At 43.1% G+C, this 118926-nt stretch overlaps 1 protein-coding gene across 1 annotated transcript; it reads left to right on the plus strand.

Annotated features, from left to right (window-relative positions):
• Positions 1 to 280: 280 nt before the first annotated feature.
• On the plus strand, positions 281 to 62525 carry ASPG (asparaginase). Its single transcript, XM_069949494.1, has 16 exons — positions 281 to 607; positions 17564 to 17693; positions 19949 to 20060; positions 25107 to 25232; positions 28342 to 28425; positions 34366 to 34492; positions 40262 to 40374; positions 40683 to 40868; positions 42976 to 43089; positions 45982 to 46101; positions 46526 to 46621; positions 46855 to 47018; positions 52395 to 52481; positions 55952 to 56051; positions 58601 to 58657; positions 61320 to 62525. The coding sequence occupies exons 1-16, from the start codon at positions 310 to 312 to the stop codon at positions 61368 to 61370; spliced, it is 1965 nt and encodes a 654-aa protein (XP_069805595.1). The 5' UTR covers positions 281 to 309; the 3' UTR covers positions 61371 to 62525.
• The last annotated feature ends 56401 nt before the right edge of the window (positions 62526 to 118926 follow it).

The raw sequence follows: 118926 nt of genomic DNA on the forward strand, positions 1-118926 counted from the left end.
CTGCCCTGTGCCCTGCAGTAGGTGGGCCCCATCCCCTGCCCTGTGCCCTGCAGTAGGTGGGCCCCATCCCCTGCCCTGTGCCCTGCAGTAGGTGGGCCCCATCCCCTGCCCTGTGCCCTGCAGTAGGTGGGCCCCATCCCCTGCCCTGTGCCCCCTGCTGCTGCTGCTGTCTCCGGAGATAAGGCGCCTCATCCCCCTCCTCCCCCCCGGGGGCCGCGTCTTGTTGTGGGGGAGGGTGCGGGGTGTGTTGCTCACACGTGGGGGGAGTGTCGTCTCCTCCTCACTGCTGGGGCTATCAGCTACAGCAGCATGGCGGAGGAGGACAGAACGGGCATCGGCCCCCGCAGCACCTCGGTGTCCCGGCTCTCCAAGGCCCTGTCCCACACACACCTGGACCTGCTGGAGCAAGAAGCCATGGTGGCATCCCCCATACAGCCTCCGCCGCTGCCCACCCGGGTGCCCGGCCCCGTCAGCACCCGCAAGAGGAAGCTGTCCAAGAGCCAGAGCCTGTCCGGGTCCCAGGAGAGCCTGAACGGTATCGTCAGCGAGGCCCGGGTGCTGGTGGTGAACACCGGGGGCACCATCGGTATGATGTACCAGAATGAAGGTGAGCGGCTATTGTCTGCACAGCTGATGCGGGACTACAACTCCCAGCATGCACTGCTGCTGTACTAGTCAGACTGGGAGCAGAAGTGCACGATGGGACTTGTAGTTCCTCCTGAGCTAAAAAGCCACAGGTTGTACATTATACTTGTATTTATTATTTTGCAATGATGAAATGTATGACTAACAGAACCAGCTCTCCCTATCTCCAGCAAAGCTGTGGCGACTAAATTGGCCACCATTGCAGAGAGAGGGAGTCTGGGAAAATTGGGTGACAACTGCCCATGAAGCAAGTATGTGTGTGTATATAATATATATATATATATATATATATATATATATATATATATATATATATATATATATATAATATATATATATATATAGTGGTAACTTGGTTTAAGAGCGTTTTGGTTTAAGAGCTCACAGTTTTTCAAAATTATGACTTGGTTTAAGAGCATTGCTTTGGTTTAAGAGCTCCCTGTGCTGGGTGGGAGGGCAAGTGGAGGAGGGGCATGGTCTGCATAGCGGGGTCTACAGCACTGTACTCTGACCCAGAAAGACTCCTTCACCTTCCAAATCATAGCAGATCCACTTCAGGCTGGGGCTTACATCAGGGGACAGGACTGTGGAGGTAATCTCTCCATAGCTGTAACCCCTCTCTCCCCGGACAGAAAACGCTGCATGTATTTGCCCACATCTTCCCTGCTCATTCCTTCATGCTTCCTGCAGTCTGTCAGTCCTTGTGTTTCCCATCCTCTCCATTACTGTACAGTAACTTATAATAGCATATATTCTGATGTTTCTGAATGATCGTTTCATCTATTTTACATGTTATTCAGAATAATAAATCATTATTTTTGGGGTGTGCAACCAATTGTTTAAATATCAATGATTTCTTATGGGAAAATTTGCTTTGGTTTAAGAGTGGATTTGGATTACAAGCATGGTCCCGGAACGAATTATGCTCGTAATCCAAGGCACCACTGTGTGTGTGTATATATAATATATATTTATAGTTAACGTTCCTAAAATGGATTATTTGTGATAATTATTATGACATAAGTTACCGGCCAATTGAAGCTGTGTTCACATGCTGCGGTTTTGCAGTATGGTTATGTTTAAGCACCTGCAAAATACCTTGTGGCCAATACCTGCATCACAACCACCACAGACTCAAAGGATTTCTCCCAAAATATAGGATAGGGAATAACTAGCTGATGGGTGGGCATCCAGTCGCTGAGACCCTCAGAGTGGCAGGGAGCATGCTTAGCCACTGCTCTGGCTATAGAACTATATGAACCCAGCAATGTCCAGTCATTCCATAGAATTAAATAAGCAGCAGACGAGCACATTGCTGCCATTCCATTCATTTTTGGGGACTATTGACCTCTGTTCTCATGGTCACTGGAGTCCCCCACTATCATGCTGTAGTCTGTGGATGAGGGATAACTCTTATGGTATCTATACACAGAGAGATTTATCTGACAGATTTTTGAAGCCAAAGCCAGGAATGGATTTGAAAAAAGGAGAAATTTCAATCTTTCCTTTATGACCTGTTTGTCTGTTCCTGGCTTTGGCTTCAAAGATTTGTCAGATAAATCTCTCTGTGCAAAGGCACCCTTAGTTTGGCTAAGTATACATGAGTTTTTAATAGAGAGAAGGGAGAAAAGCCATGGTCATCTTTGGGTCCTTGGGTCCTCTCCTGGTGACATCAGGTTCATGCTGATTCTAACTGCTTGATGCTTTTTACCCCTGACATTTGTCACCAGTGAGACTCAGGAGTCTACTACATACATTACATACAGTGTCAGGATATTGAACAACGGATTAGAAAAATGGATGCAATACTGATGCAATGGGGATCAAATATTTTAAAGGAGTTGTCTAGGGAGCAGAAAAGGTAGCATTAGCACCGTTGTGTAGCTATAGGACGTTGCGTGTGGGAGTTATTTCACTTGCACGTGATGATTGTCATTGGTTACCTGTCCCTTCTCTTCTCAGAATGTATACAGAATGTGGACGTGAGGTGTCAGGGAGCAGAACAGGACTGCAGTACTTTTTATGCCAGACAAACTTTGACAGATTGTATTATAGTTAATTGGAGATGGGAGTATCTGCCATAGCGTCATGACTTCAGTTATAAATGGAGGCAGTGGTGGTAGTGTGAACGCAGTCCTTTGTCTATGTAGGGATTTTCATTGGGATCTTTTTGGTTACCCTCGTCCCTCAGAAATCCACATGTGTTATGTAAGAATTGGAATCTAAATAAATATTGAGAGGGGCCCAAACTGTCCGGTTAATAAGTAATGGCTGTTAATGTACACACGCCAGGCCCGCCACATTCTTATCAGCTCAGCGATAAGATTTTGCACAATATTTGTGCTTATCATGTATGACAACATGTTGACGCCTGATGAGGTTTTTCTTCGGCCCAGTGTTTAGTATATTTTGGATAGAAGCTTCTACACATCCATCTGGACACTATAGCCCTGTTCACACAATCAGGATATGATGAGAATATAGATATGGCTTGGTGTACCGGTCATCATAAAAAACCTTAGGCTGCATTCACACGTTCAGTGTTTTTCCTGGTCCGGGATTGTGGTCTGCTAGCTACCACCGTGATCCGTGCAAAACAGTCCGATTTGCATCCATGTCTGTTTTTTTTCACGGATCTGTCTTAAAGCATTTTAAATGACATTGATTACATCACATCCGTGTTTTTCACGGACGAACACAGATGTCACATCCGTGAAAAACAGGTATTTCATTGATTTCTATGGGGAATCCTTTCTGTGCATCCGTTCCGAGTAATGACATCCTATTTTTTAATGGCACGGATCACAGATCCATGAAATCACGGAACGTCTGAATAGCTCAATAGAAAGCAATGGGCTGTAAAACGGACAACTTAATGGAACATGTGAATGCAGCCTAAGAGATGTCATAGAGACATAGCCGCACCCCTCACACATGCGACACAAAATGCAAAAATTAGCCAGCACTCCAACACCTCAGTTCACACTATAGTGACATGTGTGGGGGGTGGCTACCTCCTGTGGGTATTTTAAACAGAGATTAGTTGGATCCTTCATGCCCAGTTTGTAGGACCATCTCTCTGAGGGCACCTTGGCATGGTGAGATGGCACATTCTATTTCATCAAATAGTTTGCGAAGAACCTGATTTTTAAAAAAACTTTAGAACAGGTTTTATCGTGTGTACATTTGAGGGGGTTTGTGCAGTAAGTCCTGGCACTTGCAGGTTGCTGTTGCACTTTACTGTTGTTCTCTGTATTTTAGCCACGGCGGCATGTAAACTGCAAAGTGTGAACTGAGGTTTTGAGGTGGAAAGCAAATAAAGGGAGGTCCACAGCTCCATGCTGTGTAAAATAGTAGAAAAAAACTTTATTTCATATATTAAAAATCAGTGTTGGTGAATAAAATAGCGCCGATTCGTTTAGAATAAAAAAAATCCTTAATCATGGCCATGATTACGGAATTGTTTTTATTCCGAAACGCGTCGGAGCTATTTTATTCAACATTGATTTTGAATATATGAAATAAAGTTTTTTTTCTACTATTTTTCATCGCATGGAGCTGTGGACCTCCCTTTATTTGCACTTTTTGACCCCAGTGAAAGGCCTGGATTATTCGTCCACCTGCTCTGCACTCTCTGGGAACCACCCTGCTGATCCTTCCAACACACAGTGAGCCTGTATTTCTTTACTTCTGGACATTCTGAGATGGAATGCTGGGCAATTTTTGCATTTTGTGTCATAAAGACGTAAAGAATTGTTCTGAGTGTTCAGACCCGTATCAATTGTGAGAACGAGCAGGGAGCGGACTGCGCTGCAGCATGGCCCGCTGCCTCCTCTGTGTCAGTGAAAAGAGTCGGGCTCCATAGGCTTAATAAGAGCCCGCCGCAAAGCCAGGAGAGGATGGCGCTTAGCGTTGTATAGTGCTGATCAGAGCTGCTTAGACAGCCCTGCAGTACCCAACATAAATGTTGTCTCCTTCAATTTGCACAAATTTTTCACATGATGTAATGATACACACTTGCCATGCCGAAGTCTGGCAAAGCAGGTTGATCGGACACTATGATGAGCCAGGGAGACCTACACTTTGTCACCCAACTTTCCAGAAGTCAGATCACTAAGGAAAGCTGAATTCTTAAAAAGAATACAGAGAATGGTTCAAGGACTAACTAATGTGTATACACCCTAAATGTGTTCACGTTGCATCCTGCAATTTATGTGCGGATTGCACCACACAGCGATAACCTGGCGGGTAGTGAAGGTCATGTGTGCGCGTGGTCACAGTACACCGTAACTGTATACATTCCTGCTGTACCATGTGACCACTACAAGTATTAAGTAACACAACAACATTGGGAGCAGAGGAGCTGAAAGCCATAGCTGGAAACTGGAGCATTATTCACTTATTACGTAGACGAAGCATTGTACAGATGAGACGCCTTATCCCATCCAGCTACTGTATGGCTGTTGTCATTGCAAAGAAAATGCTGTTTCCAGCTGGAAAGTGGTTAATAAAACCACTCTGACTCCATGATCATTTATTTATCTCCATGTCTGAGAACTTTCCATGTTATATATTTCTGCGAATGACAAATCCAAGGATCCTTAGGCCAGTTTTACACAAGCATAATACCCTTGTATTATGGCCTCATTCCAAGTCCGACCACAGGTCTAATCCCTGGATCTGACAGCATCATAACGATCTGCAATGCTGTCGGTCCGGACGGGACCTGTAGCCATATAGGCCTATGTACATTAGTTAAAGAAGAATTCCAGCAAAATTCTTTATTAAAGTATTGTATATCCCCCCAAAAGTTATACAAATCACCTGCACTTACTACTGTATCATGGCTTCACTTCCTGGATAACGTGGTGATGTTACGACCCGACTCCCAGAGCTGTGCGGGCTGTGGCTGCTGGAGAGGATGATGGCAGAGGGATGTTCAGTGTCCCTCCAGTGTCCTGTGTCCCTCAGTGTCCCCCTGCCATCATCCTCTCCAGCAGCCACAGCCCGCACAGCTCTGGGAGTCGGGTCGTAACATCATTATTTCATCCAGGAAGTGAAGCCTTGATACAGTAGTAAGTGCAGGGGAAAAAAGCACTTTATAAGCATTTCCCGTAATAAATGTATATTGGTGTAATAAGGGTGAGGTTTAAAAAAGAAGGAAAAGTGTGCTTTGGAGGGAAATTTGAATGATCCAGGACGGCAAAAGAAAACTTGTAGGTAAAAATATGGTGGGTTTAATTCTTCACCAAAGGAGGTACAAATATCATATAAACAGGATATCAGTCATAAGAGAAATAAGGCAATAGTCTTACAAATGTCTTAGAATGTCTCTGTGGTTCAAGTCTCAGAGTCCCAAAAATGCTGGGGATGTAGTCTTTCCAATGGTGACTCCAGATTTGGCTTGAGAACAAAGAACTTCCTTGGGTGAATTCCTGAGGTGGGGGCTAACAAACCCCAGATGTGCGTGGAGGCTTCTCTTGAAAGATGGTATACAAAAAGACCCCCCAACCAACTAACCTTCTAAGTCTATATACTCTCCTGACCGGGAAAATATATACACTTATGCCCAAATATGGTTACACCCAGTACAACTTATATTCCAAAAATGATATACTGGCAAAGCTCCAAGTGGATTGGTCAAGCTGGACACGTAGCTATATCTCACTATGATCCATACATTACCCACGTGACCATTTAGACACGACCATATTAGGACTTCCAGTCATCCACCATTTTGGAGGTCAAGAAATTACTAGGTGAGAGTTCAGCCCTATACTCAATATGAGAGTGGAGAAGAGAATGAGACTGGAATACAGTGTAGATATATCTTGGATGATAATAATTTGATTCCACTAATGCCAAAGATAATATGATCCATTCAGCCATTAATAAGGTTAGATGTTATAGATGGGGTTACAGGTTATTAGTTTTTTACATTTCCCCCTCTTTATGCTTTGGAGATAATTTCCAAGCATAAAATTTTCATGCAAACCCATTCATTCCTCCATTCGTATCACATTCGTATCACATTCATCCGTCACCGCATGTCACACTTTGTCATGGATCGTATTATTTTGCTTGGCTTGTGGTATAACTTGTTCCAAATTGTTTACAGACTTAGTATTTTGTATTCTCTTCACCATTTCTCTTATTATATTGTCTCCTTTGTTTACCTCTAATTTTACCTTGCTATACAATTTTTTCATTCTATACATCAGGAATATTTGATAAATAATACATAATAATACAAGAATAGAAATAATAACAATAGGATTAGATAATATGTTTCCTGCAGCAGAATTCACAGAAGTTTTCGACCACATATTTACAGATTTCTTTAAGTTTTTCCACCAACTATACCCTGACATCTGATCCCATTCATGTCGGATTTGTTCCAATTGGCCCTGTTGGTGTTGGAAAGTAATATCAGCATTCTGTAATTGTTTCTGTAACACTTCCAATAGCCCTTTATCCTTCTTTATCTCCTCAGTCCATTGCTGCCAAGGGAACTGATTTACCTGAGTAAGATTTAGTTGTATCGGTAACGCTCTGAGATGTTCTGTAGGGATAGACGTTACACTGATCTTTTTCCCCTGTATCTCTATGGCTTTTACATCGCCTTCCATACAATATAATCCTCTAGATAAAGTCTCTCTATGGATACAAGTGCTAAAAAATGCTGTTACCACTTCCTCCTCCAACATCACCTGGAAACAGATTTTCCTTAATTCTACCTGAGTTACAAAATCATTGATAGATGTCACCGTCTCAATTCTTGCCTGGCATGATGTCTGATTGTGATAGCAAGAATGATGAATAACCTTGTCTTGACCCATTAAACAAATGATCTTAGAATCAAAGTGCAGACATGATGATAAGTCTAATTGTACCAAATCATCCCCCTCAACCACAAACTGTGTGTATTGTAAGTGATAGAGAATGACCTGTGTATCACTAACAGGAATACCTAATACTGTGACAGGAATGAGTGACTGTTCGTTCCCAGTTATTGGTATTAATGAGGTGCCAATACAAACCTCTTCATCACAGCCGTTCCACTTATTTACCCATAACTCCATGTGTCTTAAGCTGAAGCCATAACGTTCGGGTAAATTTTTCAATAGACCTAATGGTACGATGCCACCTTGCAAAGCCTGAGTGATCATCTTTAGGTTAGTTGAGTACTCCACTTGGATCTCTAGACAAGCCCTGGAGACTTGCGTCTCTTCTTGACTTTCTATTAATCCAAGTGAAGCCTCCTGAAGATGAGACACTGAGGATCCCAATACTTTGGCTGTATCTAGAATCATACTTTCAACGAGTTGGTTAAACCCTTTTTGTACAGCTACTCCTTTATTACCAATATATCCTTATAGCCTGTTGGAATACACTCCCATGTTCCTGATTGATTATTGTGTATGTAGTTACCCTGAAACTGTGTAAACCCAGTCTTAGGTCCTGCCTTTATATTCATTTCTATGGTGGCATTATGTTCAAAATGGATTTCTACACAACATGTAGCTTCATATCCCACACAAAGATTCCCCACTAAGTCATTGGCAGTATCAATGTCTCCTGTATCCAACAAATCATCAACGATGGTAACTTCTCTAGATTTGCGTGAGATCAGTTCCTTCTGAGTTGGTTCCTTGAATTCGCTTGCAGATCGTTTAGAAGAATAATGATGTACTTCATATATTGTACATATGGATAATATGAGAAATATTGGTGTTAGGAAACACCTCTTCTTCACATCCTGTAGACATCGACTTCCCTCTTGAAGATTTCGCTCCGTCCGGAGATGACTTTTATTCGTCATTTTACTTCAGAGAGGTTTGACCTGTAAAGACAAGCAGTATCATTAATCAGGTACATACAGTTTGCACTGATCAACATGTATCCATAACTTATGCTGTCTACGCTTATTTTTAATCGTCTTAGCTGTTCTTTGAACTAGGATCATAACCTGACCCATTGTGTCAATGATTTCAAAAGGACCTTCCCAGTTACTTTCCCAAGGTCCACTCTTCCTAAAGGTTTTTATCATTACAAAAGCTCCCTTTACAAATTTAGAAGAATGAGGAGGTACCATGCGCTGCATTCTAGATGCTGCATGCGGTAGAATCGTTTCCAGATTCTCTTGGAGTAACTGTAGCCATTTAGTTCTTGCTATGGCATCTTTCTGTGGTGTCGACAAAAATGGTTCATTAGGAAACACCAGAGGCATTTTCCTACCTGTCATCAATTCAAACGGAGTAAACTGTGTAGTTGAAGAGCTTGACCCTCTGATACTCATGAGTACAAAAGGTATTGCATCAACCCACGTATTACCTCTGTCCAATAACATTTTGGCAATTCTGGACTTGATCGTTCTGTTCATCCTTTCAACAATCCCTGCTGACTGTGGATGATAAGGCACATGGAATCGTTGTTGTATACCTAAGATTGAACATACAGCTTGCATAACTTTGCCAGTAAAATGGCTACCTCGGTCAGAAGATATTAACTTCGGGATCCCCCATGTACAAAAGACATGATTCACCAATGCTCTAGCCGTAGATAAAGCATCGTCTTTCCGGACCGGAACCAGTTCCACCCATTTAGAGAAAACATCCACCACAACTAAGGCATATTTAAGACCATTCTTACCGGCAGCTAGAGGTCCGATATAGTCTATTTGTAAAGATGCCCACGCCCCCTCTGCAGGTGCAATCTTTAGAAGTGGAGGTTTCTGTCCTTTCGGCCTTGGATTCACTTGCGCACAAACAAGACATGACTGAACAACTCGTTGTACAGTCAATTCCATGGAAGTCCAGAAAAATTTTCCTTTAAGGACTTCCATCAACTTCTGTTGACCCAAATGACCCAGACTTTCATGGTTAAAACGAGTGAACTCCATTTGCAAGTGTTTTGGTACAACTGGTAATAAGTTTCCATCTTTTTCATAACACACCACTCCATTTTCACAAACAAATGGATGTGTTATATTGTTCTTGCATTCAATGATGAACTGATCTTTCATCTGCTCCTCACTGAATGATATCACCTTATTCTCAACAATCTTAATTGGTACAGCTTCCAGAGATTCAGTCTCCATCACTATCTCTCCTGTCAGAGCTGCCTCTTTTGCAAGAAAATCCGCCTTCTCATTGCCCACAGCTAAATCACTAGTTCCTTTCCTGTGTCCTGGAACTTTGACAATGGCATATTTGTTAGGATTTTTGGAAGCAAGCTCAAAGATAGTTTGCAATGTGTCTTTGTGGACTAACACCTTGTTAGAAGAATCCACAAATCCTCTTCTTTTCCACACAGATAGGTAATCAGTCAATGATCGAACAACATAAGCACTGTCACTGTAAATTACCAAGGGACCGCCGTTCTCTCTCTCATTGAGCTCCAAAACTGTTTTTACAGCTTCAAGTTCTGCTCTCTGAGCTGAGAAACCTCCTGGTAATCTGTACATTAATTCTCGACTTTGGTTTGGAAACCAGATGCCACATCCAGTATGATATGTGCCTCTTAGACAGAAACGTGATCCGTCAACAAAAACTGGGTTATCATCTTCTCCTGCTTCTCTTCTAAAGAGAATTGGATACTCCCCCTGAAACGTATCAATGCACTCATGACACTCCCCCTCATACTGCATTAGTTGAGGAAGAACGTACTTTGCATTGTGATCCACTTCAATCTGTTTTGGGGACAAAGATAACAACCAATGTGCAAATCTCTGATGGGAAACACCTGGCACACTCTTTTCAAGAAGAAGTTTCAAAGTAGAGTGAGGAGTTTGCAAAATTAATTTGTCAAATCCCACAATGTGTTCTGTAGCCTTAACTGCAAAATGCACGCCCACTAGATGCCTGGCACAAGTTTCAAATCCCTTCTCCACCGGAGAAAGAAGTTTAGAAAAATAACCAATGATCCTCCATTCATTGCCCTGCTGTTGTAACAGGACAGCTGAGACAGCCGTCTCAGACGTATGAACCTGTATTCCAAAAGCCTTTGAGGGATACATTGTAGCCAGAGCTGGAGCTCTCTGCAAATCAAGTTTCAATTGCTCAAAAGCCATCTGCTGTTCATTACCCCAAACAAAGGATTTGTCATCATCAGTATCTTTCAATACATCATACAGAGGCTTGGCCTTCTCTGCAAATCCTTCAATGAACTCTCTGGAAAAATTCACAAGACCCAAAAACTGTCTCAAACTTTTGTATGTTGTAGGGACAGGCAACAATGCAATAGTCTCCACTCTTTCCTGTAGAGGGCGTCTCTGACCAGGACTAATCCAAACTCCCAAGTATCTAACCTCATGTTTCAACAGTTGTACTTTCTTTGGGTTCAATTTCAGCCCAGATTCATGCAACACTCTGAACAATTCATCCAACAAAATCAGATGAGTCTCCCTGTCCTCCGTTGCCAACAAAATGTCATCCACATATTGCAAAATACAATCTGGCCTAGAAAATTTTGACAACACTTTTGCCAACGCCTGATGAAATACACTTGGGGATAGGTGAGCCCCTTGCGGAAGCCTGCAAAAAACGTACTGTTCATCGCCGAACGAAAAACTGAATTTATATCTTGATTCTTTTTGTATAATTAATGAATAAAAGCCGTTACTTACATCTAACACGGTAAAATATTTTGCCCTTGCGTTCAACCGCGCCATTATATCAGGTGTGCTTGCCACAATAGGCGCTACATTTGGCGTATACTTATTAAACAACCTCAAATCCAAAAGCATCCTGACTGATTTGTCACTTTTCATCACTGCCCAAATTGGATTATTTGTTATTGAATTGGCTTTGCAAACAACTCCTTGTTGAAGAAATTCCTTAATTATCTTAGACAAAGGCTCTATGGTTTCTGGCGGCAACTTGTACTGCTTCTGTGGGGGAGGGTCTAATCCATCCACTCTGACTTCAAATCCTTTCAATGTTCCAACCTCATTCCTAAACTGAGCCCATAGAGAAGGATATTTCTGCACAATCTCAACAAGTTCCAGATCATCATTGTCTACCTCTGGCCAAACATGATTTGGAGAAATTTGCTCAACCAAATTAATCCCTGCAACTGAAGCATAATCACTTGGATCAACCACCACAGCTTTACAATTTTTATTGCCTTTCCAGATCACTTGATTTGCTAGATCAATGATCCAGCCTTTGGCTTTCATCAAATCAGTACCAAGAATATTCTGAGAACTAGGACAATACCAAACATCAATCTCTATGCTCAAATAACCAGGAATCTCAATCTCTATGCTCAAATAACCAGGAATCTCAAACAAAACACCTTTCACCAAAGTTGCGTCAGTGGTCCCCTTCCCACTGAAACCAACAATTGTACAAACTGGAGCATTAGGGCTTAACAACATGTGCTGCTGATTAGTTACACTGAGCTGAGCTCCTGTATCCAAAAGGAATGTGACGTCATTACCATCAAGAATCCCCCTCACAAATGGCCTTCCACAATTATCCACTGAGAAAGGGGCTACAAGTTCCAGTGAACAATGGGTTAAAACATTCTTTAGTCAATGGGAGGATGGCACACCCTCCTCAGGTCTCCCTGCCCCCCTGCTGTCCGGGATAGCAGAACCATTCTTTTTCATTTCCTGTATCTGTCTTGTTAGGTCTGCATACGGAGATGTAGAAGTACTTTCTCCAGACACAGAATTTGTAATAGTCGGGGCTGTTGGGACTAAACCATTTTCATGGGACCTAGAAAGTTGTCTACGGAGAAAAGCACGACACTGAAATTTGAGGTGACCAGGCCTCTTACAAAAAAAACACGTGGCCTGAATTCTACCTCTTTTCTGGGTCATAAATTCCCCCTGTCCAGCAGCCTGATGTATCTGTGGTTTAGGTAGGCTGCACTGGGTTTGCTCTAACTGTTGATCACTTTTATTCTGTACCGTTGCAACCTTAGCCTTCACCTGATTCACTTTGATTGATCTCCTTATGCGATCAATGAAAGTAGCCGCCTCATGCAAGGATGGCTTTTCTGACGCAATATGCAAAGACAAAGAATCCAAATAACCAAACTTTTTCACAAATGCAGCAATCATTTCCGGAGGCTCCTCCCCCTCCTCCACCTTCATTACCATGCGGTACGCTTTCTCAAATTTCATCAGAAATGAGAACGGATCCTCCTGTGGGCTAACTTGTAATGATTCCAATATAGACAAAGAAGGGAGAGGCTCTCCTGTCATAAACAGAAGTAATTGCCTCAACCGATCCGAATCCGAACTATGATAGCCATCGCTCCTCGGAGATGTCTCTAATCTTTTTGACATATGGGAGGGTAACCAAACCTTGAATACTTTATTCTTTTGTTCCTCAGTCAGATTAAACTTATCACAATTCGACTCAAAAAGATCAATGTTAAAGAATGTATCCATCCTGTCATTAAAAGCCGGAATATCCTTTGCTATTTTCATCAACTGATCATGAATTTTCAAATTCAACTTAGCAGCTCTCTCATGCAATTTTCTTCGTTTTATTACATCTGTAGTAATAATCTCTTCGTCCTCGCTATCTATTACATTTCCGGAAACGCTCGGATTTGGCACAAAAGACCCATCTGCAGTAGTTTTACTCTTCTTAGTTAATGTACACACATTTCTACTTCTATGATCAATCCTGTTACCCCTGCATATGTCTGATAACAACTGTGTTTTTACATCAATTTCCTGTTCATACAATTCAAGCTGCTGCGCCAAAATGAAACAGTTCTCACAATCTGAATAATCCTTCTCTGACTTTGTCTCTGCCTGCTGAACCACACAGACATTTCTTCTTTGACCGTCCTCAATTAGTATATCATTGAAAATCTTTACCAGATTTAAAACATTTCTAAGTTTTCTTTTCTCTTTATCTATACACAACAATTTCTTGTCAATCAATTTATTACTCTCCAAACATTGCTGATACAATCTCTCCCATAACTGTGCATTTGTCTGACAATTATCAAAGCTAAACTGTACATTACTTTTACTGGCATAGCTATCAATGAAATCCATCCTCTATATATGATATAAAGAAAGAATTAAAATACTCACACTCTGGTAGCTTTTAGATGTTCTCCTCCTGGGATGCTATCTGCGTCACTGCCTGGATGCTGAAGGACGCTTCCGTCGTGACTCCTTTAATAGCCTTTAAATCCCAGACTTTAAACCTCGTGCTTCAGGTCCTTTTCTTTGTTTATTTATTTGTCCGCAACCTTGTACAAACAACTCACAAGTCTGTCCCCCCTGAACTAGGTGAGGATCCAAAAATAAATAAAGAATCTGGTTGGCTCGCCACTCTGTAATAAGGGTGAGGTTTAAAAAAGAAGGAAAAGTGTGCTTTGGAGGGAAATTTGAATGATCCAGGACGGCAAAAGAAAACTTGTAGGTAAAAATATGGTGGGTTTAATTCTTCACCAAAGGAGGTACAAATATCATATAAACAGGATATCAGTCATAAGAGAAATAAGGCAATAGTCTTACAAATGTCTTAGAATGTCTCTGTGGTTCAAGTCTCAGAGTCCCAAAAATGCTGGGGATGTAGTCTTTCCAATGGTGACTCCAGATTTGGCTTGAGAACAAAGAACTTCCTTGGGTGAATTCCTGAGGTGGGGGCTAACAAACCCCAGATGTGCGTGGAGGCTTCTCTTGAAAGATGGTATACAAAAAGACCCCCCAACCAACTAACCTTCTAAGTCTATATACTCTCCTGACCGGGAAAATATATACACTTATGCCCAAATATGGTTACACCCAGTACAACTTATATTCCAAAAATGATATACTGGCAAAGCTCCAAGTGGATTGGTCAAGCTGGACACGTAGCTATATCTCACTATGATCCATACATTACCCACGTGACCATTTAGACACGACCATATTAGGACTTCCAGTCATCCACCATTTTGGAGGTCAAGAAATTACTAGGTGAGAGTTCAGCCCTATACTCAATATGAGAGTGGAGAAGAGAATGAGACTGGAATACAGTGTAGATATATCTTGGATGATAATAATTTGATTCCACTAATGCCAAAGATAATATGATCCATTCAGCCATTAATAAGGTTAGATGTTATAGATGGGGTTACAGGTTATTAGTTTTTTACAATTGGTAATTTTGTATAATTTTTTTGGGGCAAAACAATACTTTAATAAAAATTTTTGCCGGACTTCTCTTTTAACTAAAGCCACATTGTTTGGATGGACTGGTTGACCTGTAAACCTCCAGCTGCTGCCAAACTACAGCTCCCATCATGCTCGAACAGCCAAACCTTTGGCTTTGACTGTCCAGGCGTGATGGAAATTGTAGTTTCACAACAACTAGATGGTTTAAGGTTCTCAATGCTTAGTCGGTGTAGGGTGGGCTCTCAACTCTCCCTGACACTATTGACCCACCGCCAGACCTGTCAGGATGCAGCTTACCTATCCTCTCCCATTTCAGAAAACATGAATGATGAGCTGAGCCGAATGTATGCGGAGGGATTACGTGAGATAGAGAGAGTTGTCCATATGATTGACGTCTATTAAAAGTATATTGTCCTCTGAATATTAATATGAAAATACAACTGTATTGCCTTACTGTAACTTTCATTTTCATGAGATAAACTTGTAACATGGCTCCATGGATCACCTTTTTCCTTAAAGGGGTTATTCAGGATTGGAAAACTAAAGCTGCTTTCTTCCAGAAACAGCACCTCACAAGTCCTAAGTTTGTGTGTGGTACCACAACTTAGGGGAGCTGCAATACCACATACAAACTGAGGACAATAGTGGTACTGGGTCTTGATGAAAACTATTTTTTTTTCTAATCTTGGATAACCTCTTTAATACATTGCCATACTGAGCTTTGACATCTGGCTGTGGTGCCTTTTAGGCACCTTAGCTTTTATAGATCTGTGGACTTTAAATGTAAATTAACCTTAAAGTCTAAATTTTATATCTCCACTTGCTATGCTGTTGACTTTCCAGAAATGCACCTGCCCCTTAGGATCAGTAATGTATCTTCAGATGCGGAAGCTTTTCATGCATTCAGTGACAGACATAGGTATGAATTTCAGCAACTATTTCTGAGAGAGGCCATTTAAAAGTTAATGCTGCCCCACTTACACATGGGCACAGTCCAGTGTGAATAGTTACGCTGAATGCGATGACCGTGTGGCAGACATGATGCAATGGGGCTGCAAGATACTTGAATGGAACGTATTACTCATCGTCCTGAATGAGCAAACAGCGAGGCATTCACTCACAGTACAGCAGCGAGAGGAAGTCTGTGGGAACGGAATTAACCCCTTTTGTAACTATTTTTGTCAACCATCCTTAGTAATGTAACTTACTGCATTATTTGGATCAGGGCCAGCTCCAGGAGCCTCAGCGGGCCCCTCATCCATCCACCATCCCCCCCCCCCCCCCCTGAACATCATCCACTATGCACAATCACTTGATACACCACAACATACATTATTAACACAGACACTGACTGACTCACTCTGACACTGACACACAGCACTTACGGCTCAGTCTTCTTCCTCTCTGTCAGGCCGCCCTCCACACTGTAAGGTTGAGGACCTTCAGGTCATGTGATCAGGTCCTTCACCCCTCTCTCTCTCTCGCTGACGGGTCCTGCTCTGTCTCCTGTGTCTTCCGATATTCAGCGTTCACCTTGCACTACAGTGAGCGGGCTGAACCTTAGAACATCATGCTCCTCTCTCTGTGGGCCCCAGCACTTTCCCGGATAAGCCCTGTGCTGATGCCGTGAATAATTAGTCCCCCCCCCCCCACACACACACACAGGTGGGTTTTCCAATGAATGAAGGTATAGACTGTCAGCAAACAGTCACCATTACTCATTTGTCATGTAATATTGTACTTAACACATTAGCCACTAGATGTCATCTGGTTACACTCCGGACTGGGGAAACACATTTCATTTTGTAGCCCACAGTGAAGCTAAATGTTAAAGGGAACCTGTCATAATAAAAATGCATACAAGCTACAGGCACCATGTTATAGGACAGAAGGAGCTGAGCAGATTAATATACTGTATATATAGAGGAAAAGTTTATAAAAAGTTCTCATCCTGAGCTATGTAGTCATTTCGGCGGTCCTACTCGGTGAGTGACTCCTATCTATGCACATTTATTCAAAGGTAGTGCTCAATTACTAGGACCATCTATTTTACTAGCCTAGAATCAATTCCCAAGAATAAAAGTTGTCCCCTGTCCACAGGTTAGGGGATAACCAGCTGACCCCCACTTATTATGATAATGGAGGTCAATTGTCCCCTGAGTGACTGGCGTGGCCGTGTGCATGCTTAACCAACGGCTCCATTCACTGTCTATGGGACTTCCAAACATAAACAAGTTCAGCACTTGGGACAATGTTCACACGTTCTATGGAGAATGGAGTGCCTGAGCATGCCCATTGCCACACCAGTCGCTCTGGGGACAATAGACCTCCATTCTCAGGATTAGTGGGGGTCCCAGCCTTCAGATCCCCTTCAAAAAGCTAGTTATTCCTGTAGATAGGGGTATATTGTTTAATCTTGGAATAACCTATTAAGGTGGCCATACATAATGGAATTTTGGTGGAACTTAAGGACTATGTAATGTTTGAGAGGGTGTACAGCAGATTTTGGGGGGCTTGTAGGTTTTCAGCATTAATTCTTTACGGATAAACTGTGTTTTTCAGCAACTTCCTGATGTATACCTTTTTGTATTGTATGCACATTCAGCTGAACTGTGCATGCATGTATGTACAGGCATAGAGAGAAATAACTGCCAGTGACACGGTGGGAATTGTAATTCTACAGCATGCAAAGTGATTGTTAATAAAGGTGAATTGCAGTATATGTAATTCTTGGCTTCAGTTAAATGTTGATAACTTTTTGCTTTTTTATTTGTATTTCTCTAGTTCTGGCTCCCCAAGCAAACGCTTTTGCTAAGGCACTGAAGAAGCTTCCCATCCTACATGATGAGCAGTACGCCCAGCAAACCAAACTCTACGATTTCCATGATTTTCAAGAAAACACTTTGGTTCTCCCGTGAGTATTCCTGTGTTTTAGTTGCGGTAGGGATCTATATTTGACATATTGTACATGTGGATACATTTTAGATTTCCAGCTCTGCTTTATTAAACTGCTTTATTAAAAGGGATGAAATCTGCTGACAAGATCCTGCGCTCCTATATTTCTGTACCACAGTCTCAGGAGCAGCAGCATGGAGGATGTTATAGAGCAGTCCTGAGTAGTGTATGCTGTGGAAGGTGGGGAGAACACTCACTACAAACTGTGGAAGACACTGTGGGGGAGATTTATCAAGGGGTGTAATACACTGGTGTGATTTGTCCATGGCAACCAATCACAGCTCAGCTTTCATCTCTGGTAAAAATAAAGAGGAGGGAGCTGTGATTGGTTGCTGTGGGCAGTTTACACCAGTTGGCAAATTTGGGTCTGTATGTCTCTGTCTCTCTCCATCTCTAAGTTAATGCAACTGTTATTTGTAAAATATGATGGAAATTGTAGTTTAGCAATTGCTTGAAAACCAGATCTCAGGAACTACTTTTATTGTTAGTATTAGCATTTTTCTCCAGAATTTGTTACCTGTGTATTATTTCTATTATATAAGGAACAATGCAGGCTCCCCGCAATTTAGTTGATTTTGTGAGAAATGCCATTTACGTTTTTGATAAACTTTAAGGAAACATTTTAATAAAAAAAATAAAAAAAAAATAATGCAGAGATAAAATCCAGATTTCCACACAGGAACTAAGTAAATGAAATTCATGCAAAGGTTAATTGCACCATTACACATGCAGTAAGATAATTGTGTTTACCCATAGAGGAATTATAGGAGTGGCGGCTTGTGGTCCTCAGACTTCTGGGGCCTATTAATGATGCAGCTGAGCCAAGCGGGGTCCGACCTCTGAGGGTTACATGGGGCCTCTCGACCTTGAAGATCGAGGGAATGTATTCAGTTGTGAAGCTCCATTAATTACCGGCAGATCTTAGGGGATGAAAGTGCGCGGTTCCTCCGGCTACCAATTGATGCGCTTCATTCAGCGGCGGTAATGATTCAGCTCATTAGCATATGCCAATTAATGAGAATTCCTCATTATACAGTGTGGTGTCATCCAGCAAGAAGACGGTGCACTCAGGCTGTCTTAAGGTTTCCTCTTTCCTATGTAGGTTTTTTTTTTTGGAACTTTTGTACTTCTTAGTTCACACAATGCATCTTAGTGGTGATTTTCACCCTTTTCTCCATCAAGAGCTGCAGCCAGGCGGTAGCTAAAGGCCAATAATAAAAATTAATAATTAAGAATAATAAATAATTTAATAAAATTTTCTAATGCTGCGTTTACATGAAACGATAATTGGCCCGATCGTATGATTAACGATGTCGGAGTAACGATTTTTTTTTCATAAGTCAGCGTTTAGACGGTATGATATATTGTACGGAAATTTTTTTGCGGTCGTTTTGCGATTGCTTAAGCCTATCTCACACATTGGTTAAATCGGCGAACAACGGTTTACACTGAGCAATCTGCGAGTTTTTTGTGAACGACGATTTTAGAACATGTTGTAAGATCAAAATGAACGATTTCCCATTTGTCGTTTGATCGTTTGCAGCGTTTACACGTACGATTATCGTTCAAATTCGATCGTGTAAACGCAACATTCTTAAACGATAATCGTTCTGTGTAAATGCGCATTATTCTGGTTAATCCCGTCAGGCGTGCGGAAATGCAGTCGGAACTCTTACTGCACCTGGTGAATCATGTGATAGAACATTGCTCCCCAAGCTGTGGCTGATCAGCTGCTGCATGATGGGAGTTGTAGGTCTTCAACATCTGGAGAGGCACAGGTTGGCACACATGTACTAGAGCAGTAGTGCACAACCTTTAGCTGTCCCAAGTACAATTCCTATCATGACTAGATACCCTGTTCAGGAATTATGGGTAGTGTAGTTTTGCAACACCTTTGTACTAGAGTAAGATTTCCCAAAGTTGTAATGAGGTGCAGACCTAAGAAATTTGGTGCAGCACATGAGCAAATATTTGACAGCCATGAGATGGTGTAGATTTTTTTTTAATGATGTATGCCAGTTTTCTGAAGTGAATTATAGTAAATCCTCTGGGCACCAGTCATCACACCCTCCCAACGTTTCAGTTTTGTTGAACTGTTAAAAAAATTTTTGTGCAAATATTAGCAATTAGAAGAAGATGTCCATATTACATTCTTCTCTGTATGTCTAAGAGTCCTGGTGATTTTTCTTTTGTTTCCCTCCTTTTATTTTATAGTCTTTCCAAGCAGAATAAACGGATTGTGTACACTGTACTGGAGTATTCCCCTCTGCTGGATTCCTGCAATATGACCACCGATGACTGGGCCAAAATCGCCACTGACATCAAGGTAGTGGGGGGGGGGGGGGGGGGGGTATTTTTTAATAATAAATCATTTTTATTAAAGTTTTCTATTTTTTATTTTTTTTTTAAACAAGAAGGAAAAACATAGATAAATTGTCTGTCAGTTACATCATTGGCAGTACCAGTCAAAACATTTACATAAAATTGGCATCTTCAAAAACTAAATATTGCTCTCTTTTCATTGTAAGTTATATATTCAGATTAACATGTGGCACCATTCCACTTCATATACATCCTGCTAAGTGGACCTCAAATTATCCTCACTGTCGACAGATGTGAATTGAGCCAGATTTGCAATAGGGTTCCTGCATCTATCTATAAGCGTCTTACTTGGTAGTCCCGGAGAATCAGTGTGGACGTTTTCAGCTTGTTACATCTTAAAGGAAAAGTCCAGCGAAAATTTTTATTAAAGTATTGTATTGCCCTTCAAAAGTTCTACAAATCCCCAATATACACTTATTACTGGAAATGCTTATAAAGTGCTTTTTTCCCTGCACTTACTACTGCATCAAGGCTTCACTTCCTGGATAACATGGTGATGTCACGACCCGACTCCCAGAGCTGTGCAGGCTGAGGCTGCTGGAGAGGATGATGGCAGGGGGATGCTCAGTGTCCCTCCAGTGCCCTGTGTCCCTCAGTGTCCCCCTGCCATCATCCTCTCCAGCAGCCACAGCCTGCACAGCTCTGGGAGTCGGGTCGTGACATCACCATTTTATCCAGGAAGTGAAGCCTTGATGCAGTAGTAAGTGCAGAAAAAAAAGCACTTTATAAGCATTTCCTGTAATAAATGTATATTGGTGATTTGTATAACTTTTGGGGGGCAATACAATACTTTGATAAAAAATTTCTCCAGACTTTAAGTTTCTCGGTTTTATTATTATTTTTTTCCCTGTGTTTTATTTATTCTGAGAATTAAAGCGACTCTGTACCCACAATCTGACCCCCCTAAACCACTTGTACCTTCGGATAGGTGCTTTTAATCCAAGATCTGTCCTGGGGTCCGTTCGGCAGGTGATGCAGTTATTGTCCTAAAAAACAACTTTTAAACTTGCAGCCCGTGCCAAACAGGAGTATCTGTCCCCTAACTTTGCACCACCCCTCCGTCCCTCCTCCCCACCCTCCTCATCATTAGGAATGCTCCAGGCAGATTGCCTCCTATTCCCTACCTATGTCAGCCCGGCACATGGGCTGGCTTGTTAGGCACCTGAGCAATATTCAGCATGGAAAAAATGTTCCAGTGGCATTCCTAATGATGAAGAGGGTGGGGAGGAGGGATGGAGGGGTGGTGCAAAGTTAGGGCACAGGTACTCCTGTTTGACACAGGGCTGCAAGTTTAAAAGTTGTTTTTTAGGACAATAACTGCATCACCTGCTGAACGGACCACAGGACAGATCTTGAATTAAAAGCAGCTATCCGAAGGTACAAGTGGTTAAGGGGGAAAGGTTGTGGGTACAGAGTCACTTTAAGGATGGGTTCAAACTATGCATCACCAGTCTATGTGCTGATACCGCTACTGTATACTATGTATTAGTTATCATCCCATTCATTCACACCTGTATATGTTTGTTTAGCAGGAATTCAAACATGCGGCCTAATGCACATTCAAGTCCCACAGAACAAATATACATTTTGGGAAATTAGTTATTTATTGACTACAACCATTAAGTGGGTTATCCCAAGATCAGATATTATTCCCAAGGATAGGATGAAAGATAATTAGCTGATCGGTGGAGGTTCTACTGCTGGGACCCCACTGATCGGGAGAATGGAGGACAGTTGTCCCTGAAGTGAGTAAAGCACACGTGCCTGACCACCGCTCCATTCATAGTCTATAAGTCTTCTGAACATAGTGTAGATCAGTGGCTGAGCATTACCGTTGCCACTGCATTCACTTGGGGAACAAATCACCTCCATTTTTATGGATAGGGGTTAATGTTTAGTTTTCGGAGATACCCCAGTATATGTTGGCATACTTCAAAGAACATAGCTTATCCTTTTTGAGTTATGCAGATGGACAGTGCAGTATAGAAAGTCCTATACCTGCCCCCATCCTTACCCCTGCTGCAATCACACACATTAGTTATAGATTATTTAACACTAATTTATTTAATGTACTCTAAAAAAGACCCTTCTTTTTCCTCTAAGCTTTCTGCAGTATCTTTATTAGACACTAGAGGGAGCTGTGGTATCACATAAATTGCTCCATAGTACTGCAACAATAGCATATTTTCTTTCCCTTTAAAATAAATAGTAAATAGAAATTGTATTCTATTGGATATATTAAGAGTATAAAAAATGATCCCATTACATGTGTTATGAAATAATATAAGCATATTCTTTTGTTTTAGAGGGGGTTTTAGGATGTTTTAATTGCTAGCCTATCCTTGGAATAGCCCATCAATACACTGATACCTCCACCAATCAGCTGTTTGCCCGAGCTGTGTCGCTTGCATACACATCGAACAGAACAGACAGCTCCATACATTGTGTAGTGGCCAGCCCTGGTTACTGCAGCTCAATTTCCATTGTGAATAAGAGATGAGCTGTAATATCCTGCACAACGCATTGAGCTGTCCGCTTCTGCCTCTGTTAACTGCATATGCAGGGGCAACAGCTCTGGTAAACAGCTGAATAGTGGGGATACTTGGTGTCGGAATCTCATATTTGGATATTGTTATTTTTTGATGAGAGTAGGCTGGAATAGACCTGGAAAACCCCTTTAGGGTACAAACCCACACACCGTATACGCAGCAAATACGCAACAAATACGCAGCAAATACGCAGCAGTTTGGTGAAGATTTAATGCTGAGTTCAGTTATTTAGATCTAATCTGCTGCGTTTTTGTTGCGTATTTGTTGCGTTTTTGCTGCGTATTCGCTGCGTATCGCAGCAGTAAATACGCTGTGTATACGGTGTGTGGGTTTATACCCTTAAGCAGGTGCTTTACCAGTGCTGCAGCCATTTAACAGAGATTTTGGTTTGGCTATTATATTCCCTAGTCATGTTTTAAGAGTTAGGGATTGAATTGCAGGGATGCCACTTCTTGGTGGCACCAGTGGGCCAGCGCCTTTTTTATGGAAGGGAGCTACTTTGCATATATGTCACAAACATGCACCAACCCTGGCTGTTACATGACTAAGGGAAGGGGGAATTAGGAGAAAAAACAAACCAAAGGCCACAGGGGGGAGGACAAGACTAGGGGATCGGAGTAATTTGGGAGTTCTTTAGTTCCCCTCGATTCACCTCACGCACTCATGCTTTTACGCCTTGCTCCCGGGCCGTAACTAGAGCATAAATCGCCACCTGCCGCCTTTCGGACACCCAAACACCAGACACCCACTTGGCCACGAACAATCCCTGTTCACTGGCCAACATGAAACTTCTGTGTCTGGACCCGCTAGCCATTGTCATACACGTGACCCACCAGCCACCACAAAAACAAAACGCCAACACAAAACTTTGCTGTGTCCACCTTATCTGTTCTGTTACAGGGGAGACAGGGAGCCCCAGAAGTGTTCCACTCTCAGGCAGACACATCCACACAGTAGACCCCCGGTCATGCAACATACGGTCGCACATGCACTCTTCACTGAGCTAATTAGGTTTGTTTTAGGGTACAAGACAAACCATCAAACTTTTAGGTTTAATGCATAAAAATGTACAGTACTTGATCACTAAAAGATTGTTAACAAAAGAAATACTGACACTACAAACAATGAAAATAAAAAGATGCCCCAGTGAAGGTACCGGTCCAAGCCCTTCTTCATAATTCATATCTCAACCTTTCCCTTTCTAAATACAAGCTGAGTTATTAGTTGGTACAGCAATTTCCTTATTTTTTTAAATTAGAGGATTAAAGGGTTATCTAACAATCATGGGGCATGTGCAAGGGGGTTAAACTTTTCCTGTCCTGACTTATCTCTAGCTCTTCTGGTTGTGTTCTTGCAAGGTAGACTGTCTGTGTGTTGTACCATCTGCCATGTGCTGGTTAAAAGTGAAGGTGACATAGGAGGTATTCACTTTTGACCAGCAGGTGGCAGACAGCAGTGAAGTGTATATCACTGCTGGCTGGAGCAGTCCTGTCCTTCTGCGCTGTGATTGGTTCTGATTTGGAAAGAACATTTCCCAGAGTCACCCTGTGTCTTGTCCCAGCTATTCAGTGCATTCTCCTCCATATGTAATTTCAAGATCATTGTGTTACTGGTATCTCATTTATAATTTATTCACCTTATAAAGGAAAAGTAGGGATACTTAGGATTGTAGTAGTACATCTTTAAGACACAGGGGGCATGAATCAACACTAGTGCAGACAAGTGCTTAAGTTACTATGTGTTAAAGGTTATTTTTTTTTTATCTGCCACGATTCAGCCAGGCACCACCTTGTCCCACCCTTACTTCCCGCAGGGGGAGTGAGGACAGGATGCAGCAATGCTCTGAATCTGTGTGTCTCCCACTGAGATCACAGGCGGAATAGACCTGGAAAACCCCTTTAAGCAGGTGCTTTACCAGTGCTGCAGCCATTTAACCTCACAATGATCCCCCAGCAATGTACCATAAATTCATATGATCAAACCCTTTAGGACTCCTCTTGCTGAGTAAAAAATATAGCAGAAAAACTGAAAGTGTGAACCCAGCCTAGAGCCTGCAATGAATTTGTAAGAGCCTAAAGATAAGATATTGGCAGGATTACCGGGAAACCTGAATATATGGGAGTCTTCTCATTTTTCTACCTGTACTATTGTTTGTAATTTACGGTTCTTTACGGTTCTCCTGATGTGTGAGTAGGATCCTTTGGGGGAACTTTTAATGTCAAGAACAAAGTAATAACCAGTTATCCGAGGCTGGCACTGAGCGGACAGGGATCTGTATTGATTTTCTGATATTTTTTCATCTTTATATGTTACAGTTTAGCCTTATAACAGGGGTCTGGGGGATTGTGGTGCCGGCTTCCATTTGATGGTATTGTAGTAATGGGAGCCTTTTTCTTCTTTTCTTGTCCACTTTGACTATCCGTGAATGATGCTCCCTGTAGAAAAACTATGAACAGTACGACGGCTTTGTCATTCTTCATGGGACGGATACTATGGCTTACACTGCATCTGCTTTGTCCTTTATGTGCGAGAACCTGGGGAAAACCATAGTGCTGACTGGATCTCAGGTAAGTCAGTCCCTTTGCCTCATACTGTATGGCAGTGTCCCCCTCCTTCCCCCCCCCCCCCCCCCCGAAAGCTGTATCTCTCCAACAGCTGCAAAACCACTACTTATTGTGGCTGTCGTGCATAATGGGAGTTGTAGTTTTGCAAGATGGAGAGCAACTGTTTGTTTTTTTACTGCTGTATAACTATATACAGCTTCATCTTACCACTAATTCTTGATGTGAACCCCATGTTTTTATCTATGTCTCCTCCTGTTTCCATCTAAGGTGTGTCTATGGGGGCTACCAGATACAACTACATGCAAGTTATATTATATTACATATACATGTTGATGGGTTGTGTCCATAACCATTTTGACCAGTTTCACTCCTGCCTATTTTATAGAATTAAAGCATATATATTCCCTGCTCACACAATGCTGTCGAGTTAGGCACATTTACCACTTAGGATTCTGGGAAAGCTATGTTGTACCTTTCCTCTGAGGTATACATCACATAATTCTCTGGATGGATACCTCCAATAGCAAGCGCCGACTAATACAACTTTAGGAGCATACATTTTGAATATGTCACCCTTTAAATCTCACTGGGAAAAAAGTATACTGCATAGGAAAATACAGTCTGCTGCCCTTACCTGTATAGCAAAAGAAGGATGCTTATGTTTACTCTCCTTATTGAGGGAGCCAGAGTGATCTCTGAGAACAAAGGGGTCCGGTAGGGAAATTCTATCACACCTATCCCTTCTTCGACATCATCCATTGGTGGAGTCTCTTGAGAGCCACATACACGTTATACTAATGGCCGACATGATAATAAAGTGCATAGGGACCTTAAAGTGTCAAACCAAGCGCCCCCCACTCTGTGTCAGTATAATAAGACAGCCTCATAGACTTTCATTATGAGTCCAACTTATCACGTGACTCAGAGCCGAGAGAGGACTGCACTGAGCACTTACTCATTTTGGTATGGGTCTGAACACTCTTTTGACATGTCTCTCTGAGCCACATGACATGACTGAGGACTAAAATTGGCAATCCAGAATCTCAGCCAAAAAAGGAATGTACCTATCGGTTTGATGTCGGACTGGCCCACCAGAGGACTGGAGAATGCGCCGGTGGGCCCCTAGCTTTAGATCTGGCACTAACACTGGCTGACATGTCGTTTCTCACTGGTTCTTCTTTGGTGGGCCCCAGATACCCCAGTCCGACACTGCATCTGTTTACAGCTGTTCAGTGCAGAGTAGAATGCTGGCTAGTTAGCAGAGAGGTAACTGTTGTAGGCCTCTTTGCTAACACCCTGCTCTGTAAAGACGAAGGGCAACAGCCTCAAAACGGCTTTCTACAGATGGGTAACTTCCCTTTTAACAGAGATTTTGGTTTGGCTATTATATTCCCTAGTCATGTTTTAAGAGTTAGGGATTGAATTGCAGGGATGCCACTTCTTGGTGGCACCAGTGGGCCAGCGCCTTTTTTATGGAAGGGAGCTACTTTGCATATATGTCACAAACATGCACCAACCCTGGCTGTTACATGACTAAGGGAAGGGGGAATTAGGAGAAAAAACAAACCAAAGGCCACAGGGGGGAGGACAAGACTAGGGGATCGGAGTAATTTGGGAGTTCTTTAGTTCCCCTCGATTCACCTCACGCACTCATGCTTTTACGCCTTGCTCCCGGGCTGTAACTAGAGCATAAATCGCCACCTGCCGCCTTTCGCACACCCAAACACCAGACACCAGACAATCCCTGTTCACTGGCCAACATGAAACTTCTGTGTCTGGACCCGCTAGCCATTGTCATACATGTGACCCACCAGCCACCACAAAAACAAAACGCCAACACAAAACTTTGCTGTGTCCACCTTATCTGTTCTGTTACAGGGGAGACAGGGAGCCCCAGAAGTGTTCCACTCTCAGGCAGACACATCCACACAGTAGACCCCCGGTCATGCAACATACGGTCGCACATGCACTCTTCACTGAGCTAACTAGGTTTGTTTTAGGGTACAAGACAAACCATCAAACTTTTAGGTTTAATGCATAAAAATGTACAGTACTTGATCACTAAAAGATTGTTAACAAAAGAAATACTGACACTACAAACAATGAAAATAAAAAGATGCCCTAGTGAAGGTACCGGTCCAAGCCCTTCTTCATAATTCATATCTCAACCTTTCCCTTTCTAAATACAAGCTGAGTTATTAGTTGGTACAGCAATTGCCTTTTTTTTTAAATTAGAGGATTAAAGGGTTATCTAACAATCATGGGGCATGTGCAAGGGGGTTAAACTTTTCCTGTCCTGACTTATCTCTAGCTCTTCTGGTTGTGTTCTTGCAAGGTAGACTGTCTGTGTGTAGTACCATCTGCCATGTGCTGGTTAAAAGTGAAGGTGACATAGGAGGTATTCACTTTTGACCAGCAGGTGGCAGACAGCAGTGAAGTGTATATCACTGCTGGCTGGAGCAGTCCTGTCCTTCTGCGCTGTGATTGGTTCTGATTTGGAAAGAACATTTCCCAGAGTCACCCTGTGTCTTGTCCCAGCTATTCAGTGCATTCTCCTCCATATGTAATTTCAAGATCATTGTGTTACTGGTATCTCATTTATAATTTATTCACCTTATAAAGGAAAAGTAGGGATACTTAGGATTGTAGTAGTGCATCTTTAAGACACAGGGGGCATGAATCAACACTAGTGCAGACAAGTGCTTAAGTTACTATGTGTTAAAGGTTATTTTTTTTTTATCTGCCACGATTCAGCCAGGCACCACCTCGTCCCACCCTTACTTCCCGCAGGGGGAGTGAGGACAGGATGCAGCAATGCTCTGAATCTGTGTGTCTCCCACTGAGATCACAGGCAGATCCAGGAACAGTCCACAAGCCCTAGAGCTGTATGTGGTCTGAGGGGGAAACAATATTCCTACCAGCTCCAGACGATTCTGGCCACCGGATGGTGGAAGGTGGCGGTAACCTAAGAGCGACAAGCTGTCAAAAGCTGCAACACTGCTTACTTTTTCATCTTATATCAAATATTAACTGTTTATTAACCGCGATGAGGATACCCCTTTAATTGTTATATTTGATGTGGCTGATACTCTGTGATCTGGATTTTTTACAGGTTCCTATCTATGAGATGAGGAATGATGGTCGTGATAACCTGTTGGGGGCGCTGTTGATTGCTGGCCAGTTTGTTATTCCAGAGGTGAGTTTTTGTATATAGATAGATATAGGTAAGGATACATATTGGACATTTTGGCATATACCTTGTAACACAATGTGGACCAATCCTATTGGGAGTGGCAGATGAATGATCGATCATTGGCCCTCCTCACACCAACATCTCCAGCCAGGTATCTAATAAAATGTATGCTTAGTTTTTGTATTTATATGCATGGCTTCGAAACCTTATCAACTGTATAGAAAGTAGCTATCACAAATCATGACAGAGTCTCAGATTGGGAAATAACTGCTGTAGAGGTTTGAGGTAGATGGCTGCATATGCCTCATACCTTACACAATGATCACACCTTAATGTATCCACAGTGTAGCAGCCACAGAGGAAAGCACCAATGGACTGGACAGGCTGTAGCAGTTACAGTTACACATAGAAGCCTAGGAAAATGTTCTTTACTTAAAGGGAACCAAACAGCCCAATTGGTTCCAAGGAGCGCTGTATAAAACTCCTGCAGCAGCCGTGGCACGAGCTTTATACCGGAGAAAAAGAGTTTTATTCTCCGGGCGCGTGATAGACACGGGCGGCGAAGTAGTCATCTGGGTAACTCCCCGCCTGTGCCTAGTCACCACGCTCTGGGCTGATTGGTTCCCTTTAAAGGGAATCTGTCACCCCCCGTGCCGGGGTGACAGGCTCCCAACCCCCCGCTACAGCCCCATATACTCACCTGATCCCGCCGGGTCCCGCTTCTGGATCCGGTCGGGTCACGGACCTATCAGCCACTGCAGCCCGGCGCGGGCGCTGAGAGATGAGTCCAACGCTCGTAGAGAATGACGGAGCGCTGGACTCTCATTCATTCTCTGAGCGTTGGGCTGCAGCGGCTGATATCTCCGTGGCCCGACCGGATCCAGAAGCGGGATCAGGTGAGTATAGGGGGCTGTAGCGGGGGGTCGGGAGCCTGTCACCCCGGCACGGGGGTGTTGTGGTGACAGGTTCTCTTTAAGACCAATGCAGTGAAAATCACATGATGTCACACTGTAGTCACCAAGATGTAGCTTGAAGGGATTGTCTGGGACATGGCTAAAGACCACAGAATTCCTATTAGTCAGCTGCAGTACCACAGAAAACCTATCAAGAGGTGTGGCAATGTTTTTATAGGCAACTATGCGACCCCTCTAAATGATGTCAGAGTTGTTGTTTTTTTTTAATAGGTGTACAAAAAGATGGGTTGGTGAGGGGACAGACCTACCTTGTATAGGCACATCTGTATAGGCACTTTATATAGGCAGACAACCCCGAAGAAAGTCCTGCCAACTAAATATAATCTAATGCAACCAAATTCCAAGAAAAATTGCACAAACAAATAGAAATATAGTACAAATTCTTTATTTCAAATATTCGAATTAATTAAATAAAAGAAAAAATTTATTCTAATATTTGAAATAAAGAATCTTTGCTATATTCTATTTGTTTGTGCAATTTCTTTGGATTTTACTTAATATAGGCAATAGGGTTTATTTTCACCTTGAAGAATTGCTCATAGTTCACAATATGCCAAGGGATATTATTGCCTTAGGGTACAAACCCACTTGCCGGATCTGCAGCGAGTCTCCTCGCTGCGTTTTTGCAGCAAGACTCGCTGCAGATCCCGGCCCTATACTTTCAATAGCAGAGAAACTCGCAGCAGGGATGTACATCCCTGCTGCGATTTTGTCTGCAGCCCGCCCCATTAACCCGCTGGCCGCCGGACATTATACATTACCAGGTCCCCGTTCCTGCTTGCTTCGGGGCTCCTGGTGTCTTCACGGCCCGCCCGGCCAATCAGTGCGCTGCGGCGGGGCAGCGCACTGATTGGCCGGGCGGAACGTGCCAGGAGCCGCCGAAGCAAGCCGGAGCCGGGATCAGGTTATGTATATCCTGCCAGCCCCCCTGCAGCCCCGATCGCCCCCAGCCCCCGGCCGCACCATTGCCCCCGGGCGCACGATCGCTTGCAGCCCCCATCCGCACGATTGCCCGCAGCCCCCTGTGGGCGATCGTGCGGCTGGGGGCTGCGGGGCTGGTGGCAATGGTGCGGCCAGGGGCTGGTGGCAATGGTGCGGCCGGGGGCAATGGTGCGGCCGGGGCTGCAGTGGGGCGGGCAGGATATACATTACCTGATTCCGGCTCCTGCTTGCTTCGGCGGCTCCCGGCACGTTCCGCCCGGCCAATCAGTGCGCCGCCCCGCCGCAGCGCACTGATTGGCCGGGCGGGCCGTGAAGACACCGGGAGCCCGAAGCAAGCAGGAACGGGGACCCGGTAATGTATAATGGCCGGGGGGTTAATGGGGCGGGCTGCAGACAAAATCGCAGCAGGGATGTACATCCCTGCTGCGATTTTGTCTTCCATTGAAAGAATAGGGGCCGGATCCGCAGCGAGTCTCGCTGCAAATACACAGCAAGGAGACTCGCTGCAGATCCGCCAAGTGTGTTTGTAACCTTAAAGGATATTCTCCCTCACTTTCATTGAATTAACAAGTGAAGAGTAAGCAGCTCATTAGGTCCATTGGGTCCTCCTGCTATTTATGTCTGCCCCTGGGGATAGTCTCACATTCATTGCATAGATTGCTGTTTGTCCTAGCAGGTGTGAGGATGTGAATTTACACATCTAGACACTAGAGGGCACTTTACGACTCCTTTATGTAGCTGAGCTTATTCTCAGAAAATACAAAAACTCAGAAGAAATAACAATGCGTTTAGTGCATATCTTATGGAGAGTTGTAGAGTATTTCTTAGTACGATAGGGGGCACCACCTCACTCATAGTCTTCTAATGCACCCTGTAGGTATTTCGCAATATATAAACTTATTCACAGTATAAAAGAAAGTATCTATGCCTTTCTAATATACTTTTATGTTTGAATTTGCTAGATATTAGTTTTTCGTCAATAAATGAGAACTTTTACAGGCTGTGCACACCTATACCTAGCCCGTCCCGCTGAGCAGTGGATACAGTTGTATCAAGCCTAGACAATGTTCTGTGAGCTGAATGCATCAACATCAGGTGCACAAATCTCTTCAGTAGTTTGTTATAATGTATCAGTGTGGATCCAAGATTGTTTAGCACACAGAGCAATGTCCAGGCTTTGCAAAAGTGCATTTACTTATCTGCTGAGGGGTAGAGCAGTGTATTGGCTTGCAGCTGTGCTGTAGTGAATGTATCCCAGAGTGTTTACTATTATAAATCGTGGGAACGGGACTATATTAAGGTGTGGATGCTAGTATTCTAGCGTACAAAAATCAGCCTGTACTGGTCTGCTGTGATATCCCACCACTGCTGCTCACCACTTCTTGGATTCCATCTGGAGACAATCAGTGGGGACCCTCCTTGACCATCAGTTGGCCGAGTAGCCACTTCCTTGTGTTGTGATGGAGACTGTGAATTGGTGACCAGCCGGAACCTCGCGGTGAAACCGAAAAAAAATAAACTTTTTGTTCACAGCCTTCAAAAAGCATGTTTTTCAATATTGCCCCAATATTTCTGTCCTGCAGAAATAGGCCCTCATATGGCTATGGAGAGGGGGGTGCAGAAATACCTGGTTCTAGGAACTTGGCTATGAAAAAACTGCATCTGAACGGCTGACAACCCTACACAGAGATTGGATGCAATACTATCTGGCAGATTTTATCAAGAAGAAAAAACATTGACTGATGATCCACTTTTCGAAGACCTTGAATGCAGGCTTTGACCCTTAAGGGGCCAGGGAGACTCTGTACTTCGAGTTGCCCCTTACCTTCTTTCAGTTTTGATTGACAGTTTTGGCATCCATGACACATAACATGAGCCCATGGCACATAACATAAAGATCCCGGGACATCAGTTTTCTTCGTTTAATTATTACACTCCCCTGGCAAACCTCTGTACTGTATATGGAAGTTAGCTGATTTATAGACTCAGAACTGCTGACAGACACCCATTAAGGGGTTTATAATAAGTCATATTGGAAAAAGAACTAATAATTAAATAAAATTTTCACATTGGTTGTGACTTTCTGTAGATTTGCTGCTGTATGGCAGATGTAATGAATGTTTACTCACCCGGAGTATTGTGCGGTTAAGTGTTGCACGTACGTCGTGTTTATGTTCCCTGTTAATGTGTGTACAGTATTTAAATGGATTAGAGTCGTAAGCGGCGTTAAACGCTGTACACACAGATACAGAGCGGCCCCGTCCACCGCCGCTGCGCTTCATATGTAAATGTCAACTCCGCTCCACAACACACGGCCTGCGCTAATTGTCTTCTTTGTATGCGGCCCGGGATCTGACAAACTCACTTTACCCTGTTTTGTGGGGAGATGAATCTCGTAAGGCTGTGTATTGTTTCTTTGGGGATGATGGCGTCATTTACAGAATTACAGAAATGGTGCATGTAAAGTAGCCACGTGAGACTGCGTGTGGAATGAGGAACTATTAAATGGTACGGAAAGCATTACTGAAGTCATTTAGCAATTTGGAACATAGCAAAATAAATTGAAATAAAAAGGGCATAAAAATAAGTGTTGGGGGGCAGAACCAAACAATACTTTTTAAAGTGACTGTACCACCAGGCCGTGACTCTATTAGAATCAATTGAACCCTATCATAGAGGGGCTAGGGTTTCCTCCCACTAAGGGTGGGTCGGCCCGCCTCCAGTGAGTGCTTCAGCCTGGGCCTGGTGGTACAGTCACTTTAAGATTAGATGAGGTGTTTTATATGGACAAGCTCATCCCCTAGTGACCATTGAATAAAAGGAGTTTGTCACAGTGGACAATGCCTTCATGTTAGAAGATTTCCATGACAAGCTTAGCACTAAAGGCCCTATTACACAAAGCGATTATCGGCCGATACCGACCGTTACTGCAGATAATCATTTGTGTAATAATAGAAGACAACGATCGGCTGATTGTTGTCTTTCAAAATGTTGAAAAATCAGCTATGAGGATAGCAGCGATATATCTAGCGGCCACCCGGGCGAGCGGGTAACGAGGAGCAAGTAAGCGCTGACCTGACGGGGCTCTCTTGTTGCCCTGTGTAATAGGGGCTCAAGTATTCTACTGGATTCTCAGCGATCAGCTATGATCTTAGAAGAGATCTGGTAACATGTGTTTCGTTTCCCTGCAGCATCACCACAGGTTAACTAAAGTATTACACCGCGCCCATTCAAATCAATATGATGCCTGTTTAATACTAATTTATATTCTGAAATAGCCATTTAGCAGGTATACCTGAAGAAAGTGGTACCATCAAATTATAGGTTCTACGTTATGTCGGAGCTGGGTGCCACAGTCCAGATGTGCAGATATACTGGGGACAGTCCAGCCCACCTTAAAACTTTGTTGATAACTGATTAACGATATGTGATTGTAATAGATACTATATGTGGGTTTGGCATTGCTCTTAAGGCCCTATTCCACGGAACGATTATCGTTCGTTTTCGGACGATATCGACCGCTACGGACGATAATCGTTCCGTGGAATAGAGTGCAACGATCAGCCGACATCGTTCATGTCGGCTGATCGTTGCAGTCGCTTGTTTTTCAACATGTTGAAAAACAAGCGACTGATATAGCAGCGATCTGCTGCCGTCGCTCCGTTGAATAGGAGCGTCGGCAGCAGATGCTGCTATATCCTATGGGCTGCCCGGACGATAAGCGATCCTCCGAGCAGCCCCCCCGCAGCTCCCCGCCGCCCCTCCCGCACTCACCCGCTCGCTGCAGCCGCGTTGAATAGCGGCGGCAGCGAGCGGCGAACGAGGAGCAAACGAGCGCTAATAGCACTCGTTTGCTCCTCTAAAACGACCCGTGGAATAGGGCCTTTAGTATCTGTGGCTGTAACCTATGGTGCCCCTGGGATCTTTGCCTCTTGTAGATTAGCTGGTGTAGTAATTGCATTATAGGGCAGGTCTGTCGTGTTGTAACACTTGCTCTTCTGACTTGTCTCTCTGCTGATTTTCTCAGGTGTGTCTGTATTTTCATCACAAGCTCTACAGGGGAAACCGGGTGACTAAGGTGGATGCTGCAAGTTTTAATGCGTTCAACTCTCCTAACTTGCCTCCACTTGCCAACGCTGAAGTTGATATTACAAGTAAGCTGCTCAGCCGTATAATCCCTGTAATTTATCCCACATGTGAGAGTCTCTTTGTGAGCACAAGTTGAGTGAAGTCAAGAAACGGGTTTAAAACAAACATGGTTTTTATGGTAGAGTTATTCTTCACCGCTGTCGCCTCTCTGTGCCCCCAAACCCACATTGGGAATATGCCTTCAGCCTAAATAGTTTTTGCGTCATTTCCCTGTCTGGGGCTGTGGTTATATCATTTATAAGGAAGTGTAGTCCTCTTCTATGCAAGGATAACCCATAACATAACCTATAGACTGAATTCCCTAGTGTCTCACCATATTTGCTAAAGGGCCCAAGTGTGGCAGCTGCAGGTTATAGCAAAGGGAGCAGTGATAGGGCTTACCCTGCAGTTTCCAACACAAACGTTGGGGGGGGGGATGTTGCATGTAGCAAGTCAATAGAAGTGAGTGTGTACATAAAAACTGTACATTTATAAAACTATACACTTTATTAAAGCAATTTTTTTTTAGTCTCCGGAGTACCCCTTAAAGCTCCTAATTTACCAGTAAGGACCTGTTCACACTACAGAATCGGCGCTGAAATCCTGTGCAAAATCCCCGCGCACAGACTGTCTGCTATCTGTTTGAATGGGAGGGCCCCCTCCTCTGCACATCTCCGCTTAAATTTCGCGCGGAATTTTGGTGCCGATTCTGTAGTGTGAACGGGCCCTTAGGTTATAATTAGAGATGAGTACAGATCTGTGGCATTTGAATACCTGTGGCTGAAGAAGTTGGCTGCATCCCTAAGACTGCCTGAAAAACATGGATACAGCCATAGGCCATAAACTTTATCCATGGTTTTCCGGACTCCCTAGGGCTGCATCCAACTTCTGCAAATGCAGCGCGATCAGAGGACCTTATATCTAGTTATAATGGCTTATGGGTTCCCTTTAACCAGTTTATACAGCATAGTGTTTTCTGAAGCCCAACTAAAACGCACGACCGCAAGCACATACTGTAAACGGGCCAGTGTAGCTCTAGAGAATTCCCTGTTCTCTTGAGTTAAAAAAAAAATGTAAGAAGAATTCTGCCAGAAGTGGAAATGCCTGTTCTGTGTAGTGGATCAGCCGCATGTAAGTTCTCTGGGAATTTCTAGACATTCCATAGCCTGGTCACACATCCCTGCAAGTATCTGTATTAATCCTATAACCATTTTGGGCAGCTAATGGTAAGGTTACTGTGTCACAGCAGAGGGCCTTATACTTTTGTCCCTGAATGAGATACATTCAGCTTAGAAATGGAGGAGATATATAGTAATTGTTAAGAGACAAGAAATCGTGAACATGAAAACGTTGCTACTTATTGCAATGTTAACTTTGACACCTGTATTCTATTGTAATCTCTAAATTGGGAGTCTGCAAAGGGTTGCTGGTTGGGGATCGCTGGGCTGGAGTATATAAGACAAGGTATAGTGATGTTGTGCAGACCTGTAGAGTCTATGCGTATCATGAGGAGATTTATGGCAGTGCTTTACAGAGTATAGGTGCAGCACTGGAGAAGTTTTGTAGCTTGAACCAGAGTGGGGAATACATAGTTGAGTAAAAAGGAAATAAAAGAAGGAGCAGATAGTGGATGAGAACCAGATCTTATGGCAGCTAGAGGTAGCCAATGCAATGACTGCCAGTAACCAGGCAAACAGCAGGACATTATCAAGCAAGGGGTTTAGGTTGGTAGAAAATGAATAAAAGTTTTCTTAACTTTTCCCTTTTCAACTATCTTTTTCCCTGTCAGATGTACACATACATAATATAACCAGTTATAGGTGTTCACATGTAGCTGGGATCCTTTATGCATATGGATTTATCTGCATCCTGTATAGTCTAGGTAGATCGCCCGTTGGATCTGTAGGCTGGACAGTCTAGGGGTTCCTTTACATAGAGAGATTTATCTGACAGATTATTGAAGCCAAAGCCAGGAATGGATTTAAAAGAGGAGAAATCTTTCCTTTATGACCTGTTCCCTGTTTATAGTCTGTTTCTGGCTTTGGCTTCAAAAATCTGTCAGGTAAATTTCTCTGTGTAAAGGCACCCTAAGTCTTTTAAAGGATGTATCAGATAAACATGGCAGTGCCACACCTGTCTATGGGTAGGTTAGGTATTGCATTATTTACTTGACTTAATGCCCTATTCCGCGGAACGATCATCGGCCGATATTGCCCCCCCCCCCCCAGCTCCCCGCTGCCCCTTCTGCACTCACCCGCTCATTGCGGTGTGTAATAGAGGTGGCAGTGAGTGGGGAACGAGGAGCAAGCGAGCGCTGACAGCGCTTGTTTGCGCCTCACAGTCGGCCCGTGGAATAGGGCCTTTTGTTTGAGATGAATTTCTAAACATAGCCTGTGGACAGAGCGCTATATCTGGATGGAAGCAGCCATGTCTTTCTGATCCACTTACATAAAGAAGGGGGAACTGAGAATTATCACCCACTATATGCTACACCTCCAAATTTCACAATTTTCTGCCTTTGGAACTCTCCCCATATTGGACCTTGAATGTGAGCTCCATGGTCCCTGTTGTTGACTGTGACTTTGTGTGTCCTGCCTGTGCGGCCTGTGCTGAGCTGTCATTAAAAGCCACCAGTCTAGTTGGATTTCATAACTGAGTGGATGCGCCACTCCTTAGGGAGTTGTTATTTTAAGAATTCCTCCAGCGCTGCTGATACCAGACTTTCCTATGGAAATATTGTTGGTTGACAGGGCATCTCTGATCTGCAAATAATACAGGGCCCACTTATAAAACACACTATAAGGACGCAGAACATTCTGCTCATAAACTGCTTTAATAGATGCGTTTTAACCATCAAAGCTTCTTACTGCATCTATGCAGAAGCCGAGGTATGGCGTAGGATGGTTTGATGTTTTGATAGTATATGTGGGTGGTGGTGATTTTGCTGCTTTTAATGGGTTCCTTTTTGTGGGGAGTAGTAGTGACGGCCTATAGAGAGTGTAACTGAGGCATCCACACCAGCTGGCTCAAGTTACACCATGTCGTACATTCATAAAAATGTACATAGATGCAGCAGAGCCAAGGTTGTCACTCAGTGGTTTTACAATGGAATACAAATAAACTTATTGCATTATATTAATGTATAAAGAGCTGAATGACACACTTAGCTCTGCTACATCTACACTTTGGAGCTAATATTTTGGACACTAAGACAATACTTTATATAGTTTATAAATTGTTGCTTTAATAGTCGCTTCACATGGTAATTCGTTTGCTTTGTGAGCTTTAAGCCTTGAAGGAGTAGTCCAATGCTAATAAAACATGGCCACTTTTCTTCCAGAGACAGGACCACTCTTGTCTCCAGCTTGGGCGGGGTTTTTCTGCTCAGTTCCATTGAAGTGAATGGAGCTTAATTGCAAACCGCACCTGAACTGGAGACACGAGTCGTGTTGTCTCTGAAAGAAAGTGGCCATGTTTTTGTAGCACTGGATAACCCTTTAATGTTCATGACTGGGCCTGTGTGTTGGCATATGGGGTCCTTAATGTTTTTTTACGATCACATGGTGGGATTTTCTGTTCCTTGTGGAACCTGTGTATATATACAAGAGTATGGGCACATATTAAATGGGTGCCATGTTACAACATAATAGGTTACTTTAAATATTATACACGGAAATATTGCGGGCACAAACAAATGTGCCCACATTCCAATTAAAATGAAGTGATTTTCACCTGGCCATACTGCAGACATCTGGCTCATTGGCTGTTGTTTGACACGTCAAACACGTAAATCTATCACATAGACATGGCAAAAGTTCTTAACGGTCAGGGTCTGGGTGTCAAAACTCTGATATATTTGTGGTGGTAAGATTTAAGGTGGATCAGCCAACTATTTAATGGGGCTTTTCAATTTGTCCAATCCCTTAGGTCTTGGGGAGATAAGCTGTCAACAGAGGAGCCGCCTTTAGCTTTCTTTCCTCTCTCTGTGCCGTGTACATGCTTGCTCAGCCTAGCTGAGTGTGCATGAGCATCTGGTGATTGGGACAGGTAGCAGTTAGCTGAACCTTCATTATATGCTGGTGTGCCACATAGCGTTGGGCATGTTGGATTTCAAGTCTGGTTCTCACTCGAAAACACAAGAACACTTCGCTGTGTTCGCTTACATGTCTGTGAGGGAATTGGAAGCAATAGTTGTTGAACGTGTATGGCTAGCTGAGCGGCATGCTAACTATATTGTGGGACTTGTAGGGGCTTGACTACAGGGTCAGAATGTATGAACCAAAAAAAAAAAAACCAACAACATCCCAGCTGCAGAATGCATGTAAGTTTTAGTATGACCTTTGTCTGACATAGGCGGTCCTTGTATTTGGTAATAATCCGTCTGCAGTATTTCTAATGGAAACCGAGTTGACTTGCTCTTCCATATCTTTCAGCTCTTTGTGCTATAGATAGCGTCCTCTATATACTTGGTGTGTGTCAGTCAGTAAGCAGCTGCGTGTAACACAAAGGCCGCGTTCGTCATGTTCAACCTTTTGTAGTATTCATCACTACTCGTGCAATCTGGTTTTGTGGTTATTTAAGGACAATGAGCGATAGAGTTGAAAGCAGAAAAAGAGGAGTAGTAGCTTTTTTTTTTTTTTTTTTAAATGGATGTATGTCCCCCTACATACAACAAAAGGCTCAAGCACAGTGTGAACAAAGCCAAAAACTATCATAAATCTGCAGCCGCACAAAATAATTGACAGGTCTTTTTTGTTTGTCCTCAATTTGTTGAACAGCGGCCATACAAGATAGCCTGTACTTACGGTGTTAAGTACGGCTCCCGGTCCTACTTTACATTGTGCTCTATGGCTAATTGGAGTGCGGGCACAAACAAATGTGCCCACATTCCAATTAAAATGAAGTGATTTTCACCCGGCCATACTGCAGACATCTGGCTCATTGGCTGTTGTTTGACACGTCAAACCGCGGCTGTGTCAAATAACGGCCCATGTTCATACAGCATGTGAACATAGCCTTAAAGGTTATTCAGTTAAATATTTTTCTTTTAAATCGACTGGTTTTAGAAAGTTATATAAATTTGGAATTTACTTCTATTTATAAATCTCAAGTCTTTCAGTACTTATCAGCTGCTGTATGTCCTGCAGGAATTGGAGTATTCTCTCCAGTCTGACACAGTGCTCTCTGCTGACATCTCTGTCTGAGAGAGGAACTGTCCAAAGCAGCAAATCCCCATAGAAAACCTCTCCTGCTCTGTACAGTTCCTGTCTCAGACAGAGATGTCAGCAGAGAGCACTGTGCCGGACTGGAAAGAAAACATTTCCTGCAGGACATACAGCAGCTGATAAGTATTGGAAGACTTGCGATTTTTAAATAGAAGTAAATTACAAATCTATATAATTTTCTAAAACCAGGTGATTTGAAAAAAAAAAAAGATTTTCGCTGCAGTACCCCTTTAAAGGTTTATTCAGGATTAGAAAAAGTACAGCTATTTCTAGCAAAAACAGCACCACTCCTGTCCTCAGGTTGTGTGTGGTATTTCAGTTCAGCTCCACTCCTTTTACCGGATCTGAGTTGCTAACCCACACACAAACTGAGGACAGCACTGGTGCTGTTTCTCATAACCTAAATATATCCTTTTAAGAAGTGTTTTTTTGTGCATGGTAAATAGCATTTTTTGAGGGTCTATCCTCCTTTAAGCAGGCTGCCGACAGAAACAAGTAACTCATTATACAGCCAGTCGTGAGATCCTTTTTGCATTGTCTGAATACTAAGCAGCCGCCTTATTCTTCTAGTTAATTGGGAGACTGTTTGGAGAGCAAACACCACAAAGAAGTTCCACGTGCACACAGACATGAACAGAAATGTGGGTCTGCTCCGAATATTTCCTGGAATTACCACCGCCACCGTAAGTATCGCTATGTGGTGTAATACATCCAGCAAAGTAATATTTCCTCCTCTGTCATGTAAGGCCTCTTTCACATGTCTGTCATGATTCCCATTGTTCTGCAATAATGTTGCCAGTGGCGGATGCCCTGCAAGCTAAACAGACCCGCTAGACCCCATTATAGTCCATGTCTGGCCTCTTACCGCACTGAATAGCACTGCATGCAGGATCTGCACTGGAGTGTGCAGAACACCTGAAGCCTCACTACTATCATTTATCATTGGATAATTACAGTGTAGTTTATTATTATACTGTCATTCATTGAACAGGTCAAAGCTTTTCTTCAGCCACCCATGGAGGGCATTGTGCTTGAAACTTATGGCACTGGAAATGCCCCTGATTGCCGAACTGATTTACTGCAAGAACTGAAGGCAGCGACGGACCGTGGCGTGGCAATTATTAACTGCACACAGTGTTTACGGGGTTCCGTCTCTGAGTCCTATGCAACTGGGAAGGTCTGTATACATACATGTAACATGAATCAATGAAGGCATATTAGATATAAACCCTTTTATAGCTTGTTGGACCTGGCATGATGAGTATTGCCATCTTAGCTTGTTATATCCTATTCATAGCATAGGGGATAACAAGCTGGTGGATGTCTTGACTGCTGGAACCATTACCGATCCTAAGAACCAGAATGAATGGTGTACACCACATGTGCCTGGTCAGAACATTTCACAATAATATCATTGGGAAAATATCATATCAAATATCAGTTCACGTGTATCTCAAAACATCGGCCTTGCAAATAGCATATTACAATAGCAGTACAAAAGCAAGGGTAAGAGAACATTCCTCCAATTGGCAGAAAATCTTTGAGTGTCATATTGCAAGTACAAATTGACATTTTTGAACGTTCAGAATGAGTCTTGGAACACTATGTGTGCACACAGCCTTATAAGACACATTGTGTTTTTTTGGTGTAGCTGGGTGTGGCGCTGTATGTGGAGACGGAATGTCGACCCCTAACCCCAGGCTTATGGGAACCTTTCACTTGGATAGCTTGTCACATATGTCTCCCTAGCTATTCGTCAGTCACATAGCGCCTGTCTGCAGCCCAGGTGCCTGTGTCAGGAAATGTCCTCCCTTCCTTCAGATGGCACTTTTGCCATCTGTTAAAGAGGATGTACCATCAGGTACACTCTCTTTAAAATGACACACGAATCGGACGGCGACGGCACCACAGTCATTTCTGAACCGCGGCCCGGTTCCCGCGTACGGCGCCGCTCTATTCATGGTCACCGGGGGTGTAGCACTGGAGGTGGGCCGGCCTGCCCCCAGTGGGAGGAAACCCCCGCCCATCCATGGCGCGGCTCCATTAGAGCGGTAAATGGGCCACGGTTCAAAACAAGGACAGTGGCACCGGCTTCCCATGCCGGCGCTGTCCGATTCATGTGTCATTTTAAAGAGAGTGTACCTGATTATATAGTTATACCCATTATAGCGATTTTAATAGGACAATATACAGGTCCCCTAAGTTAAAGGAACTTGTCTACTTAGTGTTACTGTCACTTTAATAATCTTTTGACATGTCAGAGTGGCAGTGACACTTTAGAGACTGGTACTTTGGTACTAGATAGCTTCCGGCTCGATGGGATTTTAATTTCCATGTTTTACTTTGTGTTTATAATTAATGGTTGTTCATATTACAATGAGTGAAGTGGCCAACCGCGGGCGACACTGACTCGGTGACACCCTTTAATTATGTTATGAGCATCACCCACGGCAACCGGCTAAACACAAAGTAAACCTGCAGCCGGGCTTCAAGGGGTTTTTCATTCCTGGGTAAACAATGCTTTTTTTTTTATTGTGTTTTGCAATTTTCTAAGATACTGTGTGTTTCAAGATCTTTGCTTGTTGTAAATCAATGGTAGCATCGTTGTCATTACCCAAAGGCTGGAAACTAGGACTGACATAATAATAATAATCACAGCTAAGAGATCATCAAATACACAGTATCTTATCGAAGGGTAACTATGCTAACTGGTCCAAAGTTTCAGCGCCATACCCCATTTCAGCCTATAGGGCAACAAATGGGACATCAGATGCAAAAGAGCCAACTTGTTACATCCAGCGTTCCCGTCCGGGGCGTCTCTAGATTGCTGGATGTATATGAACAGGCACTAGCATGGCCAGTCCAACAACCCACACAGGAAAGAATCGGCTTCTTTCAGTACAGCAGTAGCGCTTCATGATTTTTCTCATTCTTGCACCCCTTGTTTGGGTTGTTTCGCATGGTTTCTTGTGCAGTCTTCTCATACTTTAAGCTTCTTGAGTGACAAGCGCCTAAACTAGTTGTCAGCTCCTCCTCAGAAGGCCCTGTTTGTCAAGTCAATGCCTCAGCATGAGGAAACCAAACAATGCCTTTTATATGTCCTATGTAACACACAGTCTTTTTAACAAAAAACCTGCAGATTTTCCTACAGTTTTTTGAGGCAGGAATGCAAGGCATTGATAAGCTAGGTTCACGCTAAATATACAAAGTATGGCTCCATTTGGCTAAATTGTATCTATTCAATAAGTTTTTTTTCCCTTTGATCTGTCTTTTTCCCCATGTAGGCTCTTACTGTGGTCGGAGTGATTCCTGGATGTGATTTGACTCCAGAAGCCGCATTGGCAAAATTGTCCTATGTTCTTGGCAAAACTCATCTCACGCAGGAGCAGAAGAAACAGGTATGAAGTGCCCAGGATCTCTTGTTGTCTCCACTGTGTCTAAAGCACCACAAGTCTATTACAGTCTCTCTGTTTATGTAGCGATAAGGGTTATTACACTGTGCTCAGGCAGTTTTGAGTGCATGGGTTTGGGTGTTTAGACTCCAACCAGTCATTGGAATGAGCCATGAGAAGCAAGCATGTTCCTAGGGTTGCTTCTGTACTGGATGACTACACCCCAATCAATCAGTTGTTCCCTCTTTACTCCCTATCCCCTACTTTCTGGCACCCCAGATTAGCCCACTGCAAAAAAAATAAATAACATAATGCCCTAACTTAGTCTAAAGTAAAAAACTCTTTTCTCTTTCCTTTAATTACATTTTCTGCTCAAAAACTCAAGCACTTGCCTTGCTTAATATAAGTCTATACATATTTTATTGTATTTTTTTTCATCCTGTGCAATTTTTCTTTATTAAAAAATGTCCGGAGCTCGCTTCCTAGACTTTATTGCTATTTTGTTTCTGATGTGAATTTTTGTGCTTAAGGCTTTTAGAGAACATAATGTCCCATATGTATTAAAAATCCATGCATATGAATAGAAGAGGGCAAGATCTTTTCCTTACAGGGGATGACCGTTTTGAACGATTGCTATTTATTAGAAGGGTCCCCTGACATTAAGCTTACAATTCTGCTGGAACCTCCTGGCATCAATTGTGAAGGGACCTCCACTGTAATGGTGCGTTTACAGAGAGAGATTTATCTGACAGATTTTTGAAGTCAAAGCCAGGAATGGATTTGAAAAAAGGAGAAATCTTTTATCTTTATTATTTGTTCTTCGTTTTTAGTCTGTTTTTGGCTTTGGCTTCAAAATCTGTCAGATAAATTTCTCTGTGTAAATACACCATTAGGGTCCTATTAGACCGGCATATGATGGCCTGATCAATAATGTAGACGAGTGCCGTTCTGCTAGATTGGCTCTCGTTTACTGAGCCTATTACACAACTCGATTATCTTTAGCAAGGGCTGCACGGACATAGTTGGCGATGTCCATGCAGCCCTTGTCCTAAACTGCCACTGCCCTGCTCCTGGTCTTCTCCTGCCCTCTGCTTGCTTCCTGGTGCTGCGCGCAGTCTCGACAGCCTTGGCCAGTGATTGGCTGAGTGGCCTGTTAGTTTAGAAAAGCTGCAGCGCGCGGGGCCATGAAGCAAGCAGAGGGCAGGAGAAGACCAGGAGCTTGGACGGGTAATGTATGAACAGTTGTTCCATAAGTAGCCGTCTGCCGCACATCGCAATTACACGTAGCAATGCACAGTCTGCGGTTGATAATTTTAGGTCTGAGCCTAAAGAAACGATCAGCAGATGATTGTTTCATCGGCTGATTGTTGTCTCTATTACACGGAGCGATAATCCTCCGAATCGCCCAGATTCTTGATAATATCGCTTTGTGTAATAGGGCCCTAAGTGTTCAGATTCCCCACAGCACCTCCACAAAGGACATTTAAGGGGTTATCCAGCGTGGGGGCACTTTTTTGGGGGGGACCGGGGAGGAAGTGGCTGAAATAAAAGACATCCACTTACCTCCCCGGTTCCAGCGGCGGGTCCTGCATCACAGCGCTCGGGTTCCCGGCCGCTTCCTGGTGTCTGACGAGACGCCGCCCGAGACGCTACGTCTCAGGGCCGCTCAGCCACTCCGTGAAGGAGGCGGGATCCGAGCGGACTTCAAACGGATCCCGCCTCCTTCACTGAGTGGCTGAGCGGCCCTGAGACGTAGCGTCTCGGGCGGCGTCAGACACCAGGAAGCGGCCGGGCACCGGAGCACCGTGATGCAGGACCCGCCGCTGGAAGGTTCAAAAAAGTCTAAAACACTTATATTTATTACATGACTGACTGTACCCTGTTATTAGATAAATCATCCACACTGGATGGGGTGGACAACATATTGTAAGTACCAGTCTTGCATACTAGTTTAATTTTTTATTTATTACTGGTCTTACAAAGTCTGCAATTCTCCAAGGCTACAATTTCTAAGATTTATCAAGTCCATAAGGAACCATCATGGACTGTTAATCATCACAGAGTTTCTTCATCATCTATGAACGCTCTGTTTAATATCTACTCAGCCTGAATAAAAGTCTCATTCCATAAAGAAGCTAATACCATTTATACCTGTACAAGCACTAACTAGTATTTAAAGGGGTATTAGATTAGATGTAGGATGTGTGTGCTGTGAAAGGTCAGCTCCATTGATGTGAGTGGGGCTGAGCTGCAAAAACACACACAGTCTGTGATCAGGTTTGGTGCTGTTTTTGTAAGAAAGCAACTGATAACACCATTAAGTAGGATAGGATGAATAGTGGTTCTATTGTTTTGCACAGTAGTAACAATGAATGGGACATGGTTGTAGGTGTGGCATTCGGCATTACATTGTAACTGAGGCAGCACCCTCTTGTCAACAAACAAGTGACAGTGCGACATGCACTGTTTATAAAGGTCAAAGATCAGACTCTAATACTCCGATAATACCGTTGATTTAAAAAGCTATTCCACCCATGTTGTTGCCTTTGAGAAAGAAGAGAACAAAATTGTCCTCAATAATAGTTTTGCTCCCCATGACTGCTCTGCCAGCACCCCATCCGCTCTTTATGGAGCCACCAGACTTTTCCATGTTTAGTGCTCAGAACTGTTCATTGACCCCATATAGAATAAATGCAATGCTATCTGCACTGATGTTGTGTGCATCATTTATTCCTGGGACAATTTTGTCTCTATCCCCATTATCATGGTTGGTGGGGGATCGGGGATAACCTGCCCTGTTATAGTTTCCTGCACAGAGCCGGTGTCGAGGAGCAGTGTGTGAAAAAAAAAAGAAAATCAATGATGCCTGTACATTAATACAGAACCTATTTATTGTAGATGCTGTTTGAGAACCTCAGGGGGGAGATGACGGTCAGTGCTACAGGAGCAAAGATCTCCCTGAGAGACAGCAAGTTCATTCAGGTTGTGGCCAAGTCTGTTGGTGTGAGCTGCAAGGAGGTACAGTCTCGTCGGAAACTCACGTTTCATTTTTATAACTCCTCATATGTAAGTAAGTTTCCTTTCTTTATATTATCAGTGGCTAGACAGATCTTGAATCTAGAATTGTTCTCAGTATATTGAGATACTACAACTGTCAGCCTGCCCTGACAATTAGAAGGGGATGCTGGGAGTTGTAAATCTTCATTGGCTAGATAGGCACAGGTTGCATAGAACTGTTCTAGTGTAATGGGAACAGTCATTTAAACATTAGAAATAGTTTGGGGCAGATTTTTAGAGTTAAGTTTTTCCCCATTGGTAATGTTTGCTAATTCTACCTTCTGAAAGAAAGAAATATATTTGCTTTGTTCTGGCCTCGGTTTTGATATTACATGTGAGGTCATTGTACCTGGCTCCTATTAACTATCTACATTCTCTATTGCAGGAATTGGAGGCAGTCAGAGATGCGCTCACCCCCGCCCTGGCATGTGCTGCAGCCAAAACCGGAGACATTAACGCCCTTGAAGCAATAAGGGACATGGTAATCATAACTTCTATCATTCTTAAGTAGTAAGGTTTATTGATTGGGTCTGAGCTGATAAATTCTGGAAACATGCAGTTCTTGATGCATAGTTGGCCATGAGGATAGCAACCATATGCCCATCTCCACCCATTATAACTTGTATATAAAAGTCAGACGATCAAATTTGTTACCTATGGTATGACTTGTGTTTTTTCCCCCCCTCATGTATTCACTTTTATTTTGACCCTCAGGGAGCAAACCTGAGCAGTGAGGACTATGATGGCAGAACACCATTACATGTCGCTTGCTGTGAGGGACATTACCAGGTGGTTCAGTATCTGCTGAATAATGGAGCTACGGTTTATGCCAAGGACCGTTATGGGGACACGCCATTGATGAATGCAGTCAAATTCAGGTGATTGTCTTGTCAGAATTTACATACCACCTTGATGATTTGAAGCTCTGTTCCTAGACTGTTTTTGAAGGGATTTTCCAAGCAAAATTTATTGATGACTTGTCCTCAGGATAAGTCATCAGAATAAATAGGGTGGGGTGCCCATTTAATAAATAAGGCCATCTGTTTTTGGGTTTGTTTCACTGTATATGCTGAACGTGGTACTGGTCGTCAACACCCCACCGATCTGTTATTAAGGACCTATCCAGAGGATAGGTCAAAAATATATGTTGCCTGGAAAACCCCTTTAAACTATAATTCCTTTGAAACACAGCAGCTTATTAGAGAGAGTGTTGTTTTCTTATGCCATCCAGCATAAGGGTTAACAGGGTTCCCTTTATATGTAATGGAGACCACTGACCTAGTGGATTAGTGTACGTTGAACTCATCAGTGTGCCTAGACTTATGGTTGTCTATGGCAAAAAAGTGAAATTGTGTCCCCTGCCATCAAAATGATCATGGGAAAGTATAGAGGTGGACTGTGTATACGTAAAAGAATGTGTGTCACACAAGGCCAGGTGCTCTCATTGCCTTATAAATTGTGGCCCTCCTGATTCCCCCTTTTACACGGGCCGATTATCAGTCAGGAGCGTTGCTAGAAGTTGTTGTCCATCCGAGGAGCAGGAAAATGCCCAATACTCCGGTGATTGCATCTTTTTTGTGGGCTTTAGCGATCAGCATCGGCTGCACATCTTCCTTTGTAAACGGGATGTGCGAATAATAGCAGTAGCTTTAAATGGCTGCGCAAACAATACAGTGTCCGTTGATCCATCCGGGCCGTCCAGTTAGTTGTGCTGTCTAAAGGCACTGCAATTAAGCACCAATCTTGCTGATCGTTACTCGTTTGTGGCCACGGACGGCTGAAGAACTAATGTAAAAGGACCCTAAGGGCACCTTTACATGTACAGTGGTGCCTTGGATTACGAGCATAATTTGTTCCAGGACTGCGCTTGTAATCCAAATCCATTCTTAAACCAAAGCAAATTTTCCCATAAGAAATCATAGAAATGCAGACAATTGGTTCCACACCCCAAAAATAATTAATTATTCTGAATAACATGTAAAACAAATGAAACAAACATTCAGAAAAATATGTGATATTATACGTTACTGTACAGTAATGGAGAGGATGGGAAACACAAGGGCTGACAGAGACTGCAGGGAGCATGAAGGAATAAGCAGGATATAGGCTGAGCACAGTATAGCAGCACTTTGGCGAGATTACCTCCACAGTCCCGTCCCCTTATGTAAGCCCCAGCCTGAAGTGGATCTGCCATGATTTTGAAGGTGAGGGAGACTTTCTGGGTCAGAGTACAGGGCTGTAGACCCCGCTATGCAGACCATGACCCTCCTCCACTTGCACTCCTACCCAGTACAGGCAGCTCTTAAACCAAAGCAATGCTCTTAAACCAAGTCACAATTTTGAAAAACTGTGACCTCTAGCAAAGTTCTTGCAGTGAGATCTGCTGCGATACTGATTTCAATTAAAGTCTATGGCACGCCAATCTTGCAGCGGATTTAAATTCTGCGGCAAGGATATGGTGCTAATTAACTACTTCCCAACATCCAGCTTACCTGGTCGCTTTCCACCATGCTTCTCTGGGTCCCTGCACACTGACAGCTCTCTCAACCAATCACTGCGCTGTCCTGCCACAGACTATGATAATACAGTATCGCAGCAAAATCTGCTGCAAGGGAACACACCCTGAGGCTAGGTTCACACTATGTAAAAACAACAATCGTATGTCATAAAAACTGCCATTGTTGTGCAAACCACGGCTGTTTTTACATAGTGTGAATATAATGAAGGAGGGAAGTAGAAGGGGGTACAATGATTATATGTATGAGTTTATAGCAACAATTTGGCCATATGAACAATTACTCATCATGTGATAAAGTTTGGTCATGTGACCAAGTGACATCATTTCCGGTTCTCCGGCGTCACTGATTGTGCTATGCGATACACATGATGGGTATGTGTTTGATTGGTTGTAAGGGGTTTATAAGATCTGAGCTCAGTACTTGGGACATCACCCTCGATAAAGCAACAAGCGAAACGTGCGTCGGGTGTACGGTGAGGTGGATACATGAACTAAGGACACGTATGGGTAATGTTTTATTATAGGAGGATGGTATCTATTTATCATTTTATACTCACTGTGAGGTATATCTATCCATTGTATGCAGTACCAGCCCAGTGCCCAGTATATGTATAGGTTCATTATTTTGGATTGTTATTTGTTCTGTGATGGTATATTTTACATGAAAGAACCTTGTCAATCCACCGTCCTTATGGGGATTTGTATTTGCTCTAGCCCCCTTGTGATGTAAAAATTAATCAAATTTTTTTAAATTTTCTGATGTGTAATCAATAAAGTAAATTTGTATATACTGGTCTTGCATCCGCTATAAAATTCTTTTTTGGTTTTTGTGTTGAACAGTGTTGGGTGCGCATGGACCGCACTATTTGAGCCGTGTATAGGAATAGTGTGAATATAGCCTAAAAGTAAAAATTAAGGGTTTTTACTATGTGAAATGCTGTATTTCATTCATTCATTATTCATAGATTCAGAACTTCTTGATGATTGGCAAGATGACATTGCCTTAATTAAATAAAAAAGGAAAGCAGTATTCTGAATAAAGTTTATTCTTTAAAACTTTCATGTGGGCATGTACAGACATAGGATGCTTTAAGGTGGAACCACCTTACTAATGTACCTGCTGTCGACACATAGTGAAGAAACACTTGATGCGTTCTGTAGCAATCCTGGGATTATTTACTCCATATAATTACTGTGTAGGCTCCCCTGGTGTGTAAGGACTTTTCTTGGTCCGATCCTTTTCTCATCATCTTTCTCGCTTTTCTGCTTGCGTAGAAAATAAGAATTGACTAAACTAGATGTAAAATGCATAAATAGTTAAGAAAATAAATGGTGCAATGAAATAAGCTGTTGTCAGGGTTTATGCAGCTATACATATATACCTTTAGGTTAAGTTCACATGGCATTTTTTTTACCCTTAGGAAAATGCTCAGCAAGTAAATCCTGGTAGTAGATATTTCACTTATTGCTGTTGAATTCATATCATGCTGTAAAATATGTACAATATGGGTTACTCTGTGTGTTCCCATTGAAATAAATGGCATTGTCCAGAGCAGAAACACCTTTAAAACATGTATTCCACCTTATAGCATTGCTATAAATCTTCTATGCATTTGGTGATAGGACTGGTTCCCTGTGGTTGCTGTCTTGAGGCTTCATTGGCAGCAGAAAGGTTAAACTTTCTTTGCAAGAGTTGAACTTTACTAATGTGAGAAAGTAGACCTTGGGTGCCCCACCCTGCCAGTGCCTCAGGTCCTTCTGGAAGATTTCTTCATGAAAGTTATCAGCACCACTCCTGTTCTGAGGATGGATACCATGCAACGCTGCTGTCATTACGTATTCCAAGATGAGATGTTTAGACAGGACTGCAGCCTTGGGAGCTCCTGCATGGGCTTGTTGGTTTGGAATTATATAATACAGGCCTTGGTTGTTTTTCTCTCATGATTTTCTTCCCATGTTTCTAATAGGAATAGTTTGTATTGGGAGACCATTGTGCAGGCAAGCATTTCCATCCTAGGAAAAAAAAAAACAACCTGTAACTATAAGTTTTTTTTTCTCACCAGAAATTGGGCAACTCTTGTCTATGGGGTGTGGAGTGTAAGGGTATGTACACACTACGGAATCCCGGCGATTCACCTGCTATGGATTCTGCAGCTCGCCCCCACTCGCGGGGGTTCATTCTTCGGACGGACGGCGGAATCTGAACCATAGAATAAAGCCTATGGGACCAGCGGATGCGCGGTGGGGAGGTGTGGAATCCGTCGTAGGTGAACCGCCGGGATTCAGTGGTTGAACCGCCTGAAACAGCTTTTACTTCTGGAGCTGATCCACAAAGAAAAGCACAAACCATTCGTTGTCTATGAGAGCGGCTAGAGATAATTAAAGGGGTACTCCATGCAAAATTTACTGATGAGCTAACCATGCCATAGCTCATCAGTAACTAATCAGTGGGGTGCTGACACCTGTGCCAAGGAGCTGTTCAAAGATGCAATCTGTAAAACAAGCGGGGAAGTAGTCATCTGGGTGGCTCCCCGCCCGTATCTAGTCAGCGCGCTCGGAGGGGATGATTGACAGGCAGAGGGATCCGTTACTGGCCTCTCTGCCTGTCGATCATCCTGCGGAGCGCGCTGACAGGCAGAGAGCGGTGACTAGATACGGACGGGGAGCCGCCCAGATGACTACTTTCCCGTCCATGTCTGCCACACGGCTGGAGAATAAAGCTCTTTTTTCTCCGGTATAAAGCTGCTGCTGCTGTAGGAGCTTTATACAGCTCTCTTTTAAAGTGAAAGGGCTTTGGGAGGATGCATTTAGCAGAATAAACTATTTAAAGATTCCTTATAAGGACTTACAAATACAAATGTGATCTGTATTTTCATACCAAGTATGAACAAGCCCTTAAAGCAAGCGACCGTGCTGTCCTCTAGTGCAGCCAGTATATTCCTCTTGAGCACAGACATGCGCTGGCTTGGATTGTACTTTATTGTAAGTGATATAGCACTATTAGAAGCCATGGATTCTATTAGGACGATGCGACGGAGCATTAATTGACTTCTAAATAAGTGTAATAGGTTCTTAGCTCTGGTTTACAGCACAGACCATTGAGCTGAGAAATCATTGTGGATGAGTATTACATATTTAACTGTTATAAACTGTACCATGTACACAGCGCGGCACCCAGCTAAATGTTACATGATCCTATTGGTGAGTATAAAGGGACATTTCATTTGGAAATGGCAAAACCCCCTTAACAACACAGGGAGTACTGCATCAGCATTATAGATCAGAAAGGGTAGGTCCCCTAGGATAGGATTTTCTGCAGATTATTTCTCCTGAAAATCTGCAGGGAAATCTGCACCAAATTATGAAAATCCACATAGAAACGCTACCACGTAGTAGTTAAAGCCATGCTTATATTATTTGCTCATGTGAGTAGCTCCTTAGAGTAACATTAGTTCTATAACACTGGCAGAAAATGGATAGAATACTGATTAAAAAAACTCACTTGTGTGAAAGCCATCTAAAGTAAAGAGACTATAACAATCCTCCCTGTACTCCCAGTGATTTATGAGAAGGAAATGAGCACAATACATAATGTCACTGACTATTTCATTCAGATGGATGGGGATTTCTATTCGCCAGTAATGCTGTGTGCTACGTAAATATCCGCATTCCCTGTATTGGGCCAATGATGATTCTGAGCTGTAAAGTAATGGAGTTCCCCCCCCCCCATTTTTAGACAAATTGAGGTGATCAAGCTGTTACGTCAGACAGGCGCTCACCTTTCCTGGGAAGAGCTGGAGCACAGCGGCACCGAACTTTGCAGGTAAGAATACATTACTTTGATTTAAATAAGCTTTGGTACTATTAGAAGTGATGGCTGTGGAATATATCATTGCTGGGGGTCTTGTTGGTCATAATGTACTTGCATATTTCAGGCCAGAACGTTCTATAATAGGAAAAGACCCTTACAGAGAATATGTCAGCGCTGTCATACTCAGAGTTGCAGACAGCTAATAGAGAAAACAAATGATACCTGACTCTTAGCTGATGGTTGTTCTCAAAGATATAAAATGATGCTTTCCTTCTGAGCTCAAGCATCATAGAGGCTGTGCTGAGTTGCAGTATGCACACCCCTCTCTCCCCCACCCATCCCTGTCCTTCATGATTGACGTGCAGGGCTCAGTGCTGAAAGTCAAACCCTGTACATCAGTCATGTAGTCCAGGAATGGGAGAACGAAGAAGACTGTGTGCATGCTGCAGCTGAACACGGTCTTTAAAACATATTTTCTTCAACTTTGCAAACAGACATCAGCTAAGATACCGATTGCATTTCTTCTTTTTTTTTTTACCATTTATCAGCCATCTGCAATTCTAAGCACGATATAGAGCTGACCGTTTCCCTTTAAAGATATTACCAACCCGTCCCCTCTCCAGAGAGCATTTCCCCCTATAAATTTGTATTGGGGTCCTGACATCAGTAAGGACCGATAGGTTATTTGTATAATAATAAAAATAATGACCTTTAGAAGCCATAATAGTTAAAACACCAAGGTTTGTTTGCATTCTGCACTTTCACTTTCAGTACACCCCCCCCCCCCCAAAAAAAAATAAAATAAAAAAAAATTAATAAATAAATAAAAATAAATAATGATAATAATAATTAAAAGTTGTCTCCTATCCACAGGGTAGGTAATAACTAGCTGATCTGTGAGGTCTGACTGCTGGGACAGTCACCAAAATGCAGTGGCAGCATACATACAAGTATGCCTATTCTTCTCCTAAATTCTCTTTAGATATATACATAGGTAGTTAAGCTTTTCACACCACAGGTCTTGTAGTCAAGTGGCCTGGATTGTTATAAGTGACAGGCAAGTTGACCCATTAAAAGGCTGACAGTATGGAGGATTAGTAGTAGACTTTATAGTGCATTCCAGGCCGGGTCACTTCAGGAAGTGCTAATCATTATATCCATCTGCTCAGACCTAATAATGCTAGTTTGTATCTTGGCTCTGCTACATTCCCTGCCGTGTATGCGGGGAGAGGCTCACAAATAGCATTCCTTTACACACTCGTCTATATCCCCGCCTTTATTTTCTGCTCATCCTGTGTAACTGGTTTACTCAGTCTAATGTTCTGGCACAGACGTGAGAGAGTGTAGTGCTGAGTCCGGCAAGGTACAGAGGCCTGCAAGTCATCCTGCCTGCAGTGTGCGTGTCCTTAAAGGGGGTTATACAAGACGTAAATACAATTTATAAAATTTCTTATGCTTTCCTTCAGGATTAAACCTTTTAAGAAAATGTGCTAACTTCTATAATTAATTAGACCATCGCATCAGACTAACTATAGCAAGGAAGCATTACAGAAATCACACACGCTCCAGCCGACTCTAGAGCCAGGTATTAAAGCAATGTTCTCAACCTTCGACACACTAACTTTTGCAAAACTAGACCTCCCATCGTGGACTGACAGCCAATCATTGTCTGGGAATGATGGGAACTGTAGTTCGTAACTGCTTGGGAGCTACTTTTTGGGGAACACTGCTATAAGCCCCATAGTTCACACGGATCTATGCTTTGTCAATACTAAGTGATATACAGAGAGCAAGTTTAGCTGAATAGAGATAACAGTATTCTAAGGAAATACAATGTCTTTTATTCAGATTTTTTTTTTTTTTGCCTGTTATCATGAGTTTGCATAGGAGCTGTAGACAAAACAAAAAAGCATTCTTAAAGGGGTATCCCCATCTGTCCATTTATATGCATATTCACAGTATGCTCTAATAGAGGTCTGAAAGTTATGGGTCTCACCTATTTAGAGATTGATTCCCCCCCCCAGCCCCCAGCCCTGTTTGGCCTGGCTGCCAGAGGTAATCTGGATTCACACTACGTTTTTCCAATCATCAGTTTTTAAAAAAAAAACGGATGCATTTGTGCATCCGTTTTTCCATTGACTTCTATTATAGAAAAAAGGGATCAAAACGGATTTTAACGTGCACAAAAAATGTAGTCAACCTAATTTTTGTGTCTGTAAAAAAAAATAAAAAAGATCCTTTTGAAGTCAGTGGAAAAATTGATCAAAACTGATGCACACAAATACATCCACTTTTTGAAAAACAAAAAACTGATGATAAAAACGCATTGCAAAAACGTAGTGTGAACCCAGCCGTATATAGACAAGTGTCCCTTTCTATGCAGTGATACATTCCTCTCCTAATTCTACATAACTGAGTTTAACACTTCTGCAATTCAGCTTATTGGTTGTTAATGTAAAACTATATTGTAACAATGTTTGAATGTAATAATAAACCCTGAGTTGTCATCTTATGTGAAATACTATTGATTTTTGCAGTATAAAATCTAGAGGGCTGCATTGTATTCCTGCCCACACCCCAGATCTTTGCTCTGGTCTCTATCCTGTCCTTAGGCAATCTCATGTCATCGATCAGATCCTTCTGCTTTCTGCTGATAGTCACCTCGGCAGTGGAACACTCTAATTTCCTCTTGTTTTGTGACAGTGATCTGCTGATATCCAGTTATCATAGTCCTATCGCTCAGCCTTAAAATAACATGCTACTTACACCTTCCCGATACTGCAGCTCAATCCTATTTACCTTGCTGGCCAGTATCTGAAGTCCTGCACCTGAAAAGAGAGAATGGCTGCCTCACCTTACAGCTGATAAGTGAACAGTCAGGATAGTTCTATTAGGTCCCGATTATCCGCTTGCTGGTGGAGATATAGGAATCCTAATGCAGTATCACTAGGTGCAATAAGTATGTGGTAAGACCCTGACAGCTGCTAAAGGTTTGGCTGCCCAGGCATGATGGGAGTTGTAGTTTTGCAACAGCTGGAGAGCCAAGGTTCCCTACCCCTGCTATATAGCTTTGTTCCTGTGGATATACCAAAATCTTCACTTTCTAAAGAAGTAGGAAAAGCATAGCTGCTTTTTTCCCCAGTTGTGTCCAGCATTTACAACACCCTTTAAGTGGTCACTGCTGTTTCAAACAAGTTCCCTCAATTTCATTCCTAACATTTTTGTAAGAGCAGTAGTAACATACAAAATACATATTTCTGCAAGTATTACAGCTGGGTATGACTAAAGGCGTACACTTAACTCTTTAGTAGAGAAGACCTTTTACAATGTATAGCGTCTTACAAAGCAAGTAAAGAGAAGGGAAATCTGTATGCTATAGACATAACACATGCTCCATTTTTTCCTTTGACCATAAACTTGCATAGCCATAGTGGGCACTAGATCCACATGATAGTTATGTTGTAACCATAATCATTTTCCAGCCTTGCCGCCATCGGAGATGTTGAGGGGTTAACTGCCTGGGAGCTGGCCGGAGTTGACATGGACAAAGCGGGTTATGACGGACAGACTCCATATCAAGTCGTAAGTCACTCACTGATATACCTAGACATAGATGTGTGGTATCCCACCACGACTGTTCCTTGTCTTTACACCCCTCGCAAAAGCCTGTACTTCAAAGTATTAGTGGGAGTGAAGTATTAAGTTTTACTACTAGATATCGCTAGTATATGTACTGTATGCCTAAGTCTTTTACAGCTGTAGTAGTTAAAGGGTTATTGTCTCTGTGATCTGTGCAACAATGAGAGCTCTTTCTCTTTTTTACCTATCCCTATCTTTCTCTTTTTCTTGCACCCTCTTCTCACTCACTCACAGCACATGTTACACATGCTGTAGGAAGTTGTCACATGGGGAGAGGATGGGAGGACACACAACTAGTCAGTGTCCAGTGTAGTTTGAGGGGTAATAGTGAACAGACGCACATGGAAAGCAAGAGCACTCTCTTCTTGAAAGCAGCCTTTCTTTACACTATGCAGTCAGGGATCATCCCAGTGAGAACCACCGAGAACCAGTCTAAAAGTGCAGGACAGTATCATGAAGAAATAGAAACTGATCCACATAGAGCAAAGTTGCTAGAAGCCTATGTATCTCGCAGCGTGGTTGTCACCAGGAAACCTTGGCCACTCTGCTCGTCCCAGGTAATGAGGTCTGGAGCTTGTGTCACCCTCTAGAACGGGTCGCCCGACACTGGTGGGCAATAGGTGGTTCAAAGACCAAAAGTGTCAAAACACGGGCACAAGTATTCTTTCTACTTTCAAGTCTTCCTATCTATTCTACTTCTCAAGTTCTGGCAGAGCACAGTTCTACTTTGGGTTAAGACTCTCTCGACATCCTCCTCTCTACCCCTCTGAACTTTTTCTACCTCTCAGCACGCAACACAGTCAGCACGGCTGTACTCTTTTTCAAGCTCTCAGCACAGATCTGGTTACTGAAGTCCAAGGTATCTTATCAAGCCAAAAGCCTATTGTGTATCATTGTATCAAGTATTCCTGCAGTAAAGAAGTGTTTATTTATTGTAACGGGTGGGTCACAATTCCACTCCGGACCACCGTGATATGTACACAAGGGACACCCAAATAGCCCGGCAGATTACTGACCACAGGGGAAAGGGTTTATCCAGCCTCACTAAACTAAAAGCAGGTGTGCCATAATACCTGTGTGCCCAACCGGCACTGGCATCACAACAGCATAACACCTGGCTAAGCTATTCCCTGACGAAACCACTACTACAGTGGAGTCACACTTCACCACCTGGCAAGTGACCAGTCTCACCTCCCAGCGGGGCATCACCAGAGATGCATTTAGGCCCCCCAAAAAATTTGTCTATCAAAACTAAACCATGCAAAGCCCTTTTCAGTGTTAAAGGAACACTAACATAAAAATTCTATATCAAAAGACTTTAAAGTGTAGCTGTCCTTAAATTTTTTTTTGCAGAAATCCATAGTATAGGTGATTTTAAGAAACTTTGTAATTGGGTTTATTAGCCGAAAAATGCATTTTTATCATGAAAAAGCAGTTTGAAGCTCTCCCCCCTGTCTTCATTGTTTTATTTTGAAGAGGGGAGGGGTGGGGGGAGATGAGGCACCAAAACAGGACAACAAATATTTAATTTACAGCTCCATCACCAGGCTCTCTCCTCTGCTTGAGTCAGCACTGACCTCTCTGACCTCTGAATAAAGGCTTTCAGCGGCTCCCTGCTGTGTAATCCTTTGTTCTCTGCTCTCTGCTGCCGACTATTCTCTCTTCTCCCCCCCCTCCCCTCTCCATAGCACAGACAGGATCCGACTGATGTAAAACAGTCTAGATTTCCTGATAATGAGCAGTGCATGACAGAAAGGAGAGGAGGGGGGGCGGACCTGAGAAAAGTATTTTTAAATGCAGATAATGGCATATTTGCCTAATAAAGCCAATTACAAAGTTTCTTAGAATCGCCTGTACTATTGACTTCTGCAAAAAAAATTGTAATGACAGTGACACTTTAAAGGGAAGCTGTCATCACTTTCATGCTGCCTGTACAACATGTTGTTGAGGCTGTCCCTGACAGCTTCTCCCTGCCCTACCAGTCTGGATTGATTGATCTTACTCTATTTGGGTGTAGGGAAAGATCTAACAATCAAGGCCAGCGGGGCAGGGGAGCTGCCGGGTTATCGCCCCTGTGATGTGGTTCAGACAGTATGAAAGTGATGACAGGTTCCCTTTAAAGCATGACATGTTGGCAGCACAGGAGATGTCCAAGAACATGGGTCTCCAAATTGTGGCCCTCCAGCTGTTGCAAAACTACAACTCCCATCATGCCTGGACAGCTAAAGCTTTGGATTTGGCTGTCCAGGCATGATGGGAAATGTAGTTACAACAGCTGAAGGGCCGCAGTTTGGAGACCCCTGCCCTAGAACATTTCCAGCGTGCTTGCTGAGACTACTCTTCCTGGTCTGCGCAAATTGGGACCAATGACATAGTAAATGTGTCCTGTTTTCTTATCTGCAGTGATGCTCCTGGTGGGGAGGACCCGGTTACAGATGTGACTGTGTGGTGTTCATACTATGTGATCAGCTCATGTGTGCATTTACTTACAGGCAGAAGCTGTGGGAAATAAAGAGGTCTTGGAATTTTTTCATCAAAAAAGAGCACAGGTGAGATGTCGCTGCAAAGTATATGCCAGTCAGTGAATTTACTACACTGTGATTGGTTACTGTGGTCAACAAGACCAGTTTACCTCTGCTGCTGCAGAACCTCTTTAAAAGACATGTGACATGTCAGTGATTTGTGATTGGCAAGGCAGAATGAACTTCTTCTAGATGTGACAGACTCCTCCTCCTGGAAGATAGGGGGTGCCTATGGGTCACCGCTTATCTTTGTGGGGTCAGGTTCTGATATTACAGTGTGGTGGTTAAAGACTTCAATGGAAGTTTTTTCAATCACAACTATTTATATGGCTTTAATACATGTAGTCTCCCAGTCCTGTCATACATGATCTCCCTCTGTATTCTCCTAAGGTGAGCGTGTTCTCTGCATCCTTCATTTCACCCTATTACATTATTCTATCTCCCACCCCCTTGCTCTCTGTCCAGACACGTCCTCACCAAAGACAAGTTCAGCTCAATCTGTACACCCATAGATGTTAATTCTACATCACAATCAAGTCTCTATCCAGAGGGATCAGCAGCCGCCTCCACCCCGGTGCCTTTGTTTTTTTCCTTTACAGGCCCCTTGTACACTTCCCCCAGCCTTTGACTCTCCAGCTATTGCAAAACACCACCTCCACACAGGGCATAATGTGAGTAGTAGTTTTACAACAGCTGGAGAGCCATAGGTTTGGGAACACTGTGTTAAGGTTTCTTTTTGGGGTAACGTGCCCCTTTAAGGTCTCCCAGCATCTCTCTAACATACAATGGGGGGGCTGACTTCTAAAAGTAAAGTAGCAGAAATACTGCAGGTTTCCTGTTTGCATATTTACTTTGCAGCTGTCGATTTTACTCTGCTATACACATGTATGCTCAGCTTGGCAGAGAGTGCATGTTTCCAGTGGGGACAAGGGAATAAACTGCTATCAGACATCTCTGGAGGCAGCTTTTCTCCCATGAGAACCATATGTTAAAGGGGTTATCTGGCATTGGTTAACTTTTTATATGTTGCAAGTATATAGAAAATAATAAAGAGCCTATGCTTATCTCTCCACACTCCCCAGATTCCTCCTGCTGTGTCTTCTGCTGACCGCAGTACTGCCGCACTTTCCCATCTCGTCAGTATTTGGCTGAGCATGCTGTTACTCCCGAGACAAGTTCGCCTCAGGAGTGGGGATGGCTGCGGTTGCAATAACATATAAAAAGTTTTCACATGCTGCATAACCCCTTTAAAGGGGTTGTTCACCCAATGTCTTTTTCTTTCAGATCAACTGATGCAAGAAAGTCTTCCAGTACTTATGAGCTGCTGTATGTCCTGCACGAAGTGGTGTATTCTCTCCAGTGTGTCACAGCGCTCTCTGCTGCCACCTCTGTCCATGTCAGGAACTGTCCAGAGCAGTAGCAAATCCCATAGAACGCCTCTCCTGGTCTCAGACGGGAAAGAATACCACTTCTTGCAGGACATACAGCAGCTGATAAGTACTGGAAGCATTTTTAATAGAAGTAAATGACAAATCTCTTGCACCAGTTGGTTTTTGGAACCTACCCCTTTAAAGGCTTATTCCACTCAAACATAACTTTTTATGTGTTGCTGCCTATGGTGAGACTAACAATTAATTCCATAATTCCATCCCTCAATTGCGAGCTGCGGCTTTCTGCTGAAAACACAAAAATCTGTGTGTGAGCTTTTCTCTCTGTCTCCCCCTCCCTTCTGAGATAGATGATGTAAAGTCCCTATCTGTAACTTTGTAATGCCAGGAGGAATAATCACAGTGAGTTCATCAGCAACTTGACCTCAGATTAACCCTCCCAGCATTTCAAAGAAGCTCTACAAAGTTGCAAGTAAAGCCGGCCAGGGAGTTGTTTACCTCAGCCGTCTTGGAAGAGATGGAGAGAAGAGCTCACGCACAGTTTTTTGTGTCTTCAGCAGAATGGGGCAGCTCAGAACTGTGAGAAGAAGACTGAATAGATAATAACAAGTATGAAATGAATTGTTAGTCTCACCATGGGCAGCAGCATATGAAAAATTATGTCTGAGTGGAATACCCCTTTAAAATCCAGCTATCTGATTCTGATTTCTCCCACATACACTTTCAGGGTACAGCAGGGACACCTCCATACACTTCATATGTTTATTTATTTCTTCTGAAGCCAAAGTTTGGTGTATGCATTTGTGTAACTCTATTTACCTTTAATGGGGCTTGGACAAACAATATAGCATCACAAGCGTCTTGCTTTCTGTAACTCGCGATGTATAGAAATAGCATAACAAGGCCAGAAACCCTGTGTGTTGTAATGATAGTGCTGGGTAACTGCAGAACTGCTTCCATTGAGGTAAATGGGAGCTGACCTGCAGTTATCTGGTGCCATCAGTACACAATATACAGCACAGGGCTTCCAGACCATTTAGTATGCAGCTCTAGGCGCCAAACAGCTGATCAGTGGTGTTGCGGGATGCCAGCACCCTGCTGATAAGCAAGTGATGTCTATCCTGTGGATAGGCCATCATTCATATAAGCCTGTAAATCCCTCTTTAAAACTTGCTTATTAATATGTGGGTTATTTTGCAATTCAGACTTCCCTAAGGTTTATAAATGTCATGTACACAATGTTTTAGAATTTTAGAAAAGCTGCCCATCTGCTTTCTAACTTCTTTTCCCCCCTTTTTTAGGTTTTTCTCAATGGCAGCTCAAATGATAAAGAAAACCACTTGAGTAATTGAAGAAATCCTGTATTTCAGGAACGTTTTAAATGGATTGTATTCTTGTTCCAAAGCACAAACTCTATAACTTGTTTTATGTACAATGTATGTGTTTCCAGTTACTTGTCTCTGGTTCCCAGTTTTCCAGATCAAGTCTAAAGGCCCCCATACACATTATATAAAAGCCAGCCAAAGCCACAGAGTTTAGTGGAACTGACTGAATGTGTAGTATGTGGGGGCCTCCCGACTCTCTCACAGCTAACCGATCCTCAACTTGTCTCAAGAGATAAGCCACCATCAGAGATGTATGGTGGTGGGGTTCTCTCATCTCCCCATTGGCAACATGTATGGCCAGCATATGATGAGCATATGTATATGGCTGTATCTGGGGAAAATGTAGACAAGTTTTTCTAATCCTAGATGACCCTTCTATCTTCTGCCTATTGCCCCCAGTTCAGAAACAATTCTGCCTTTAGCTGATAACCTCAATAATCTTGACACAGACTGGTTGCTATGGACTTGCTGCTTGACAACCCCATTCACTGGTTGCTAGGGGGTGATCTGCTTAACAACCACAGTCTGTCTCAAGGGAATGCTGCTGAGCTTAATGCTGGATTGACGCTGACCTGAAGGGGTAAAGCAGCTGGGCATTGTTCTAGTGATGTAATAACAGTATAGGACCAGGCACTCATGGTCTTCCTCTAATAGTTGTGTGTGTTATATTTATGTTGTAGGGTAGCGTGTTCATTCTTTGATGGCTGTGTGCAGGTGTCGTGTGTAATGGACAACAGTCTAGTTGATGTAAAATCATAGTTTTTATTTTTGTATTACACTTTAACATGTAAGTGAAGCGTGTGTTTTGATCTGTGGCAACTGAACCCGATGGGTGTGTCGGATTGCTCTGCACATTGAGGTAAATTATGCTGCGATGGCTGGTATGTTTACGAACAGGAGCTTCTTGTCTCAGGGCAGGGAGGTGCACAAGATGGACGTCTGAAAATAGCAGAAATCCACGCGACAGACCTGTCCGTAACACAGCACATTGTAGAAATGCAATATATGTTACTCTCTAACATACGGGAATGTTTTTTTGAATGTCAAGGGGAAAAAAAAATAAACAGTTGCTTAATTTTTTTGTATCAATCAGTATTGGCAATAAAGTTTTATCAAATCAAATATGTTGCACTTTATTTAAAATTTCCTGATTTGTAAAAGAGATGAGATCATTGCTGTTTAAAGAGTCAGAGTAAAACTGTAATATTATAATCCATTGCCCTGACTGGTACTTTATCTGTTTCCTATCAGACCGCAGTGCCAGATAGAGCTCCTGGACATAAGAGGCACTAGTTCTGGCCTTTACAAGTCCCTGATATATGGTCTCACGGCGTGAACTTACCAAACTCCCTGCATCAAAATTCATTATGATGCAGCAAGTTCCAAAACAGTTAAAACTCTGCGCTACTGTACTGACACTGTTTCAGAGCCCACTGCTAATTATGATGCCTAATTGTTTTTTGACAGGTCCAAGGCTGTATTCACACTATGAACTTCTACGGAACTCCCTGCATCAGGATTCTGTCCTATGTCAGTACAGTTGCTTAGAGCTTTAACTGTTTTAGACTTTACTACATCATAATGAATCATGATGCAGGGACTTCCTTAGAAGTTCATTCCGTGATATACAGTCCGCTTAGGCCCCATTCACACGTCCGTGTCAGTTTTTACTGTCAGGAAATCCTGATCAGGAGACCTCAAATGTCATCAGGAAAGTATCAGGATTTCCTGACAGTAATCCGTTTTTACCATCAGGAAAAACCTTCAGGATTTCCTGATGAGATAATATGGTCTAATATGCCAACATAAATCACAGGTACCCGTGTACCTGGATGGCCACAGGCTGCAGAACTACAACTCCCTTCATGGCCTGTCAGCAAGGCATGATGGGAGTTGTACGTCTGCAACCTGGATGGCCACAGACTGCAGAACTACAACTCCCATCATGGCCTGCCAGCAAGACATTATGGGAGTTGTACGTCTGCAACCTGGATGGCCACAGGCTGCAGAACTATAACTCCCATCATGGCCTGTCAGCAAGGCATGATGGGAGTTGTACGTCTGCAACCTGGATGGCCACAGACTGCAGAACTACAACTCCCATCATGGCCTGTCAGCAGAGGCATGATGGGAGTTGTACGTCTGCAACCTGGGTGGCCACAGACTGCAGAACTACAACTCCCATCATGGCCTGCCAGCAGAGCCATGATGGGAGTTGTACTTCTTCAACCTGGATGGCCACAGGCTGCAGAAGTACAAGTTCCATTATGACCTGTCAGCAATATATGGTGGGAGTTGTAGTTCTGCAACCTGGATGGCCACAGGCTGCAGAACTACAACTCCCATCATGGCCTGCCAGCAGAGCATGGTGGGAGTAGTAGTCCTAAGGGGTAATCTCACCTGTCCTGGATCCTGCTCTGTCGGGGCCGCGAGGTTGGGGTCCGGGTCAGAGTGCAGTGCTGAGGTCCGGGCGGCGGTCGGAGGTGCGGAGCATCCGGCGGGCGGCCCGGTGGTGAGTTCCCCCGGGGGTAGAGGGTCAGATGGCAGAGAGCCGGAGTTCGGGTGGTGAGTGGCGGCGGCAGGGGGGGGGAGGATGGGCTGGGGGTTAGGCGGCGGGGGGGAGGGGATCTGCATCGCACTATGGCCGACCAGCCCTGTAGTGACGGGCAGAGGATGCGGTGCGGGGGGGATGGGGGTGTGCGGGTGATCGGACGGCGGCCGGGGCTGGCTCTCTACCAGTCCGGAATCGCGGGCACTTTCCTGATATACATCAGGAAAATGCCCGTGATTCCGGCGCTCCCATAGACTTCTATGGGGGCGTCCGTGCCGGATTTCCGGACGAAAATAGGACAGGATCTAAAAAATCCGGTCCGATTTTCCGGAACGGACACCCTTCCGGAAAAATCCGGAAGGGTGTCCGTGTCTAATGTTAGCCTATGAGTCCGGAAATCCGGACAGATTTTCCGGACGTGTGAAGGGGGCCTTAGGGATTGTATATCGCAGACGTATGAACATAGCCTTAGATCTGTCAAAAAATAATTAGCCATAAACTGCACATCTACAGCAAAGGGCTGCACAAGTAATGCAGCAGCTGTTTGTGTGGCCCTGCCTGCCCTATATTGTTTCATGTAACAGGTTAGTTTAAACAAGCTCCGATCTAAGAGATGGGTAATATATCATTCCTCTATCTGACTGTTACTCTGCCCTGTACTGATGAGGGGCGTCAACTCCAAGACAGCTGTCTTCACATGGGTCACCCTTTCTTTTGGAAGAGATGTATTTCTAGAGTTTTCTTCCTATTGGGGAACTTTTGCTTACTGTATGTATGTATGTATGTATGTATGCTTTTTTTTACCATAGAGCAAGGATGGGCAACCTTTGGCTCTCCAGCTGTTACCAAACTACAATTACCATCAAGCTAAAGCTTTGGCTGTCCAGACATGATGGAAATTTTAGTTTTGCTACAGCTGGGGGCCGAAGGTTTCCCATTCCTGCCAAAGAGCATTGCTTAAAGGGGTTATCCAGAGCTACAAAAACATGGCAAATCTTGTCTTCGGTTTGGGTGTAGGTTTTGTAACTCTGTTCCATTGAAGTGAATGGAGCTTAATTGCAAACCACACCTAAACTGAAGACACGCGTCGTGTTGTCTCTGGAAGAAAGTGACCATGTTTTTGTAGCACTGGATAACCCCTTTAAATACATACAGATCAGTACTGCAACAAGCTGCACAATACAGATTAGTCTTTTCTAAAAACAATACAACACATCAACATACCCACATACCCATACATACCCACTTTTTTTGGGGGGGGGGGCACAACTAATGTAAGCTGCTACTACAGTTACAAAACTATAAAACTGGAGTATTTACTTTAGACAAAGATTAACTAATCAAAGCATTACTCCATATGGCCATATAGGAAGCTCCATCCATGCCTTGTCTGGTATTGCAGCCCTGCTCCTTTCACTTCAATAGGAAAGAGACACCCTGTGAACCAGAGTGGCACTGTTTCTAGGAAAACCATGTTTTTCTCAGAAATCTAAGTATCAGTCATGCTAATACAAACCACTGTATATCTTTTAGCAGTAAATGCATTTTCCTAATTCTTCCTTCATTGAAGTGCAACCAAGTAAGCAATACAGAAGCACTCATTCCTTATAATATAGTTTGATTGTGGCAAATCCTAATGCTGCCTTCCCCAACAACCACAGCAAGCCCATCTGACAAACACTTTTTCATTTTGTACGCCTCCCTTATCTGTGATATGGCTGCACTCAGCCTTGGTGCCACGCTGTGAGCCCAGGATATTGCTTGTCACTCTATTTATGGTCCAATAAATAAAACAAGGTATAACAGTATATACATTTACATAACCGATTCCAGATAAAACGGACATACAACTTTTTTTCTTCTTTTTTTTCCCCTATCCCCTGAATTTGGCACTTGGTCCTTTCTGTACAATACATGGCAATATATTTGATGGATTGTAGAGCTGTCATGGCTGCTACCAAGGAAGTCTGATTTATTTTATTACTGGGTAGTAAATTAAAAGCCTCATCGTCTCCTAAACGGCAGATTCATCATGAATTGATCTCCATTTGCAAGACATTAATTAAAAGCTGTTTTTTTTATTTTATGAGTGTACAACAGTGGTCCTCTGACTCCTAGCAAGCACTGACAGCTACAAGCCAACCTTGTACCCCTTTTGATCTCCATAGTCATAGATTTGAATGGTCACTAAATTTTTAACATGCATTTTAGCATCAGCTGTTGTGTGGGTATACATGAGTATACATTTCACACTCCTTTCCATGTGGTGAACAGGGCAAGAAATAAAAAGAGGCACAATTTTTGCACAAAAAATTGCAACAAAAATTGCAACTACCCTAGGAGCAGACCTTGGTATACATGGCCCTAAGAACAGCTTCTCTGTCACTTTCTGCACAGCCGGAATCTCCATAAATGTATATTTGCAGCATGTAACTTCATCGTTCAGTTCTATCTCAAATGGCCTCTTAGCTGGTTTTGAGAGTGGGCCTGATAAGTGGAAATTTTTTTAAAAAAAATTCCCTTTTTTTATATTCATTGGTACTTTTGATTTATGAAAAGTTTGTTAAAAAATCAGTGACCATTTTATTAACAGTATGCTGTCTGAACACATCTGCTACTAGGGGAAGCTACAATATTGAGTTGTTACACACACACACACACACACACACACACAAACACACACACACAGGGTGCCAAACTTGCAGGTGCAATCCAAAACCATGCTTGTTCTACTTTGGTAAAATGTTGGACACTATACTGGAAATCCAACAGACCCCACCAAAGTATATTGAGTCAATTGAGCATCGTTGGTGCAATGGACCCCTTGGCACTTTTTTTTTTTGTTCAGGGCCAGTGACTGCAGAACAACGGAACAAGCGAATAATATGTGAACCCAGCCTTAGCTGGAAATCAATAGAGAAATATAAAATGTTCTGCTTATAATCTGTTTGTTTTTGGGGTTTTTTTTTTTTTGCTTTTGTGTCTTTTTCGCATTTTTCACTCTTGAATTGCAATATTTTTTTAAATTGTAATATTTATTGGCTTTTGAAATAGTGAGGTACACACAACCATACCAGAGGCGGCAATTAGAATACAATAACTACTTCAAATACACAAAAAGAGGTATCACAGCCTTTGGCACACTTGATGCCTAGTACAGGTGGCATCAACGGGACACCAACCGACCAGGGGCGAACCACTCGGTAATCAGTCAGGAAACCTCATAACTGATCAGATGATAGATAGAATCACAAGAGACACGACAAGACGAAACACTGACAAAGGGAAGACAGACAGAGAGGTGGAAGGGGAGGAGCAAAGAGGGGGAACAGGCTAGATCAGGGAGAAGCACAGCTTAGCATGTATATCCAGACCGAGCACAATATGCGTCCCAGGGAGCCCAGATAGAATCAAACGGGAAGCTTGTTGTTGAGAGAGGCTGTAAGGTGTTCTAGTGAGCGCATCTCCTTTATTCTAGAGATAAGTTCAGTTTGGGACGGGGAAGAAGTATTTTTCCAGTTACGGGCAATCAAGGTCTTGGCCGCAGAGAGAACTTGAATTGCTAACTTAGTAGGCTTCTTCCCTAATGATTTAGGGGTGAGGTTAAGAAGATAGTCCAAGGGTAAATTTGTACCAAGTACCTCCGTGAGTAAGGAGTTAACTCGTGACCAATAGCCCCGAATGCCCGAACAGGACCTAAAAATGTGGTAGAGAGAGCCTATCGAGCCAGTACATCGCCAACAAATAGGGGAGATGGAACTATTAAGTTTGTTCAGTAACTCAGGTGTATGGTACCACTGCATGATAAGCTTATAATGGACTTCCTTATAGGTGACACAAATGGAAGATTTCGCCGCTCTGCTCCATATAATTTCCCAAGACTCAGGGGATATCGTCCTGGAAAGTGTAGATTTCCATTTGTCCATGTATTTGTGCCTGGCCGGCGCATCATCTCCACCAGACTCCAGAATTCGATATATGTCCGAGATCAGACCCCTGGTGGACGTGCCCGTTCTGCAAAGCTGCTCAAAAGCCGTAGGTTTGGAGACCGTGGTAGATCCCATGACCGCCCTCATGAAGTGCTGAAGGCATGTATGAGTATAGCCCTCAGAACGAGGAAGGTGCGATCTGTCAGAAAGTCTATCAAAAGGCAATAGTGTATGCGTCAACGGATCCACCACGTCAGCAAATTGAAATAACCCCGCATCCCCCCCAGACACGTGCCACCAGGGATTCCAAGCCAGGAGAAAAGGACGGTGTAAGTAGGAAGGAGACTAACGGGGATGCTTTAGAGTACAACTTAAATTTGTCCGCACAGAGGGACCAAATATGTTTAGTAAATTGGATGGGACCCAGCAGAGGCCCCACCGGCCAGGCAGGAGGCGAGGAACTCCACAAGAAGGAGTTTGGATGGAAGGGAGTGAGCCAAAGCTTCTCAATTTGTGTCCATTTGTTATAAGCATGATATTTTGTCCAACCACAAGGTATGCGACGGAGGTGTGCTGCCCAATAGTAATGTACTATATTTGGCTTTGCCAAGCCTCCTCGGGACTTACTACTCATCATCACTGTCCTAGGGAGCCTATGTCTCTTCGCTGCCCATATAAATTTAAATATGGCGGTCTGAACAGATTTAAGTTCCTTCAGAGGGACTCTAACAGGGAGAGTTTCAAAGTGGTACAATAGCTTTGGGAGTATGGTCATTTTGACCGACGCTATTCGGCCCAGGAGGGAGAGGTAATGCGACTGCCATTTAGAGAGTAGTAACCTGATTTCTCGAAATAGCCGGGTAAAGTTGCCGGCATATAAGGAGGCGTAAGAGGGGGTAAGGTGGATGCCAAAATATTTAATGTGAGTACTAGTCCAACGGTACTAGAAGTTCGCAGCTAGATGAGCCCTCACCTGATCCGAGTTGTTGATATAGCCTCAGTCTTGGAGGTGTTAACCTTGTATCCTGACAGTTCCCCAAAAGAGGTCAGAAGGTTGTGTAGATTCGGCAAGGAGGTGAGTGGTTTAGATATGGTGAGGAGGACATAGTCTGCAAATAACATCAATTTGAACTGTTGGCCTCGAATCAGAACACCCCTGATGTCTGAGCTTAACCTAATGGCAGACGCCAGGGGCTCTATACACATTACAAACAATAGGGGTGATAGGGGACACCCCTGGCGTGTGCCATTGTGCAGAGTGAACCTATCGGATGTTGAATAGGGTAATTAAATAGCCGCAGTAGGGTTAGAGTACAGACCACAAATTGCCGCTAGGAAGGGGCCAGAGAGCCCATAGGATTGTAACGCTTCAAAAAGAAAAGGCCAGCCTAGGCGATCAAACGCCTTTTCCGCGTCGAGGCTAAGTAACAGAGCTTCATCTGACTGTTTGTTCACGGCATCAATAATATCGATGGCCCTCCTGGTATTATCACCTCCCTGTCGACCCACAACAAAGCCCACCTGATCTTTATCAATGAGGAGGGAAGCCAATACCCAAGTCTATTCGCTAATATTTTAGTAAACAGCTTAAGATCAGCATTAAGTAGGGCAATCGGTCTATAGCTGGCGCATTCCATGGGGTCTTTGTCGGGCTTAGGAATGAGTGTAATAAAGGAGTAGAGCATATTGAATTGCATTATTAAAGAATGCCACAGAAAAAAACAACCAAAAAAATTAGTGTAGTGAAACAATATTTTAGAAAACTGTGACAAAAATGTTTGAAAGAAAAGTGAATGAAGCACAATAAAATGTACCTGATTGCTGCCTCTTGTCTCCCATTACTATACCTGATAGTTGTGCCTGTCCCCTGTTACCTGATTGTCACCCCAGTTACTGTTCCTGAAATGAAGCATTACACTGTTTAGTAAAATAAAAACGCTGTAATACTTCATTGTAAGAGACACTTTCTGCATGAGAGACAAGGATCCTAAATGGAGCACTGTCTGCACTTGGATACACCTCATTAATCCCCTTTTGTCAAATTCTTGACACCCTTATGGCTAATCTAATGGCTTTAGCAAATGAATGCAAGTATTTTGCACCATATCAGAAGCAGATTAGTTGATTTAACCCTCCGATGGCAGCATTTGCACACCACAATCACATCAAGGCTGCAGATGAGCTGTACACATCTCCCTTTAGAATCCATTTTTGTTGGTCCTCTTGCACGTATATAAACAAGGAGGTCAGCAAACCCCAAATCTGTCCGATTCACACATTTCCCAGGAATTGACCACATAGAAAAACTTGAGCCGTGTCACGGTTACATACTGGATAAAGGTGAAGATCCACAGCTCTGATAAAAATGAGAAAACTTTGTTGTAGAACATAAAAAATTAGCAAAAAAATGGATTAAAAAAACACACACATTTCAACCCCAACCTTCATTATTGGGGCTTGTGCACCATCAAATGGTTCAGTGCCTATAGGACCCCTGAAGACATACTTTTAGAATATTAAAAATCATTCCATATTTCTTAAAGCTGAATTTAAAGGGGTTGGCCACTTTATAGTAAAATTGCTCAGTGTACAGTATTAGTAACTGCACTCACTGCACTTACTGACAGCAGCTCCCTGTGTACCTCATAGAGCTAAAATAAGACTCCCCTCCTCCAGGCTGGGCTGCCCTGCTCTGTGGTGTTTTGGTCCATAAGATGTATAGCAAATCAGTGTTGCACACCTCTCGCTAGTAGGTGCTCAGTGGGTTGTGGTTCTTCAACCATGTATCCAACAAGTAGTAAAGTCCACGGCACTCAATGTTATGCAGAAGTGAAAAAGTTTATTATACAGTGAAAAGAATGATGTATACTCCGACCAATATGAGATACTATGCAATAGAGATCATAATAGTAAGGCAAGCTTTCGGCCCTTCCCGGACCTTCTTCAGGCTAATGGATCCCGTATGCGGTGTGCAGCTGAGGTCTGGTGGAGACCACCAGACCTCAGCTGCACACCGCATACGAGATCCATTAGCCTGAAGAAGGTCCGGGAAGGGCCGAAAGCTTGCCTTACTATTATGATCTCTATTGCATAGTATCTCATATTGGTCGGAGTATACATCATTCTTTTCACTGTATAATAAACTTTTTCACTTCTGCATAACATTGAGTGCCGTGGACTTTACTACTTGTTGGTCCATAAGATGGCCTACATGGAGAAGCATGTGACCATGCCCCGCCCCCGAGGGTCCACCACTGAGCCTGTATATGTCTATGAAAGACACAGGGGACAGGGCCTGGTCACATGCACCTCCATGTCAGCCATCTTATGGACTGAAACAAAACAGAGCAGGGCAGCCAAGCCTGGTGAAGAGGAGTTTGATTTTAGCTCTATGAGGTACACAGGGAGCAGCTGTCAGTATATACATTGAGCACACTTACTAATACTTTGTACTGACCTATTTTACTATAAAGTGGCCAACCCCTTTAAGAAACCAGTGTAGCATAGAAGGTGGAAAGTGGATCTACCAGTCTTAGGGCCCTATGACACCAAACAATTATCGGCCACACTTGCCCGATAATAGTTTAGTGTAATAGGTCATGTTATAAGGCAACGATCAGCCGACAGGCACAATGTCGTCTGAATGTTGTCTATCAACATGTTGAATCACAACGATGATGAAATAGGAACTGCTGTCTTTGTTTAATAGGCTTGTCTGGGCTGCCCCTCCTTCAGCCTTCTCAGCTCCCTGCAGCACCCCTCTCCCCGTTCGATGTCTGTGTGTGTAATAGCACAGGCAACAAGAGGGAAGCAAGCACTGATCTGAGAGACGGCTGCTTCCTCCTCAGATCGTGCCAAGTAATATGGCCTTTAGTTTCTGCAACAGGCCCCCAAAATAATCAATGGGCCATTGATGTAATGCATAGACTAGTCCACTGCTCCAGAGGGGGAGGCATTTCTCTCATTTGGTTAGGAAAGAAGGTTCAGATCAAGGATCTTCCCTTCTTTATTGACAACTTTATGTCCTAATAAGACATCAAAAAGTTGTGTTCAACTCTTTCAAGATAAAAGTCACATCTTTCTAGTTGCGCAATGCAGCTTTTGTACAATCTTAGTTACAGTTTAAGCAGAAGGCTTTGACTGAGCTACAAAAAATGGTATCCTTCCCCTCCCATCCAGAATGGTGCTACCCCTTATCTATAGACTGTCTCTGGTATTAGGGTGTGTTCACACTACGGAATCCACGCGGATAACATCCCGACGATTCCGTTGCTCGCCCCTGCGCACTCCCGCTTGATTCTCTGCCCATGCCATAGACTCTACTCTATAGTAGGGCAGATTCCACCGTCCACCCAAAGAATTGACATGTCAATTCTTTGGGTGGAGGACGGAATCTGCCCGAGCAGAGAATGGAGTCTTTGGCAAGGGCGGAGAGTCAAGTGGGAGTGAGCGGAGGCGTGATGTTATTCGTGTGGATTCCGTAGTGTGAATGCACCCTTTCAGCTCCATTCAAGTTGGTCGAGCTTAGCTACAATACCAGAAAGTATCATGGACAAGACTTAGTGGGAAAACAGATCCGACCCTAATTCTGTATAATCCCATTATTGTAAATAAGGAGCAAAAAATTGATCACTACTGCAAGAGGTGTTCAATAGAGTTGTCTATTGCAAAAGGGAAGCAATTGCAACTTTTTTGTGGTTGCCCTCATGGCCACACAGCAAGCCTTAAATTGTGCAATCCTACCAGTCATCTTGTCTTGTCTCTTTTAATATAAGCCTTTGATGTACAGATTACACCTACAAATCAAAGAATATAGAATCTCATAGATTTAAGTGTAGCTTGGAGAATTTGCTGTGTCAAAGATTTGTTACCAAAATACCACAGGACCCCATGTCCATGAATTTACGGAAACTGATGTGAGTGCTGGTTCCCTTTGACATGAGGCCTGTCACTGGGTGGGGATCCATGGAGATAACCACATGTCCTCGGTGGTTAAGGCTTTTGAATGCTTAGACTGTTTCATCATGTAGCCTAGGCGTGTGAGCATTAACCCAGGGCGTGTTTGCAATACACCCACTAAGGCATGCTGAGTTTCATATGCATAAACATTTTACATTCATAGGAGACATCTCCCAGAATGATTTGTGACCTGTGGAATGTAGGTTCCAAAATTCAGGATGCTATATAATACGCTGACCTGGACTGTTATTGTATACTCTAGCTCACCTGGTCTCTGGGTTAACATTTCATTAAATGTACTCGATATTATGGACCTGTAGTCAAGTTTGAATTTGGCCTGTCCTTTTCCACCACAGTCTCTTCCTTTGCAAGGTACACTATGCTTCAAGCCCCCTGCCCCCATAGTTCTGCAGTTCAGCCCATTCCCTAGGTAGAACATTATTGTTAATATCCTAGAGAACCCAACATATCTCTGCTACTGTCACATCTTAAATTTTTAGGCTGTTAAGTCCAGTACAATTGAAACAGATTTATGGCAAGTGTTTAATGGGTCCTTCCATTGGGAAGCTATGGTCACCAAAAAATAAAAAATTAAGCCGAAATTCATTCTAAGGTGAGGTGGAGTCCGTCGTCCACCCAAAGAAATGACATGTCAATTCTTTGGGCGGAAGGTTGAATCCGGAGCATCCGGGCAGAAGCATAAAATGGAGTCTATGCTACGGGAAGATAGTCAAGCTGGAGCGCGCATGAAATCTGTGGCAAGTTATCTGCATGATTTCCTCAGTGTGGAAGGGCCCTAAGGGTGCGTGGCCACTGAGGAATAGGCGAGGAGTTGAAGAGGAACGTTTTCTGCTTGAAATTCCTTGCATATTCAGCTCTGGCAGAATTTGAGTAGAATTTAAGCAGAATTAAAGCCCCCATTAAAGGTATGTGCACACTGAGGAATTAGGTGAGGAATTTCAGCTTGAAATTCCTCCCATAAAATATGTACAGAACAAAGTCCCATTGTGTTCAATGGGTTTTCTGCTCTGTTGTTCACACTGCAGAATTTCCGAGCAGAATTTTCTGCAGTAGATCTGCTAGAGGAATCATATCGAAGTCAATGATGGGGGGGGGGGCTTAAATTCTGCTTGAATTCTGCCTGAAAACTTTCTGCTTCAATTCCTCGAGAATTGCTCAGTGTGCATATACCCTAAAGGGGTTATCGAGCGCTACAAAAACATGGCCACTTTTCCCACACTCTTGTCTCTAGTTCAGGGGTGGTTTGCAATTAAGCTCCATTTACTTTAATGGAACTGAGTTTCAAACCATACCTAATCTGGAGACAAGAGTGGGGGAAAAGTGGCCGTGCTTTTGTAACCCCTTTAAAGGGGTTGTCCGGCGATAAAAAATTATTCACAGAATAACACACATTACAAAGTTATACAACTTTGTAATGTATGTTATGTCTGTGAATGGCCCCCTTCCCCGTGTCCCACCACCCCCACCCGTGTACCCGGAAGTGTGGTGCGCTATACATTACCTGTCGCGTGCCGACCACGGTCTCCGATCGTCAGCAGTGACGTCTTCTTCGGGAGGCCACGGATCTTCCCGAGTGCCGGCCGCCCTCTGCAGCGTCATCCGAAGCTCAGCCGCGATTGGCTGAGCATAACTGTGCTCAGCCAATCGCGGCTGAGCAGCTGATGACGTGGCCGCGTCATCAGCCGCTCAGCCGCGATTGGCTGAGCACAGTTATGCTCAGCCAATCGCGGCTGAGCTTCGGATGACGCTGCAGAGGGTGGCCGGCACTCGGGAAGATCCGCCAAGCTCCCGAAGAAGACGTCACTGCTGACGATCGGAGACCGTGGACGACACAATATGCGGTGAGTATAATGCACCACACTTCCGGGTCTAGCGTGGGTGGGGGGAAACACGGGGAAGGGGGCCATTCACAGACATAACATACATTACAAAGTTGTATAACTTTGTAATGTGTGTTATTCTGTGAATAATTTTTTATCGCCGGACAACCCCTTTAACTTCTATAGGATTTCTCTAGCAGAATCCGCCCAAAGGGCCCTTGCACACTGCAACATTTGCACCGATGGATTCCGTGCGCTCGCCCCCTGGCCGCCTCATAGGCTCCATTGTATTCAGGCAGATTACGCCGTCTGCCTAAAAAAGAATTGACATGTCAATACTTTGGATGGACCATAGAATGGAACCTATGGGACGGCCAGATGTTCGAGTGGGAACACGCACGGAATCCGCCGGAGCTTATCCACACGATTTCCGTAGTGTGCAAGGGCTCAAAGAATTGACATGTCAATTCTTTGGGCAGAAAATGGATCCGCAGCAAAAAATCTTGCACTAAAATTCTGCAGTGTGAACAACAGAGCGGAAATTCCAATGAACACAATGGGACATTGCTCTGTTCATATTTTATGGGCTGAATTTCAAATGGAAATTAAGAGCGGATTCTGCTTTAACTCGCTCCCCTATTCCTCAGTGTGTACGCACCCTAAAGAGTGTCACAGTTACTAGGATTTACACCAGTTTGGGAGGGCTTTAACCACTGGGCAACATTTGCCATACACGCTATTTAGATATGTCAGTTTTGTTTGTCCTGTATTGTAAGCTTAAAGGGGTATTCCAGGGAAAATTGATAAATTGGTAATGGAAAGGGTTAACAAAGGTTAACCCTTTCCTAATATACTTACCTGTCCTTTATTGCCCCCCCAAGGAGATCTCCGGTCCGGCCACGTGATCTTCCAGCTTACGACTCGTGGATCCTCTTCTTCTTCCGGTTTGGTGACGTCACCATACCCGGCCGGAGTGTGGCTCTCTGTCTTATTAGCGGCAGAGCACTGATCCCTGACTGGCGTGGTAGCGTGTAGCCAATCAGGGTTTAGTGTTCTGCGTCTCCACCACACACCAGTTACATCTGCAGGGCCGGCGTCAGCACGTCATTGTGAGGGGTCCCTGCGGGGTGCCATCCGACATCACTCTGCAGGACCCCCCCCCCCCCCCCCCCCCCCTGGTGTCAGCGATGCCGACCTGAGTCCCGGGAGGGGAAGGGATACGGCGGGCGGCATCGTTGACACCCGGGGGAGGGGGGAGGTCCTGCAGAGTGATGTCGGATGTCACACAACAGCACCCTACAGGGACCCCTCACAGTGACCTGCTGTACAGTTAGCTGATTCCCCCCGGCCCCCCTCCCTGTGTAATCATTGCGATCCTCCTGGCCCCCCTCCCTGTGTAATCATTGCGATCCTCCTGGCCCCCCTCCCTGAGTAATCATTGCGATCCTCCTGGCCCCCCTCCCTGAGTAATCATTGCGATCCTCCTAGCCCCCCACCCTGTGTAATCATTGCGATCCTCCTGGCCCCCCTCCCTGAGTAATCATTGCGATCCTCCTGGCCCCCCTCCCTGTGTAATCATTGCGATCCTCCTGGCCCCCCTCCCTGTGTAATCATTGCGATCCTCCTGGCCCCCCTCCCTGAGTAATCATTGCGATCCTCCTGGCCCCCCTCCCTGAGTAATCATTGCGATCCTCCTGGCCCCCTGTGTAATCATTGCGATCCTCCTGGCCCCCCTCCCTGAGTAATCATTGCGATCCTCCTGGCCCCCCTCCCTGTGTAATCATTACGATCCTCCTGGCCCCCCTCCCTGTGTAATCATTGCGATCCTCCTGGCCCCCTGTGTAATCATTCAGATACACAGATCACTCACCCCCGATGTAATCATGCTGCAGCGACGCTGGACCCGATCTCGGCGCCTTTTTCAAACAGCTATCCCCAGCTGACAGGCGCTGTGTGTGAGGCAGGAGAGGCTGCAGGAGAGGAGAGTGATGTCGGATGGCACCCCGCAGGGACCCCTCACAATGACGTGCTGACGCCGGCCCTGCAGATGTAACTGGTGTGTGGTGGAGACGCAGAACACTAAACCCTGATTGGCTACACGCTACCAAGCCAGTCAGGGTCCAGTGCTCTGCCGCTAATAAGACAGAGAGCCACACGCCGGCCGGGTATGGTGACGTCACCGAACCGGAAGAAGAGGATCCACGAGTCGCAAGCTGGAAGATCACGTGGCCGGACCGGAGATCTCCTTGGGGGGGCAATAAAGGACAGGTAAGTATATTAGGAAATTATTGTCCCGTTAATGTCTGATCGTATTGTTGAAAGTGTTCTGTATGTCCTCTTTCATGTGATCTGAGCAGCAGCCCCGGTTTTTATTGGTCCTTATACCTTAGGGGCCTAAGGGATTGCTGACATCCCCCGACGCCTAGGTTAGTGCTCATTTATGTACTGATGTTAAGGGACCCTTCCCTTGGTTTGGTCCTGCTATTAAGTATTAAGTGTTCAGTCCTTCGAGCCTCAGCAATATGTTGGCTTTACTTCATATTAAGATGTTCCTATCTCTCTGTTTTCACTGTGCTGTTGGCGTTGTTGCCTGCTGTGTCTTCTTGTGTTTTCTTGAAAATACAAATAAAGAATTTAAAAAAAAAAAAAAAAAAAAAAAAAAAGTATATTAGGAAAGGGTTAACCTTGGTTAACCCTTTCCATTACCAATTTATCAATTTTCCGTGGAATACCCCTTTAAGCTTTTGCAAGCAATGCACTCAAGAAATGGTTGCAAAAGAATGAAAAAATGTGCCAAAAAAGAGCCAAAAATACAACTGGAATTTCAGCTGTTAAAACAACAAACAAAACAAAATTTTTTAGGCTGTAAAATTGAGCTGCTTTCTTTAAAAAAAACGCCCCACACTTGTCCTCAGATTATGTATAGTGTTAAAACTTGGTTCCATTCACTTCAATGAAGCTGAGATGCAATATGCACAAAAACTGAGGACGAGAGGAGAATAGCAGCTATGTGTTTTCTATTCCTGGATTACCCTTTTAGGCTATGTTCACTATATGTTAGGCTATGTTTGTTTTTTGTCATATTTTTGAACAGGCATTATTTGGAGACAAAAATATGGCCTCAAAATAACAGTTGTCCAAAAAGACAGCAGCAAAATGATGTTGTGTGAACATACAGTGGTTTGCAATAAATTAGAATTTAATTTTTTTTTCAGTAATTTAATTCAAAAAGTGACCTCATATATTCTATAGAGTCATTACATACAGAGTGAACTTTTTCAAGCGTTTAATTCTGTTAAAGTTAATGATTATGGATTACAGCCAAGAAAAACGCAAAAGTCAGTATTTCAGAAAAATTTGAATATTATATAAAACCAACCAACCAACCAAAAAAAAAATGTTTTTAACACAGAAATGTTGATGAAATGAAAAGTCTGTACAGGAAATGCCCTCAATACTTGGTCGGGGCACCTTTTGCATGAATGACTGCATCAATGCGGCATGGCATGGAGGCGATCAGCTGATGGCACTGCAGAGGTGTTATTGAAGCCCAGGTTGCTTTGATAGCGGCCTTCAGCTCATCTGTTGGTGTCTTTCATCTACCTCTTGACAATACCCCATAAATTCTCTATGGGGTTAAGGTCTGGCGAGTTTTTTGGCCAATCAAGCACAGTGAGGCTGTGGTTAGTAAACCAGGTATTGGTACTTTTGGCAGTGTGGACAGGTGCCAAATCCTGCTGGAAGATGAAAATTCCATCTCCAAAAATCTTTTCAGCCCAGGGAAGCATGAAGTACTCTAAAATGTCCTGGTAGACGGCAGCGTTGACTTGGTGTTGATGAAACACAGTGAACCTACACCAACAGATGACATGGCTCCCCAAACCATCACTGATTGTGGAAACTTCACACTAGACCTCAAGCAGCTTGGATTGTGTACAGCCTCTCCACTCTTCCTCCAGACTCTGGGACCTTGATTCCCAAATAAAATGCAAAATTTACTTTGATCTGAAATCAGCACCTTGGACCACTGATCAACAGTCCAGTTCTTCTTTTCCTTGGCCCAGATAAGACGCTTCTGGCGTTGTTTATTGGTCAGGAGTGGCTTGACACATGGAATGCAACACTGTCCTATCCTGCAGACGTCTGTATGTGGTGGCCTTTGAAGCACTGACTCCAGCAGCAGTCCACTCTTTGTGAATCTCTCCCAAATTTTTGAATGGCATTTTCGTTACAATCCTGTTAAGACCACGGTTCTCCTGGATGCTTGTGCACCTTTTTCTACCACACTTTTTTCTTCCACTCAACTTTCCATTAATATGCTTTGATACAGCACTCTGAGAACAGCCAGCTTCTTTAGCAATTAACTTTTGTGGCTTACCCTCCTTGTGGAGTGTGTGAATGACTGCCTTTTGGACATCTGTCAAGTCAGCAGTCTTCCCCATGATTGTGTCGCATATTTAACCAGACTTAGGGCCCCTTTACACGGAAAGATTATCTGACAGATTATCTGCCAAAGATTTGAAGCCAAAGCCAGGAATGGACTATAAACAGAGAGCAGGTAATAAAGGAAAGCCTGAGATTTCTCCTCTTTTCAAATCCATTCCTGGTTTTGGCTTCAAATCTTTGGCAGATAATCTGTCAGATAATCTTTCTGTGTAAAAGGGCCCTAAGGGACCTTTTAGAACACTTAAGAAGCCACTGCAGGTGTTTTGGGTTAATTATTCTAATTTTCTGAAATACTGACTTTTGGGTTTTTCTTAGCTGTAATCCATAATCATCAACTTTAACAGAAATAAACGCTAAAAAAAGTTCACTCTGTATGAAATGACTCTATAGAATAAATGAGATCACTTTTTGAATTGAATTACTGGAAAAAAATTTTTTTGTTGATATTCTAATTTATTGCAAAGCACTGTAGGTTATTTCTTCTAACCACAGCTGGCTACAGGTTGTGTGTGGTAATGGGGCAGAGGCCCTTTGACTTTGATAGAGATTCCCTGGTCCATTGTTATCTGTTAACCAACATGTCTATATATAAATAGAACTGTACAGGATGGAAAACAGCCTTAGGCTCTGTTCACACTAGCATCATGGCATTCATTCAAAACAAAGCCGACAAGCGGCTGATTACATGGAGCTTCCAGATCCTTCACTTGTCTATGGCTAGTTCCTTACTATCCTCATATAGCCTCACTTCAGTGTCTATGGTGTCCCCACAGTTCCACCAAACCAAACACACACCATCATACAACCCTATGATGATCCAAATCTGGTTCAGCAGAATCACAGAGGTCCGGGAGTTGCAGCCATAATTCAGCCATGTAAAATAGATCTAATCCAGACTTTGTATCTGGAAGGAGAGAACAGAGTGACCATCATCTGACAGGCGCTCCCCTCCTAGTGATCTGATGTATTGCCAAACAAATCTTCCTTCACTTCCCATTACAGAACGATAATTTTCTTGCTCATGTTTTGCCTTATAATCGGAGCATTCGTGGTCTCATCCCTGACAGTGTGTGTAGACCCCATCAGACCTAATGCATTAGATCACATACCATACATGTCACTGTTATCAATGACAACACTATATACCATATATACACTCCAAGGACCGTAACCTTTGACCCGAAAAGCCATTTGTTGGACAAGCTAACCTGTTAGTCAAGACTAATTGGAAATACCTGCCCGTCATATATATTAGAGATTACATTTCTTCATCAGATGAAGATTCCGAAAATCACAAATCTCCAAGTAAAAAATGTACAGTATTTTGTAGAGTAGTTTCCATCACTGGAGAAAGCAAAGAAGAATACATTACCTATCCAGGCAGCAGGGCTCCTCTTTCTCTGTGCTTCTCTCCGGGTCCCGCTCACTCCAGCTTCAAAGTGGCCTGTCTGAGCTGACAGGCCGCTTAGCCAATCACTGGCCAAGACCTCCGCGGCCAGTGATTGGCTGAGCGGCCTGTCAGCTGAGACAGGCTGCTCTGAAACTGGAGTGTGCGGACCCAGGGAGAAGCTCAGAACAAGAGGAGCCCTGCAACCTGGACAGGTAACAATGTCCCTGCAGCCCTTGTTAAACGATTATCGGGCCATGGAATAGGCCCAGTAAAAGAGCACCGATCTAGAAGATCAGCGGTTGTTTACATTTATTATCGGGCCTTCATCGGCCCGTGTAATAGTACCCTTAGACACGTATCCTCTCTCTTCAACCCCAAGTCCCCTCACAGGTCAGGTTTGCAGGATTTCCTTATTATTACCCAGATAATATCATTATGGTCAGGACATGTGGTTCTCTCTAGGGGTTGCCCTCCAGTCATGACCTTTTGGTTTGGGAGTGTTGAGCACTAAAGTTGAGAGTTAAGTGTCCCCCCCCCGCTTCCCACTCCACACACACGCGCACACTCACACATTCACACTCCGTAAGCAATGGCCATACAAGCCCCTATTATGAGCACAGTTCTTTTCCACACTATGTGATCCCATTACTATATATGTTACTTAATGTCACCCAGTAACCTACATATGGGGGCCAGGCTGCAGAGAGTACAGGTACAATCGATTATTCACGTTCTACAGTCCAAACAATAAAATAAACTTTCTAGAGCCGCAGTGTGAAGACGATCAACACAGCACTGCTGCTCAGGATGGGTCTCACCTGCTGTAGATCCCCACACTTACCTGAGAACCCCACACCTGCTCCAGATAGTAACACCTCCTCAGAACCTCCTCATTGCTTCTGATTTTAGAACCTGCTCAAGGTCAACAACCTGCACCCAACTTCAGGAACCTGCTCAAGAGCAAAGCACCTGCTCAGGACCCCATCCTTGGCCTTGGAACAGATGCTTCAGTATGGAATAGGATAAAATAGGAAAAAAGAAAAGGTATGTGCACTGACCAGCGCTGTCCCAGCAAAAATTCTCCTTTGGAAAGATTCTCCTTTCAAAGCGATGTAAGGTGAAAAAGGTTTTCCTTTATTGAAAGCACAGCGTTAACATGTTTCAGGAGTAGGTTCTCCCTTCCTCAGAACAAACGTGCATAATGATCATTATGCACGTTTGTTCTGAGGAAGGGAGAACCTACTCCTGAAACATGTTAACGCTGTGCTTTCAATAAAGGAAAACCTTTTTCACCTTACATCGCTTTGAAAGGAGAATCTTTCCAAAGGAGAATTTTTGCTGGGACAGCGCTGGTCAGTGCACATACCTTTTCTTTTTTCCTTTTTTATCCTCCTCCATTATTTGCGGGCTACCAATTCAGGAGCATCCGCCAACAAGGTATCACCAGCTTGCAGTCCCCCTTTTCTAGTCCCGGAGTGTGGATTATTGCACCATTGTACCCGTTTAGGGTGATATGCATCAAGCCCAAGTGGCTACAAGGTGAGCATTTACCTTGCCTTTACCTTTCTCTGTACCTTGGATAACGCACTCGGCGCCTGTGCCTTTCTTTTTGTTCTTTTTTTCATTTCAGTATGGAATGATATCTCGAGGCCCTATTACACTAAATGATTATTGTCCGTTCTTGGCCAATTACCGGCCGTTCCGGACGATAATCATTTGGGGTAATAGGACATGTTTGAAGACCACGATCAGCTGTGGCCCCTCCCCGCTGTTTGTCTGTGCATGTAATAGCACAGGCAGCAAGCAGGGATGAGGGGGAAGCAAGTGCTGAATTGACAGGTCAACACTCGCTTCCTCCTCAATATCATGCCTTGTAATACGGCCTAAGTGCTTGTTTAGCAAACGACAAGCAATGACTTTTTTCTTTTAAACGATAGATGTTAAGGCGAAAAAAAATAAAATGCTACATAGAAGTCATTAGTACAATCTTTTTAATATTGTTATATAATACTGATCCTTTAAACAACTGAACGAAGATCATTTACACTAAAAGACTTGAAAATGACTTCTCGTTTGATCGTTTCTGCGTTTACACCACAAGGTTATCTCTTAGTGTTGGGTCGTCCAATCTGATCGTGACACAGCAGAGCCTCGATTTCTTTCTGATTTCAGAATCTTCTCAAGGTCAACAACCCTCTCCAGATTATAACACCTGCTCAAGACCTCAACATCTTAGCACCTGCTTAAGTCCACAGCTTGGTCAAGACTACCTCATCTGCTCCAGATATCAGCTCCTGGTCAGGACCTTGCACCTACAGTATGTCAGATCTTGGCACCTGCTCAAGGCCATTCAACCCGATCTAGATCTCAGCATTTCTTAAAGACCCCTCATCTGCTTTAGATCTCAGCACTTGCTCTACAACCTCGTATCTGTTCTCGATGTTAGCACTTGCTCAAGATCTGCAATCTGTTCCAGATCTCCCCATCTCCTTAAGGTCTCCTTAATTTACAAATTAAAGATCCCCCACCTGCTCCAGATCTTAGCAGTTGCTCAACACCCCTCACATGTTCTAGATCCCCCCCCCCCCCCTCACCTGCTCAAGACCTGTTGCCGGCTTCAGATCCCAGAACCTGCTGATGTCCATTTCACCTGCTGTGGATCTTAGCACTTGCTCAAGATCTGCCATATGTTCAGTACCTGTCACCTGCTTCAGATCACAGTTTCTGTTCTAGACCTCCATATCCTCAACGACTATCCGCTTCTATTTTCAGTACCTGCTGAAGATCTACCACCCCATCTGCTCCAGACCCCAGAACCTGCTTATGATCTCACTCCCTCCAATTGCTCTAAATCTGAACACTGGCTTAAGTCAAGAGGCAGGTCACCAGGCCCTTCCTACGCTAACTTTAGTTTATGAAATAATTTCTAGGATGACTTTTCTAGGTGTTCACAATAATTATCTGGCGGGCCACGGTGTCACCTATGGCTATTATGATGTGATTCATTGATAAAACAGCCCTGCCTGCAACACATGGAGCCACCATCCCATAGCCTTACATAATGATAATCATAGCTCCTTTACTGTGGAGTTAATAGCTGCCGAGAGGGTTACACCTGGGTGGAGTTTCTTACTCCCATCTCAAGCCACCTCCAGCTTCTTCACAAAACCTGTTAAGCAATTTCTATTTCTAAGGGAAGAAAGTCCATGAGCTGCTGTGAACAGGTTTGACCGTGTCTGCTGACGTTTGGCTCAGTCTTCAGATGGTTGTTAAACACCCTGAAAAAAAAAATTGTCTGGAAAAACTGGTAATGTCAGGCGAGGGTGGCATTCCTTTGTGATTGTATAGGTATGGCTTGGTAGCTGATGCTTGCATATATAAGGAGTGCCCTTGTTGTTGAGAAGCTCAGAAGATCTCATTGTGCACTGGAGAAGCTTGGCACTCAGGTAAGTCAGGAGGAAGCTCAGCAGCCACCAACCTGTCTATATGACCTTGACAGCATAGACTGCAACAAAGTCAGCTCTGCTAATCTGTAGAACCTCACCTCCAGGGTCATGGGTTGACAAGGGATGATCATCTGGAGTTTTGGAGTGGTACCCCCTCATGTATGTTATTTTGCATATTATTTTTCCTTTAGTCATGTTTCTAAGCACATTCATGTAGGAGAGCTGTGTTTGTCACCTGGCGCAACTTGCATTTACAGCATGTGTTTTCTGTTTTACACAGGACTGCAGGTAAACCTTACCGCATGATCTAAAGTTACTTATTACCATGCACAAACTTCATCTCTGCTACATCTGTACAAGGGTTACTTTGTAAAAAGACGAAAGTATAAGGCGAGACATACCACAAATAATTTACCATGCATTCTGTCAAAGTTAAGGGCCTGTATGTTAAGAGCGTGGTAAAACATGTGATGCACAATATATACACAGATGTAGCAGAGCTGAATGCGTTTTTTTCCCTTATACATTTTGCAATGTTTATGCTTTGTGATCACTGAGTTTAGATATTATGTAGCTTTACCTGCAGTCCCTGATTGAATCCTCAGCCATGACACCTGTCTGTACAAGAGTCTATGTACTTATATATGTTGTATACCTGTGTTTTGCATCCTGGTTTTTAACTTGCTATCTAATTCCCCATGTGCTGTATTATATTAAGTCATAATGTATGTAGCTGCACCTGTTCCTGCACTATCCAATATGCCTACAGCAGTGTAGGGTGACTTCATTGCAGCAACCACAAGAAACTTCCTTGTCACTGCCAATGTCTAGTGACTTCCTTGTCTTTTCTACATAGTTGATCTTGATGCTATTGAGCCCCATTGTAAATTCTGTAACAGGGCTGTTTGGCCCAGTATGGCTTGTTGTGAAGCATCAATGAACTAGATGACAAAGTCAGCTCTGCTACATCGGCTTATGGCAATCAAGCCATGTTCGTAAAGGGATTAAGTCTGCGGAGGCTGGTGAGGGGTTCGGATGGGACTTGTCTTAGTGTAATTAATGCAGTGTTTATTGCTAACATGATCTGTTCTGTCCTAGGTGTGTCTGGCGTGTGAATGCTGCTCGTCCACATTGCAGCAGCCTCCTCCTCTCTCTGGCATGACAGTCTATCTGGCCCAGTGGTTCTTAACAGTTCAACAGTTCTCTATCGAAATTGTGAAATGTTTAGGACCACTTGACTAGGTGGACCCACTCTTCAGCTGTGGACACAACGGTGGAAGGCCCCCAGCCTCAGGATTAACAGAGGAGAGTCTCTAGTTCTGCAAGTGGGGATATATGTTAACTTGTTCCTTGCCAGATTCTTGGAAATGCACTGACTACTAAGCAAATAAATAGAATCATATGGTTGTACAGATCTGCTTCTTAAGGCTGTAATAACAATTATTACTGTTGCATAACCCAGACCTCCTTCTCTTCCTAGTTAACCGAACTTGAATCCCTATAGGGTTCTATGGTGGAAACCGTTCAATTTAATGGGAATTTGGGGGTTTCAAGTGATGCAATGATACCAACCAACATGGCTAATCTGCATAAGGCCCAAGTCCTTCTATTCGATTGGGCCTATTGCAATTGTGGTTCTTGTACTGTTGCAAAACTACAACTCCCATCATGCCCTGACAGGACATGATGGGAGGTGTTGTTTTACAACAGCTGGAAAACCACTGAATTGAGAACATAGCCTTAAAGGGCTTTATGAGACTAGAAAAAATGGCCCAGCTTTTTTTCCCCAGGAAACATTGACACTATTGTTTTTAGGTTATGTCTACTATTCAAGTAATGGGGGTTCAGATGTAATGAAATACAAAAGTCTACAGGCAAAAGTGAAGTTATAGTGTTTGTAGAAAGAATATTGCATAAGATATTGCATATATAATTCATAGATACATAGGCACACGGTCAGCTCCACTTATGTGATCACTTTATGACTTATCATTTTCTATAACATATAATCAGATTAAACTAGTGATGGGAAAGAGGCACCTATTCATTTGCAGTCTTGTTTTGTATTGTGACGGTGGTCTTTAAGTGGTTAAATAAAATGTAAATTAATCATACTTGTGTATATGTACCTGCATTGTATAGAATAACAGTGGAACTCAAAAGTCCTAATATTCTCTGCCATATAAATAGTTAAGTACAGGTGTCATTTGTCATTTAGCTTCCTCTGTGAACTGTCATAGTTCACTAATATAGTAAATGTAGGATTTCAGATAACATTGGAGCTGTGCTATATGACAAACTCATCTCTACTACATCTAATTTAACAGATATTAAAATAAGAAAATCTGCTTATTACAGGGTACATGTTATATGAAATCGGTTTCTAGGATAATGCACAGTATATAGGGGGAGATTTATGAAACATAGTGTCTGTGAGGAATGAAAGGAATGAAAGGTGGAATCTGATTGGTTGCTAGGGGCAACTGAGCCAGTTTCACTTTACACCATGTTTGATAAGTCTCCCCCTATATGTCTATGTCATTATATGTCTAAATCAATTACAAATGTAAATCTAATTGTTTCTATTATAATGAATATATGTATAACGCATGCTCACGACTTATCAGAGCCACCATCATGCTCATGTGTTTGTATCAGTGGCCATGGTCAACCCAAGTAAACTTTTATAGTTTACCAGATGCAAGATTAGAAAAACATGTATGTGTCCTTCCAGAAACAGCCCCATCAGGCTGGCATCAGACTGCCTTAAAATATTGGAAAAACACCAATAAAATCATCATGGTAGTTTTTATTTTTTTGCAAAAATGCCGGTGGCCAGATGTTAGGTGGATGTCAATGGAAATCTATGATCTGCCTTACACACATTGCATATTTTAGAGTGGCGTTTTTCTCTCCTTTCTGGCGTTTTTGAGGCTCTGCGGCAGTTTTTCTAAAATGCATTTTTTTCTCCCATAGACTTCAATGGGATTGTTCTGGTTGTCTCAAAAACGCCATTGCTGTGCGTATGGCATTTTTTTTTTTTGCCATTTTAGTCATGTGATGGCAGAGGAAAAAAAAAGTTCAGCACACAAAAACACCTAAACCGGAAAAAAAGATCATTCACACATAAACACTAGAAAGAATGGCAAAAAAAAAGGCAAATGCATGAAAAAAATGTCATGCGCTGCATTGGTGTTTTTTCTGGGGTTTTTATTTTTTTTTGCCTAAAAAACACCAGACAAAAAGTGTGTGTGAGGGTAGCCTCATAGGCTGTCAGGTATTGCAGTTTAACCACATTCTTCTATTCTGAAGTCACTTAAAAAAAAAAAACAACCTATTTATTATAATCAGAAAATACACACAGCTGGTGCAGTACCACACATTGCCTGCAGATGGACAACTTTATTCATAATTCTCATATATATAGACTTCTCCATCTGTTGGCACAAAGGGGTATTGCATTTGAAGCAGAAATTAATCTGGTGTATTTTATATCATCCGCCTATTTGGGACTAAATAATAATTTCCGCTAAGAAAAGATTCAGGTATGCAAGGAAAGCTATAACATTGTCAATGTGCAAAGTGACAAACTCAGCTCAGCAGCATCTGCTACAATGCGTCAATCCATATGCAGTGTTTTGTTTTATTTACAGATTCCGACCAATAACTATTGCAAAACATGTTGTCTATGTATAGATAGGATAGGATGCACAAGGATAAAACTGAAGGTAAATTCTTCACATAACCCAGTGTAGTGTTGTCTATAGCGTCTGCAAGAGTCCTTGGCCATATAATATTTTTCTGTCAGTATGCAGATATGTAGTTGCTATGTATCTCGATTTCTATGTTGTCGCAATGTTTAATAAAATTTTATGTTAATCTTCAATTTGAGTTTTCTTTTGTATAAAAATGTCAAAATAGGGGAAAATCTGAATATTTTCTTAATTTCCGAACAAGCAAAGCAAATACATTTTCAATTAGACAGTGTGTTTGCCTATTTCTTATCCAGTGACTGTGGCAATAGGAATCTCACATCATAGGCTACCATGATGTAGGATCACTGTAATAAGAACACAGAGCACTTTAATGGGTTCTTATGGGCTGTGTAGGGAACCCATAGCATATTCATAAGCTGAATTTTATGTAGCTTCATTTTTATTATGCAGTAAAGTTATTAGTGTAAATTATATTCAGAACAGCTAAGAACAGAACTATACTTTTAAAAGGATAAGGTAAAACCTAGTGGTCAAGTAAAGAAATCACACAACCCCAAACATGGCTGCTTTGTTGCAGAAACAGGGTCTCTATCATACAGGGCAAAAATACAAATACATGTTTTAATATTGTAATTTCTATCATGACCTGACAGCCAAAGGTTGTAGTTGTAGATTTGCACTACCTAGAGAGCAACAGGTTGGGGAACACAGATCCATAGGCTGTGTTGGTATTGTGTCTTGAAGGAGACTAAAGGCCCTATTCCATGGAACGATTATCGTCCGTATTCGGCCGATATCGGCCGCTACGGACGATAATCGTCCCGTGGAATAGAGTGCAACAATCAGCCAACATCGTTCATGTAGGCTGATCGTTGCAGTTGCTTGTTTTCCAACATGTTGAAAAACAAGCGACTGATACAGCAACGATCTGCTGCCATTGCTCCGTTGAATAGGAGCATCGGCAGCAGATGCTGCTGTATCCTATGGGCTGCCCGGACGATCAGCAGTCACCCGGGCAGCCCCCCCCCCCCGCAGCTCCCCGCCGCCCCTCCCGCACTCACCCGCTCACTGCTGCCGCGTTGAATAGCGGCGGCAGCAAGCGGGGAACGAGGAGCAAACGAGCGCTGAGAGCGCTCGTTTGCTCCTCTAAACGACCCGTGAAATAGGGCCTTAAGCTGCAATATGAGTCAGCCCTTGCACAAAAGTTAGCCACATTCTGCAATACCAGACAAAGCCTATGGTTAAAGGGTGGGGCCCGGTGTTCTGATGTTCAGCCTGCTCATTTTAGTGCAGGGTGAGTGCAGAACATCAAAAGACAGAGAAAGAGCAGGACCTGCCAGCATCCTGCAGAAAGAGAGGCATGAAGGACCTAATCACATGATCCGCAGGTCCTCAATACTACAGTGGAGCTGCAAGTGCTGTGTGTATATGTATGTGTGTGTGTGTCAGTCAGTCAGTGTGTTCGTCAGTCAGTAATGTGTGTGTGTGTTTCAGTGATTAATGTGTGTGTGTGTCAGTAAATCAAGTGTCAGTTAGTCAATGTGTGTTTGTGTATGTTAATGGTGTCTCAAATGATTGTGCATAGTTGATGGATGGATGAGGGGCCCGCTGAGGCTCCGTCGCCCAAGGGCCTGCAAAAACCTGGAGCCGGTCCTGTTTCTTTGGGTATCTAGATCACTTTAACTGGAAGAGAGGGAAATCGATACCACACCAGTTCACAGGTTTGCATTGTATTGCAGCTCAACTCCATTGAAGTGAAAAAGACTTAGCCCTAATACCATATGCAGACATATGTGGTGCCATTTTTGGAAGAAAGCAGCCATGTTTGGGTAAACCTATGCAATCCCTTTAAAGAGTCACTGTCATATTTTTTTTTTTTCAGAAATCAATAGTCCAGGCGATTTTAAGAAACTTTGTAATTGGGTTTATTAGCCAAATCTGCCATTATCTGCATGTAAAAAGCATTTTCCCAGGTCCCCCCCTCCTTCCTCTTTTTCATCCACTCTGAAAAATCTGAAAATTGTGACTTGTTGCAGGAGTCGTACCCTGTCTGCTCTAGGGAGAGGGGAGGGGGGAGGAGGAAGGAGGGAGTTAGCCGGCAGCAGAAAGCAGATAACAGAGGATTACAGGCACGGAGCTGGGTGACAGCTGTAATCCGAGCTCAGACAGGTCACTGGTGACTGTCACAAGAGATAGATTAACTCTTTGTTGTCCTGTTTTGGTCTTTTCTTTAGCTCTCTCCATAGGAGAACAATGAAGACAGGGGGGAGAGCTTCAAACTGCTTTTTCATGATAAAAATGCATTTTTCGGATAATAAACCCAATTACAAAGTTTCTTAAAATCGCCTGGACTATTGATTTCTGCAAAAAAAAATTTCACGACAGTGACACTTTAAGTCTAGAGCGTTGTTCACAACCCCCAAACAAACCCAAAAACCCTAAAACAAACTCCACATGGGCCAGGAGCATCCCTCGAAGGCTTATAAATCCCATACCTTTTATCATACAGTTTACAGATAAATCCCTTGAAAATAGAGGCTGTTGATAAGTAGGCAAATAGCCTTGTAACAAAGCAAGTATATAAGAAAGTGTCATCTTCTGCGAGCTTTGTGGAGGAGTCATTGCAATGTCGCCATGGTAACCAGAACTACCCATGTTTTATTTAATGGCGCAAATATCTTACATTTTCAGGCAGGTAAATCAATCTTATGGTGGCCCCTACAGACATCAGTGAAAGGGTTAATATACATGTCGACTGAATGAAGGATAATTGGCGACGTCCCGTGCGGACAACTCTGTTCTGTCATTTTTCACACGTCCAGCCGGCAGATATGTCACTGCCTGTCATATCTAGTGTCACACTTGTATGTTACTTGGCCCTTTACTTTTGTCAGTCTCAAAGATTTGCACCTGAGTCTCCAGCCATCGAATGATCAGGTCGCTTAGGAAGGGTAACAGGATTTGTTCAAGATCTCTGGAACTGGCCATTTAACCCCCTCTATATAGGACATTAGGTTGCCATGGCAGCTGGGGGCCTAGCCTCCATGTCTGCCATGTACATGAACCTATAAGCCCCTGCCAAAGGAAGGATCTTATAGGTGACCTATTGGTAGTCAATTGGCAGGTAGGAATAACACACAGTACTATAGAGTTATGTATTATGTAACAGATGAAAGGATTGCATTTTCAAGTTAGTTCAAGAGTTAAAAAAAAGTTATTTTTATTGATCATGGCCCCTAAAACAGAATATAATGTGATAAAAGTCATGGGTGACTCACACAACTCCATAGACAGAAAAATAGAAAAAAAAAATATATCTATCTATCTATATATTCTTATATGCTGCGAAACCAGAAAAAAATTATGTGCACGGTAAAATTGAAAAATAAACGCAATTCTTTTTCTTTGTTTTTTTTCTGTTTTTACGCTGTTTGTCCTATGGAAAAACTGACATGTTATACATGTTCCTCAAGTCGGTACGATTAAAAAGATATGCATAACTTTTGCAAAACCTTTGCATAACTTTTATATTATTTGATGGCTTTTAAAAAAATAAAACCTTCTACAGCAAAAAAACATTCGCTGAAATCGCTCTATTCCCATGCTTATAACGCTTTTATTCTTTGGTCTATGGGGCTGTATGAGGTGTCATTTTTTGCGCCATAATGTGTTCTTTCTATCGTTACCTTGATTGCGTATATGCGACTTTTTGATCGCTTTTCATTACAATGTTTCTGGATTTAATGTGACCAAAAATGCACAATTTTTGCACTTTGGCGGGTCTTTGCGCTTACGCCGTATACCGTGCGAGATCAGGAAAGTGATAAATTAATAGTTAGCGCGATTACGCACGCGACGATACCAAACATGTTTGTTCATTTATTTATTTTTATTAATAAAATGGGAAGAGGGGGGTGATTCAAACTTTTATTAGGGGAGGGGGCTTTTTAGTAATGCTGTCTGTGTCTGCCCCTACTGACAGCTAATATTGCATCTTTTGAGGACAGTCCTGCTCATACATTATATAAAAGTGCACACTACTATGGAAAACCTGTCGTGCATTCCGCAGCTTCCGCAGCTAATATTGCATCTTTTGAGGACAGTCCTGCTCATAAATTATATAAAAGTGAACACTACTATGGAAAACCTGTCGCGCATTCCGCAGCTTGCGGACTGAAGTTACCCCCCACCCTCTGTGTACCCCAATGACTTATTTAGTTATCCTATGCCCCATATAGCTGGCTCCAATAACTCCCAAGCCCCCTTCCCCCCGAGAAAAAAAACAAACAAGCAACAACTCACCTGTCACTCGACCCGTTCCTGCAGCTCCTCTCCCAGCAGCGCGTCTTCTCTCTCCTCTTCCGACGCAGGCAGCATGGTACAGGAGCCTCTGCCTTGGCCGGACGTCCCCGCAGCCACTATCAGTCATCAGCGTGTGCGTCTTGAAGACACACACACACACGAGGGGCCGCAGAGGCAGAGGCTCTTGTACCATGCTGCCTGCGTCGGAAGAGGAGAGAGAAGACGCGCTGCTGGGAGAGGAGCTGCAGGAACGGGTGACAGGTGAGTTGTTGTTTGTTTTTTTATTCCTCAGGCCACCACACTGTCCTCAGCCCGGCAGCGGCCCTCGCCTGATGATCAAGCAGCCCAGCAGCGGAGGGTCGTGCTGGTGCTGTTGATTTATAATAATGACATTTTTTTTTTATTAACCAGTCCGGACGGCCCATGGACTGGTAATTCGGCCAGCCCAGTGGGCATTTGCCCGCTTTGCCAGATTACCAGTCCGGGCCTGGATGAAGCGGTTCAGCCGGCCGCCCAAAGATGACATTATTGCCCCAAGATGGCCGACGGGGGTCAACACGAATCAGGTGAGTATAATGCGCCACACTTCCGGGTCTGGCGTGGGTGGGGGGAAAAACAGGGAAGGGGGCCATTCACATACATAACATACATTACAAAGTTGTATAACTTTCTAATGTGTGTTATTTTGTGAAAAATTGTTTAGCGCCGCACTACCCCTTTAAAGAGATTGTAAAATGCAAAAGTAGTAAAATATTAAAAAATAGTATTTTTAAAACCCATATGCATGACACACATCTCCATCTAAACCACTATTGCCTAAACAAGTGCTCACAGTGATGTCTTCTGCACTAACACAGACTGGTACATAGAACAATAGAACAAAGAATAAAACAAACAATATGTAAAATCCATTCACTGCAGTTTGGGGAGGGGGAGCACAAACCAGATTTATTTTGTTATAGAATAGAATGTAGCTGGGTACAATATAATAAAATAATACGATGTGGATATTAAGGTTACATAGGTTTGTGAATACTTTATCTATTAAAATAAAACCCAAATTCTCATTTGCATTGAAGGGATCTGAGAAAATAATGGTGTCATTTATTTAACTGAACACTAGGTGGCTCTCTTGAGCTCTTAAACGCACAGAGCAAATCCCAAGTAACAGTCACTTCCAGGACTGTGCAATTATAAGCTTAAGAAATGTTGGTCACTATATTCTAAGCATGCTTTGGGGGCAATAGAAGTTTTCAGGATGTGTAATTATAGGGAAAAATGATTGTATTTAGCAATATCGCTCCATGTTTAAGAACATATACATTCAGTATTGCCATCTCCATCAATGCTTCCTGCTGAGTGCTATTGCATATATTTGTAACAGGGAGCAGGCTGGTGCGAATATGTGTTTTATTCTAGCTTATGGCTGTAATAGATGTGCTGTGAGGCATGAGGATGCATGCTGAGTGTATTCAACGGCCCGCAGAATGCTATGCAAAGTGACATATGCGCACCTTGTAATGTGTTATGTGTCACATCATATGCGCGGTTGTAGTAGAAACATATGGGGTGGTGCAATAGATGTAGAGTACTTGCATATCAATTGTTAACAGCTTTATAATAACGCTGAATCATCGTATTTAAATCATTGGCCTATTTGTCAGTCACAGATGCAGAAGAGTTGAGTTTGTTATTTGGCATAATATGCTATGATATCATGCTGAGGATTTGCATAGGACTGCAAGTAAAGCTACTTGAATTATCTTAACCCAGTGTTTGGTGGCTTTGCCATGCACATGAGACCTTATCACAATGCACGTTATATACAGTATGAGAAGCTTATAGGGCATATGAAAATTGTCTCTAGATTGGGGCTTCCCAGACTTTTTCTACTCATGTTAATTAAGTACCAGTTAACTGATGGATATGCTGGGTTCTTACTAGTCATCAGCGAACATCCCGATGTTCGGTTCGGATCCTGAACACGAACATAAAAAAAATATGAACATATGAAAATATGAATATAAACATTCATGAACGAATAGCGAACATACAGTTGAAGCATACGTCTTGATGCATTAATTTGCGTACCCAGTTGCGTACAGATTGCCTACGTTTCGGTCTAGAGTGACACTTATGCATACAGATTATCAAGTGCAAAGTGTAAATTACGTAGTGGCGTATGCTTCAATATGTTCGAAAATTATCGTTATTACCATTCCGAACATTGAACAAATTGTTCTTGATCGTCGAACACGAACAATTAGCGTCATGTTAGTACGAACATATGAACATTTACGAACGTGTTCGCTCATTGCTAGTTCTTACCAGCAAACAAATACTACTGTGCAGCAGAAAATGTTACAGTGTATAACTTACAGTGATGCTCACCATTATTGCCACCCCTTTATTTTTTTTATAGACTGTCCAATATCTTTACAAATAAAGGGAAATGTACCAAAGTTATATCCTGAGCATTTTTTTTAAATTGTAGTCCAAAGTACCATATGTCAGGGTAGCTGTGCGGTGTTGTGGCTGCTGCGTGGGTGTAGGGTCACTTGGGCACTTGTCATGGTGGGCAGGAGTGGCGTGGAACCCACTCCCGGACAAATGGGCACTGCGCTTGAGGTTTGGATAGCATAAAGGCCCTATTCCATGGAACGATTATCGTTCATAAACTCGCTTCAACGACTGCTCGTTAACGTTAATCGCTTCGTGAAATTGGTGTAAACAAGCGAACGACAAAGGCGAAATCGTTATATTGTTGTTCAAAATAGTTTTTCAGCATGTTGAAAAAAAATCGTTGGTCTTTGAAAGATAATTTGCTAATCGGTTCGTAAAATTATAAATCTTTAAGTCATTCATAAAAAGGTTTAAAAAAAGTAGGTGTGTATGTATGGTCATGCTCACCCTGGTGAATGTTTTAAACGACCATGTAACGACTGCAAAATAATCGTTATGCTACATATATCGTTCCCGTTCCCACGTGTGTTATGTGTTATCGTTCGCTAAAAAAAAAACGTTTAGTGATCGTTAACGAGCGGTCTTTGGAGCAAGTTTATGAGCGATAATCGTTCCATGGAATAGGGCCTTAAGGCTCTGTTCACACACAGTATATTTCAGGCAGTATTTGGTTCTCATGGCAACCAAAACCAGGAGTGGATTGAAAACACAGAAAGGCTATAATAATAATGCTTTTTATTTGTATAGCGCACACAGATTCCACAGCACTTTACATAGTTTCGCCAATTATTGCTCCCTGTCCCCATTAGGGCTCACAATCTAAATCTAAATATCTGTATGTTTTAGGTGTGTGGGAGGAAACCAGAGTACCCGGAGGAAACCCACGCAAACATGGAGAGAACATACAAACTCTTTGCAGATGTTGCCCTTGGTGGGATTTGAACCCAGGACCCCAGCGCTGTAAGGCTACCACTGCTAACCACTGAGCCACCGTAAGGCTACGTTCACGCAATGTTGAAATTGAGTTGATGGCCGCCATACAACGGTAGATAACTGCCATTATTTCAATACAATGGCCGTTGTTTTAAATTAACAGCAAATATTTGCCATTAAATGACGGTCATCCACTTAATTACAACATTATGTGGACATAGCCTTTCTTTGTTTTCAATCCACTCCTGGTTTTGGCTGCCATGAGGACCTGACATGAGGACCAAATACTGCCTGAAATATACTGTGTGTGAACCCAGCCTAAGTGTGAATTGGTGTATAGGTGCAATAGAGAATAGACCAGAGTCCAATGAGAGTAGAATGGCGTAGAGGAGAGCCTTGAGTGCCCTGTCCAATGTAGAAGTATCTGCCAGGATAGCGTAAGGGAGAACAGAAGAAGAAGATACTCCATACTCATGTATAGATATTTTTGATCTGACCACCTTTTGCCTATAGTGTTGGGGTACCTGTCCTGCTTAGGTAGTACAAGGTCCCAAGTCCCTGCGCTGGGTCCAGTACCAGTAGCTAACTCCAAAGATTTCCAATAGGATTGAGGCCATTTTAAACCAGTCCATTTTTCTGTTTGAACCATTCCTGTGTACCTTTGGATGTGTGCTTTGGGTGATTGTCTTGATGGAGGACCCATGACCTTCAAATCTTACACAGTTACACTGGGCAGGACATTTTGCTCTAAAATCTCTTGATAATTGCCTGATTTCATAATTCTTGTCATACAGTTAAGGCCTCCAGTACCAGACCCAGCAAAACAACCACACAGCATTATGCATCCTCCACCATGCTTAACTGCTGGTAGGGTGTTATTTTCCTTATAAGCTTCATTGTGCTGTCTGTAAACAAACTGTTGCTTTGCATTGCCAAATAGCAGGATTTTTGTCCACAGAACAATGTGGTTTGCCCTGGTACTCTTTGGCAAAGGTCAGTCATTTGTTTTTACATCTTTTTTCAGCAATGGTTTCTTCCTTGACCCTCGCCCATAAAGCTTTTCTTGGTTTAGTGTGTGGTGTACTTTTTGAAACTTTAACCCCATACTGTTCCAGGTTGGCCTTCAGGTCTTTGGATGTTTGACGTTTTTTTCCCACCATTCTTTCCAACCTTCCAAGACATCTCTTGTCACTTTTCCTCTTTCTGCCACGTTCAAGTCTTGTCCCCATTGGAAGTGTTGCGTTTAGGGAACCTAGTTTTGCGCTGGATGTCTTTTCCTTTATTTAGTATATTTTATTCTTAGTGAACCCACGGGTGCTCACTTCATACATTTAGCAGCAGTAACGGTCCAGCGCTGGTGAGGAGGATTGTCTCAGGTGAGACAACCCCTCCCCATTGTAGCAATAATAGCAGTTCTGATGTCCTCAGACAGCATTTTTGTCTTCACCATTGTGGCCCAGGAACAAGGCTTAATGTTGCTTTTTAAAAAAGATATGTTTAGGTCATCATTCATTGACTAATTCATGTTACATAGGCACAGACAATTTATCACAGGTTACTCTCATTTGTGATTTAAAATGTTTTTTCGTTTTAAATGGTTGTTAATCATTTTTTATCATTTGTATTTAAAGGGATAGTCCGACATTTTAAAATGTTCCCTGCAACCCTACTAACAACAAAGTTATACTACTTGCTAATACATATTAGTCAGGAGTATGGAGCCCTTCCCTCCCTTTTTTTTTTTCAAAATATACTCACTACCGGAAGTCCCACTTCTTCCTTCAGAATTTCTATTGACTCCTGTTCTTATGGACTGCCACCATTTTGTGTCAATATGTCATTGACACATGTCAGCAGAGGGACTGGCTTGTTCCTGACCCAGAGAAATAGACCTCTCCCTCCTCTGACGTGTGGCAATGACGGCACACCCACCATGCAGCTATTGGCAGGATGTAGCAAATGTTTGCATAGTAATGCTGTGGAACATAAAGGAATGTATGACTTATTTTTTTCAGGGCAACCATGCATAACCCAATAACAGAGTGATCTAACCAAAATAGCTGCTTCACTGGATTCATTTTTTTCCAGAAGATATTCCACATTATGCACTTAAACTTCATCGGTGCCAAAAACAATGAGCAGGACTGTATAATACCCCCATCAACCAAATACTGTACCACCATGCAGAACACAGCAGCACCACAGTGGCGCACAAATTATCTTCCCAGCAGCACCAAACACCATAGTGCAGTACAAAATACCTCTCCAGCAGCATCAAACACCATAGTGCAGCACTAATATTCTTCCCAGCAGCACCAAATACCACAGTGCAGCGCAAAATACCTTCCCATCAGCACCAAACACCATAGTGCAGCACTAATATTCTTCCCAGCAGCACCAAATACCACAGTGCAGCACAAAATACCTTCCCATCAGCACCAAACACCATAGTGCAGCACTAATATTCTTCCCAGCAGCACCAAATACCTTCCCATCAGCACCAAACACCATAGTGCAGCACTAAATACCTCCCCAGCAGAACCAAACACCATAGTGCAGCACAAATTCCCTCCCCAGCAGCAGCAAGCACCACAGTGCAGCCCAAAACACCTTCCCATCTGCACCAAACACCACAGTGCAGCATGAATTACCTCCCCAGCAACACCAGCCACCACAGTACAGCATGAATTACCTCACCAGCAGCATCAAACACCACAGTGCAGCCAAAATTATCTTCCCAGCAGAACCAAACACCACAGTGCAGCACAAATATATTCTCCCCAGCAGCACCAAACAGCACAGTGCAGCACAAAATACCTCCACAGCAGCACCAAACACCATGGTGCAGCACAAAATACCTCCCCAGCAACACCAGACACCATAGTGCAATACAAAATACCTCCCCAGCAACACCAGACACCATAGTGCAATACAAAATACCTCCCCAGCAGCACCAGACACCATAGTGCAGCACAAAATGCTTCCCCAACCACACCACTGACCACAGTGCAGCATTAAATTCCTCCTAAGCATTAAATAGCACAGTGCAGCATAAAATAATTCCTGAAATGTGCATAGTGAGATTTAAAGAGGAGTCATGCTTCATCCTCTCAGACCCTAGACTAGGCAAAACAGTGTATACATGTATTCTGTAGTGTTTCTTAAAGGGAACCTGTCACCCCCCGTGCCGGGGTGACAGGCTCCCGACCCCCCGTTAGAGCCCCATATACTTACCTAATCCCGCCGGGTCCCGCTTCTGGAGGTGGTCGGGTGACGGAGATCTCAGCCGCTGCAGCCCGGCGCGCGCGCTGAGAGATGAGTCCAACACCCATAGAGAATGACAGGAGAGTCCAGCGCTCCGTCATTCCCTATGGGTGTTGGACTCATCTCTCAGCGCGCGCGCCGGGCTGCAGCGGCTGAGATCTCCGTCACCCGACCACCTCCAGAAGCGGGACCCGGCGGGATTAGGTAAGTATATGGGGCTCTAACGGGGGGTCGGGAGCCTGTCACCCCGGCACGGGGGGTGACAGGTTCCCTTTAAATAAAAAGTACTGTATACTATATAATCTGAATACTCTAAACTTTTGTATTGTGGCCATCATATGGGCACACAAATGGATTGTATCATACTAGTGTAAAATTGGCTCTTGTCTGTGCAGTCTCCATGTTCAAAGCTGCTAATTTCAAGTTTTTTTTATGTTTTACATTTTTATTTGGCATATAGTGCACTTTCCATAGACTTATCGTCCATAGACTTAAGCCTTTCAATGTCAAACGTTAGTACAAGTGACAGTAATGCTTTAAGCTGCCATTGGCATAAATGCAAAACATGCATTTTTCCCCTATGGAAAATTGTGTGTTGCCTGCTCCAGAGTTGGATCAGGTAAAATTCTTTATGTCTCTATACCTAGCAATAAAACCGCCAATGTTATGAATGGGCTCTGTTGGAGTCTTACGACTTCATCTCGTAATCATCAGATTTGTTTGTTAGGTATTTAACAGGTTAAAAATGAAATAATCAGTGAATAACTGCTTGGGTATAGAGAAATATTAGTAAACAGAAAAATCAGGGCATGGATCAGCCTCCTGGGCACTCTGGAATAAGTACAAAAAGACAAAACACTTTATATCCGGGCCACGTGGGGTAATTTTTCTAGTCGTATATAGAGATGGATCTGTGTTCTAGACATTTACCATTCATACATAATGCGTCAGGGAGCCTGAACTGTCCTGGGCCTCATGACATAAGCCGTCTGTTCTAAAATTGTAATTGTGTTCAGGAAACATGAGATAGTGTCCCCTACGAGGGATCAAATACATCTCCCCACAAATCTATCATGTTAAACACTACTGACCTGAGGTCACCATGAAGTGAGATCCATCCCGGGGAAATCACAATCCCTCTGCCACCAGAGGCGAAATGGATGGGAATATCAGGCCCCGCATTCATATAACTTTCTTCTCTCTCTATAGTTTTCCTTTCTCCCCCGAGTTGTGTAATATTTCATCTTCTATTTATCCTCAATCATTGTGTCATAAATGTCCAGGACACAACATCACGCCGAATACTCAGTGATGGTTTATATACGAAAGGCTCTGGACATCAATCTTTGGCTTTCACTTGGAGAAATTTAAAGTGGATCTGTCATCAGACTGTGCTCCCCTATGGAAGGGCAGGATACTATAGGGATAGGTCTACTCTCCTACTGAAACAGCACAAAAATATATATTATGCCGTTTGGCTAATAGGAATTATCAGAGAATACATTGGACACACAGGAAGAATATATAATTCTGGTATACCCCCCCCCCACCACCACCACCAAAACAGTTGCACAAAGACTTAATGGACACAAGAGGATATGGTGTATGATCCAGCACTTACCAGACATGCTAAAATTCAATGTTAAAATTTAACTTTTAATTCATTAATACAGACCTAGAGAAGGAGTAGGCGGCACCTCACATGGTTTACACTAATGCCTCTCGGCTATATTTAAAAACCAACGTCAGGATGTTGGTATATAATTTGATCAAACCATATTGCCCCATGTACCGCGTGCAGGTCTTCTGTGGCCCCCCTCCCCGTTGGTGTTTGCTTTGCAGAGTGGGCGGTCGCTGCCAGAAGACCTGCATGCGGTACTTGAGGCACTATGGTTTGATTAAATTATATACCAACATTTGGTTTTTAAATATAGCCAAGAGGCACTAATGCAAGCCATGGGTGTGAGGTGCAGCCACTCCTTTTTAGCTAGGTCTGTATTTTAATTTATTAGTGCAGCTTAAATTACAGAAACAACACGTTTCGCGTCGTGGCTTTTAATCATGGTTACCATGATGGTAACCATGATTAAGAGCAAAGGTGCAAAACACATTAGTTCTGTGATTTTAGCTGTATTAATGAATTAAAAGTTAAGTTTTTAACATTGAATTTTTACATGTTTGGGAAGTGCTGGATCATACATCGAATCCTCTTGTCTCCATTGTGAACTCATGGCCGGCTACCATTGGGATCCGTGCACCACTCCCATCTTCAATGAAGAACAAGTTGTCCACAGACACAAGGTGAGCTGACCGACCCTGTTTTCTTCCTAGTATTGTCTGCACAAAGACTCATCTTATGTGGGACAAATTGTACGTTTTATTTTTTTTTGCACCCCTCATCTTACAATATTTTGTATTGCAAAACCAGAAAAATTATCTGTATATATTATATCATAAAACTGGCATATTACCTTTATTCTACAGGTCAATGCAAATACTGCAATACCAAATATATATAGGTTTTGTTCTACTACTACTTGGTCTTGGGCTTCCATTACAACTGGTCGACACTAGAGATGAACGAACCTCGAGCATGCTCGAGTCCATCCGAACTTTCGGCATTTGATTAGCGGTGGCTGCTGAAGTTGGATAAAGCCCTAAGGCTATGTGGAAATCATGGATATAGTCATTGGCCATATCCATGCTTTCCAGACAACGTTAGAGCGTTATCCAAGTTCAGCAGCCCCAGCTAATCAAATGCCGATCGTTCAGGTTCGGATGGACTCGAACCCGAACCTGGTTCGCTCATCTCTAGTCGGCACCATATGATTGCATTGTGGAGACGCTGACTGAAACCATGACAGGAGCAGTATCTGTTATATTACTAACTAGATATCATGATCACTATCGATGTTAAATGGTTGGCATCTGACTCATTGACTCTGAGTGTTGGCTTCCAATGGCACCGTAATCCATGTATGGCAAAACTATGACTATGACACATGGTGGGTAAAAGATGAGGTTGGAATGTGGTTCATGAATTTTAAATTCTGCCTTTGGCCACATCTATCTACCCCCGGGGCTGGGTAGTAAGAAATCAATTGTCAATACATGCAGCTCTGTCCTATGTACTAATTATTCAAATAAGCACACCCAGCTCCTCATCTATGGACTTAGTATTCCTGTACTGTAATAAGGGATTCCTAACCACTTTACCATATGTAATTATTATACAAGCCCCACTTGGGTTCTAATCACAACACAAAAAAAACAAACAAAAACAAACAGGTACAACCAATACAACAACAACTATTAGTAACGATGATGATGATGATAATAATAATAATAATAATAATAATGATACTTAATTATCATCAACAATTAAGTAAAATAGATATTCCTTAATCATCTCTCCTCTGTGTATAATGAGACAAGTGTAATCTAGCTGCCGAGCGGAGATTGCCTTTCTTGCTATAAATGCCTGTTTAGTTAAATTGATGGAATAATTGATTGTTTATAACAATGATGGGATCTGTAAGATACAGCAGGGTGTAATAATCCTCATACTATTAACAGCTGCTGACGCCCACAGCCACATTGTTTTTCCTTCACAAGCTCGGACCAAGGTATCAAACACCACAGGATGAGAGGCATTCTCTCTTATATCTTTAGTAAATAATACCGCTATCTCTTCCCACAATTTCCTCTTCCTCCTACAGCCTATCGAAAGCAGATAACAATGGTAGATAGAAAACAATGTCTTTTCCCCACCATAGATTTAAAAGAGGTCTGACATAATTGGTCCATATATTTGAGGGTATGTTCACATGCAGTAATGCAATGAAGGATGACTGGATGTCAATGCATATCTTCTATTTGCCCCATTCACATACACACCAATTTAATCCAATGAGTATAACCAGCTTTAGGTTATGTTCACACATGGCTAAAAAAAAAAAAAAAAAATGGACCAACACAAAAAAAAAAACCTGCAGACTTTTGGTCCGTTTTCAGCCATTTACAGCCCCTCCTGTGTAGCTGTTCCCATTCCAAACATTTAGAGAAGTTGCATAAGATTAGGAAAACATGGGGCTTTCTTGCAGAAACAGCGCCACTCTTGTACATGGCTGTGTCTGGTATGGCAGCTGAGATGCCCTTAAGCTGTGCACCACAATGGGGGTTAAGTTGGATATGCTATGTAAATCTCTTTTGTTAGCGGAAGCATATGACTAGGAAATTCTTGAATTGGAGACAACACTGTTGAAGACACGAGACGAGAATTATGCAGAGTGACTCCCCATGTTTATAAAGCTGCAATCTGGAAATGTTGAGTTTTTCGACAAATACCATTATTCACCTCTGCTGCACACGTCGGAGGGGAGAAGGATAGAATTCCAATAGATGTGGCTGCAGGATCCTTGCAGAAGGGAGGTGCGTTGTCTAGATGTAACTGTCAGAACCCGCTATACTGTGTCATGTATAGATACAGGGACATGAAAGAAATTTAACACATGAAGGGATAGATGTGGAATCTCGCCTGTGCTCAATCAATAGGGCCCAGAGTAATAGCAACGTAAAGATAATGCAGTGGTGTTTTCTACAATACATGGAAATTGGCACTAAAATGGAATATTCCTGCGCCAACCCAACAGCTGTCCTTCGAGGTGTGACCATTTTCCTCTTTTCCTCTTCTGGGACCAGTACCGTCTTGCTGTGTCCCAATAACAAGGCCTACCTCCATTGCAGTATGGAGTGTCGGATGGTTGCATTAATGACACAATGGGGCACATTTATCATTATGTGCCACTGATATCAGGGGTGATTCTAGCCTCTCTGCTGCCCGAGGCGAACTATAGGATGACGCCCCCCCCCGTCAATCCGCCCACATTATAATCCACTACACCCCCCATCATCCTATTGTTCCTTCATCATCATACCACTACACCCCCATCATCCTCTTGTTCCTTCATCATCATACCACTACACCCCCATTATCCTCTTGTTCCTTCATCATCATCATACCACAACATCCCCATCATCCTCTTGTTCCTTCATCATCATACCACTACATCCTCATCATCCTCTTGTTCCATCATCATACCACTACACTCCCATCATCCTCTTGTTCCTTTATCATCATACCACTACACCCCTCATCATCCTCTTGTTCCATCATCATCATACCACTACATCCCCATCATCCTCTTGTTCCATCATCATACCACTACACCCCCATCATCCTCTTGTTCCATCATCATCATCATACCACTACACCCCATCATCCTCTTGTTCCACCATCATACCAATACCCCCCCCATCATCCTCTTGTTCCATCATCATACCACTGCACCCCCCATCATCCTCTTGTTCCATCATCATCATACCACTACACCCCCCATCATCCTCTTGTTCCATCATCATACCACTGCACCCCCCATAATCCTCTTGTTTCATCATCATCATACCACTACACCCCCCATCATCCTCTTGTTCCATCATCATACCACTACACCCCCCATCATTCTCTTGTTCCATCATCATACCACTACACCCCCCATCATCCTCTTGTTCCATCATCATACCACTACACCCCTCATCATCCTCTTGTTCCTTCATCATCACCATACCTATACACCCCTCATCATCCTCTTGTTCCATCATCATCATCATACCACTACATCCCCATCATCCTCTTGTTCCTTCATCATCATACCACTACACCCCTCATCATCCTCTTGTTCCTTCATCATCACCATACCTATACACCCCTCATCATCCTCTTGTTCCATCATCATCATCATACCACTACATCCCCATCATCCTCTTGTTCCTTCATCATCATACCACTACACCCCTCATCATCCTCTTGTTCCATCATCATCATACCACTACACCCCTCATCATCCTCTTGTTCCATCATCATACCACTACACCCCTCATCATCCTCTTGTTCCATCATCATCATCATACCACTACACCCCTCATCATCCTCTTGTTCCATCATACCACTACACCCCTCATCATCCTCTTGTTCCTTCATCATCATACCACTACATCCCCATCATCCTCTTGTTCCTTCATCATCATACCACTACACCCCTCATCATCCTCTTGTTCCTTCATCATCACCATACCTATACACCCCTCATCATCCTCTTGTTCCATCATCATTATACCACTACATCCCCATCATCCTCTTGTTCCTTCATCATCATACCACTACACCCCTCATCATCCTCTTGTTCCATCATACCACTACACCCCTCATCATCCTCTTGTTCCTTCATCATCATACCACTACATCCCCATCATCCTCTTGTTCCTTCATCATCATACCACTACACCCCTCATCATCCTCTTGTTCCTTCATCATCACCATACCTATACACCCCTCATCATCCTCTTGTTCCATCATCATCATCATACCACTACATCCCCATCATCCTCTTGTTCCTTCATCATCATACCACTACACCCCTCATCATCCTCTTGTTCCATCATCATCATACCACTACACCCCTCATCATCCTCTTGTTCCATCATCATACCACTACACCCCTCATCATCCTCTTGTTCCATCATCATCATCATACCACTACACCCCTCATCATCCTCTTGTTCCATCATACCACTACACCCCTCATCATCCTCTTGTTCCTTCATCATCATACCACTACATCCCCATCATCCTCTTGTTCCTTCATCATCATACCACTACACCCCTCATCATCCTCTTGTTCCTTCATCATCACCATACCTATACACCCCTCATCATCGTCTTGTTCCATCATCATCATACCACTACATCCCCATCATCCTCTTGTTCCTTCATCATCATACCACTACACCCCTCATCATCCTCTTGTTCCATCATCATCATCATACCACTATACCCCTCATCATCCTCTTGTTCCATCACCATACCACTACACCCCTCATCATCCTCTTGTTCCATCATCATACCACTACACCCCTCATCATCCTCTTGTTCCATCATCATCATCATACCACTACACCCCTCATCATCCTCTTGTTCCATCATACCACTACACCCCTCATCATCCTCTTGTTCCTTCATCATCATACCACTACATCCCCATCATCCTCTTGTTCCTTCATCATCATCATACCACTACATCCCCATCATCCTCTTGTTCCTTCATCATCATACCACTACACCCCTCATCATCCTCTTGTTCCTTCATCATCACCATACCTATACACCCCTCATCATCCTCTTGTTCCATCATCATCATCATACCACTACATCCCCATCATCCTCTTGTTCCTTCATCATACCACTACACCCCTCATCATCCTCTTGTTCCATCATCATCATCATACCACTATACCCCTCATCATCCTCTTGTTCCATCATCATCATCATACCACTATACCCCTCATCATCCTCTTGTTCCATCATACCACTACACCCCTCATCATCCTCTTGTTCCTTCATCATCATACCACTACACCCCTCATCATCCTCTTGTTCCATCATCATACCACTACACCCCCATCATCCTCTTGTTCCACCACCATACCACTACACCCCCATCATGCCCTTTAAAACTAAAAAATCTTTACTCACCTGAATGGTTCCTCTAGTCTTCTTGTCAGGCGCGCTGGCGGGCTTACCGCAGCTGGGGGGCGGAGCTTCCAGCGGAGAGGGCGGAGCTTCGCGGGACCTGTTTTTTTTGCCCTCAAGATGCTCCCAGCCCCGCAAGTCAGCCGGGGGCCGTCCCAGCCTGCCTCTTGTGATCGCAGGCAAAACATTGCTTGCGGTCACAAGAGGGAGTGGGATGGGAGCAGTACAGTGGCAAGGGGGGGCCTCGCGGCGGCGACCGCCTGCGACCGTGGTAGCTACGCCACTGAATGCCGCCCCCATGATAACAGCTGGTGGCGCCGCCTGAGGCAGACGACTCAGGTCGCCTCATCATTGCGGCGCCACTGACTGATATACACCAAGGCCTTTTTGTGGCATATGCCAGGGGTAAACCTTGCTTGCCTGATGTACAGGCAAGGGAGTAAACCATGCAGATATGTATACCTGCTCTGGAGCAGGTGAAGATTTCTGTGCAAGCCCACAGAAGGTGCAGGTCCCATCAGATTAAGACTATGTTCACACTTGGATTAACAGCGTCTGTTGCATAGCTGTTAAACTGCTGTCCACCAGGCTGCATTCAGCATGTTCTTTCTTTACAATTGACTTGCGGGCACCGTCGGTTGTGCCCGCAAATAATTTAAAGGGGTAGTTCACCCAAATTTTTTTTCTTTCAAATCAACTGCTGCCATGAAGTGCCAGAGATTTGTAATTTACTTCTATTAAAAAATCTCAAGCCTTCCAGTACTTATCAGCTGCTGTATGCCCAACAGGAAGTTGTATTATTTCTAGTCTGGGGAGCAGGCAAGGTTTTCTATGGGGATTTGCTACTGCTCTGGACAGTTCCTGACATGGACAAAGGAGGCAACAGAGAGCACTTTGTCAGACAGGAAAGAAAACACCACTTCCTGCTGGACACACAGCAGCTGATAAGTACTGGAAGACTTAAGATTTTTTAATAGAAGTGAATTACAAATCTCTGGCACTTCATGGCACCAGTTGATTTGAAAGAAATTTTTTTTGGGTGGACTACCCCTTTAAGTATTCACTTTAACACAATCACATTGTGTGAACAGCTATTATTTACGGACACTGTTCGGTGGACAGCATCCGGAAATAATAGACAGGTACATTATTTTAACGCCTGTTTTAAATAACGGGCATTAAAATAACGATGTGTGCATACAGCGGATGGCATTGCATTAACTTTAATGCAATGCCGCCCTTTCAGTAAAGTACGGATGCTGATTCCATTGCAATCAGTGTCCGTTCTTTACTCAAAAATAACGTTGTGTGAACTTAGCCTTACTAAGATGTGTGCGCCTCTTAGTAAATCTGGGCAGGTAAATGTGGACATGGCTTTATTTAAAGGGGTACTCTGACGCTGATTAAAAAAAAAAAAAATCAATCAATCATGAACATAGTTTTTACATTTACCATCCCTCCGGAGTCTGTCTCTGTTTGAATTTCCCGCGGTTTACAGGTCCCTGAACCTCCAGTTGGTGTCTTCATTTTTTTCCTTTACTTCCTGGTTTTGGCTTTTCCAAGATGCACTTTGTCTCCTGTGATGTCTAACTGACTATGTAGAACTGTTAGATGGCTTACATCTTGTTCAGCCAATCAGAGCTGAGCAACCTGAGTCATCTGACAAAGCGAGGCTGGCTTAACAGGGCTTAGACCCGCTTTCCTCTTGATGATGTCATTGTCACAAAATGGCTACCACAGAACAGCCTGGGGTCAACAGTCATTAGGTAAGAATGAGTTCACTTCACTTCCTGGTGGGAAGTTGAGGGGGGAAAAGATAGGGAAGGGGGGCAGATAGGTAATTGAAGCATAATACAAAGTTATAGAACTTAATATGTTTCAATTACTGGAAAAAAGCTTTTCACTGGAGTACCCCTTTAAGACCGCTGTACCAGTATGCCAGTCTTGATAAATGTCCCCCATTGTGTTATAATCTCTCTATGCCTCCTAAACATATGCATTTCTCTACTTTGTGATCATTGCATGCCGGCTCATAGAAATGGTTATATTTTTTAACCATTGAGTTCTGTCGAATAGTCAATCCACCCTTTCTTAACACATGTATTAAACAGCCCAAAATATGACCCGAGTTAAAATGGCCATCCTTTGGGCTACAGCTCCTGCTGTAACCTAAAAAACAGCTATAAATATGGCCAAAAAATGGCTGCAAAAAACAGATGCCAAAAAATGGCTCAATGGCAAAAAAAAAAGTCTGAAAATTTCAGTTGCTTTTGAGCCTACAAAAATGGCAGTATTTTAAACCTCAAAATGAGTCTGGGTTAAATGAGAATGAGAGGGTTAAACTGGACTGATTAAGGTGACATGAAATTAAATGGAAAATCATGGATTACAGTCGGCTTCATTTTATGACTTGCAAATTAGTGTGGGAATTAAAAGGCTTGAAGAACGTGCCCCCCACGCCTTCCAGACACAGGCAACTGAGCAGAGTATTGGAAGAAGCCGTCTCCTATCAATAGATGTCACTCACTCTTCTGCTGACCTTCACACTGCGACACGCTTATGTATGCCAAGTGATGCACGAGCTGTATTGGAAGATCAGACTCACTCAGCAATGCCAAGGGCCCTCAATGAACGCTTTATAGTCTGTGCGTGACTACTTACTAGAATTGCACGGAAAATGAAAGAACTAAGGCAACTGAGTATTTACAAGTGGGGAACAGAGAACCACCCATTAATTGTAGGCTATGTTCACAAATTAGTTTTGCCTGTTTTTGGGTCCATAAAACAAAAATTTTACAGGCAAAATTATGAGTTCTATATGCCATCAAAATTAGATCAGTAGGGGTTGGACTCTAAGTATCCTCTCCAATAAGCGATTTAAAGGGCCACAGCAATTTTGCCGCAACTTTTTTTAATGTTCCTTGCACTGCTGCTATTAATACTATGGCGGTACAAGGACAAGAGAAAGTAAACATAGCAAAAAGGCTGAAGGCTGCAGCTCTCACTCTACCATGGTGGCCCCTTCAAACAGCTGATTCGCAGGGGGTGTGTCAGGACTAGTCACTAAGAGAGACAAAATGGCGGACACAGACAGTGCACCCTAAGCTCAGCCCCGCCCACTGACTCTACCTACTTGCTCCCCTAGGCTAAACCCTAGGGCAGCAACTGGGCGGCGGTCCCTGTACTGGCTTGGTGGGACAAAAAGACAAGACAGACAGACAAAACACAATAAAGAATAGTCGACAGTTCGGGTCACAACAATCGGGCAGAAAAGTACAAAATCACAATCCAAGAAGCAAGGTCAATAAACAGGCAGTATGGTCAGGGCAGGCAGCTAGCAGGGATGGTCAGAAATACGAAGCAGAAGAGTCAGAATAAACAGAGCAAGAGAAACAGAACCATGCAGAGACAAGCTCAATATCCGGCAGTGAGAGGCAGGCTGGCAGACACTATATAGGAGACCAGAGGTCCAGTGCAGGAGCTGATTGGACCAGACCCCTAATCTCCTCAGAACACCTGGGGCAAGAGGAACCTGACCAGACAAGCTAACCAGCATCAGAGTTAACTCCGAAAATGGCCAGGAGTATCTCAGGCGGGTGTGGCTGAACAAACACAGAAGGAAATAGGCCAGTGTTCAGACAAGGCCCAGGACACCGCACAAAGATACAAAAACACTGAATATCAGCGCCATCTCAGGCGCGCAACACGAGCCAAGGGGCGCACGGAGTTCGGCACAGGCAAATTCATGACAGGGTGCCAGGATTCAGGGTGCTGATCCAATATTGATGGCTTATAGGCCATCAGGTCTTACAGCCTGCATAACTACCTTCAAGGAACACTTAAAAACAACAACAACAATATGTTGTGACTTATACAGAACCTTTCTTGAGTGTTCCTTTAAGACCCATAAATATCAGATTAGAACAATTTTACAACCTAGCAATAATTGCTCTAAGTAGTTAAGCTACTAGGGGAAATTTCTAATAGGAAGGTGTCAGGTGCGGAACTTGAGGACACAAGACAGGTGAGGCCCCAGCACTGACACCCACCCTGCTGTCCCTGCCTGCTTACCGCAACTGCCCTAAGTGGCAGCGGTTAACTGGGCGACAGTCTCTAGCCAGAACAGGTGTAACACAAAATGCAAAAATACAAAAAGTGCAACAGCAACCCACAGGTGCAAGATCTTACCGTATATACTCCTCCCAGCATACACTCGATGAAAACCTGCTCTGTAAATATTGAAAAATGAGGATCTTAGAAAACTATTTGATCAAACAGAGTGTACCATGTCTCTATGTTAAAGGGAACCTGTCACTGCGGATGCGAGCACAGAACCCGCCCAACCCCCCGGTGCAGTCCCCGGATACTTACTCTCTCTGGCGAGTCCCGCTCCTGGAGCCGGTCCCGGGACGAAGATATCAACTCCCGAAGCCGTGCGCACGCGCTGCAGAGGTGGGTCCGATGTCCATAGAGAATGACGGCTCCATTCATTCTCTGTGGCCATTGGACTCACCTCTGCAGCGTGTGCACGGCTTCCGGTGCTGATATCTTCGTCCCGGGATCGGCTTTCATGATCGGGACTCGCCGGAAAGGGTAAGTATCCGGGGGCTGCATCGGGGGGTCGGCCGGGCTCTGTCGGGCGGGCTTTCTGCCCAGTTGTAGGCTTGTCCAGTCCAGGAGAGGCCATTGCTAGTGTGAAAATGCTAGAGTAGGGACCATATCTCTGAGGACACCTTAACATGGTGACATGGTACACTCTGTTTGATCAAATAGTTTGCTAAGATCCTAATTTTTCAATATCTACAGAGCAGGTTTTTATCGTGTGTAAACTGGGAGAAGTATATACGGTAAGATCTTGCACCTGCGGGTTGCTGTTGCACATTTTTGTATTTTTGTCTGTACTTAAGCCACAAGCAGCGTGCAACCTGCAGTGTGAACAGAGGCATAAAGGTGCTACCAATTTTTTCTTTTTTTTCTGGTAACACAAAATTCTGAGAAGAAGAACAAACACAATAACTCGGGGTCAGGAAGCAAGGTTGGTAACAGACGGTCGGAACGGTACAAAGGGATAGTCAGGAAGCAAAAGACCAGAATTGGGAAACCAGGAATTCAGTCAGGATAAACGCTTAATCAAAGAACACCCAGGTACTGAGGCTCTATCGCAGGCAAGGAGGATGATGAGAGGAGTAGTCTTATGGAGGCTGGAGTCCCGGCCCCAGGGTGTGATTGGGGCAGAAACTTCAGCCTCCCAGCCCCTAACCAGAGCTGACTGGCGGTGCCGGACGCCAGTCAGCATTACTTTAATAACATACACCTTAGACGTTCAGCTGGTGGCGGCGAAGCCATGGCCAGTTGAAAGGGCCGTCGGCGCTTGCAGAAAGCCATTAACGGAAGATTATACAACTATCCAAAACACTTCCTCTTGTAATAAGGTTTTTATAAAGACGGTGGGAGGTCATGAAGCAGGACAAAAAAACTAAACAGTATTGTGGGTAGTTATTATTTTAATAATTATGTAATTATGAAATTATTTGGGTTGTTTAAAGGAGCCAAACTTGGAACGTACTGTATATCCATTATTATTGTACATATATGTGTTGGTGCAGGCTCTAGATAAGTATGGCATTTCTATCCATTCTCATGTAATAAATGGTTGTATGCTTCCAGTATAAATAATAATAATTAGATGCAGAAGAGCTCATTTTAATAATCTCTCTAGTTCCCACTTCTATCTGCACATCTCTCCTTTCCTGACACAGATCCTGATACCTTTTTTCTAAGGTAAAAGCCAAGTAATATCTAATCACGTGAAAGGTAAATGAGAGAGGTGAGCCGCTGCCAGACTCCTCTGGCAGCAGCTTATCTCCCCATAAACAAAAGGATCAGACAGTTGTAATCCAATATGCCTGTTCATTTTCTTCTCTATCATCATGTGTTGTAAGAGTGTCAAGATGTCCTAACACACATTAAAAGGTCGTTCAGTTCCTTTGAAATTGGGGGTCGGCCAACATTTATTTGATGTCTTATATGTTAGAAATTATCAAGATGCCATAAGTAGGGGGTTATTGATGAGTGATTGGCCCAAATACTGTTATATGATAGGGGTCCCTCTTCTGACTGTACTGACTATGTATGTAATATCTAATACCGCTATATAATAATTTCCATTAGGTGTTTGGGGATAGGATGGGTCCATTATTTATGTGTATGACAGGATGCTCCGTGTCAGAGCTTTTATGTAATAATTGATTTTTAGAACCTTGTTTTTCATTTGTCATGTAAAGCAAACACTGTACACATGATGGATGTACATCAGATACCCGCTGCCGTAAAGCCATTCATCTTCCCAATCAGAGCCCTTTCAAGGGTTCCTAATTTCAACCTCTTTTAGAGTCGTTGCAAAAGGTAATCAGGCGTGAAATATTATTTTTATTTCACTTGTCCTCATCGGCATACACTTCTCTAGTGCGCTCCTTGCTCATGCCTGCAGGCCTCATTCAATGGCCAAACAGTTCAGCTCAAAAGGCAATTTTCACACTTTCCTCATCCAACGCTAAGCTGAGGCCTACTGCATAATTCATGACAAAATGGACCTTATGCAAAAAAAAAAAAAAGAAGGTTAGCATGTCACTTTAAAAATGGCCTCCATTACAACTTTATTTAAAGGCCTTTAATGTACGTCAGATCCAATACACAAATAAAATGTTAAGGCTGCCAAAAATACCTATATATTGCTATGGCCTTGAGAAGATTGCTGGAGGCTATGTCCTCATCACCGAGGGCGGCAGATGTGAAGAGTCCGTTGGGAGTCAGTACTTGGAATTTCATCAGCCTCCATGGGTGACCTCGTCTTTTCATGCGCCCTGATGGACATGATAAATCATCTTTACAACAGACTCTAATTATCCTTCGTGTGGCCTGGTGCCTCTTAAAAAACACAATCCTTACACTTTCCTTTATTGGTTTTTAGAAGTCTAGCTGAGGAGTCGTCAATGGTTTGTTCTCCTTCAGGTCCCGGGGGCCCCTCCACGTGGATTTTACACTTAAATGAGTGTGAATTCACCAAGCCAAGCCTCTCTATTAAGTTATTCCAGACTCTATACCGCCTTAAATTTAATTCCAGGTCTATTCGGCCCAAGATAAAATTTGATTAGGTCAGAATTAAGCCGCACTGACTCTCTGCAGTTCTATCAATTAATACCATAATACCTTAATGATTGGGGTAACAAATTTCATGGATTACGGCCCAGATTTCCCCAGGGGGGCATTAATGCTGTTGTTTAATGCATTAATGCCATTCATGTCCCTTTAAATTTCTCCAAAATTTTTCAAAATGGTAAAAAATTTTTATAGAATAAATAATGATGTGAGCGACTAATGATATCACACGCCTGTAATAGCAAAATATCGGATGCAGGGTTAATGGTCTTAGCAGCTGATTAAGTCCTTAACTAAGCAGATGGTTGTTTACATGATTTAAAGGGCCACAAACCTAGCACTAAAATTGATCTGCAAAGAAAATACGACTTTTGACATTCTAAATTGAATATGTCAGAATTACTGTGGTGGGTTAAGAGATGTGACATTGAAAACGGAAGCCCATTTTCTTTAAGGGCAAGCTGTTGCTTTGGATTGTGAGGACTTTTTATTATGGGTGGACATATATCATAATTAGCATAAAAATCTATTGGGGAGAGGGAAGGGGGGGGGGGGTCTTTTTACCACCGGTCATCATTGTTAGAGGGAATTGTATCTCCAATGATACAGTAATAGAATACAACAACTATTTGTGCAGTAGGAGTCTGGGGACATTGGAAAGAGCATTTTGTTCTCCTTAGCAAACAGCCCCACTCTTGGCTATGTCTGGTATTTAAGTTCAATAGAAAAAAAAACACACACACTTTGGGGGAGATTTATCAAACATGGTGTAAAGTGAAACTGGCTCAGTTGCCCCTAGCAACCAATCAGATTCCACCTTTCATTTTCCAAAGAGTCTGTGAGGAATGAAAGGTGGAATCTGGTTGCTAGGGGCAACTGAGCCAGTTTCACTTTACACCATGTTTGATAAATCTCCCCCTTTAATCTTATAAATCCCCTTTACGTATGATTGACATTGGCTTTAACCAATCCATCATACACTAGGGTTTGATATGACTACCATTGACCTTTATAAGATCCTGCTGGTAAAGGGTAGGCTTGTGTGAGTATAGAGGATCTGTGCTTTGTGCTTTATAGTAAAGAATTTACCTAGTTAGACCACTCGTAGCAGATTCTATAGTTGTATATAATTGATCATAGCACCATACATAGTGTGTCATCTGGGTAAGAAAACACCAGGTGGAAGTGTTGGCGCTGGACCAGGCAAGGTGAGTATGCTTTATTTTGTTACTTTGTTATTGTTACAGTTTAACATGCTTTTTTTTTTTTAACGATATTTTATTAGTGGCTTATGTAATATTTGAACATACATATTGAAAATTCATTACATATTCAAAAAGAAAGTCGCTCACAGGCAACAAAGGATTGTATGTTTACAATATCATACAGATACTATGAGCCTTTGTAATAACCTTAAAAGACATATTATCATATACAATACAACGTAGTCTTACCAAAAACATAGGTAGAAAAACAGTAACCTATAATATCACCTTAAAACATGGTATAGATGTCAGATATTCAAATATGCTACCAAAAGAATGGAGAGAATTGTCTTTAACAGAGAAAGGGAAAAGCTTAAGATATTTGGAGTGCTCCCAGAGTTCCCTTTTGGGCGGCCAGTTTAACATGCTTATTTATTTATTTATTTTTAAATAGGAATACCCCAATAACATTTCTATACCAGTACTATACGCCCACACAATAACATACCACAACAGTGCTAAATAGTACCCTAAAAAAACTACAAATACAAGAATAGTACCTAAAATATATCACCATATAACAAATACTGCCATAAACAGTAAAACCCTACCAAAGGTCATCCCACACCAGATTTTCATTACCATTCTGGAATATAAAAGTGCTATATTATTTTAGAGGACCACCCATCTAGAAGACAATTTTTAAAGGGGTACACCAGCGACAATCTTTTTCTTTCAAATCCACTAGTATAAGAAAGTTATACAGATTTGTAATTTACTAGAGATGAGCGAACCTGGAGCATGCTTGAGTCGATCCGAACCCGAACTTTCGGCATTTGATTAGTGGTGGCTGCTGAACTTGGATAAAGCCCTAAGGCTATGTGGAAAACATGGATATAGTCATTGGCTGTATCCATGTTTTCCAGACAACCTTAGAGCTTTATCCAAGTTCAGCAGCCCCAGCTAATCAAATACCGAACGTTCGGGTTCGGATCGACTCGAACTCGAACCTGGTTTGCTCATCTCTATAATTTACTTAAATATCTCAAGTCTTCCCATACTTATTATTATTGCTGTATGTCCTACACAAAATGTTTTTTCAGTCTGACACAGTGCTCTCTTCTGCCATCTCTGGCCGAGACAGGAACTGTCCAGAGCAGCAGCAAAATCGCATAGAAAACCACTGTGTCAGACTGAAAAGAAAACAACATTTCCTGCAGGACAAACAGCAGCTGATAAGTATGGGAAGACTTAAGATTTTTAAATAGAAGTAAATCACAAATCTATATAACTTTCTGAAACCATTTGATTTGAAAGAAAAAGATCACCCCTTTAAGCAATTTTGGGTGGTCATTGTGAACGTGACGAATATTGTCAACAATCCATACAATTTTGCGATCATTAAGGAAAATCATTGTCTAAGAAAAATCGATCGCTTCCTAGGACTTAAGACGCTAAGATATCCCCACGTTGGCTCATAGTCTGAGTGCATTGACTCGCGTGAACTCAATTATTTTCAATGCAGCACATTGGACACGACACATGACTGCTATTCTGCATTGTGTAAGCAGCAAGTTTATAAAGACGGAGGAGAACGGGTTCACCACTGGAGTCTTTTCAGGTCCTCCCGAGCCTTTAAAGAGCATCTGCTGGGACAGTGATTCCTTGAAGTAATGGCTGTCTGTTTATCAGTGATGGGGACTCCTGAGGCTCAGAGATAACATATTTATTGAGAGACTTGCATTAATGCGTAGGGATCACTTTCAGGCGAAACAAGAAATAAAACAGCTTTATCTGGTCTAATAGCTGCGCTGGAAGTTAATGTTTCACTTTATTTTAGACACTTGGAGGAGATAACGCAGCTCAAGATGTCCCAACGTCTCAGCAGGATGGGAGCTGCTTCCCAGTAGGGAATTAACCAAGATGTTAATTCTCTCCTGGGTCAGACTCTAATGTCAATTCTTGTTTAAAGAGACAAGATAAAGGGATCACATATATTTTGTTAATTGTATTTGTAGAAGAAATTAATCTGCACTCAAAGCTGTGAGAAGCAAGCTGAACATTGACGATAACACGGGAGACGGGCAACAAACAGTTTATGCTGCCTCCACCTGAAGAGATAACATTGCTGAGACATCCCCATCTTAAGACAGTGATGAAGATGGTGGAGTAGTCACAGTAGTCGTATAAACTTGTACATTTGATTGTGGGTGGCTGGAGAATATAGATGCAGCCCTAGGTAGTCCTGGAAAACATTGATACAATCTATGTCTTATGGCTTCCTAGGGCTGCATCCATATATTCCAGCCACCGGGAGTCAAATGTAGAGCATTCAGGATCAAGTCAACCCAAACTTACTGCAAGTTCGCTCATCTCTAGCTGCCAACTATTGGTACCAGTCCTTTATGTTAAACTTTATTAATCCTATTATAGTCCAGGGAGAAGATTTATTAAACTGGTGTAAAGTAGAATTGTCTTAGTTGCCCCTAGCAACCAATCCGATTCCACTTTCCATTCCTCACAGATTGTTTGAAAAATGAAAAGTGGAATCTGACTGGTTGCTAGAGGTCACTAAAGACAATTCTACTTTACACGAGTTTGATAGATCTCCTCCTATGTGTTTAGTGACTACTTTAAAGTGGATAAAAAGTAGACTGACTGGCCCAAAGAACTTGATGCTAATTCTACACATAACTTATTACATGGTGGATCTCCCAAAGTGTTGCTTGGAAACCTATATCTTGCATAATATCAAATGTGAGGCTCTGTTGGAGCCGCAGCTGTAGGGGGGAGAGGATAAAGGAGTGTGGGGGCATGATCACGTGACGTCTGGCTGTGGTTGAGGCAAATTGACAAGGTCTGAGGGCAGCTGAAGAGGGCATGGTGTGGTTTGGCGGTAGCTAAGGTGGCGGCATGAGAAGGTCCATCTAAGGGGTCGGTAGCTGATGTTGGGTAATGATGGTGTCTGGGGGGGGGGGTTGCAAGGGCAAGGTCTAGCATGGTAAGGTCTAGCAGTAGCTGAGAGGAAGCATGGCAAGGTTTGGCCATGGCTATAAAAGTGGCATAGTGAGGTGCAGCAGCCGAGATAAGGCATGGCAAGTTCTGGCTGTAGCTATAGAAGTGGCATAGTAAGGTCCAGCCGCAGCATTTGGGGGAGCTAACAATATGAAGATCAAAGGTTGGCACAGCACACAAACAATCCTGCACATTATTAGAGATAAGCAGTGTACAGTATGTGGTGCGGCTTATAATGTAAAACCATTTGTGTTTTTACCCACATATCTTTTTTACCACTATGTCATTAGACCTTTTTTTTTTTTAAATCAAACGATATTATATAAATGTTACAGACATATTCCATGTATCTGAATTAGTTTTTCCCTAGTTTTTTTCCGTAATTCTATGGTAGTTTCTTTACTGGAAGCTAGCGCTCATTACCGCAGTCCTTTGGGGGAGCTACCTGACAATGGACTGTACATTTGGATTCATACCAGGCTGGAACATTATCCAGGCAGTGATGTCATTGCTCTTGATAAATGCATGTGGTATCACAGAGAACTGCCGTATTGATGAGGCTGTATTAAAAGCTCCCTGGACTGAGGGAAGAATTAGGTTAGCAGATAAATTGCATTATTTTAACTTGTGGAGACCTCCAAGTTACAGTATATATATTTTTCAGTAAAAGTCTGTCTAGTACACAAATGGATGAATCTAGAGAGGTGATGAGTCAGTAAATGTAGTGCAGGTTAATGGATTCATATCTTCCTACAATATATATTAGATTAGGACATCATTGATATATGCTCATACTAACATAGAAAACTGACAGCAGAGAATCTGCTATTTAAACCGCCCTCATATTATTTCCTTTCTTAATATCTTAGGATAGATAAATGTTTAAATAAATTTATTTATTGTCGATTTACCTACCACACCTGCTGGAAGTTTGTTCCAAGCATCTACTACTCTGTAAAAGTAATTTTTTCTCATGCTGCTTCTGATGTTTCTCCTAACTAATCCCATATTGTGTTCTCATGTTCCTGTGTTCCTTCCCATGTTCTTTCCCTTTTGAACCTTATTTGTCCCCCCTTTCCCTTCTTTCCTCCAGACTATACATATTAGTCTTTCCGGATCTTTTATGCCTCACGCCCTCTACCATTTTTGTAACCCGTCTTTGGACCCGTTCTATTTTATTAATATCCTTTTTTAGATGAGGTCTCCATAACTGGACACAGTATTCCAGATGTGGCCTCACCAGAGCTCTATACAGCAGGATCACAATGTCCCTTTTCCTACTGGTTATACCTCTAGCTATTCAGCCCAGCATATAAT

Source organism: Dendropsophus ebraccatus, chromosome 13, assembly GCF_027789765.1.
Source record: "Dendropsophus ebraccatus isolate aDenEbr1 chromosome 13, aDenEbr1.pat, whole genome shotgun sequence".
Lineage (NCBI taxonomy): Eukaryota > Metazoa > Chordata > Amphibia > Anura > Hylidae > Dendropsophus > Dendropsophus ebraccatus.

Bases quoted from the DNA above. Each gene is read 5' to 3' on its own strand.
- ASPG (XM_069949494.1), top strand. From the start codon at position 310: ATGGCGGAGGAGGACAGAACGGGCATCGGCCCCCGCAGCACCTCGGTG. The intron at 25,233-28,341 runs GTAAGTCAGTCC...GATTTTTTACAG, and splicing joins TAGTGCTGACTGGATCTCAG to GTTCCTATCTATGAGATGAG. The intron at 43,090-45,981 runs GTATGAAGTGCC...TATTTATTGTAG, and splicing joins CGCAGGAGCAGAAGAAACAG to ATGCTGTTTGAGAACCTCAG.